This window comes from Dromiciops gliroides, chromosome 2 (genome assembly GCF_019393635.1).
Source record: "Dromiciops gliroides isolate mDroGli1 chromosome 2, mDroGli1.pri, whole genome shotgun sequence".
Classification (NCBI taxonomy): Eukaryota; Metazoa; Chordata; class Mammalia; order Microbiotheria; family Microbiotheriidae; genus Dromiciops; species Dromiciops gliroides.
Genome location: NC_057862.1, coordinates 346071967 through 346216145, shown reverse-complemented (window position 1 = coordinate 346216145; position 144179 = coordinate 346071967). Strand labels below are relative to the sequence as shown.

Below are 144179 nucleotides of genomic sequence, written 5' to 3'. Positions count from 1 at the left end.
CAAAAGTTCACCTATCAGAGTTCAGGCCTCCTGTGACAGTCCATGTTTGCAGTGGAGGGAGATGAAGATGCCAGGCAGAGTTTACACAGCCTGGTGAAGAGATAGCTAGAGCATCAACAGAAAATGATACTTCCTCTAAAACTATAGGACTTTAGACAGCAACTAGTCCTTACTTTTTATTTTACAGATGTGGAGGCTCAGTGACCCAGAAGGGGGAAGACATTCATTTTCATCTTCATCTTCTGCTTCTTTACCCTAGTCCAGGATACCCAAGGTAAAACCCTTTCCCTTGCCTTCTCCCACTTCCCTGCCCAGGAGTTTAAGAGTTATCTGTTTCTTGGGGCAGCTAGGTGGCTCAGTGGATAAAGCACCGGCCCTGGATTCAGGAGTACCTGAGTTCAAATCCGGCCTCAGACACTTAACACTTACTAGCTGTGTGACCCTGGGCAAGTCACTTAACCCCAATTGCCTTACCGGAAAAAAAAAAAAAAGAGTTATCTGTTTCTTGAGGGTAAAGAATTCCTTGCTCAGGTGGAAGAGGGAAGGTAGGTCTTTTAGGGAGTCGTGAGTCAAATTTGTGGGCAATATTAGGAACCCCTGGGGTTTGGTGATGAGTCACTTCCTTCCCCAGATGTTAGTGTGGTGCAGAGAATTTAGGGATGCCATACTTAGGCAGAGACAGGAGCTACTTGGGGGTTCCCCCTTTGTCCTCAGTGTGCCTCACAACCATTACCACAGGATGTTGGCGTCACAGACTTAATGGGCCACACGCTGATGTTGCCCCAGTTCTGACCAAGTGATTAGGATCAGGCTTAGGGATCTCCCTGGGGCTCCTTTTTCTTCTAGCATCTGTGGCAGCCTTGGGAATGGGGCTGGACATCCAGTTCCATGCTGAGAGCCCCAATATGACTTGAGTCTACTTCTGTATGACTCTGGATTAAATTTTTTTTTTTTTTAGTGAGGCAATTGGGGTTAAGTGACTTCCCCAGGGTCACACAGCTAGTAAGTGTTAAATGTCTGAGGCCGGATTTGAACTCAGGTACTCCTGAATCCAGGGCCGGTGCTTTATCCCCTGTGCCACCTAGCCGCCCCGACTCTGGATTAAATTTTGACAACACTAGAGGTCCCACTCAACCAGAAGTTTGTAGTCCAACCCACTCCTTCTACACAGAGCAGTGGCCCATCTTAAAACCTGAGAGAGTATAGCTGGGGGAGAAGGCCAGAGAGCTGTATAGATAAGGAAAACTGATGTTTAGAATGATTAGGTGACTTAGAACTCATAGGATTTAAATTTATATACTGTCAGCCATGGCTGATGTTTTGGTTTATTTTTCTTTTAGTTGATATTTTCTCTTTCCTTTTAAATTGTGTGTATGTGTGTGTGTGTGTGTGTGTGAGGCAATTGGGGTTAAGTGACTTGCCTAGGGTCACACAGCTAGTAAGTGTAAAGTGTCTGAGGTTGGATTTGAACTCAGGTCCTCCTGACTCCAGGGCCAGTGCTCTATTCATTGTGCCACCTAGCTGCCCCTCTTTTAAATCTTCCAAGGGAGGACTTGTTGAGTAGGTGATATATTCAGAAATTAAGGTGATGTGGAAATGTCAGTAAAAAAATGAATCAGTTAAAAAAAATCATAAGAATTAGAGCTGCATGGGACCTTAAAGATCTTTTAGTCCAATATTTTCCTCAAATCCCAGTCATTTTACAGATGAGGAAACTGAGGTTCAGAAATGCTAAGTGACTTCTCCAAGGTTTGCTAAGACTCTTGGATTTTCTCAGTCCCATTTGCCTCTCCCTCCCTTCACACTCCAGAAAGCCCTAAGAAGACTGGAGTAGATCTGAAATGCTTTAGCCAGAATGCCAGAAGGCTTCAGGGATGTCCTGGTACCCTGGAAGATGCTATGCATCATTCCCTTTACAAGTCATATGTCCTTAGAGGGGGGAAAAAGTTGTCATTGACCAATTTGTTAATTAGTGGGACTAAACAATAGCCTTTTCTGCCATCTAGTGGGCCCATAGGAACAATGTTGCTCTGTTGCCCTGCTTCCAACAGCAGTTCTCTTCTCTCCAGATGGATGCATCGCTCACTCATTCATTCATTCATTCAATTCATTCATTCCTCAGTATTCCCACGGTCACCACCCCAATAAAGACCTTCATTACCTCACCCACCTGAACGATTGCAATAGCCTCCTAACATGTCATCCACCTCCACTCTTTCCCCTGCCAATCCATCCTTCATACCTGTCATCATGTCACCTGGTCATATCACTCCACTGCTTATAACCCAACAATGGTTCTTTATTTCCTAACGAGGGCGGTTCAGACACTTTAACCTAGCATTCAAGGCCCTGCACAGTGTGTCACTAATCTTGTCTCTGTCCTCTCCTGCCTCCATGGCTTGGCTTCTCTGCGCCTAGAATGTTTTCTCTTTTCTTCTTTGCGTAATGAATTCCTACCCATCCTTCAATGCCCAGCTCAAAAGCTGTCCCTTCCAAGAAGTTTTCTTTGATTCCTCCAGTTAGCAATGCCCTTCCCTGCTTTGGACCTGACATGAAACTTTGTTTGCATCTCTTTAGCACACTTGTCATGCATTGATTTGTACTATAATTATTCCTGTGTAGTTCAGACCTCCTACCCTATCCCCTCTCCCATTCTTCCCCTGCCTCTCCCAACCTAGATTCTAAGGTACATTGGGGCCAAGACAGAGTTTTAGCTTCTCCAGAGCCTAGTCTTATGCACTATATACTGCAGACTCTTATTAAATATTTGTTTTTAAAATAGGTTTTTATTGACATTTCTGTTTCTTTTGTTACCATATTTACCCCAAGTGTTCCCCCAGTCTTCCATGGTATTTTTTAGAAAGGGGGAAAAAGTCAGAACAATTGAGCCATATATTGAAAAAGTCTGGAAACCCGTGTAATGTGTAAAAACCTGTGGACATCCTATCTCCATGAAGGGGTGGGTTGGGGTTGTCTTCTCATGTCTCCTCCTTCAAATCCTGTTTGATCTTTTTAGTTTTGTTATATTTACTTTTGATTTGGGGGAGGGGGTGTTGTTCTTTCCACTTACATTGTTGTATTTTCTTGGCTCTGCTCACTCCCTTCTGCATCAGTTTGTGTATATCTTTTTATGTTTCTCTGTATTCATCACACACATAATTTCTTTCTTTCTTTCTTTCTTTCTTTCTTTCTTTCTTTCTTTCTTTCTTTCTTTCTTTCTTTCTTTCTTTCTTTCTTTCTTTCTTTCTTTCTTTCTTTCTTTCTTTCTTTCTTTCTTTCTTTCTTTCTTTCTTTCTTTCTTTCTTTCTTTCTTTCTTTTGGAGGGCAATGGGGGTTAAGTGACTTGCCCAGGGTCACACAGCTAGTAAGTGTCAAGTGTCTGAGGCCGGATTTGAACTCAGGTACTCCTGAATCCAGGGCCAGTGCTCTATCCACTGTGCCACCTAGCTGCCCCCACATATCATTTCTTATGGCATGGTAATATTCCTTTATATTCCTGCACTACACTTTGTTCAGCTGTTCTCCAGGTGATGGGCATCTACTTTGTAAATGTTTGCTAAATGCCATTGCTTCCAACAGATCTGACTTTACTTCATGTGTCCTCTCTGAGATGGAAAATACAACAGAATAAAACAAATATTTATTCACCAGGTAAAGAGCACTGCCCTAGGCACGGGGGGGGGGGGGGAGGGAATACAGAATTGCATGGTACGTGCACGGGGGCAGCTAGGTGGCACAGTGGATAGAGTACCAGCCCTGGAGTCAGGAGGACCTGAGTTCAAGTTCAGCTTACTAGCTGTGTGACCCTGGGCAAGTCACTTAACCCCAATTGCCTCACCAAAAAAAAAAAAATGGTACATGCTCCCATAGTATTTCTCAATTCTCAGATATCAAAGAACTTTCACAACATATTTGTGAGAATAAGAAGCATATATTGGCATATGCTCTTCTACTGATGGGTAAACTGAGTTACAGAACCAGGAAATGACTGAGCCAAGTCCACACAGTGAGTCACCAGTAGAAGAAAGTTCATTTTGGCCCTGGCCAATAGCCCATTATAGTTCACACTGCTGGGCTTCCCTGATTCTAATTCCCAGAATTAGACCTGAGGTTGATGTAAGGAAAACTTGCTAAAAATTAAGCTATCCCAAAGTAGAATGAACTGCTTCAGAAGGTAGCAAATGCTCCATTACTGAAGATCCCTGAGGAGAACATAGCTGATCTCTTGTAGAAGGAATTCCTGTTGACATACAGGTTGAACTAGATTCCTTCTTTGGTGCAGAGTTCATAGGATTTCAAGCTTTAAGAGATCATTGCATCCAACCCTCTCATTTTCAAATGAGGGAATTTAGTCTTTCGGGGGGAATGACTCGCCCAAGGTTATACTGGTGGTGAGTCACAGAGCCAACTCTGAGATTCTGTAAATGTAGTGGTGATTAGGGTTGGCTCTGGAAGCTGCAGCTGTTTTGAGGATGCACCTCAGACTTGGACCCATAGCTCAAGGACAATGTCTCAAAAGAGAGAGACCCTCCATTGATTAAGATGAAGCCTTTCTGCGGGGCCTCAAGGTCTCTCCTGTGGTTCAGGGAGAATGGACTCAAAGAGATGAGCCCTTAAGTAAGAAGGCATTTCCTGGATGGGATGCTCAACTGAGAGAGGATTTGCCAGCCACTCATTTCCTAAGGACTGGGTAAGAACAGTAGGAGAATGATCTTATTCTTAGGCACACCCATGGGTGGTATCAAGATAACAGATGAACCAAGGACAGAACTCCCCCAAGGCTGCTGGGATGTAAAGATTTGTCAAGCCCAATGATTAATCAATCAACCTTCCTACAGAGATCTGAGATTTCATCAGTGTGGGTGGTGCCTCTAAGACTAAGCCCCAGTAGGTGATTTCATGAGGCCTAAGAAAATGATCACCTAACCGCAGATCTCTGGTGAAAGGTGGGCCTCTCTACACTCAGCTAGGCCAGTCCTTGAGTCCAGGCACACCAATAAGCATGTGACCCAAACTCGATACATTTTCAGCTTTATTAGCGGAATGTCAGGACTTGCTCTTGGACTGACATAGCTTTTAATAGTTCGGGGTCAACTTCATGTCACAATGAGACACTGGAGGACTCAGGTGGAGGAATGAAATCCACTACCAAATATTTATGGAAGACAAGTCATTAAGCTCTTCAAAACCTTTGAGTCAAAGATTCCCACTGTTGATATATACTATACCTCAATGAGGTTAATGATAGAAAGAAAGGTCTTATAAATAATAAAACAATTATAGTAAAATAAGACAAAAAAACCAGAGACAAAGTATGTGTCCGTTGATCAGAGAATGACTGAATAAATAGTAATATACAGATGTAGGAGAATATTATTAACCATAAGAAATGATGAAAATGAAGATTTCAGAGAAACCTGGGAAAACTTATACGACCTGAGAGTGAAGTAAGCAGCCCTAAGAGAACAACAAAGAACAACAAAGAAAAGAACCCAATTTTGGCTCTAGGGGACTAAAATGATGAAACATGCCTCCCCCCTGAATGGGGGGATCTGAATGGAGCATCTGCTGTCAGACATGGTCAGTGTATCCATTTGTTTTGATTGTTACAAGAGAAGGTTCTATTGGTAGGCTGGTGTTGGAAAATGACAACTTTTTTTTTTAAGTATTGAGCATCTAAACATGTGCAAGGGATTGTGGAAAGGGAGACAAAAGAAATATAAAACATAGCTTCTGCTCACAGTAAGCTTCAAAACTACCACCAGGGACCTATTTGTACAAAAATATTTATAGCAGCTCTTTTTGTGGTGGCTAAGACTTGGAAATCAAAGGAATGCCCATCAATTGGGGAATGGCTAAACAAACTGTGGTATATGATGGTGATAGAATATTATTGTGCTATAAGAAATGACAAGCAGGATGATTTCAGAAAGGCCTGGAAAGACATGTATGAAATGATGTATTGTGAAGTGAGCAGAACCAAGAGAATATTGTACACAGAGACAGCAATATTGTTTATGAAGAACTGTGTTTTTCTTTTCTTTTTTTCTTTTTGGCGGGGCAATGAAGTTTAATTGACTTGCCCAGGGGCACATAGCTAGTAAGTGTCAAGCATCTGAGGGCAGATTAGAACTCAGGTCCCCCTGAATTCAGGACCGTGCTTTATCCACTGCACCACCTAGCTGCCCCACCCCAAAAGTTGACTTTGAAGAACTGTGAATGACTGGATTATTCTCAACAATACAATTATCTAAGACTATCCACTTCCAAAGAAAGAACTGATATTGATGGAACAGACTGAAGCATGCTATGTTTTGCTTTCATTTTTTCTTTTAATCAAGTTTGTACAAAATAAAAAAATGGTAATATTTTACAAAGTCATACATGTATAACCCATATCTGATTGTTTGCTACCTCAGGGAGGTGGAAGGGAAGGGAGGGAAAGAGGGATAAAAATTGGAATCCAAAACTATAAATAAAAAAGTTTATTATTGAAAAAAACCTATCACCAGAGAATCATGAATTTTTAGACCTGTTATCCTATTTTAACAGTCATTTGGGGAGTCATACTATGGAGGTGTCATCTTAACTTCTCTTTTCTGATATCTTTTGTACTTACATAATTTTCATTTCCAAATTTATCTTCCCCCATTCTATCTAATCAACATATCAAGGTGCAGCTAGGTGGCACAGTGGATAAAGCACTGGCCCTGGATTCAGGAGTACCTGAGTTCAAATCCGGCCTCAGATATTTGATACTTATTAGCTGTGTGACCCTGGGCAAGTCACTTAACCTTCATTGCCCCATAAATAAAACAAAATTAAATTAAAGTAAAATAACATACCAACTTTGTGAGACAAAACACATAATATATTTCATACCCATAGAAACCTCCCTTCTCCCCCTCCCCATCTCTGTAAAGAGAAAAAGGAAATGTACTTTGTCATTTCTGGAACTAAGTTTGGTCATTATAATTACATAGAATTCAGTTTTTCTTTCTTGTTCTTTCTCTTCATATTTCTGTAGTTATTATGTATATTGGTTCCCCAGATCTGCTAATTTCATTCAGAATCAGTTCTTATAAATCTTCCCCCGAGTTTCCAAATTTGTCACATTTGTTGTATTTTTAAAGGCACAGTAACATCTCATGATATTCATGTACAACAAATTAGTTTAGCCATTTCCTAATCATCAGTGACTGATTTTTCAGAACCCTGCAAAGAGGGGGGAAATTCTAAAAGAATGGGAAAATATCACATATGGTATTGTTAACAAAGATAGATGATCAAGAAGATATCAGTAACTATTGACCCATATACCTAATTTTTACCTATGTAAAACCTTTGAGACTGGCCCATTTGTACACTGAAGATATCTTTGATGAAACATGAGAAGGGAACAAGCAGGCTTTCTCAGATGTTTACAGTTACTTAATTGACTGAGATATAGGACAAATACAAGATCCAAGAATTCTTTTTGGGTTGGGCCAATAAGAGAACAACACAACTGACTGAGCAATCAGGTTAACCATGCCTCTGGGGGAGTTAATGATTGAGCCCTGGGTAAGTTTGAGAGTTCAAGAGTTGAAGGTAGATGCAGAATGTCTCCCCACACCTATATTAAAGGGCAGCAAGGCAGGGGGAAGGGATCTTCTCTCTATCCTCCCTCAACTGTCCATTTCATTGGAGCTACTGCACTAGTAGGAGCCACTTCATCTGAATACTCTAGACAGATACAAATGATTAATTTTTCTGTTATTGATTAATATATATCCACTAATATATCTATATTCATAACTATATGTTCATTTGATTCACTATATCATCTCCTATGCATAGGCTAAGATCATAGAGGATTCCTTGATAGGTGTCACCAGAGAGATGATTTCATTCAATAATCCTTGATTATCAATATGAAGCAAGGTATAAAATAGGGAGAAATGTAGACGTCAAAGGCATATGTGCTGGATATCCTCTAGGAAAGTGGAAAAGTCCAAATGGAAGAAGATCCTTTTTACTTAGTGAAAAGAAACATGGTGACATGGAAAGAGGGATTGGACTTTGGAGTTGGGAGTGATCTGGGTCAAATTTCACCTCTGACACTTCCCAGCTGTGTGACCATGGGCTAGTCCCTCAACATCTCTGAGCCTGTTTCTTTTTTCTTTTCTTTTCTCTTCTTTCTTTCTTTCGGGGCAATGAGGGTTAAGTGACTTGCCCAGGGTCACACAGCTAGTAAGTGTCAAGTGTCTGAGGCCAGATTTGAACTCAGGTCCTTGTGAATCCAGAGCCAGTGCTTTATCCACTGCGCCACCTAGTTGCCCTGAGCCTGTTTCTTAACCTACAAAATGAAGTGATACCAATCATGCCTATCTCACAGGGTGGTTGCAAAGGTCAAAAGAGATTGCATACATAAAGTGCTTTGCAAACCTTAGAGGGTGATGGTAATTTCAGCTGTTATTAGTAATCTCTCCTGTTTGTGGATACCATATTACATTAAACCTCAGGATACTGCAGAGCTTCCTCATTAATATCTGTAGCTTAAAAGAAAACGGGCTAGCAATCAACACAACAAAAACCAAGTAGATGAGCTCTGCACATTGCCCTAGTTATGAGATGTAATTGGATGGATGGTCCCTTTGGTTAGTCCATCAGTGTCTTACTCTGGGGCAAGAATTGTAGATGGACAATGAACTGGGCTCAGAATTGAATTAAGAGGAAAAGAGTAGGCTGGATTGCATTGGGGATATTGTGCAGTGCTTTCAATGAAATCAAGCTGCCTCCCGCTGCCAAAGCACATCTTTTTAAATTTCAGTATTCTTCTGATGATGTTACATGTTACTAGAACAATAATAACAACTAATGGGCCTGGTGGGCCTGAGATACTTGCCCTTCTCCTCTGCACCAAGGGGCTCTCTAAGCTCTGGATCCACAAAGGTAGAAAAGGAGAGACTGATCCCAACGAAAGGTGTTAGACTATAGGGAAAAATCACCTAGAGCTTAGGTTTGACTTATGTCCAAGGTCTCCCCAAAAGGGGGGAGTAGAAAGGTACTCAGTCCACAGTACAAATCATAAATAGGACAGCTATTTTTTTTTTACACAAAAGAAAGTTTAATATAAGAAACTCACAAGGATGTATTAATAAAGACAAAATAGCATACAGTAAACTATTATTACTATGAAATTTTTCCAGAAGGTTGAGACTTGAAAACATAAAAATATAGTTTGTAGGACTTTCAAAGTGTCACTTCACATTTTATTTCAACTCTGTACTCTTTCCCTCAAGGTCCATGTCTTCTAGTGAGCCAAGTTGGTGGTTGGGCTCATCTTCCTCCTGGTGATCATCTTTCCCAGGAAGTAGCTTATGGGGATTCTTCATCCAAAGAGCAGTAGAGAGATTCATGGTGGGTATAAATTGTCTTCAGCATGATAATTTGAAAACCAGAAGAATTTTCTGCACCTAGCACAATGCTTGGCTAATAAAAACTTGTTGACTGACATAATCATACTTAATAAAGCTTATTGATTGATTGTACATAAATCATTAATTGGAGAAGGAAATGACAAACCATTTCAATATCTTTGCCAAGAAAAGCCTAAATGGGGTCACGAAGAGTCAGACATGACTGAAATAACTTAACAACAAAGCCATTACTTCTCTATTAGAAACAATGAATATGGAGAAAATAGAAAAGCAAAGGAAGACTTAAAGAACCTCAGAAACAATACATTCAGTCACTACAACAATGGAAATGGGTTACGAACAGAAACACTAAAAACCTATGAAACAATGTTGTATAATTATATTGATGAAACTTGGTCTCAAAGAAAAGAGGAGAAATGAGCAGAACCAAGAGAATGTTGTTCAAAGAATAACCGTGAATGACTAAATTGTTCTGAGTATTATAAACATGAAAATATTATATTGTATTATAAATACTCAAATCAACTACAAATGAAGAAGCTATCTACCTACAGATCAAGAACTGATAAATAGAAGTATGAAAAGCATGGTTTTACATACATACACACATACACACACATACATATGTGTGTGTGAAATGGTGGCCTTCTCTAGTGACAGGGGTGGGGGGAAAGAGGGAGGAAAAAAAAATAATAAAATGCACAACAGAGAACAAAAGAAAACTCATAAAGAAACACAGAAAAGCAGTCTAGTTTTGAAAACGATGTGATGTGTTGTATTTATTATATAGTTTTTCTAAGAAAAAGTAAACAATATGAAATAGAGATTCATGGCTTCATATTGAATCCTCTTTTTGTATTGTGCTGTGTACATTGAAATGCTTCCTCCCCTTTTTGTATTTAAGTTCAAAATGAATGAAAAATTTTTAAATTTTTAAAAAATAAAGAAAAGATCAGGAAATGAACTTCCTTTCTTTTCAGAGGTGAAACACGATGGGTATAGAATATTGCAATGCTGTCAGATCAGTACCTTGGTTGGATTTCCTGAACTGCCTCACTGTCCCCCTCCCTCCTTTCTTTCTCTCTTTCTTTCTTTCTTTCTTTCTTTCTTTCTTTCTTTCTTTCTTTCTTTCTTTCTTTCTTTCTTTCTTTCTTTCTTTCTTTCTTTCTTTCTTTCTTTCTTTCCTTCTTTCTTTCTTTCTTTCTTCTTCTTCTTCTTCTTCTTCTTCTTCTTCTTCTTCTTCTTCTTCTTCTTCTAAGTGGTATCTCTGGAGTGGAGGAAGAGGAGGATATATTTTTAAATTAAGATGACATAAAAACAAAAGGTAACAAAAGGGCTTTTTAAAAGCCTGTTGATTGAGGCACTAAAGAGGTTTTAAAGACACCACCAAGGATATGAACAATAGTTAAAGGAATTGGACCAGTCTTAGAGGGAGATGAAAGGATTAGCAGATGGAGAGATAGCCTAATCTCTATATGTGAAATAAGCAATCTTAATCTTTTTATTTGGTGGGGGGGAGACCAGGGCAATGAGGGTTAAATGACTTAACCAGGGTCACACACAGCTAGTAAGTGTCAAGTGTCTGAGGCTGGATTGAACTGAGGTCCTCCTGAATCCAGGGCCAGTGCTTTATCCACTGTGCTACCTAGCTGCCTCAATCTTAATCTTTAAAAAAAAAAATTCCATGGACTCCTTTTAGAAAACCTATGGACTTTACCTCAGAAGAATGTTTTTAAAAGCATAAAATAAAATACATAAGATTACAAAGAAAATCAATTATATTGAAATACATATATTATCCCAATAGAGGCAGAAAAAGCTTTTGACAAAATGTAGCACCCATTCCTTTTTTTTTTTAAATTAGAGAGCATGGGAATAAATGAAGCTTTCCTTAAGATGATAAACAGTATGTAAGCATTATATGTAATGGGGATAAGTTAAGTGTTCCCAGTTAGATCAGGGGTGAAACAAGGTTGCCCATGATCACTACTATTATTCAATATTGTGCTAGAAACGTTAGCTTTAGCAATAAGAGAATAAAAAGAAAGGAGCAGCTAGGTGGAACAGTGGATAAAGCACTGGCCCTGGATTCAGGAGGACCTGAGTTAAAATCTGACCTCAGACACTTGACACTTACTAGCTGTGTGACCCTGGGCAAGTCACTTAACCCTCATTGCCCTGCCAAAGAGAGAGAGAGAGAGAGAGAGAGAGAGAGAGAGAGAGAGAGAATAAAAAGAAAGTGACAGAATTAGAAAAGGCAAGGAGGAAACAAAACTATCACTCTTTGCAGATGATATGATGGTATTCTTAGAGAATCCTAAAGAATCAACTAAAAAACTGCCTGAAACAATTTAGAACTTCAGCAAAGTTGCAGGATATAAAATAAACCCACATAAATGATCTGCATTTCTATATATAACCAACAAAGCCCAGCAGGAAGAGATAGAAAGAGAAATTCCATTTAAAATAACTATAGACAGGGGGCAGCTAGATGGCACAGTGGAGAGAGCACTGGCCCTGGATTCAGGAGTACCTGATTTCGAATCCGGCCTCAGACCCTTAACACTAGCTGTATGACCCTGCGCAAGTCACTTAACACCAATTGCCTCACAAAAAACAACAACAAAAAAAATAACTATAGACAATGTAGAATATTTGGGAGTTGGCAGCTAGGTGGCGCAGTGGATAAAGCACCAGCCCTGGATGCAGGAGGACCTCAGTTCAAATCCAGCCTCAGACACTTGACACTTATTAGCTGTATGACCCTGGGCAAGTCATTTAACCTTCATTGCTCCACAAAAAATAAAAAATATTTGGGAGTCTACCTGCGAAGACAAAGTCAGGAACTATATAAATTACAAAACTTTTCACACAAATCAAATCAGATCTAAACAATTGGAAAAATATCAATTGCTTATGGGTAGGCTGAGCTCATACAATAAAAATGAAAATCCTGCATAAACTAATAATGTATTCAGTGGCATATAAATCAAACTACCAAAAAATTATTTTGTAGAGCTAGAAAAAAATAACAAAATTCATCTGGAAGAATAAAAGATCAAGAATATCAATGGAATGAATGAAAAAAAAATTGCAAAGGAAGGTGTCCTAGTTGTACCATATCTATAAAAAGGATCTTATAAGGTGGCAATCATCAAAATTGTTTGGTACTGGCTAAAAAACAGAGTGTTGAATCAGTGGAATAGGTTAGGCATACAAGAAAAGGTAGTAAATGACTATGGTAATCTACTGTTTGATAAAGCCAAAGACTTCAGCTTCTGGGATAAGAATTCACTATTTGACAAAATCTGCTGGGAAAATTTGAAAATAGTATGGAAGAAACTAGGCATGGACCAACATCTTACACCATATACCAAAATAAGGTCAAAATGTGTACATGACTTAGACATAAAGGCAAATTAGGAGAGGAAGGAATAGTTTACCTGTCATATCTATGGAGAGGGGAAGAATTTATGACCAAAGAAGAGATAGAGAACAATATAAAATGCAAAATGGATTGTTTTGATTACATTAAATTAAAAAGGTTTTGCACAAAGAAAACCAGTGCGGGGGTGGCTAGGTTGCACAGTGGATAAAGCACTGGCCCTGGATTCAGGAGTACTTGAGTTCAAATCCGGCCTCAGACACTTGACACTTACTAGCTGTGTGACCCTGGGCAAGTCATTTAACCCCCCAACAGACAAATAAAACCAATGCAACCGAGATTAGAGGGAAAGCAGAAAGCTGGGAAATAATTTTTGTTAGTGTTTCTGATAAAGGCCTCATTTCTCAAATATATAGAGAACTGAATCAAATTTATTAGAATACAAGCCATACTCCAATTGAGAAATGGTCAAAGGATATAAACAGGCAGTTTTAAGATGAAAAAAATCAAAGCTATCTATAGTCACATGCAAAAAAAAATGCTCTAAATCCACTATTGATTAGAGAAATGCAAATTAAAACAACTTACCTCACACCTATCAGATTGGCCAATATGACAGAAAAGGAAAATGACAAATGTTGGAGAAAATGTTGGAAAATTGCAACACCAATGCGTTGGTGGTGGAGTTGTGAATGGGTCCAACCTTTCTGGAGAACAATTTGGAACTATGCCCAAAGGGCTATAAAACTGTGCATACCCCTTTGACCCAGCAATACCAATACTAGGTCTGTATCCCAAAGAGATCATATAAAAAGGAAAAGGACCCACATGAGCAAAAATATTTGTAGCAGCTCTTTTTGTGGTAGCAAAGAATTAGAAACTGAGGGGATGCCCATTGTAAGATATAATGGGCTTTTTGTCAATGCCCAAAGGCCCCAACCAGAGGAGATTAATCTAGACTGATTGAATTAACTGAGACTGACTGAGAGTGATTGACTTTGCTGATTTAACCTACTTAAAGTTAATTAAATTGAAACCACACCTGGCTAGCCCTCAATAGGGTATTGTTCTCAGAAGCTAAGGACTTTGAAGTCAACAACAAGACCACCCTCAAGTCCAGTGAACCAATCTAACCAATCAGCTTGGAGGATGGCTTCTTCTGGGGGAGGGAAGCAGGAAGAAGGAAGGGTTGCTGCCTTTTGGCTCTGTCTCTTTTTTGTGGCTGGAACCTCATGGTGGCAGAAGGGAAGGAGAAGGAGGCCAGGCTGAACTCTTATATACTCTTCTAGGGTAGATAGGCTTCTTCTTAACTTTCTGAACTCCAAGTGTTCTATGCTTTAATAAATGCTAAATGTCCAAAGACAGGTGCTAACGGCTTCTAATTTAAGGTAACCACACATTTAGCTTTACTTGTCACACCATCAATTGGGGAATGGCTGAACAAGTTGTGGTATATGAATGTAATGGAATCCTATTGCAATATAAGAAATTATAAGCAGGTAGATTCCAAAAAATCTGGAAAGACTTACATGAACTGGTGCTGAGTGAAGTGAGCAGATCCAGGAGAACATTGTACACAGTAACAGCAACATTGTGTGATGATCAACTGTGATAGACTTAGTTCTTCTCAGCAAAACAATGATCAAGACAATTCCAAAAGACTCATGATGGAAAATGTTCTCCACACCCAGGAAAAGAGCCATGAAGTCTGAATGCAGATTAAAGTATACTATTTCCACATTATTTGTTTTTTCTTTCTTGTGGTTTTCCCCTTTTGTTCTGATTCTTTTTTCATAACATGACTAATGTGGAAACATGTACATATATAACTGATATCAGATTGCTTGCTGTCTTGGGGAGGAGGGAAGGAAAGGAGGGAAAGAGAAAAATTTGGAACTCAAAAGTCTTACAAAAATGAATGTTGAAAACATTGGGGGGTAAACACTATTAAATGTATACAAAAATAAATATGTATGTGTATACACATACATATATGTGTATATATGTATATGCATACACACACACATATATATATATATACCATAATAGTTCATGGACGCCAGGTTCAGAACTTCTGACTAGAGAAACTCATAAACATGCATTGATAGACTTAAAATAGCATATAGGAAATAAATAGCTGTCCTATACATGCTTTGTACTGTACTTTGAGTACCTTTTTGCTTCCCCTTTTGGAAAGACTATGCTGTTGTTGTTTGTTCTTCATTCTTGACTCATGTTGGAATTGAATTTTTTTTTTTTTTTTTTTTTTAGTGAGGCAATTGGGGTTAAGTGACTTGCCCATGGTCACACAGCTAGTAAGTGTTAAGTGTCTGAGGCCGGATTTGAACTCAGGTACTCCTGACTTCAGGGCCGGTGCTCTATCCACTGTGCCACCTAGCTGCCCCGGAATTGAATTTAAGTGAGGCAGAGTTGCACAAAGTTGTCAGCCTCACTTTCTCTTCCAGGGCCACACAAAATTCAGTGGCAAGACAAAAGTCAGGATGACAATGACCCCAGGATACAGGGAACTTGGCATCTTCAATGTTTGACTAAGCTCTAAGTGCTCCACAGAGATGGTTTCAGCCACCCTCAAGGCTGTTGAAACAAATTATTCTCATATGTCCATTCTACCAGGGGAAGTCTTCATGTGTTTGGGGTAGACACCCCCTCACTCACTGATGGGTTTGTGGTGTGCCATTTACCCTTAACCTGGCTTAGTCTGTCTGCTAAAATAGTTTCCCAGGATGTGCTGCTGCAGGTGCTACAGCTTCTTGGAGCCACAGGTTAATAGTTGAATGCCAGATAAACACCAAAGGTAGATGAGCAGCCTGAAAAGGGCTTGGCAAGTCCTCACACCAGAGATGCTAGTCCTCTTCGAACACCCAAACACCCCAGAAAGATTGTAGATATAAGCCAAATCTAGGCTCCAGCTCATTGAATAGATGCTTTTTGAAGTGTGAAGGACAGAGTTCAGTTGATATAGTCACAGAAAACCCAGAATGTAATCCCAAGATATTAATGAGGTGCTAAATTGACTCTAGAGATGCTGCTATGTTCTGATCCCTTTACTGGGTACAAATTCTTCTTTGATTGGGTCGATAATAGAACAACACAATTAACTGAGCAAGCAGAGCCAAGCCTCTGGGATGTTAATGGTTGAGCCCTTGATGAGTTGACAGTTTCAGAGTTGAAAGTGCAGAACATACTCCTGCACCTATACCAGAGGTCATCAAGGCAGGAGGAAAGAATCTTTTCTCCTCTTTCCCTAATTGTTCATGTCATCTGAGCCACTGAACTATTAGGAGACACTTATTGACACACTCTAGACAGACGGGGATATAGGAATTTTGTTTTCTTTTTTCAATGGGGTTAGGGGTGGGAGGGAAACAAAATTAATTTCTGTCAATTAAAACAACCCAAAATGTAATTTTTTAAAAGTATTTTATTATTTTTCAGTTACATATAAGGATAGTTTTCAAAATTTGTTTTCATAGGATTTTTAGTTTCAAATTTTTCTCCCACCCTCTTTTCTCTCCCTCCTCCCCAAGAAGGAAAGCAGTCTGATATAGATTGTATATGTACAATCACATTAAATATATTTCTACATTAGTCATTTTGTGAAAGAAGAATCAGAGCACAAGGGAAAAACCTCAAAAAAGAAGGAAAAAAAACAGTCCAAAAGTAGAAATATTATGATTCAATCTGCATTCATAATTCACAGTTCTTTTTTCTGGATGTTGAGAACATTTTCTATCATGAGTTCTGTTTTGGATTGTTGCACTGCTGAGAAGACCCAAGTCCATCCCCATTGTTTATCACACAATGTTGCTGTTACTGTTACTGTGTACAATGTTCTCCTGGTTCTGCTCCTCTCAGTCATCATCAGTTCATGTAAGTCTTTCCAGGTTTCTCTGAATTCCTCCTGCTCATCATTTCTTTTTTTTTTTCTTTTTCTTTTTAGTGAGGCAATTGGGGTTAAGTGACTTGCCTAGGGTCACACAGCTAGTAAGTGTTAAGTGTCTGAGGTCGGATTTGAACTCAGATACTCCCGACTCCAGGGTTGGTGCTCTATCCACTATGCCACCTAGCTGTCCCCTGCTCATCATTTCTTATAGCACAATAGAATTCCATTACATTTGTATACCACAACTTGTTTAGCCATCCCCCTATTGATGGGCATTCCCTTGATTTCCAATTCTTTGCCACCACAAAGAGAGCTGCTATAAATATTTTTGTACATGTCATCCTTTTCCCTTTTCTATGGTCCCTTTGGGATACAGACCTAGCAGTGGTACCACAGGGTCAAAGGGTATGAACAGTCCCATAGCCCTTTGGGCATAGTTCCAAATTGCTCTCCAGAATGGTTGAATCAGTTCACAGCTCCACCAACAATGCATTAGTGTTCCATTTTCCCCACAGCTTCTCCAACATTTATTATTTTCCTTTTTTTTTGTTATATTAGTCAATCTGATAGGTGTCAGGTGGTACCTCAGAGTTGTTTTAATTTGCATTTCTCTGATAAAGAGTGATTTAGAGTATTTTTTCATATGGCAATAGATAGCTTTGAATTTTTCATCAGAAAACTGCCTGATCATATCCTTTGACCATTTCTCAATTGGGGAATGACTTAGATTCTTATAAATTTTATTTAGTTCCCAATATATTTTAGAAATGAGGCCTTTATCAGAAATTCTGGCTGTAAAAATTGTTTCCCAGTTTTCTGTCTCCTTTCTAATTTTGGCTGCATTGCTTCTGTTTGTACAAAACGTTTTTAATTTAATGTAATCAAAGTCTTCCATCTTGCCTTTCATAATATTCTCTATCTCTTGTTTGGACATAAATTGTTTGCCTCTCCATTGATCTGAGAGGTAAACTATTCCTTCCTCTCCTAATTTATCTATGGTATCACCCTTTATGTCTACATCTTGAACCCATTTTGACCTTATTTTTGTATAAGATGTAAGATGTTGGTATATGCCTAGTTTCTGCCATACTATCTTCCAGTTTTCTCTGCAGTTTTTGTCAAATACTGAGTTCCTATTCCAAAAGCTGGAGTCTTTGGGTTTATCAAACAGTAGATTACTATATTAATTTACTACTGTGTCTCCTATGCCTAACCTATTCCACTGATCCACCACTCTATTTTTTTTTTTTTAGTGAGGCAGTTGGGATTCAGTGACTTGCTCAGGGTCACACAGCTAGTAAGTGTTAAGTGTCTGAGGCTGGATTTGAACTCAGGTACTCCTGACTCCAGGGCCGGTGCTCTATCTACTGCACCATCTTGCTGCCCCACCACTCTATTTCTTAAGCAGTACCAAATAGTTTTGATGACTGCTGCTTTATAGTATAGCTTCAAATTTGGTACGGCTAGCCCACCTTCCTGTGTATTTTTTTTTCATTAGTTCCCTTGATATTCTTGACTTTTTGTTTTTCCAGATGAATTTTGTTATTATTTTTTCTAACTCTATAAAATAATTTTTAGGTAGTCTGATTGGTATGGCACTGAATAGATAGATTAATTTAGGCAGAATTGTCATTTTTATTATATTAGCTTGGCCTATCCATGAGCAATTGATATTTTTCCAGATACATAGATCTGATTTTATTTGTGTGAAAAGTGTTTTGTAATTGTGTTCATAGAATTCCTGGGTTTGTCTTGGCAGGTAGACTCCCAATTATTTTATATTGTCTACTGTTACTTTAAATAGAATTTCTCTTTCTATTTCTTGCTGCTGAGCTTTGTTGGTCATGTACCCAAAATTTAATTTAAAAAAAAAAGAGAGATACAAAACAAATAACCTGAGGGAAGAAATTACTTCAATGATTATGACCCTTGTCAATTTAGAGGCATGAGGTCAGGGACTGCATGTCCTTTATAAATTTCATATTTCCTTCAGGACCTAGCACACAACTCTGTACACTTTTGTTGTTGTCCCATTATTTCAGTCTGTTTCTTTGTGACCCCATTTGGTTGTTGTTGTTGTTGTTGTTTGGGGGGGAGGGGCAAAGATAGTGGAGTGGTTTGCCATTTCCTTCTCCAGCTCATTTAACAGATGAGGAAACTGAGGCAAACAGGGTTAAGTGATTTTCCCAGGGTCACACAGCTTCTAAGTGTCTGAGGCCACATTTGAACTCAGGAAGATGAGTCTTCCTGACCTAGGCCCAGCACTCTATCCACTGTGCTACTTAGCTGCCAATTTAATTCAATATTTTTTAGGTACCATCTGTGTGCAAAGCACTGTGCTCCATGCTGAAGGAGATACAGAGTTTGGATAAGATCTAGTCCCTGACCTTGTGGTGCTTACAATTTAGTAAGAGATACAAGTTACAATTTAAACTATAATACAAAATTATTCATCTTGTAAAATTATGTTTATGGGTTTATTTTTCAGACAATAGAAACTGACTCTTTCTGGCCTAGAAGGTTCATAGATTTAGAACTGGAGGGCATTAGAAAACATTAAGTACAACCCTCTTTTGATTGATGAAGAACTGAGTCCAAAGGGTTAAGTGATCTGTCCAAATTCCTACAAGTAGCAGCAGAACTGGGATCTGGACCCAGGTCCCTTGAATTCTTTTTTTTTTTTCAGGGCAATTGGGTTTAAGTGACTTGCCCAGGGTCACACAGCTAGTAAGTGTCTGAAGTCAAATTTGAACTCAGGTCCTCCTGACTCCAGGGCCAGTGCTCTATCCACTGTGCCATCTAGCTGCCCCGGTCCCTTGAATTCTTTTTTTTTTTTTTTAGTGAGGCAATTGGGGTTAAGTGACTTGCCCAGGGTCACACAGCTAGTAAGTGTTAAGTGTCTGAGGCCAGATTTGAACTCAGGTACTCCTGACTCCAGGGCCGGTGCTCTATGCACTGTACCACCTAGCTGCCCCCGGTCCCTTGAATTCTAATGCTTTCCCTTGTACTGTGTTGAATCTCCTGAGGTAGCCTTTGGACATGAGGGACTTCCCAAAGATTAAGAAACTGGCTACTGGTTGAGAACATTTCACACATAAATATGCAGTTTTTGATTGCAAAGGCAGCAATGTTTGACTTAATTAAAAAGCTATAAAAAAAAGACCACATCTGTATTTCTCTTGCTATAACATTTTTGTTATTATATCTGGTTAAATAAACAGATAAATAAATTGGCCTGGTAGGGACTTAATAAACATTTGTGGAATCAATGAATGAACACTATTCCTCTGACTATTAACACCCCTTGCAATCTGCTTATAGGTACTGACCGTCACCTTTTTTTTTTTTCCTCTGTATAAAGCACCCTCTTGTGTCTGACTTCAGACAAAACCATTCCAAACTCTCAATGCTATTTCTTTTCACTTTGGAGTATAAGACCCTCTTACTGGAATTCCAACACTGTGGGTTTGGATTTTAGGAACCTGTCTTGTCTCCATAAAAATGGAATTTTTTTGGTCATTCCATGATGGTCCTTCCCAAAGGCAAAGAATGGACTTTAGGGGAGATGTGAGAGTGGACTCCACCCAAGTATGTCACCTTTAGGACCTGGGTTTGGTCAAACAATTATAGTACATCTCGATCCTTTATTTTTATTTATTTATTTATTTTTTTGGTGAGACAATTGGGGTTAAGTGACTTGCCCAGGGTCACACAGCTAGTAAGTGTCAAGCATCTGAGGCTGGATTTGAACTCAGGTACTCCTGACTCCAGGGCCGGTGCTCTATCCACTGCGCCACCTAGCTGCCCCCCAATCTCGATCCTTTAAAGAAATGTCTCTGTGCCATTTACAAGAACAGTATTATCAAGTTACTGGTAACCTGTGGTGTTCTGGAGCCAGCTCAAACGGGCCAGGGAGAGCTAATTGGTAAATTTTCAGTGTGAACATTTACCCCTGAGAAATGGCAAAAGCTACAAACCAGATTTATTGTTTTCCTGATTTAGACTTGAGCAAAGGAAGAAAAAAAGAGGCTAAGATTGCAGATTGGACTTTAAAAGTATGTCATGCTTCACTTTTTTCCCCTCAGAGAGACAGTTGTTAAATACAACCTGACTAGTAAACACAACATTCAGACTCCCCATTCAGAGGAAGACCTGATACAGTGTGAACAGTGTGGTATTGGTGCCAGAGGACCTAGATTTGAATTCTGACTCTGACAATTACTACTACATATATGATTTTGAGTAAGTCATTTAACCTTTCATGGGATTTAGTTTCCCCATCTGGATTATGCTAAGATCTCTTCTCTCTTCTGTTTGGAAAGATCATGGCCATTTGGATATTCCTTGCATGGATTTCTCTCCTCTGCTTTCTTCTTCTTCTTCTTCTTCTTCTTCTTCTTCTTCTTCTTCTTCTTCTTCTTCTTCTTCTTCTTCTTCTTCTTCTTCTTTTTAAAGTGAGGCAATTGGGGTTAAGTGACTTGCCCAGGGTCACACAGCTAGTAAGTGTTAAATGTCTGAGGCCAGATTTGAACTCAGGTCTCCTGACTCCAAGACTGGTGCTCTATCCACTGTATCACATAGCTTCCCCAGATTTTTTTTTTTTTGGTAGGGCAATGGGGGTTAAGTGACTTGCCCAGTGTCATACAGCTAGTAAGTGTCAAGTGTCTGAGGCCGGATTTGAACTCAGGTACTCCTGAATCCAAGGCCGGTGTTTTATCCACTGCACCACCTAGCTACCCCCCTGCTTTATTCTTTAAATGAAGGCTTAGTACAAGTTAATAAAAGGAAGAATCATAGGTGTCTTATGAAAGAGGATGTCATGTATGCCATTGGACATACTACATCTTTGCGGAATTTCTATACATCCTAATTCAAAATTCAGGTCTTCCAGGAAGCTTTTATATTTTTTGCATGCCATCTGGGGTCCCAGTGATAGACTGGGAGAAGATGGCAGCATTCTAGGATGCAGAAGATGCCAAATCCTGGTTGCAAACATTCCACTGTGGCTCAGAGATGTGCCACTTTGTTTTATTGTTCAGTGTTTTATTATTTTCTAGTTACATATAAGGATAGTTTTCAACATTTGTTTTCATAGGATTTTTAGTTCCAAATTTTTCTCCCACCCTCCCTTCCCTCTTTCTTCCCTGAGACAGAAAGCAATCTAATATAGGTTATATATGTGCAATCACATTAAAAATATTTCTGCATTAGTCATATTGTGAAAAAAGAAGAGATGTGCCACTTTCACAAGAGAGAGAATCACTTCTACACCCTCTGACCATCCGAGGAGTCCACAGAAGAATCCCCAGAGTCCTACAGAGATCCTGTGAAAGACTGATATAGAGGACAGAGGTAGAAAGTACAAGTGATCCATAGAGGCTTCAGGGCAAATCCAAAACTCTTTTCTTGAAACCTTCCTGATGCCTGAGCTCAGTATGAGCTTTCTTTGAATGTGTGGCTTCACCCAGCTCAAGAGGAAGTAGCCAAAAGCAGCTTTGACCCATTCTGGGAAGGATCTAGATGGAAACTTGTGGCAAGAGCCCTAGGTAGAGAAAAATCCTTGGCAAAATCCAGTCCAAATCATCCCTGAAGCCTATGGTGGGAATTCAAGCCTCTGAGGATAGTAGCAAGGAATGGAAAGGATCCCAGGCAGAGCCTACAGCAGTCTTAAGTCCTGAAGCTCTATGACAAAGGGTCCACAGACAGAGCTCAGCATATAGAGGTACCTCAATCTAGATAAGATGATCAAACTAAGAAAAACTCAGAATATAATGGAGAAATACCTTGGTTTGAGAGATGACTAAGGGGTAAACCCTAAAGAGGAATGTGATCTCACAACAAGTCCAGGTAAAAGTATAAAGGAAAAAAATTCTCTTGGAATATAGTAGTACCTGGAAGAAATGAAGTAAAGATCATAAAATGAAAAATCTCTGAAGAAAAAAATGTCAAGGAAAATTGATACCCTATAACAAACAGTAGAAAATCTCGTCCAAGAAATGAATGAATTGAAAAGTTAGAATGGGTCAGAAAGAAAATAATGACTCAGTAATAATTCAAGAAATATTAAAACAAAATAAAAAGATTTAAAAGAAATGTATGAAATATAAGATAAAAATCTGACCCCCAAAAATAAGTCAAGAAGAGAGAAATCTAAATGTTGAATTATCTAAATACTATGATCAGAAAGAAAAGGTCTGAATACCACATTTCACAAAATTATAAATAATAACTTCCCAGAACTCTTAGAAACAGAGAGAGAAGTTAAAATAGTAAGACTACACTGGTTACTCCTGGGAAGAAATTCCAAAATGAGGATTCTAAGGAATATCATAGCCAAAATTAAGCGATTCCGGATCAAATAAAACATACAAGCAGTCAAAAAAGAACTATGGAGCCACAAAAAAATCACACAAGACTTAGCAGCTGACAGTGTAAAGAAAAGGAGACCTTGGAATACAATATTTCAAAATTCAAGTGATAAAAAGGTTTAGAACCAAGAACATTCTAGCCAGCAAAACTCAATATAATCCTAAAAGGGGAAAATGAGACTTTAATGTAAAAGAAGATTTCCAAGCATTTCTGATAAAAAGGATAGAGCTGAGTAGATATTGCAAAATGATGTTCAGGAGCCAAGAGACACATAGAAAAGTACAGACATTTGTTTAGTTGAAAGGGAGTATGTGGGGTTGGATTGTTTGTATTCTAATAGGAGAATAAGAAACAAATGTCTCTCAGAACTCTAACATCTTTAAGGGTCATAATGAAAGGTTAAAATGATAGAGGGTCTGTAGGTAGTTTTGTTTTACTTTAATGGTCATATAAGAAGATAAAAATGGGAGTGACAGAGTACTACATAAGGGAAGAAAGGAGGAGAGGGAAATCACATTGTATAATAGAAAGGCATAAGATGAAAAGAATATATTTATAGAGGAAAGGGTGGATGGAATAGGCATTCCATGAATTTCATCTTCACTAGAATTAAATAAAGATTGAAAACAATTACACCCACTCACAGGTGCCTGTACTCACATGCACATAGACATTTTGGTATAGACATGCATTAAACTCAAAAGGGAAACAAAAAAAGGGAGAGAGGAATCTAAAAGAGGGGATAGATAAGGATAGACAAGGGAATAGTTATAAGCAAAATAAATTCAAATGTTAGAGAAAGGAATGTGAAGAAAGTATTACAAATAAAAGGAGGAGTAAAAATCTGGGACCCAGGGTTGGGTAAGGGCAAGAGAAGAACGGCAACAGACAGGAAACAAGATGTTTCACTTATAAAATCACAAGTGTCAGGCAAAATTTCTTTCTTCCATCACCTTCTTATTTGTAAAGAGGAAGGTGACAGCCAAAAGAGGAAAAAGTGCATGAGGACAAGGACACAGTTAATAACCGTAACTGTGAATGTGAACAGAAGGAACTCATCTAGAAAATAAAAGCAGACAGTTGTTTTTGTTTGTCCTTCATTCTCAAAGAGGACCATGACATCAGGTAATGTCATGACTTGCAGTGAATTGGATTTAAGTGAAGCAGGGTTGTGCAAAGTCACCAACCTCACTCTCTCTTCCAGAGCCATCTCGGTCCAGTGGCAAGATATATTATCAAGACAACTGAAGATGGCTCTGGATGTTTAAGACATTTGGGGTTAAGCTACTTGCCCAGGGTTACACAGTTGGTAAATGTCTGAGATGAGATTTGAACCCAGGTCCTCCCAACTTTAGGACCAGTGGTCTATCCATTGCACCACCTAGCTGCTCACTTACTAGCTGTGTGAATCTGGGCAAGTCACTTAATTGCAATTGCTTTAAACATCTGAAAGATCATAGGAGGTTATCAGTACTTAACTTGACTCATATCCAGAGAAAAGACTTTGATGTTGATATGTCAAACCTGGCATGTGCTACTGTTTGGAAGTTGTGAAGGAAACCTCAGACTCACAGAAGTAACTTCCCTGCTTTTTACCTAAGTGACTTTGTACATATCACTTCAACCTTTTGGCCTCAGTTTTCTCATCTGTACATAAGCAATAGTTTATTACATTGATTTCTGATTTTGATGTATTGGTTTCAATTGGACAGTAGCAGCTAATCCCTAGATTTTTTCTCATTTTTTTTCTTTGACTCGTTTTTTTCCACATAAAGATATTCCTCTTGGAATTTGGAATAGAATTCTTTTATGGGTCTCCATAGATATAGGTGAAAAAGGCCCAGTCCTTCTGCAAGCACCCATAACAATAACAGAAACAGAAAGTGCAAAGTAATACAAAGGATTCCTACTAATTTATTATCAGTCAATATAATTCTCAGTTAAGCTCTGACATTTCATTGAGTACCACCTTACTCTAGAGATCTTGGCAGGGGTGCGCTGGCATGAGATCTAACCAGCTGGATTGTTAATTTTTCAGTGTGAGCAAATCAGTGCTTATTTGTTGATTGTCTAGACTTAGGGAAGTAATGGAAACTAAATAAAGTTATGGAGAAAATATTAATAATGCAGATTAATCTTGAGTATGTGTTATATATATAGCTGGAGAGCTGATTGTTAAACCTTTACCAAAGTCTTTCTCATCTTCCTCTGGATATGTGTGGCTCAGACCTTTTTGTACATAATCTAGCTCTCAAACAATTACTTCATCCCTTTAACCTTGTCAAATTGTTCAGATTTCCCTGCCCAACTCTCCACATGTAAAAGAGTAGGTTCCATTTGATAGACCTAAGGTCCTGTTCATCTCTGAAATCTGTGATTCTTCCTTGCTTTCCCAGCTATGTGCTGGTCAGTGTTTAACAACCAGCTCTCCAAATGTAGGACACACTTTTAAGCAGTAATTGCCTTAAACATCCAGGACCATCTCTAGTAGTCTTGATATATATCTTGCCACTGGACCCAGATAGCTCTGGAGGAGAGAGTGAGGTTGGTGATCTTGCACAGCCCTCCCTCACTTCAATTCAATTCACTGCAAGTCATGACATCACACCAATGTCATGGTCCTCTTCGAGAACAAAGGACAAACAGCAACAACAACATTATTAACATTTTCTCCATTACTTTCTTTTTCTTTTTCTTTTTTTTTCCTTTTTTCTTTTGGGCGGGGCAATGAAGGTTAAGTGACTTGCCCAGGGTCACACAGCTACTAAGTGTCAAATGTCCGAGGCTGGATTTGAACTCAGTTCCTCCTCAATCCAGGGCCAATGCTTTATCCACTGTACCGCTTAGCTGCCCCCTATCCATTACTTTCTTAAGTCTAAATTATCAAAAAAAGAATAAACTAAGTCCTGGTTTGTAATGTTTGCTGATTTCTGAGCCATAAATGTTCACACTGAAAATTTAACAATGGGCTCTCTATCTCAGGGATCTTATCCAGCTGGCTCCACCATATCCCTGCTATGTAACAACATTCCCAGTCAGAACTCACATTACCCTTGTTCTACATCTCTTTGATGCATTTATGGGCCCGGCACAAAGTATGTATTTAATCAATGTTTGTGGATTGATGGATAATATTATGTATTATAGTTCTCTGTGTTTGTGTCTTATCCCTCTCTTCAACTGCAAATTTCAGGAGAAAAGAGACCACATTTCCAGCTTGGTTTCCTTCATCCCCAGCAAAATATATGGCAGGAAGTAGGCACTTGATAAGTGTTTACTGTATTATTTGATTAATTGCCCTCCCCTCTCCAAACCCTAATCACAATGCTTCTTCTCCTCTACCTTATTGCCAAAGAAGCCAGAATGTCAGAGCTGAAGTTCAGAGCTATATGGCTGAATTCACCTTCCTTATTTTACAAATGAGGAAACAGAAGCTGTCACCTGCCCAAGGCCACAGGATCATCAACTAATAGCCCTGGAGCTGGCAGGGACCTCAGGGGTCCCTAGAGAAGTTAAGTAACTTGCCCATACACGCTTCTTTTCTGACTCCCACTATAGGGATTTTTTTTACATTCCCATATTGAGTTTGTTGCCCTAGTTACTGGGGTCAAGGTTGACATCACATAATACAGGCAGAAGATGGCTGAAGCAGGCAATGGTTTTCAGGCATTAATGTCTTTCTATGGGCCAAAGTTAGATGAAGAAAGGACTGCTAGCAGGATCCCAGGCTCAGACAGACCCACCTTCCTATACCTTCAAACCAAGTCCCTCAGAGGTCAGGGATCTGGAATATAGTACAGTTATCTCTCTTTCTCTTTTTTTTTTTGGTGAAGCAATTGGGGTTAAGTGACTTGCCCAGGGTCACACAGCTAGTAAGTGTCAAGTGTCTGAGACCGGATTTGAACTCAGGTCCTCCTGAATCCAGGACCAGTGCTCTATCTGCTGTGCCACCAAGCTGCCCCCAGTTATCTCTTCCACATAACAACTTTCTCCATTGTGGTTTCAACATATCATGGGTCAGCTTAAGGAATTAAATGGGAATTTGGGTGGAGTTTTGTCAAATCCAGCAGATGACACAGACCTATGACCAATACTTTTTTTTTTTTTTTTTTAGTGAGGCAATTGCGGTTAAGTGACTTGCCCAGGGTCACACAGCTAGTAGGTGTTAAGTGTCTGAGGCTGGATTTGAACTCAGGTACTTCTGACTCCAGGGCCAGTGCTCTATCTACTGCGCCACCTAGCTGCCCCCATGACCAATACTTAACCGAAATTTTATAATAAAGGTACTATTATACTACCATAAAAGAAAAGGAAAAAATTCAGACTTCTCTGATACAAAGAGAGAGACAAACTTTTTTTGTGGATTTTCCAGATAGCAGGAGGACTGTAGTTACTTTTGGGAGAAGAACATAACAGATAGAATGTGCTTCTTGCCCCACCTAGTGGTGATAGGTGAAGCCAATAAAATACATCTTCCTTAGGGCTTCTCTGATTGGGAAAAAGATGGAGGTGCCTCTGGCTCTCCAGTCTTTGGTACACAGTGGGCAAATTTCACTTTGATGCTGTTCCTGTGAATCTTCTCTTGCTTTGGATGCCAGTCTCAGGGTCCATCATGGGATGGCCCCATTGGGATCATATCATTTCAGCCTTAGGTCTGGAAGAGATGTCATCCATTATAATCTCACTCTTTCATTTTGGACAACAGGAAACTGAGGTTGAAGAGAGGCTAAGTGACTTGGTATCACAGGATCAATGGAGGATGCGTTTAGAGCTGGAAGAGATCTTATTTAGTCCAATTCCCAAGTTTTACAGCTGAGGAAAGATGGCTAGAGACATTTAATGACTTGCTCAAGGTGACACAGGTAATAGCAGCAATACTCATTGCAAACCTCAGGCTAAAAAAATCAATTCACATCCATTTATTAAGTGCCTATCATGTGCCAAGGTCTGTGTTAGGCACGAGAACACAGAATTCAAAAATGAAAGAGGCATCTCAAACTAAACATGTCCAAAACAAAATCCAGTATTTTCCCTCCCAAACTCTCCCCTCTTCCAAAATTTCCAGTTACTGTTGAGAATATTGTTATTCTCCTAGTTGCCCAGGCTTCTAACCTTGGTGTCTTCCTGCATTCCTCACTCCCTATCACCTTGGGTATCCCATCTGTGGCCAAATCTGGTTTCTATTTCCCTATATCTCTTGTATACAGATCCTTCTCCTGACTCTGATAGCCATCAATGTAACTGAGGCCTTTGTCAGGCATGGACTATTGTGATAGCCTCCTGATTATTCTCCCTGCCTCAAGTCTCTTCCTACCCTAAGCCATCCTCCACTCAAGCTGCCAAAGTGATTCCCCTAAATTGTAGATCAGACCATCTCACACCCTGCTTGGTGGGATCCAAAGGATCCCTATTACCTTGAGGAGCAAATGTAGGGTGTCCCAAAAGTCTTAGTACAGTTTAAAGCTTATTAAAGTGCAAAGTAGCACTAAGAATTTTGGGACACCCTTTGTTTGGCATTGAAAGTTCTTCATGACCTGATCCTGCTGTACCTTTCCTTTTTTTTTTTTTTTTTTTTTTTTTTTTGCAGGGCAATGAGGGTTAAGTGACTTGTCCATGGTCACACAGCTAGTTAGTGTCAAGTGTCTGAGGCCAGATTTGAATGCAGGACCTCCTGAATCCAGGGCCAGTGCTCTATCCACTGAGCCCCTCCAATGTTCAAATAGTTAGTTACTCTCCTCCATATACTCTATGATCCAGCTACCTTGATCTATTACTCGAACACAACCTCAACCTGGTGCTTTGGCACTGGTTTTCTCCCCTGTGTCTGGGATGCTCTCCCCTCAGAGTTTCTCTGGCCTCCTTCAGATCTCAGCCCTATGTAGAAGGTCTTTTCCACTTCTCCTACCTTCCAGTCCCTTACCCTACCAGGTTACCTTTCTTCCATATTGTGTATAGATCACACATTTAGGGTCTATGGGGTGTTTCAGGAGGACTAGTCCCTCTGGTGTGAGGGCTGCTCATCTACTTTTGGTGTCCACTTTTCACCTATGACTCCCAGACTGTAGCCTGTGCAGCAGCCGCACCCTGGTAAACTCCCCATGCAGATGGGCTAACCTAGGTTGAGGGTAACTGACAGTCAGGTAAGTCAAAGAGATGTCTACCCCAAGGATGTGAAGATTTCCCCCAGGCAGAATGGGTGGATGAGAACAATTTGTTTCAACAGTCATGAAGGTGGTGGCTGAAGCAGGTGCTGTGGAGCTCTCAGAGCTTGGTCAGACATTGGACACACCAAGGTCATCCACAGCATCCTGAGCCATCACCAGTCATTCTGACTTTTTTTTTTTTTTTTTTTTTTTGCGGGGCAATGGGAATTAAGTGACTTGCCCAGGGTCACACAGCTAGTATGTCTGTGTCAAGTGTTTGAAACCGGATTTGAACTCAGGTCCTCCTGACTCCAGGGCCGGTGATTTATCCACCGGGCCACCTAGATGCCACCCGATCTTCTTAAACTGTGGGTCTCGACCCCATATGGGGTCATATAATGAAAGATTTGGGGGCAGCTAGGTGGGGAAGTGGATAGAGCACCGGCCCTGGAGTCAGGAGGACCTGAGTTCAAATCCGGCCTCAGACACTTGACACTAGCTGTGTGACCCTGGGCAAGTCACTTAACCCCAATTGCCTCAGGAAAAAAAAAAGAAAGAAAGAAAGAAATATTTGGCAACAATAAAAGTTTATGTATACCTGTTTTATATACCCATATACTTGGGGGCACATACAAATTTCTCAGGCAAAAGGGGGTTTCAAGTGGAAAAAGTTTAAGAAGCTCTGTCAGTCAACAAGCATTTATTAAACACTTACTGTGTGCTAAGCCTTGAGGATATAAAGAAAGGCAAAGTCCAGCTCTATTTCACAAATGAAAGGTCTCTACAATCTTTTTTTAGTTGTAACTCTATAACCTAATTTGATCAATCAACTAAACATTTATTAAGCACCTACTATATGCTGGGCATTTTGCTAGGCTGGAGGATATATTACAAAGAATAAAGATCTTAGAGACCATCCCAAGAAGCTGATGGTTAATGACATTATCATAGTCTAACTGCCTCCTAATTGATTGGAGTTTGAGTGGTTAGAACTGATTGACTATATTATCTCATTTTTTCGTATTAAGTAATTACTTGAGGGCAGGCACTGTCATCTTTCTTTTGAATTCTTCAACTTACCTAGCACAATGTTGGACATATGGGAATTTTTCAGTAAACTCTTAAGATCAATTAATCTATCAACCTATAAGTACTTGTTAAAAGTCAAATATGTGCTAGGTGTTGGGAATACAAAGACAAAACCCCCCAAGAACACTGACATCAAGGAGGTTCCCCTTTGATGAGGAAAACAACATGTATTCATATGTAGTCCAGGCTTGCTTTGATAGCCAACATTTCCAAGGAGACTCAGGATGCCCAGAGTAACTATGGCAACCGAGGAGATATTTACCCAGAGTTCATAGGACCTCTGACATTGTGGCAATGAGGATGCTGAGAAGAAAAAAACAACATAGAAAACTACCTTTGTCAAGCTATCTGGAATAGTGTAAACTGAGGGCCTGAGTGAGAGACTTCCAAGATCTAAGATTGGAGAGCAGGAGGTACACCCTCTTCCTATCCATAGGAACTAGAGCTCAGTACACCACTGGGAGAATATGTCCTGAAAGAGAGAGAGAGACAGAGGGAGGGAGGGAGGAAGAGAGAGAGAGGGAGGGAAGGAAGGAGGGAGGAAGAGAGAGACACACATAGAGATAAAGACAGAGAGAGAGAGAGACAGAGAGAGAGAAGGAAGGAAGGAGGGAGGGAGAGGCAGTTGATACTGAAGCTGAAATTTTGCAGGATATATGAAAGAACTATATGAATCAACTACAAAACGCTGGTTACAGAAATAAGACAGCTCTAAATAAATGGAGAATTACTCATGATTACGTCAAATGAACATAATAAAAATGATTGCTGTTGTTCATTTGTGTCTGACTCTTTGTGAACCCATGGACAAACTGTCCATGAGGTTTTCTTGGCAAAGATACTGGAGTAGTTTGCCATTTCCTTTTCTAGTTTTATGCAGGTAGGGATTGTTTGCCCAGAGTCACACAGCTAGTAAATGTCTCAGGTAACATTTGAACTCTGGTCTTTCTGATTCCAGGCCCAGTGCTCTGTCCACTACACCACCTAGCGTCCTCTAACAAAATGACAATATTACCTAAATTGTTCAATTTGTACTTTAAAAGCTTGAAAAATAACAACAAATTTATCTGGAAGAACAAAAGGTCAAGAATCTCAAGGGAAGTAATGAAACAAAATGAGAAAAAGAAGGTCTATCAGTACCAGATATTAAACTTCACTACAAAGCAGTAATCTGCAAAATTATTTAGTACTAGTCAAAAAATAGAAAGGTCAACCAATGGAAAAACTTAGGTACACAATATACGGAAACAAATGAGCACAGTAAGAAATCCAAAGACCCTAGTTACTGGGGTAAGGATTGACAAAAGTATCTGACAAAAAAAAATTCTGGGAAAACTGGAAAGCAGTTTGACAAAAATTGGGTATAGTCCAGCAATAGATATAGTGTTGGACTTGGAGCCAGTAAGACCCAAGTTCAAATCCAGCCTCAGACAATTAATATCTGTGGTTCTGGGGAGGTCATTTAACTTCCCTGAGCTTCAGTTTCTTCATCTGCAAAATGGGGATAATAATTACATTTACCTTACAAGGTTATCATAAGGATAAAATGAAATAATTTATAAAGCACTTTGCAAAACAAAACACTATATAAATGCTAGCTATTATTATATTATTATTGTTATTTCTGTCTACCAAGATAAATTCCAAATGAATACATATCTTAGACACAAATGGTGACATAATAATCAAATTAGAGGAACAAGGAAGAAATTACATTTCCGGGGGCAGCTAGGTAGTGCAGTAGATAAAGCCCTGGCCCTGGATTCAGGAGGACCTGAGTTCAAATCCAACCTCAGAAACTTGACAATTACTAGCTGTGTGACCCTGGGCAAGTCACTTAACCCTCATTGCCCTGCAAAAGGAAGAAAGAAAGAAAGAAAGAAAGAAAGAAAGAAAGAAAGAAAGAAAGAAAGAAAGAAAGAAAGAAAGAAAGAAAGAAGGAAGGAAAGAAGGAAAGAAAGAAAGAAAGAAATTACATTTCCTAACTGAGGACAGGGGAAAAGTTCATAACTAAACAAGGGGTAAAGAAGATAAAAGTGGATGATTTTTATTATAAAAATTCAAAAGTTTTTGCATAAAAAAGCAGGCTAGTGAGATGAGAAGGCAAGTAGCTAGGCAGTAAGTTTCTTAGAGAAAAGTCTCATATCCAAGATGAAACTGATTAAGATTTATAAGACTAAGAACCATTCTCCTATAGACTTATGGTCACAGGATAAGAACAGGCAGTTTTTAAAGGAAGAAATCCAAGCTATCAACAACCAGTTCAAAATGCTCCAAATCACTAATAATTAGAGAAATGCAAATTAAGGCAACTCTGAGGTCCTTCCTCATACCCATCAGATTGACAAAGATGAAAAAAGAGGAAAATATCCACTTTTGGAGGGGTGATGAGAAAACAGGCACAATATATTACATACATATATTCTATATATGTATGTAATATCATATGTGTACATATACGTTATATATCATTTATTATATAGGCTGTATATTGGCACTGTTGGTAAAACTGTGAATCAGTCTAGCTATTGTGGAAAGTAATTTGAAACTATGCCCCAAAAGTTCCAAAACTGTGCAAATTTTTTGTCTTAATGATACCACTATGTACCCTAAAGAGACTGAAGAAAGTAGAAGAGAACTAATATGTACAAAAATATTTAAAGAAATTCAGGCAAAGAACTAGACACTTTGGGGGTGCCTACTTATTGGGGAATGGTTAAACACATAATATGATTGTAAAACAATATTCTTGTACCATAAGAAATGGTAAAACAGGTAGTTTCAGAGAAAACTGGGAGGACTTCAATGAACTGATGCAGAGTAAAACTAGGAGAACAATTTATATAATGAAAACAACCTTATAAAGAAAAACAACTTTGCAAGACCAGAGGGCTGAAGAGGAAGCATGCTGCCCATTTTCTGCCAGTGAAGTGACAGACTTAAAATGAGGAATGAGACATACATTTTTGGAGTCGGCCAATGTCCAAATTTGTTTTGTTGAATATGCTTATTTGTTATGAGGTATTTCCTTCCTTACTTTTCCCTTTTTCTTACTTTCTTTTTTTCTCCTTTTCTCCCTTCCTTCCTTCCTTCCTTCCTTCTCTTGTGCAATGTGGTGAAGAGAGTGGCAGAGGGAGAACGTAAATTCTTGCTAATCAGAAATGATACTCATTCACATATATATGTGTGTGCATAATGTATACACACACATATATGTGTATCTATCTATCTATCTATCTATCTATCTATCTATCTATCTATCTATCTATATCTTTCTATATCTATATAATATATCTTTATATGTATCTCAGGTCCTGAGATTGGGGAAAATATATTTTGAATAATCAAGGAATAGAGAAAGATATTATGTATTATAATTATTCCCTATATCTAGCAAAAGAAACTCTTGAAGAAAATACTAGCTATGGGAAGATCTTACTGGGAGTAAGGGCAAGGAAAGTGATGCTGCAGTTGTGGATGAGAACAAAGGTTAAAAATTAAAGGTCAAATTTTGAATTTGAGATGTATTAGACAAGATTTAGCCATTTTCCTCTCTCTCTGCATATATATGTATATATATTTTTTATTTTATTTTATTTTATTTTTTTGGAAACTCAAAGGAAATGAGAGAATTTTTCCTTCTCATTAGTCACAGAAAATAAGGAAAGCCAACATCTTCATTTGTGTGCTCTGAAGTGATCCAGAGACTAAAGAATTGTTAGCTTTAGTCTGCTGTTGGAATGAGTCCAATTATAATCTCAATGCAGTTGGCTCCTGAATTCTCATATCCAGTCCTAGTCTCTCTCCTGAGCTCCAGGCTTGCATCACCAACCACCTAAAGGAGGTCTCAAACTTCATGTCCTTTAAACATCTCAAACTCCACATATTCCAAACAGAACTAATTCCCCCCCCACCCCAACTCATTGCTTTTCAGAACTTCTCCATTACTGTTGAAGGCCCCACTAGCCTTTCACTTACCTAGGATCACAACATTAGCTCACTCTTCACTCTCACTCTCTATAGAATGAATGAATGAGTGGAATGCATGAGTGAATGAATGAAAAAAGCTTTTATTAAACACTTACTATGTGCGAAGCATTGGCATTACAAAGAGAAAAGTATGACAGTCCCAGCTCTCAGGGGAACTACAATCTAATAGGGAACATGACAGTCATGTGGTTTCATCCTCTGTGATTCTTTTTTTTTTTTTTGGCAGGGCAATGAGTGTTAAGTGACTTGCCCACGTTCACACAGCTAGTAAGTCTTAAGTGTCTGAGATCGGATTTGAACTCAGGTCCTCCCGAATCCAGGGCCGGTGCTTTATCCACTTCGCCACCTAGCTGCTCCAGTGGTTTCAGCAGCAAATCAGCCTGTCCTTAGGTATGGTAGCAAAGCAAATAGTAATGCACCCTTAATATCATTTCCATTTCCACTGAAAAAAATAAATATTAAATAATAAAATAAAATAATAGCTGTTTCTGGTATTGAACCATTCAACAGTGCCCACTGTTTTGGTTTTGAGAACTCTCTTTTATGAATCTTCAGTAGTTGTAATTGCTAAGGCAGTAGCAACAAGCAAAAGGAGTTATAGGGTCTCCTCTGCAGAGGGATGAGACTCTTTCAGGGCCTTGAGCCATATCCACTGGGGCCTGAAGGGAAAATGTGGTTTGACCTGGGAGCTACCTCCTCTCTCCCTCAGGGTGATCTGCTGTTTCAGCTCGAATGGCCGGCCTGCCACATAGGTAGTATTTGGTCAGCAATTGGTGCGGATGACTGGCCTTGTCCCTTATCCACAGCAGTTGGTTCCCCTGATGATGACTTTGGGAGCTTGACTAAAAGCAGGCCCAGGGGCCTGGAAAGGGGTACTGCTATTCCTAAGGCTCTGGGGCTTATCAGTGGCAATCAGTCAGTGATTGCTTTTGGAGGAAGCATAGAAGGAATCTCTTTTCCCCAGGGTTTACTCCCCTCAGTGATGGTGGCCAAATCTCATAGTTTCTATCTCCAAATTATTTTTCATAGATGTTCCCTTCTCTCCCTTTGCTCAGCCGTCACCTTCATTGAGGTCCTCACCCCTCTCTCCAGAACTATTATAACAGACTCCCAGTTGCACTCCCCACCTCAATTCTCCCTCCCATCCCTTCAGTGCACATAGCTACCAGAGTGATCTTCCTATGATGCAAGTCTGACCATGCCACCCTTATTCAATAAACTCCCTATTACCTCTGGGACCAAATAAAAACTCGTGTGTGACACTTGGAGATTTTTACAACCTGACCCCTTCCTACCTTTCCAATCTTCTTATGGATTACTCCTCTCCATGTAAACTACAGTTCAGCTATGGTGGCCTCCTTGCTATTCCTCACACATGACATTCTATCTCCTGTCTTCATGCCCTTGTACCTGCTGTCCCCCTGCCTGATGTGCCCTCCCTCTTCACTTTTCCCTTTCTGAATCCTTGAATTCCTTGAATTCAAATGCTATATTTAACAAGAATTCTTGCCTGGTTCTTATAGCTACTAGTACCTTTCTTTCTCAGGTTACCCTGTATCTACTTTGTATGTATTAGGCACTTAAGTACATGTTGTCTTCCCTGTTAGAACATAAGCTTCTTGAGGGCATGGACGGCCTTTTCTTTTTCCTTATTATTATTATTATTTTTTTTTAGTGAGGCAATGGGGGTTAAGTGACTTGCCCAGGGTCACACAGCTAGTTAAGTGTTAAGTGTCTGAGGCCGGATTTGAACTCAGGTACTCCTGACTCCAGGGCCGGTGCTCTATCCACTGCACCACCTAGCTGCCCTTTTCCTTATATTTCTAACAGTGTGGTTCTTATCACATATTTTTGTTCAGTTGTTTTCAGTTGTGTCCAACTCCTTGTGACCCTTTTTGGGGTTTTCTTGGCAAAGATACAAAGGTTTGGCATTTCCTTCTCTGGTTGAGGAAACTGAGGGAAACAGGGTTAAGTGACTTGCCCAGGGTCACACAACTAGTAGGAGTCCAAGGCTAGATTCAAACTCAGGAGGATGAATGAGTTTTCCTGATTTTAGGCCTAGCATTCTATCCATTGTGCCATCCAGCCACCCTTAATTACTGTTAGTATATTGTTATTGAATAAAATAATAATAATAGCTAACATTTATATAGCACTTTGAAGTTTGCAGATATGATTTCTTTTTATCCTTCACAACAGTCTTGAGAGGTACTTGCTCTTATTATCCCCATTTTACAGAGGTTAAGTGACTTGCCCAGGACCCTAGTAAGTATCTGAGTCTAGATTTGAACCTGTTTTCCTGATTCCAGGTCTAACGCTGTGTTACCAAGTCATAAAATTCCTTTGTTAGATGAGCTAAATATGTCCTCTAGCTCAAAGCTTCCTAAACTGGGGGGTAACTGAATGTGGGGGTCCTGAGAAATTTATAAACCCAGGGTTGGGTAAAAATTTCTCAGGCAAAAAGGGGTTGTGAATGGAAAATGTTTAAGAAGCCCTGCTAACCGGGGGCCTGTGGGTGAGGAGGGCCCTGGGAGCCTCATGTATGTGACAGGTGCCAAAGATGGACAATGAGCTGGACCCAGAGCTGAGTGGGAGGAAGAGACCAGGCTGCATTGCATTTAGGAAGTGGAGCTGCTCTATTAATGATCTCAAACTGCTTGCTGACGCAAAAGCTCATTTGTTGAACACCAATGTTCTTCTCCTGGTGATACTATATGGCTGTGAATCATGGAACACCATAATCTTGGAACAAAATTGCAGATGACCCAAAGGGCACTGGAAAGACGTCAGGTAGGTGGAAGTAGGCTGTGGTTTATTACAGACAGTGACTGACTTGCCTGGGAGGATGGCATAGAACATATTCTCAAGGCTGTGTAGCACCAGAAAAAGGAAGATGGTAATTTTATCTATGGTGGAAGAAAAGCTCTCTTAGTGCATGTTTTAGCCCCAAGGGGACATTACCACACAAGAAGACAATCATCTGGATCAACTATATTTTTTTCTTTTTTTTTTAAATTAATAAAGTATTTTATTTTTTTCCTGTTATATGTAAAGATAGTTCTCAACTTTTGTTTATACAAGCTTTCCAATTTCAGATTTTTCTCCCTCCCGCCCCTCCCGCCCCTCCCTCCCCCCTCCCCTAGACAGCAGGTAATCTGATATAGGTTATATATATATATATACACACACACATAATAACATTAAACATATTTCTGCATTAGTCATGTTATTTGTTTGTTTGTTTGTTTTTTTAGTGAGGCAATTGGGGTTAAGTGACTTGCCCAAGGTCACACAGCTAGTAAGTGTCAAGTGTCTGAGGCCAGAGGGGGTGCAGCTAGGTGGTGCAGTGGATAAAGCACTGGCCCTGGATTCAGGAGGACCTGAGTTCAAGTCCGGCCTCAGACGCTTGACACTTACTAGCTGTGTGACACTGGGCAAGTCACTTAACCCCAGTTGCCTCACCAAAAAAAAAAAAAAAAGAAAGAAAGAAAGAAAGAAAGAAAGAAAGAAAGAAAAAAAAGGGGGTGGGGGGAACACAAGCATTTATTAAGCACTTTCTATGTGCTAGGCTCTGTGTAAGTGCTGTACACATATCTCATTTGATCCTCACAACAGCCATGCTATTATGATCCCCTGAGGGAAACTGAGGCAGACAGAGATTAAGTGATTTGCTCAGGGTCACACAGCTAGCAAGTGTCTGAGGCCAGATTTTCACTCAGGTCTTCCTGACTATTGATTTATCTACGGTGTCATCTAAAAACTGGAAATGTTGTGAAATTACAAAGAAACAATGCCCTGAATAGGAGATGTGAGAGGATCCTGTCCTTCATTGTGTTGCGAGGTGGGAAGTCTGTGGGTGTTGGGACATTGCATATATTTTTCTTTTTTTTTTTGAAGTATTGATTGGGTTTTTAAAAAAATCTTCCGTCTCTTCTCCTCCTCCTCTTCCTCCTCCTCCTCCTCCTCCTCCTCCTCCTCCTCCTCCTCCTCCTCCTCCTTCTTCTTCTTCTTCTTCTTCTTCTTCTTCTTCTTCTTCTTCTTCTTCTTCTTCTTCTTCTTCTCCTTCTCCTTCTCCTTCTCCTTCTCCTTCTCCTTCTTCTCCTTCTTCTCCTTCTTCTCCTTCTTCTCCTTCTTCTCCTTCTTCTCCTTCTTCTCCTTCTTCTCCTTCTTCTCCTTCTCCTTCTCCTTCTCCTTCTCCTTCTCCTTCTCCTTCTTCTCCTTCTCCTTCTCCTTCTCCTTCTCCTTCTCCTTCTCCTTCTCCTTCTCCTTCTCCTTCTCCTTCTCCTTCTCCTCCTCCTCCTCCTCCTCCTCCTTCTTCTTCTTCTACTTCTTCTTCTCCTACTTTTCCTCCTCTTCCTTCTTCTCCGTTTTCTTCTTGTTCTTCTCCTTCTTTTCTTCTTCTTCTTCTTCTTCTTCTTCTTCTTCTTCTTCTTCTTCTTCTTCTTCTTCTTCTTCTTCTTCTTGCTATATGGAGTGGCTTTCTCCTAAGGAAGAGGTAGAACAAAGATATAGGAGGGGTACTTTAGGCAGGATAAAAACAAAAGACAGCAATATAAATTTCTTTAAAAATAAAAAAGTCAGGTAGGCCTAATTGTCTATTAATGATGAAACTATTGGAAAGCAGTAATAACAATAAGAATAACAACAATAATGATAATAGCATCTAACATTTATATCGCATTTTAAGGTCTGCAAAGCACTTTGCAGATATTATTGCATTTGGTTCTCATCACCCCTGTGAGGTAGTTACTATAGGTTTTATTCTTCCCTTTTCACAGATGAGGAAACTGAGTCTAGAGAGGTTGAGTGATTTGTCCAGGGCCACACTGCTATTAGGTGTCAGAGGAAGGGCTCCAACTCTTCACTGATTTCCAAGCCAGCACTTTCTCTAACTCACCTAATGTACTGGAACACTTGCCACGAAGAGTAATCAAACCATTTCATTGAGACCTATTGTTGGCAACCCTCAGCAGCTAAGCTCTTTGGGTGGCAGTGAACTCTTTTTTTTCTTCTCATACTTCATCTATTCATTTATTTTTTTAAAATAATAAATATTTTTATTTATAGTTTCGAGTTTCAATTTTTCTCCCTCCTTCCCTTCCTCCCCTCTTCCCTCCCTGAGGCAGTAAGCAATCAGATATGGGTTTTACATCTGCGATGACCATATTAGTCATTTTGTATAAGAAAACTTGAATAAAAGAAAAAAACAAAAGTGAAAACTAGCATGCTTCAGTCTGTGTTCCATCAATATAAATTCTTTCTTTGGAGGTGGATGGTTTGTTTCATCAGTAGTCTTTTGGGATTGTATTGGATCATTGTATTGTTGCGAATAGTTAAGTCATTCACAGTTCATCAAATAATATTGCTGTCTCTCTGCATAATGTTCTCTTGGTTCTGCTCACTTCATTATACGTCAGTTCATACAAGTCTTTCCAGGCCTTTCTGAAGTAATTTCTTTCTTTTTTTTTTTTCTTTTCTTTTTTTAGTGAGGCAATTGGGGTTAAGTGACTTGCCCAGGGTCACACAGCTAGTAAGTGTTAAGTGTCTGAGGCCGGATTTGAACTCAGGTACTCCTGACTGCAGGGCCGGTGCTCTATCCACTGCGCCACCTAGCTGCCCCCTTGTCATTTCTTATAGCACAATAATATCCCATCACCATTGTATACTACAGCCTGTTCAGTCATTTCCCAATTGATTTCCAATTCTTCCCACAAAAGGAGTTGCTATAAATATTTTTGTACAAATGGGTCTTTTTCTTTTTGGAGGGGATGTCTTTGGGATATAAACCTAGCAGTGGTATTGCTGGATCAAAGGGTATGCACAGTTCTATAGCCTTTTGGGCATAGTTCCAAATTGCTCTCCAGAATGGTTGGATCTTTTCACAACTCCACCAACAGTGGATTAGCATCCCAGCTTTCCCACCCACATCATCTCCAACGTCCAATATTTTCTGTTTTTGTTATATTTGCCACTCTGAGAGGTGATGAGTGATACCTTAGAGTTGTTTTAATTTGTATTTCTCTGATCAGTAGTGATCTTGAGCATTTTTTCATATGATTATAGATAGCTTTGATTTCTTTGTCTGAAAACTGTGGCAGCGAGCTCTTCAGATGAAGAGGGTAGGAAAGGGAAAGGTGTCCCATCCTGGGGCACAGTGACAGAGCAAAACGGACTGGACTCTGGGTTTATTCAGCCCAACTGCAGTGGACAGTGGCCAAGGTGTCTGTTCAGGTTCTTCTCTCATTAGAGGGATTAGAAATCTTTATCTGTGTCCCAATCCATGTAAGGCCTTTATGACCCAGTAAAAGTCAATCAGATGCAGTTGTAGATAAAAATAACAAGAGCATGTTCTCTCTGAACTTGGCCCAAATATTAAGCACCCTTAATTAAGATATTTTCAACAGTGACTCATGACCAGATTACATTCCAGGCAGGCAAGGAATAGGTTGAGGAAAATAATTTGTACCATACGGATCAAGTGGTACATGTATATGTGTGTATGTATGGTTCATGCACATAAATGTGTATGTGTGTACACATATATGGATGCATGTGTACACATGCCTAGGTGTGTGTGCATGTGCAAGCACATGTGTATATAGATGCACTGTATAAGCGTGATGTGTATGCATGTTCACATGTATATGTGCATGTGTGCCTATGCCAGAAAGCACACGTGTCGTTTAAGTGTGTACATGAATAGGCATGATTATATTGGTTGTTCATGCATGTATTGGGTGTGTGCATATGTATAGGTGTGCATATATATGCATAGGTGTGCATGCAGGTTTGCATTGTATATTTGTATTTGTTTATATGATTGCCTAAGCATGTGGGTATTCATATCTGTGGACTTGTTAATTTATTTAGGGTTTATTCTCTTCTTCTTTGGAAAGAATGTGAGATGGTTTACAGATCAAAACATTTAATCCTATTTATTTAATAAGATGCATAAAGAGAAACTATTAGAGAGATGCCTGAAAGAAACAGAAGTAGATACTCTCAGGTCCCCAAATGAAGGAGATGAGAACAGTAAAACATCACATTTATACAATGCTTTAAGGTTTTCAAAGGACTGTCCTCACAACAACCTTGGGGGTCCCTAACACAGTGTTATTATCTCCATTTTACAAATAAGACAAAGCGGGCAGCTAGGCAGAGCATTGGCCCCAGAGACAGGAGGACCTGAATTCAAATCTAGCACTATACACTTACTAGCTGTGTGACCCCTGGGAAAGTCACTTCACCCTGATTGCCTAAAAAAACCCAAACAAATAAGACAATTGAGACTTACTCAGAGAACTGAGGATCACACAGACAGGACTCGAATCCATATCTTCTGATTCTGAATTTGATGTTCTGATGCTAAAGCATAGCATGGTAGATAAAGTGCTAGGGATAGAACAGGGAAGACATGGGTTCCCATGATATCTCAAAGACTTGCTTAGCTGGATGACCCTGGACAAATCATTTAACTTTCCTTTTACAAAATGGGTATAGTAATAGCACATATCCCAGAGAAAGAAGAGCAAGTGAAATAGTGTATTTGTAGTTTTGTAGAATTGAAAGTGCTGCATAAATGTGAGATGCCGTTATCACGGATAAATTGGAGACCAAGAGTTATGGTGGATAAGGCAGAAAGGGAATCAAGTTGAGCTATATCAGTATTTTTCTAATAATAGAAACTATAGAGTCTCATCTATAAATACTGGGCTTCTCCTAGTTTTCCACAGCCATACAGAAAGGTCACCTGTCCTACAAGTTATATTGGAGGAACCTTTAAGATTGAGCTTTTCCCAGGACATGCCATACACTTCTCTTTCAGAGTCCCTTCCCCAAGCCTGTATTTTGTTGTTGTTGAGTCATTTCAATTGTGTCTGACTCTTCACGACCCCATTTGGGGTTTTCGTGACAAGGATACTGGAGTGGTTTGGTGTTTCCTTTTACAGATGAGGAAACTGAGGCAAACAGGGTTAAATGACTTGCCCAGGGTCACACAGCTAGTTAAATGTCTGAGGCCAGATTAGAACTCAGAAGATGAGTCTTCCTGACTCTAGGCCCAGTGCTCTGTGCACGATGGCGCCACCTAGCCACCCTGAACCTCCATTCTACTTTATGTCAAGCCTGCTTTTCTCTGTTGTGCCTCTTTCCTATATTTATCCAACTGAGATTCATGGTTGTTTCCTCAGGATAGCTGCAGTGGGCACAGGCTCCTAAAAACATAGATTTAGAGCTGGAAGGAAACTCAGAATTCATCTAGTCCAACTCCCTCATTTCATAGTTGAGGAAACTGAGGCCCAGAGAGGTTAATTAAATTGTCTAGTCACACAAGTAGTTGTGTCAAAGGCTGAATTTGAACCCGGCCCTTCCTCTGGATCTAGAAGTGGTTTTCTTTCCTCTATGGCTAAGGTCAGAGCAGCTAGGTGGTGCAGTGGATAAAGCACCAGTCCTGGATTCAGGAGGACCTGAGTTCAAATTCGACCTCAGACACACTTACTAGCTGTGTGACCCTGGGCAAGTCACTTAACCCTCATTGCCCTGCAAAAACCAAAAAAACCAACAAACCTTAGGGGCAGCTGGGTGGCACAGTGGATAGAGTACTGGCCCTGGAGTCAGAAGGACCTGAGTTCAAATCCGGCCTCAGACACTTGACACTTACTAGCTGTGTGACCCTGGGCAAGTGACTTAGCCCCAATTGCCTCACCAACAAAACAAAACAAAATATAACCTGTGGCTAAGGTGAAGCTGTCTCTTCAGTGTGGACTGGTGATTTTCATGTGCTGCTTTGCCATTGGAGACAGAAGGACTTCTGGGAGAAGCAGATGGCTGTAGGGTGGGCGGAAGAGAAAATCATAAGGGTCTATACCAAGATGGTGAGGAGATGTGACACAATGGCCATGTTGTCTCCTAAGCACTTTTTAGTGAAGGGAGCAATCACAGAACATGAAAATCATAGTGCCGGAAGTGGGGAAGACTTTAAAACATTAAAGCTAGACCAGGAACATAGAACATGGAACATCAGAGCTGAAAAGGGCCCGAGAGATTATCTCTCACAAACACTTCCAAGTACAGTTGAGCCAACTGAAACCTGGAGAGCCTAGTGAATCTCCCAAGGCCATGAAGTCAGTGGTGGGTGTGATTAGGAGAACACTCTATTTCCCCTTTTCAGTGGTTCACCCCAAACTCACTAGTGTTTTTGTTTGCAGGGGCATTTCTGATTCTTCCTATCTGTCACCAAGGTATCCTGCTTTCACCCTGCCCATCCACAGCCTCCCTTCCCCTCCCCACCCCCAGTCTTCATCTTGAATGGGAACACGCAGCTCAATGGTGGGATAATGGTCAGTTTCTAAAGCCTGGTTTCCAGGCAGGAACAGCGACTGACATCCTTTCCATTGTTCATACACCTAGGCAACCTGGAAAGCCTGGCAAGGAGGAGGAGAAGGCCATGGGGTAGCTATATTTTCTCTTGCTTGAACTTTGTGTTTGAGTTTCCAAGCAACCTGGCTAAATCCTCCATTGCTAACCAGCCAAAGGTGAAGAAAAACCTCAGAGCCGAGTGCTGGATCGCACCTCCTTTCCCTTGTTCTTTTCTCCATTGGTTTTCTCTTTGCTGTCTCAATGGCACCAACCATTAGAGGGCGCTGTTGTCTCATTTTTCCATAGTGAAACCATCTTTCAGATGGAATCTGGGAAAAGTGGAAACTCACCATTGCTGGAATATTAGAGTTCAGCTATCGTATGTATATTCACTTTTATAAACAAAAATGGAGGCCCAACCAAAGAATAAAAGCGGTTTGTCCAAGAGCACACTAATAGCAGAGCTAGAGCTGGAAATCCAGGTTCCTGAATGCCCGTCCAGAGCTCGTTCCATTCTACCGGATGTCCATATAGTCTTAGCCTGTCCTTTAACTTCTCAGCGATCAAGCCGCCTCTCAAAGAGAGCGAGTTGCAGTGAAGGTGCTGATCTGCGTTGGTAGAGAGAGCTTCCTATATGACTGAAACCACAAATCCAATCCATATCCCTGTTCTAATCCTTGAGGGGCCATCTGCTCTTCAAATGTCTCTGGAGGATGTCCTTAAATCTAATTAACATAGTGGTGAGGCAAGATTATTTGGGAAGCCCAAAGAGATTATAAAGAGGCTTGGAATTTTAATTCAGCGTTGCAGATCCTTTGGCTTAGTCTCTCTGTCGTCTAGAGGCAGCTAGGTGATACAGTGCCTGGAACATTGGGTCTGGAGTTAGGAAGACCTGAGTTCAAATGCAGTTTCAGACATTAGCTGTGTGATTCTGAGATAGTCACTTAACTAAGATCTGCTCCAGCTTGTGAGGATCAAATGAAATAATATTTGTAAAGTTCTAATACAGTTCCTAGCACATAGTAGGTGCTTAATAAATGCTTATTTCCCTTCCATCAGAATTTGAGAAGGGGAGACTGAGGGTGGAGTTGTTGTTTGTTTGTTTTAAACTTCTGTCTTGTTAAAAGGACGAGTTACTTAAATGGAGTTATGTGACCTTCGATAAGTCACATCTCTTTGCATCTCACTATCTTCCTCTGTAAAATGAAGGACTTGGTGATGCTAGAAGGACAGAACCTTCTAGCTCTAAAGTTCTAGGACTCTGAGAAGGCAGATTGGTAGGACACTGTAAGGAAGAAATCACTGGGTTCTGGAAATGGGGGTAGGGGGATGGGGGAGAGAGTAGAATCAGCTTCATTGAATCTCAGAGGCCAAAGTGATCTCTGAGGCCACCAAACTCAACCTGTCCTTGAGAAGAATCTTCTCTATGCATACTCCATAGAAACTTGGGGGGGGGACTCACCATCTTCCAAGGCAGTCCATTCCAGTTTCTCTCTTTTTTTTTAAATTTTTAATTAAAAAAATTTTTTTTTTTTAGTAAGGCAATTGGATCAAGTGACTTGCCCAGGGTCACACAGCTAGTAATGTGTTAAATGTCTGAGGCTGGATTTGAACTCAGGTACTCCTGACTCCAGGGCCGGTGCTCTATCCATTGCACCACCTAGCTGCCCCCATTCCAGTTTCTCTTGGGGAAAGGGTGTCAAACTCAAATAGAACTGGGGTCACTCAATCATATATAAGGAAGGATCCCAGGTAGTTGCATATTGACTTAGAAAACCCCATATTTACATGATCATGTTCTGTCGTATTTTTATTAATTTGGTTAAATATTTCCCAATTAGATTTTGATCTGGTTTGTGCTGGATAACACTTTTGTTCAGGGAGTGTTTGACACCTCAGGTGCAGTGGATAGAGTTACCCCAGAAGGCCAGCAAATGTCACTTCTGCTCCAGCTTCTGGCTGGCCGTGTGATCTCAGACAAGGTGCTGATTTTCTTTGGCTTAGAAGAAAGAAAGAAATCACAGCAAAAGAAATGACAAGTCTGTTCCCTCCTAGCTTAACTGTTATAATGCCTTTTTCCTATACTTAGCTGAAATCCCCCCTCCCCCGACTCTTTGAAAAACCCGAAGACAACACACTTTCCTTTCCTAAGGTCAAACACATCTAGTTCCTTGTATACCTTGGTTTCTGATCACCTAACTGTCATGTTCACCTTCTCCTGAACTTGCCTCAGTTTTTTAATTTCCTGTATGGAAGATGCCTAGACCAGAGAAGGGAAGAGCAGAACCATCACCCTCCTTGTTCAGGACAGGTCCCTTTTATTAATGTTTAAGTTAATTGGGGCACACTATTGACTCACTCACATTGAATTTGAAGTTTGCTAAAACTCTCAGATCTTTTTAAAAATTTTATTTTCAGTTCCCAATTTTCTCCTCTCCCCTCCCCCCATCGAATGAAGGCAAGCAATACGATATCCATGGTACATATGAAGTCTTACAAAACATATTTCCCTATTAGCCATGATCTGGGAGGAGAAAGCAAGAAGAATAAAGGAAAAATATGCTTCAATTTGCACTTTGGGTCCATCAATTCTCTCTTGAGGTGATTAGCATTTTTGCATCCTAAGTCTTTTGGAACTATGGTGGATCATTGATCAAAGTTATTAAATCTTTTAAAGTTGATTACAGATATATTTTCTAAACGAATTGCTCTCTAGCCTCCCTCATCCTATATAAGGGTAGTTAATTTTTTTTTATCTAAGTTTCAGACTTAACATTTATCCTTATTTACTGAACTATCCAACCCATTGTTTATTCTAGACCATCAGGATCTTTTGCATCTGGATTGTGTTAATTAGTGTTAGCTTTTCCTCCTGGCATTTGATAACCATGCTATCTGAGCCTTTATCCATGTCAATGATAAAATTATTGAACAGCACTGAGGACGGGTCCTCAGGACATTTTCTTAGAGGCCTTCCCATTCTAGTAAGTAGATAAAGATGCATTAGCCCATTGGAAATTATTCTTAGAGAACTTTCTTTCTCCACTTTTTCTCTCAGACCCAGAGACCACACCCTTTGTATTACTAAATACACATTTCTGAAACTACTCTGTGTTGCTAGGCCCCCATGTTATTTCTAATTCTGTATAATTCAAAGTACGTCTGACAGTCATCCAGGACTGGAAAGAAATTGAGACAGAACCTATAAGGAATAAAACCAAAGGCATGTTAGAACTTAAAGAAAAAAAAAGCCCCAGAGCATTGGCTTCCCAGCAGCACAGAGTTTATGCCAGTACTAAATCCTGGAGACACTTCTCAGTCTGGGCTGGATCCCAGGGCCCCACTTTCCTCTCTCCTGCCAGCACCCTCTTCCAGCATCCTTAACTGGTCTACCTTCTGATCATGGTTTTGTGATCACAATGTTTTTATATTCCATAGGGGTTTTTCTCCCCTGGCTGACAGGTGAAGCATCTTAAATTCTTCCCTTCTCTCCTGTCCCTGAAACAAGCACGTGATCATTTTCATGTAGCATGTGGGTCCCCAGAATGCTCCTCCCAAATCCAAGGCACTCTGTGGGGCAGGACGTCTTTAAAACCATAACTTGTGAGTACCGAATGATGTGTTTACTTTGACTAAGGAACCCAGAATTTGTTCAAAGCAAATTGTGACAAGATGCCCCTTTACCTACTAGAAAAAAGTGTGAAAGGACACACAGTGAATGTGTAGGGCTTGAGCATACATATAGTGAACACAGACATAGGTCTGAACTGTAGTCAGACAACACATGTCTCTTAGGGCCAATTCATACCTCTGATGCTGCAGAGATACAAGTGTTCTCTGATGATATCATTGTACTGTTCTCTTCTGCTCACCACTGGGCATTGTGATTAGCTGTGTCACAGCTGCTCCCTGATGGGTATTCTACCTCTTCTCTCTCTAGAAAATTGTATGGTCTCTTCTGGGTATCTCCTCTGATTTCTATCTGTGTTGTGCACTGAGCTACTCTTTCTTACCATTCCAGTTATTCAGTCTGTTTGTGCCATCTGCTGCTTTCTGCTACCATCTCCTGGGCTGTGACAGCTAGTAAGCCTTTCTCTTACAAGGGAAGGCAAATAGTCCACAAAGTACCAGGATCATGATGGGCTGCGTCCATCCAGGCAACCAGAAGAAGTCTTTTCTCTCTCTTTTTTTCCAGGGCAATGGGGGTTAAGTGACTTGCCCACAGTCACACAACTAGTGTCAAGTGTCTGAGGCCAGATTTGAACTCAGGTCCTCCTGAATCCAGGACTGGTGCTTTATCCACTGCGGTGCTTTATCCACTGTGCCACCTAGCTGCCCCTCCAGCAGAAGTCCTTAGGCTAGGATTAAGCCAATTTTTTTTGACCTACTCTAACCTGTTCCCAATGGAAGTCCCTAGCCCCATCCAGTATTCTGACTCAAGGTCAGAAAATTCCTTTTAACTCCAGATTGTTGGTCTATATCCTTCCAGCCATTTCAGAAACTCCACCCAATAAAACCACAGAGTAGCTGTGTGGAGTTGGGGTAAATAGGCTCTATGTATTCCCTATAATGTTCCTGGCATGCATTGCACATGAATCTAGGGCAAGTGACAAGGGGACTAGGTGAAATTAGGACTATGGATCTCCACCCTAGACCCTTAGTTTTATATTCCAGCCAGCAGCAAAGTTCCTGGGTTTTGTTAATCATTCTTTCCAATGACAAACCTTGCCTGCCTCCTTGCACTTATAAGGGTTTTTACAGGTATAGGAAATGGGGAAAATTCCTGGACAGGGAAGGAGAAGTGGTTTGTTAACTGGCTGTGTGACCTTGGACTTTTAATTAACCTCTCAGAAGCTGTTTCTTCTTTTGTAAAATTAGGGGATTGGATGAGATGATCCCTGAAGTCTTTTGCAGTTATAATTTTCTGTGTTTCCATGAAGTGAGAGTTACACAGTTCTAGACATCTTAAAACTCAATATAAGTAGATAATTCTGGTCCTTCCTGGTATATAAATGAGGCCAAAGCTCTTAGTTCCTGAGCTGCATTCAGTGACTGGCTCTTGGTTCCTAACTTGGAAGGGTCAGGATCCAGAACATTTCTATTCTGCAGGAACTTCCTCCAACAACGTAGACCACAACCTAACCATGTCTTTTGATTGTATGACACATTGATGGTCTCCAGGACAGCAGCAAACACCTTTAGTGAGCATATGCCTCTCTGTCTTATGCCACATTTGAAATTAATATTCAGATGGTCATCAAACAAAATTTTTTGTTGTTGCATGTGTATGTATTTATTCACTTTATATTCAAGCCACATATGTACATATACATAAATACACAGTGTATAGAACACTGGGCCTGGAGTCAGAAAAATCTGAGTTCAAATCTGACCTCAGATACTTACTAGCTATGTGATGCTGAACAAGTCAATGAACCTCCATTTGCCTCTGTTCATCATGTATAAAATGGGGATAATAATTGCACCTAATTTGTAAGGTTGTTTTAAGGATCTCAGAAAATAATAATTATAAAATGCTTAGCACAGTGCCTGGAACATAGTAAGCACTATGTAAAAGTCATATAATAATAGTAATAATAATAATAACAATAAAACATATGTATGTATTTGTTTCTCACATTGGAATATAAACTCCTTGCTAGTAGGGATCATTTTCTTCTTGATATTTATATAAAAGGGCCAGCCACATGCTTGGCCCTTAATAAATGCTTGTTGATTTCCTCTTTCAAGGAATCTTGTATGATGTCAGTATATGAGCCGGAGGTGCCTTATAGGAATAGAGCCTACAAAGCACTCTTTTGTTCCTTTGAATCAAATATTTATTGATAATCAACCAATGGTGGGATCCCAAGGACCTTGTTTTCTGTTCCCCCTTCAGTTAATTGTGAAAATGTAAATATCCCATCTGCTAAAGGCTGCCTGTTTACTTCTCATAAATATATCAAGGATAATGACTTTATAAAGATTTTTCAAGGACTGCATACGGTCATGGTTGCTGATATTTTCTCAATTGCCTTGTGATTCCCTCTCCCCGTGCCCCCTCCCCAGTCATTTGGGATCCTCCCCCTCTTGAATCTTTTTCAAGAATGAATCCCTGAAGGACCTCAAAATTGTGTTTCTTCCCCCATGGGTCACATGTTTGTCTGCTTGACCTACTTCAGCTGTTTTTCCCATCTTTGCTTTCTTCTGTGGAATGGAAAAGCACTAGCCATGTGTCAAGGCCCTGTGTGGGCTAAGCACTGGGGATACAAATGGAAGAGTGAGACAATTCATGTTCCCCAGGAGTTCACATTATAGTTAAAGGAGATAACATGTAAAGAAGGGTTCAGATCATGGCAGATGGAAAGACCAGGTGGTATTTAGGTTCCTCAAGGGAATGTAACAAAACCAATGGAGAGGGTCAGAAGAACATGGGAAACAATGGCAGGCCAATGGGTCGGCATCCAACTGAGAGTGAGTGTCTAGAACCTGGTGGGACCTGGGCAATGGGGGTTTGGCTGGAGAAGGGAATGGCCCATGAATCCCTACCCTGGCTTTTGGTGGAGGGCTGGGATGGGGGAAAGGATGGAGGTCTACTAAACAATGTCAGGGGTATGCCAAGCTTGAATCACTGCTTGAAAAGCCCTCCTGGAGAGGGGTGTACAGTTCCAGCTGCTTCTGTTTCCTCGATCATACCCATGTGTGGTAGGATTTGCCAGAGCACATGCAGTCTTACCAAATCAACAGTCTACAGAAATAAGAGGATAGAGGCACCTCCACGTGCTTACATAAGATTGCCTCTACCCAGAGGTATGCTGGTAAATGTTTAACAACCAGCTCAAGGAGTGGGGAATGAATAGACAACAAACTTTTAAGGTTAATCTGCACTATTAAACTTTCCCCCCCATCATTTTCTTTAGTCTAGTCAATCAAAAAAACAATAAATCAAGCCTCAATTTATTGTTTGCTGATTTCCAAGGTATAAATGTATACTAAAAATTTAACAATCTGCTCTTGGAAACCAGGTCAAGCTGTCTCTAGTACAACCTTGCCTCCATCCTTCTTCCCAAAGAGTCTGGTTTGTAGCAGCTGTAAAGATGGAGGCTTACAAACCTCTTTCCTCTGGGCTAAGGTTCAGCAACTCTTCCTCCTATCACAAAGGGCACCAGGTCAAGCTAAAGAGGTTTCTACTTCTCCATGCAGCACACGAGGGCTTGCCATGACCTTTGAGAATCCAGCATCATCTCAGTGTCAAAACAGGACATTGGAGTAAAACTTTGTTTTTAAATTAAAGCTTTTAAATTTTAACCTGTTTTGTTTCCGGAGTGATTACTCCTAGACAAAAAAGGAAAATGTTCTCCTTCCTCCTCCATGATCTTTAGTTCCCAACTTCTTTATTGTCTAATCACAGACCTGAAGTATGGCTAGTGTTTTTTTAGGTTTTTTTGTTTTTTTGGTGAGGCAATTGGGGTTAAGTGACTTGCCCAGGGTCGCACAGCTAGTAAATGTCAAGTGTCTGAGGCTGGATTTGAACTCAGGTATGGCTAGTGTTAAAAGGTAGATAAAAGAGAGAACAAGAGAGGACCGGACCCCTGGAGGAGGGGCGGAAGACAAATCAATGCTTCCAGTGGCACTTAAATTTGGGCTTCTTCCCTTTTTGCCTTTTTCATTGTGATGAGAGGTGTAACGATTGGAATGACGCCACCTGCTGGATACTTACTGTAGAAGAGTTCTGCCCATGAAGGGAAGGTCTTTGAGGGCAAGACCAGGAGTCAGGAAGTGACGCGGACTAGTGGGAGGAGGAAGGAAGAGACTGGCGCTCTGTCTGGGGCTCTTTTTCCTGAGGACGCTGGCGGAGAAGGGAGCTAGAAATGTGCTCTCCCTTTAATAGATAGGAATCTAGGCCTTTCTCTCTCTTTACCAAATTCTTATTCTCCTTAATAAATGCTTAAAAGTCTAACTCTCGCTAAAGCTTATAATTTATTGGCGACCACTCATTAGATATTTTAGACAGACTAGCTAGAATTTTAGCCCTTAACAGATGGCTGACCACGAAGAGGAAAGCTAAACTTCAGTCTTCTGATTGGGTAAGAAATTTCCCCTCCCTCTCCCTTTAACTGCTAAGTACTGGCGTACTGGCTGTGTTTTCCTTTAAATTTTTTCGAATGGACCTTTTAAACTCCCTAATTACCCTATTTTTGATTTTAGTCTGTTTAACCAGACAAATGGGGGATAAGATCATGTTAATGCTTTGTTTTTGTGGATTTTCTATTTTTCTTTTTATTTTTGTTAAAAGAGCCAGCAACTTACTCACACAAGGAAATATCTCTCCCTCTCCCAACCATGCTTTTTCAGAGAAACCTGAAGAGATTCCCGCAGCTTTTCCCAGTTCTAACACTAATTGTTGCTTTAATTTTGCATGCCTGGAGGCAATGACCCACCCTCTAGAAGCTTTTAATCCCCTAGCACCTGGAGGCAAAGTGGGGGAAGAGGAATCCAGGCCTGAGTTCAAAATCAAGTCTGATTCAAATTGCTCTGGTCCCTCCCCTCCTCTCCAGACCCCACCCTCTACTCCTCCTATGGCCAAGCCCATTGCTTCCCCTGCCTGGGAAGTCCAGAGATCTGATGCGCATGCTCAACTTTCTGTAACTACATTTGCAGCTTCAGGCTCAGTCCTTCCCCAGCCTGGCTGTGCTTCTGAGACAACCTTAGAAAACCCTTTAAATTCCAGATATGCTCGTTTTGTTCATAATTTTGCTAACCTGCTTTTGTCTTTAATTAGTAATCTTATAAAGCATTTGTATGGTGAAAAGACTGACAGACAATATAGAGGGGTTAAAGAAGAAAAAGTTAAGCTGAATAAGAATGACAACAATCAACATAGTTCAAGACTGCTTCTTTTGCCATGGAAGGGTATATATTTTACAGAAATGTAGAAGTAAGCAGCAAGGTATTGATACGAGTGTTGGGGATTTTAGATATCGGAATCAAAAGTGTTCTGAATTCACTCAGAGTAATAGTATCAGTTCAGAGGTTACATAGGATTTCTATGCTATTATATATACATTTTGAAATTAATGGTATGGGTTTATTTTCATAGAGATTTTCAGGCTTTTGAGATTGTGTCTTATACTTAGTTTCTAAAACAAGGAGAATATTTGTAAAGCTTTTTATAGTCATATGATCAAGTTTATATTTTATAATACTCTTATTAATATTAAGTTCATGTTAATTTAGATTTCCTTAGTTTGAATTTCACTGTCTTTTATTGTTCCATGTATATTTTCTTCTATTCATTTATCTAATTTTGAAAAAATTGAAACATGGTTTTGATTTCATAATACAATGTTAATTCTAGGAGTATTGTGCTCCCATATTCTGAGTTGTTTGTTTTTGTTATTTTTTCTCAACTGATTATTTGATCAAACTCTTTAAAGCATTTCCTTGGCAAATTGGTTGCCAAGGCAAGTGTAAATTGATTCTAGAAGTATTATTTTTGATAAGCATATTCAAAAAAAAAAAAAAGAGGGGAACATTTGTAAACGTTGTCTTTGAGATTGTGTTGTGCTTTAACTTGTATTTAAATATGTTCAGATTTTTCACAAAAGTAATTGTATACTAAGTAAAAAAAAGGGGTATTATTTGAAATTGTTGCATAATTATATATTGTGTTCTGAGTCAAGATGTATTCACATTTTTTGCAATCATTTATTATCCTCAATTTTAAATGCATATGAGACTTGGATTATGGGAACTTATCATTTAAGACATTAATTGCCTTTATTCTGAGTTATCAGATGCCAGTTGGCCAAGGTGCCATCCAATCACAAGAGGAATACATGCAAGAGCAGACACTGAACTGTCACATGAGGGGAGACATGCATGAAGTCAAGGTATGGCCGAGAGAACGGCTTTTGACAAATGTTGAGGTTGGATTCTCTTGGTTTAATATTTTATTTTATTTTTCCCCACAATATTGTACAGATGGCTGGAAGTATTCATTCCACCCATCTCACTTCTACACCTGGCTTCTATGCTCCCTCCTATATGCCTGATGCCATGGACATCTTAATCCCATGGATCTGATTAAGTCTGACTCAGTTTCCTCCAATATGTTCGGTGGCATGGACGTATATTCCATCCACCTATTTTAAGCCTGGCATACTGTATGGGCAGTACATATTGCTCAAGTGTGGGAATGCTCATATCCCATCATTTCTCTGTTCTTTTATGGTAACCCCCATAATTATCTCAGGTGTCATGATAAATACAGTGTTGAATTTGGCCTTGACACCTGTTACCAATTATATTAGATTTTCTAATTTCTCATAATGGCATGAGGATAATTAGGCAGATGATGCAAAAAGTGATGAAACAAAGATAAAAATTATTTTTAAAAATTAATATCACAGCAATTGTCTTCTTAGTAATATTATAATTTTAAAGAATGTTTCAATTTTTGTTTTATTATATGTTTCATGTGTAACAACTAAGATTCTGAATTCCCTTAGACATGTTTTTGAGAACTTTCATTGTTTGATTTGATTATTGACAAAGCTATTTTAAAGTTGTGTTAAGCTCAATTTTGTAGGAAATTTTCCTGGCTGATTACCAGCATCCACACATCAACCCCTGAAAAGACTTCCATTCCACGACTACACCTAGAGGACATCTGAGAAAAGACTTTCAGAGACTTTAAATGAACAGTTTTGTTTTGTTTTGTTTTCTCTTTTCTTTTTCTGTTATAATATACCCCATCTGTAATATGTATTCTCTGCAGAGGCCCTCCCTTTGCAAGACCAATGTCAAAGCGTCGGTTCATGAGGACAAAAAAATCGCCCCTCTGGACAAAACTTTCCTCTCTTCCTTTTCTATATTGTTGTTCACATATTATTAGTTAGCAATAGTTATTATATTGTTTTTACTGTTCCGTCAAGGAAACATTTTGTTTCTTGAGGAACAACAGGGGGGACTGTAACGATTGGAATGACGCCACCTGCTGGATACTTACTGTAGAAGAGTTCTGCCCATGAAGGGAAGGTCTTTGAGGGCAAGACCAGGAGTCAGGAAGTGACGCGGACTAGTGGGAGGAGGAAGGAAGAGACTGGCGCTCTGTCTGGGGCTCTTTTTCCTGAGGACGCTGGCGGAGAAGGGAGCTAGAAATGTGCTCTCCCTTTAATAGATAGGAATCTAGGCCTTTCTCTCTCTTTACCAAATTCTTATTCTCCTTAATAAATGCTTAAAAGTCTAACTCTCGCTAAAGCTTATAATTTATTGGCGACCACTCATTAGATATTTTAGACAGACTAGCTAGAATTTTAGCCCTTAACAGAGGAGTCCCAGTGTAGCCAGCTCATCAGTGGCAGAGCTATGGCCCCTTATGATTGGACTGGCTGCCCCTGGGGTGGCTGCTGTCCTCATTCCCTGGTACCAAGCTGAGGCCAGTGGCTGGAAATGTCTCAAGAAGAGCCACCCAGCAATCATCTGCTGGGTTCTGCCTGGCCTATTTATAGCATGCAGTCCTACATGGCCTCATTTATGACTTGCCTGGGCAGTCTGAGCAGTGGCTGGTCCTCAGTCTTAATACCCAGGGCTGCCAATAGTTATCATCAATTGAATGCCATAGTCAGAGAGGGAGAACTAAAAGGGACCTTGGGTGTTATCTAGTTTAACACTCACATTTTGCAGATGAGGAATTAAGGACCAGAAGGGGACTTCCCCAAGGTCATATAGATAATAAGGGCCAGAACCAGGGTATCGAGCTTCCAGATTAGTGTAAAGGTGAGGTAGAAACTACCCTATCCTATTTCAGCCTTGATGCGGAGAACATGTCTCAATCAGCCACCCATAGGCCTTAGACCAAGGGCTAAAAAGCCTTCCAACTGGAATAACATTACCTAAGAATCTTGTTTAGATAGGCAGAGGAAAGTTGGCCATGTCCCAGAGATCACCAATAAATTATCCAGTGAGTTCAGAAGAGTTTCATTCCAGAAACCAGATCAAGTGTGGAATTTTAGCTGACCCCCCCCCCCCACCTTCCCTCTTCCCCCCCCCCCCCCAAGGAAATGCCTTTGGGGAAGGAGAGGCCTTGACTTTGGCCTGAGCCAGGTCTCCTCCCTGTTACATTTATTTTTATTGATGTCTTTTTTTCCCACATTCATTTCCAAATATATCCCTCCCTCCTACCCCAAGCATTGACTCGTCCCTCATAACAAAGATTTTTAAAGAGGAAAAAAGCTGTTCAGCACAATTAACCCACATCCCTACTGTGTCTGACAGTAGATGTAGCCCCTCACAATGCAATGAAGGGAGGTGCATCTTCTTAGCCCTTCCTTAGGAGCAAGCTTGGTCATTATAGCATGTAGTTTTGTTCTGTGGTTTTTATCTTGGTCTATTTACAATGGAACAATCATCATTTATATATTAGAAAATAGCTATATTTTCTAATTCTGCTTACTTCACTTTGTGTCAATTCATGTAAATCTCACTTTTCTCTCTATTCTTCACAATTGTCATGTCTAATATATAGCATATTAAGGGTCTGTTATTTTAACATACCATAATTTGCTTATTTTGTTACTCATCTGATGGGCTACTTTGTTTCTAGTTCTTTGTTACCACAAAAAGTGTTGCTATGAATGTTTTGGTATGTATCTAAACTTTCTTTCTTGGAACTCCTCAAGGGAGCAGGGAGATGTCTGGGCCAAAGGTAGGGGCATTTTAGTTACTTTTAAAATATCAATTTCAAATTACTTTCCTGGATAGTTGGGCTAATTCATACCTCTGTGAGCAGTGTAACAGTATATCTGTTTTTTCAGTTTTTTGTCAACTATCTTTTGCCCTTACCAACTGGGTATGTGTGTGGAAGAAGTTTATAGGAGGCCCCTTGGATAAAACAGCATTTGAGTTAGGTTTTAAAGGGTGGGCAAGAATTCAACAGTCAAAGAAGGGGAAGGAAGACATAGGGAGTTCTGAATTGGTCAGCATATCAATTCACATTTCTTGGAGTGCTTAAGGGTTTAACAGTGCAAATGGTTGCAACTTCTGAGGCATATAATATAAGTAGGATTATTTTCAGTTTTATGAAGGAAGATGCTATCTGTCTCCATAGAAAGAACTGATAGATTATACTATGGTTTAATATATATATATGTATATATATATATATATATATATATATATATATATATATATATATATATATACATGTGTGCATGTTTGTGTCTATTGGTAGACATCTCTAGGGTGGGAGAGGGGGATGGGAAAATACATATAAAGTACATGGCAGAGAATAAAAAACAATGTAAGAGTATAGAAACCAGAGTAGCTTTGAAAATGGCAAGTGTTTCTTATTATCTAGGTTTTGGGAAAAAAGAGTAAACAGTATGAAATGTAAATTCATGGTTTTATGAATCCCCCTTTTAGGTTGCACTGTGTACATGGAAATGTTCTCTTTTTTTGGTCTATGTATTTAAGTTCAAAATGAACAAAAATGTTTAAAGGATTATCCTCAATTTACATAGGAGAATATGGCCAATTTATAGAGGAGTGGCCCATGGTCATTAAGCTATCATATGCTGGAGCCAAGATTTGAAAGCAGGATCCCTTGCTGGAAGGCTAGCACTCTTCACCACATCATGCTGGTTGGTTATCCTGAAATCCTTCAGATGCTTTCTAACTCTTCCCTATCAGATGGCTGAATCTGGGGCCCAGACTTATTGACTCTCTTTCCTTGAAAATACTGACTTTGAACTCCTCAAAGATTGAAGACATCTATGGATGCTCCATGAGGCCCTTTGTCCTGAGGCTGAATGCATGGTTTACAAAAGACAAAACAAAACAAAATCTGGGATAATGTTTTTTAACAAGCAAAAGTTTTATTTGTTTCATAAACAGGTAAAATTATATTAATGTAAAACAGACAAAATTCTCACACACAACACACACAGAGCACAAAACTAGAGGCCCAACAGATAGAGCGAGTACAAATCCCTCCCGACACCTAAATAAATGAACCATCAAGGGAATGAGGAGACAAATCCACAGAGCTCTGTACAAAGGTCAAGGGAGAATCCAAGGAAACAGATAGTCGGTCACTCATATATCAAAAAAGCAAAGTAATTTCAGTGATCACAGAAAAACCTAGAAAACTACCATGTTTGTTATTCTCTCCCCTTATTATTTTTTAAGTTGCTTAAAAAGGATAAAAAGTACACAGACACTCTCATAAGGCACAAACAGATTTCTGTACAAGCCATTTCATCAAGGAATTTTAAAAGACATCAAAGGAGAAAGACATTTTAAAACCACTCATTTCCAGGAGACTTCTATTTTCCTCAACCTTGAGGCTCGCCCTGCAGAAACCTGCACCAAGGTTCGATAAGGCAGAGTGAGGTCCACTCCAGACTTGCCATCCATGACATGATCTAGACTTAAATGTTATCCTGAATGGTTGAGACTGGGAGTCCCTGCCAGGGACGAGGATATCCAGCTGTCTGTCCCAGGCACTGTAATTAGATACGGGCTAGTCTTCTGTTCTGCCCTTGTATAACTGGGTGGTTTTGTTTTGAGGTCAAACTTGTGATTTCAGTGGTGGTGGGAACTCCAGGAGATGAAACAACCTGTACCACCACCGATCTGTAACTGCCCTTCAAATTACAGTCAGAGTTGCTTGGGCCATTAAAAGGGTTAAATGACTTGCCCAGGATCAGACAAGCTAGTATTAGTCAGAGACTGGTCTAGAACTAAGGTCTTCTTGACTCTGAGGCTGATTCTCTATCCATTCACCAACTCATGCTATATCTTGGGTTGGGATATAGAATAGATGAGGACAGTGAAGTAGGGGAATAGAGTTTAAACTAGTTCTAAGGAGTAAATTATCTGTGTCACAAGTTGGTGGCTATGCCCATGGGGGCTAGTTGCTCTGAAGGATGGCAGACTTTGGGACAGGCATGGGCAGGAAAGTTCTGCTGAATTATCACAATGGGAAGTATCAACACAGCAAAAAAGAAGAAGAAAAAAACCACCACCCTTCAGAGAATCATTTGTACCAAATGATTTGAGACCCACCCCTTTCCAAAGGCACAGCTACCACAGCCCAGTCAGAACTTAATCATTCTGGGAAGGCTGAGTTGGCTGCCTGCATTAGATCTCTGGGAAGGTTTGTTTCCTTTTTTTCTGCCCTTCTGACCTACAGTGTGGGAGAAGTCATTTTCTCAGGAGCCCCGGAGCGAGAGAGAACAGCTATGTCAAAGAGGTCAGATTCTTGTGGACCCATCAGTCTTTTCTTGTTCTAGTACTGGACTACAGGCTTATGCTGCCTTTGAGGCATCCCTGCTTTTCAAGACTGTCAGAGATTAGCAATGAGATTGGCAATGAGGAGAGACTAGAGGTGCAGTGTTGTTCTGAGAAGTCTGGGTAGATAGAGCCTTCTCTGGCTTCCCAAGTCACAGCAAAATCATGCCCACCCTTACCCTCCATTCCATCTTTTTCTTTCTTTCTTTCTTTCTTTCTTTCTTTCTTTCTTTCTTTCTTTCTTTCTTTCTTTCTTTCTTTCTTTCGTGAGGCAATTGGGGTTAAGTGACTTGCCCAGGGTCACACAGCTAGTAATTGTTAAGTGTCTGAGGCCGGATTTGAATTCAGGTACTCCTGACTCCAGGGCCGGTGCTCTATCCACTGCGCCACCTAGCTGCCCCCCCCCCAACTCTTTCAATAATGTCCTACTGGCTTAGCAGCCAAATTCAATGGATAGTGTCAAGTCAGATTCTGGGATGCGGGAGCCAGAATTTCTCTAGAAATGTTCAGCAAAGTGAAAAGCAAGTTGTCTAGCCCTTGCAACATCCTTTGCCCGGCTTCACCTCTATATTCCTTCACTTAGACTTTTGCAAAGATCCATTGTTTCTTTTTTTTCAGTGATGGAACTGGCTGCAATCTTGTGAGACCAGCTCTACCACCTGTTTGGTCTCTGGGGTGTACAGGGCCATCAGTATCACGTGCATACATGTATCAATCCTGACTCTATCCACCAATCAGCAGTGAGGTAAAAGAATGAAGCTTTAACAGTGGTAGATTCTACTCAGGAGAGTTGAGATTGGCTCTCAGGGTTGGAAATTCATTCAGAAGAGCTTAAAAGAGGAATTCCCAAATAAATTCTAGGGGCAAACATTCTGTGAGAAATTCTAGATTCATTCACTAGGCCCAATCTAAACCACCCATGAAATCCCAAAACAAAGGCACCCCAGTACTGACTTAAGAATTCATTTAATTGACCTTGTTTCTAGTTACTTTAGGAGCAGAAGATTGAGAACTAGAAGGGACTTTGGAGGTCATGCAGTCCAATCTTCTTATTTCACAGATAAGGAAACTTGGGCCTATGGAGGATGAGAGGCAGTGTGCCATAGTGGTTATAGTACTGGACTTAAGAGTCAGAAAAATATGGGTTTGAATGCTTCTTCTGACCCTGCACTGGTAAGTCACTTAACTTCTGAGTCTAAGTTTGATCTTTCTGGAAAATGAGAATAATATCTCTAGTACCTAACTTACAGGGCTGTTTTGAGGCTCAGATCAGATAACATATGTAAAGTGCTTTGGGAATTAGTGTTATGTAAATATCACTTATTATTAATTATTAAACTACTTGCTCAAGGTCAAGCAGGTGGCAGATTTGAAATTCAAGCGCAGGCCCTCTGGTCTTTTGAACTCCAAATCCTTTTCTCTCCCCTAATCATGTCAAAATTGGACACAGTTCACTGATGCATGAGGAAACACATTAGCAAGGTTAAGGCACAGCCCAAGTCCCATCCTTCGACAGCTTAATGGAGGATCTTTGACATTTCTGGAAGGACAAGGAAAAAGTGACAACCTTAGAACCACTGGACCTTAGTCTGACTCCCTCATAGTCTAGCTGTGGAAACTGAAGAAACAAGGTCACCCAGCTCCATAGATAGCGAGTGGCAGAGACGGAATTAAAACACAGCCTCTTTAACTCTGGGTCTAGAGTTTTTTTCATTCCCATATGCTGCCGGTTCCTCACTGCATAAAATTCTATAATAAGACTTTGGGCCCGTGCTCCTCCTGAATGCCGAAATCTTTTGACTTTTCCGTTCCTGGTTGAAAAGAATGTCATGTCTAAAGATTTTTCCTTTCCTTTTAAAGCAGAGCCTGTGGACAGCAGTATACCACATACTGTTTGCTCTGGGCCAAGAGGACTATGTTGGGCATTACAAAGAAGCAAGAGAAATACCAGGCAGCACCCTAGAGGGAAAATATCCACTGCGGCCATCACGTGGGGAGATTGAATGAGCTTTAGTGGTTAATTTAGAAAAAAAGGAAACGCTTTGGGCACTGAACAATGCCTGGCTTAAGAAGAAACCACAACCAAACCCCAACACCCCAGCCCCCAATTCCTCTTCTATGGTGATGCTATTTCTGGCAATGACTCGGCAGGTTAAAACAGGCCATTGTCTCATTTTCTCCTCACATAGCAGGTCATCGGGAGCAGTGCCTGTGATGCTCTTGGGAGGCCTGGGCCGCCCGTTAATAGTTTCCAAATCTCTTCACTTAAGGATCAAAGTGGCGCTAATGCTACTGAGCTGCAACAAGGACCAAAATAAGGGTCGGAAGGAAGGGGGACTAGAGGAAGAAAGACGTCCAACTTCTGTCCTCCTGAATGGAGGCCGAGTGTGCTCAGGCACACCATAGTATCAAAAAACCCAAAACAAAACCCCAAATACAAACAACCCTGGTATTTGTCTCTCATTTAAAAAGTGGGGTTTTGCTGTTATTTGGGAGGAAAAATAGTTTCATTAAATTTCTGTTTCCCTGATTTAAATGATGGCCTTTAAAAAAATTAAAAATCGAATCCAGCTTAATGAAATGTACTGCACGCATCTATGTTCCTGACACATCTGAGGCCCGATGGCCCCTCTGCCAGAACCAGAGACCTTTAGTCTAACTCCCTCATAGTATAGTTGTGGAAACTGAGGCTGTTAGAGGACAATATGTACTAATAAAGGCTTGCATGAAGAATATAAGAAGGAAAACAGTGGGGTTATAGCCAGCTATTTCCTTTTTTTTTAAGGGCAATGAGGGTTAAGTGACTTGCCTAGGGTCACACAGCTAGTGTCAAGTGTCTGAGGTTGGATGTGAACTCAGGTCCTCCTGAATCCAGGGCCAGTGCTGTATCCACTGCACCACCTATTTCCTCTTTGTAAATCAAAGTCAGTGTCTTCTGGGTTTGTGGTCTATTTTTAGACATATTCAGTTAAGTTCTCTGTTATCTGACACTCCTGGGGAATGGATTGTTCTGGTAAATCCAATATTTTGGTCAGAAAGAAGGATTCTCTATACCATACATTGGTTTACTACTTTTCAAAGAATCAGTGTACAGACACACATATGCAACAGGGAAACTAGGTTGGGCATCATTTACTCTTTCCAGGAGAGTCACAAGGTCCAGTTGGCTGGGGGCAACTGAGAGGTTAAGTAATTTGACACAGGGAGACTGTGTCAGAGGTGGGGATTGATCCCAGGTCTTCCTGACTCCATGCCAAACTCTCTAGCCACTATGCAACCCTGCCTCTGGGCAAACATAGTCCCAACAATGCTTTTAAATAAAGGGGTGGAAGGCATCATCTGTGTTGTCTTCTGGTCTCAGCAAGATTGGGGATGTAGCTCTTCTAAAACAGTATCAATAAAAAGGCTTCATGAGAACCTTTTGGATCTCCCGGCCATTTCTTTTTACACCTCATTTTAATTCAACTTGACAGAATTGTTTTTCACTCACAACCTCTCTGCTTGACAGCCCGTGGCCATCACTGCCTCATGTTGACTCTGGAGCCAAGCCTTACTGCTGCTATTGGGGACCTGTCAGTGCCTGGTCTCTGAATGAGTTAGGAAAAAGAAAGAACTTATAGAAGTTCTAATACCAAGTAAGGTTTTAATTGAAGATCTCTCTCCCTTACACCCTACCTAGAACACAAGAACAATGGTCTAATTGGCTATAACTTCCTCTTTCACCTGTACCTGTCTTCCCTTTGGAAAAGGTGAGTTGACTGAGATTTTGTCTAAAAATAAACATCCCTTATACATCTCTCTAATATTTTTGACCTTCGTAATGTGCTGTCACATCCATATTTAAGTTGATTATCATGACAGCCCTTGCAAGGTAGGTAGAGAAGGCATTATTATCTCCATTTGACAGATGAGAAAACTAGGCACAAATGATGTGACTTGCCTAAAGTCTCCACAATGATTTAGAAGCAGAAATGAGACTTGGGGTGGAAAGGGGGCATCTTCTGAATCCCAGGCTAGCTTCTCGCTGGCCCTCATGCAATAGTCCTCAATTTCCTAACTCCTGGTACTGTTGAGGAATTATCTCCTTTAAAAGGAAGAGCAGCATGGACTGATACAGAGGCCAGCTATCTTTGCCAGATGTACATCTTTGATTTGCTCCCATGGGTGGGGTGGTGGTCATAGTGGTGGTGGATGACTCTTCTTAAAGAGGGTCCCATAATATACCCAACGTGGCTTCTGCTGCAGTGGGAGAAGATGCCACTGGGGACAGCTCAGGCTCTGGTAGCAGGAATAGGATGGTGAAGAAAAGAAAAATTTTGAAGCTAGGCTCTGTTCCTCAAGGAGGGCCAGCTAATCTTAAACAATCCTCCTTAAAAAATGCAAAGAAGAGGGTCCCACTTCAAGATTGTCAGCTGATGCCATAATTATCAGTTAACACCTTATGGGCTGACAATCCACTAGAGATTAGTTGACAGTTAACTGACAACATGACTAGGATTGAGGAGCTAGGTAGCATGGAGGCCCAGCAGGGAAGTTAATGGGAAGCCAATAAAAACAAACTCTTCCTGCTTCTAAATTTATCCTCGGTTGGACGGACCCTGGCCCTACTGCTGAACATCACCTTGTGTGCCCCAGATTGCCAACCCCATGGCAAGTGGTTGAAGTAGCCGACTGAAGAATGTAAGGGATTCTAGCTAAGTTAGCGAATGACCTCCAAGCAGGCCCTTGTCCCTATATTTCAGTTTCTTCTTTATGGAAAGGGAACTATGTGATGGGGTGGGGGCTCCTAATTGTAAATATAAAGAAGATAATATTCTCTTTTTGTTTGTTTGTTTGTTTTTTGCGGGCCATAAGGGTTAAGTGACTTGCCCAGGGTCACACAGCTAGTAAGCGTCAAGTGTCTGAGGCCAGATTTGAACTCAGGTCCTCCTGAATCCAGGGGCTGGTGCTTTAGTCACTGCACCACCTAGCTGCCCCAAAGATAATATTCTTAAAAGCATTTGGAGACTGGGGGGAAAGGGGAAGGTGCATGGTGCATGGTGCATAAAATTCCACTCTGCAGAGCAGGCTCAAGGGTAACGCATCTTTTGAGAGAGGTCAGAGCCCTAGCTCTTCTGCACACTGGGACTAGTAAAATCACTCTCAAAAGATGGAGTTAAAAAAAAAAAACAAAACCAAAAATCAAAACCCAACGACAAGTCGCTCATTTGTTTTTTTTTTAAACTAAGCACCCAGATACAGATGTTCACCTCTGGGGCTGTAAACAGTGCATTGATGATCTGAGTTTCTTTCTCAAATATTATTACCCAAGTCATATTTCTGGCTGGGCAAAAACTGAAAATGTTCAATAGTCACTCATCCGACAGCTTCTGAGGAGGAAAAGAACATGGAAATGGATGAGAGTACTTGCTTGTAGTTGGTCTTCAATTTCTTGGATGTTCTTTGAGGAGCTCCTGACTCAGGGTCTCTGGAGAGAGCTTGGGAGGGTGGCAGGGGAGGGCCCAGTAGAACTGGGAGCTCATACCTTCAATAGCTCAGAATTCATACACATTCACTCTCTCATTCTCTCTCACATTCTTTCTTTCTTATATTCTCTCATTCTTTCTTGTTTTCCTCCCTTTGCCATTCCCAACTCTTCTCCCTTTTTTCTTTGCTCTCCTTTTTCTCTCAACCTCCTGTATGCACACACACTCGATGGACCATTCCCAAGAAGCATTGCACAGAGGTTGCCATTTTCTTATCTGGGCAAATCTGGGCCTTAGAGAGAGCAAGTATATATGCTACAGTGATTACACATGACAATGCCTGTGATCATCTATAGTATGGGATCTTTAGGAAAAGTACTATCTCACCAAAAGCAGCTACCTTTCCTCCCTCAGACCCTCTGCCAAGCTAGGCCAAATCCCTGACTTTTCCTACCATTGAAAATGCTTAAGAAGAGATGGGGAAACCTCTTGGCATAACCAGGGACCAGCCACTGGTGGAGAGTGGCAAGGCATGGTTCCGGTTTTGTTTAGCAAAGCCCCTTTGCCCACTTGAGCAATGGTGGACTTGGGGTGTGATGGAAGGGCTAAGGCCGGTAGATCTTAATGACATCCTTGATGGTGCGCCGGCAGATTGGGCAGCAGGCATTAGGCTGCTTCCGCAGTTTAAGACCACAGGTGTGGCAGAGGCACATGTGGCCGCAGGTGTAGATAACCATGTCTACCTCACTGTCAAAGCAGATGGTGCACTCGCCATTCTTGTTGCTCGGAGGCTCTGGAGGGGAGAATGCAGGTGATGTGGGGGGGCTCAGAGGGGAGCTTGGAGCAGTCACTGTTCAAGAGAAAAACGAGAAAAACACAAATTTATATTTTCCTTCCTCAAAAATCTTAACACTGAAATTCATAATCCATACCATTACCCAATCCCATTCCACCAAAAGCAACAAATCTTGACCTGGTCTCCAGATTATGCAAAACACACCGGGTTAACACATACATTAGATGTAAGGTAGAAAAAACAAACTTTAATAACAACAATTGAAAAGAATGTGGGAATCACCCTTAAAGCAAAGAAATTCTATATCAGTAAGAGAAGTGTCTATATCCCACTTCTGTCTTTGCATAAGTGGTTTACTATGCATGAAAAGAATTCTCTCCACTTTTACCTCCTAAAATCCTTCAAAACACAGTTTAGGTGCTAGCTCCTATGTAAAGCCTTTCCTGATCTCAAAGACACCACACCCCTCCCTTTCCAACCCCACCTCTTACACTGAGTACACTCTTCCTCTTGAATTTAATTTGGGTTATTTATATTTACTAATTTGTGTACATGTTAGAGACCCCTTTTCTCCCCCAAATGAATGTAAGCTTTTTGAGGGTAGGGTCACTTCCAATGTCTCATATTTTATACCAAGATAAGGTCAAAATAGGTATATGATTTAGACATAAAGGATAATATAATAAGCAAATTAGGGGAGTATGGAAAATTTTACCTGTCATATCTATGGATAAGGGAAGAATGTATAACCAAACAAGAGATAGAAAGGATCATGGGAAGTAAAATGGATAATTTTAATTACTTTAAATTAAAAAGGTTTTACACAAACAAAACCAATGTAGTCAAGTTTAGAAGGATAGCAGAAAGTTGGAAAAATATTTTTACAGCAAGTTTCTTTGATAAAGATCTCATTTTTTCAAATATATGGGGAATTAAGACAAATTTATAAAAATACAAGTCATTCTTCAACTGATAAATAATCAAATGATATAGTTTTCAGAAGAAGAAATCAAATTTATCTATAGTTATATGGAAAAAATGCTTCAAATTACTATTGATTAGAGAAATAAAAATTAAAACAACTCTAAGTACCACCTCACATCTTTCAGATTGGCTAACATGACAGAAAAGGAAAATGACAAATGTTGGAGGGAATGTGGAAAAATTGGGACACTAATGCACTATTGGTGGACTTGTGAACTGATCTAACCATTCTGGAGAACAATTTTTAACTATACCCAACCTATATATACAAAAATATATAAACCAGCTATTTTTTGTGATGGCAAAGAATTGAAAAATGAGGGGATGCCTATAAATTGGGAAATAGCTGAATGAGTTGTGGTATATGATTATGATGGAATATCGTGGTGCTATAAGAAATGATGAGCAGGATAGTTTCAGAAAAAACCTGGGAAGAGTTATATGAATTGCTGCAAAGTAGAGTGAGCAGAACAAAGAGAATGTTGTACATAGTAACAGCACTATTGTATAATGATCATCTGTGAATGATTTAGCGATTTTGATCAATACAATGATCCAAGACAATTCTGAAAGATTTCATGATGAAAAATGCTATCCACCTTCAGAGAGAGAACTGATGGACTCAAAGGGTAGATTGAAGCATATTTTTTTCACTTTTAATATTTTCTTATCTTTTTTTTGCAACATGGTTAAAATGGAAGCATGTTTTGCATGATTTCACATATATAATTAATATCACATTTCTTGCCTTCTCAGTGAGTACAGAGTGGCAGGTGGGAGGAAGAGCTTTGGAACTCAAAATTTTTAAAAAAGTGAACGTTAAAAAAATAAAAAATAAGGGCAGCTAGGTGGCGCAGTAGATAGAGCACCAGCCCTGGAGTCAGGAGGACCTGAGTTCAAATTTGGCCTCAGACACTTAACACTTACTAGCTGTGTGACCCTGGGCAAGTCACTTAGCCCCAATTGCCTCACCAAAAAGAAAGAAAGAAAGAAAGAAAGAAAGAAAGAAAGAAAGAAAGAAAGAAAGAAAGAAAGGAAGGAAGGAAGAAAAAATATATGTATCTAATTTTTTTAAAAAGAGCATAGGGTCACTTTTATTATCTTTTTTATAATTTTAATCTCTAACATAGTGGCTTTGTACATAGTAGTCACTTAATATTTGTTGAATTAAATTGAATTGAATCTAAGGAAAATAAAAAAGAAAATTTATAAGGAAATTTGCCCATGTACCACCACATTAGCTAAATGCCCTCTTGGCAGCTCTTGGAAACAAGCTATACACAAAGAAAAAGGAAATAGCTTCTCTGATAGAACCTGTTATAAGGGTCATTATTGCTGAACTCACAGGGAAAAGTTGGAGGTGGAATAAAGTCTCCAATTATCTGTGAAAAGAAGTCTCCCACAGTGGCAGAAATCATTCAAAATGGTTAATCATCTGCCATTGGCTTCAATAGAAGTTCTGAATCTGGGAGACAAGAATATAATAGATATAGAGATAAGGCTATGGGGCCTTGTGTGTGAGTGTGTGTGTGTGTGTGTGTGTGTGTGTGTGTGTTGTGGGAGGGGAGGGGGGGTTGGTTAGAGAAGTGAGAACAGATGGAGCTAGTGAAGGACAACATTTTTCTTTTTCTTTCTTTCTTTCTTTCTTTCTTTTCTTTCTTTCTTTCTTTCTTTCTTTCTTTCTTTCTTTCTTTCTTTCTTTCTTTCTTTCTTTCTTTCTTTCTTTCTTTCTTTCTTTCTTTCTTTCTTTCTTTCTTTCTTTTTTTTAGTGAGGCAGTTGGGGTTAAGTGACTTGCCCGGGGTCACACAGCTAGTAAGTATTAAGTGTCTGAGGCCGGATTTGAACTCAGGTACTCCTGACTCCAGGGCCGGTACTCTATCCACTGTGCCATCTAGCTGCCCCGGGACAACATTTTTCAATGGGGTTTTTGTTATCTGATAACCTGAACGTCTCATTTCAATCCTTCAGCTTGTCCCACCAGGCAACCCTGGTATTGCAGGGAAGACAGAGAATCTGACTGAAGACCCCAAACTATTGTTGTAAGAGGAAGGGTCCAGGCTGCTTCAAGTCACCTAAAGGACACTTACGGGTTTTGAGGAATGTTCACCACTACCTCTCCATATTCACTTCACCTATGCTCTCCCTTTCAATTCCTAGTTCCAAGATTAGAAAATAGAATCAGAGAAAATAAACAAACACATGGGGATGTGTAAGGAAAGTAATTTGAAGGCAGTAGGGAGCACAAGCTTAGCTAGTGTGGACTGGGGAAAATGATGTGTTTGCCTCAGTTTTCTCATTTGAAAAATGGGGATAATAATAGTACCAATCTACCAGAGTTGTTGTGAAGATAAAACGAGACAATATTTGTAAAGAGTTTTGCAAACCTTAAAACACTACATGTTATTGCTGCTATCACTTTATAGGCTACTAACCATTCTGACCACCCTTCTGGACCAGATCCAGCATGTGAATGTCCTTAAATGTATAGTAACCAGAATTGGAACATCATACTCCAATTCATCTTCTTCAAGAAGAGGTTGAACAGCCGTCAATGTTTCTGTAGACAGTACTATTGTTCAAGAACAGGCTGGACTCGATGGCTTCTGAAAGGGCCATTGCAACTCTGGGATTCTGTACTGACCAGGGCAGACTGTTAATGGGATTATCACCTCCCTCATTCTGGACACTAGGCTTCTACTAATTCAGGTTAAGACTACGTTAGTTTTTTTAGTTGCCATATACGAAATGTGTATTTCTGTTAAGCTTGTGCTTCTGTCTCTCTTCCTATCAATGATTGTCTAACCATGCCACTTTCTTGTACCTTGTGCAGCTGAATTTTTTTGAACCTAGGTGTGGGTCTTTACATCTATTCCAACTACACATCATTTTATCTGGATCTTGAGTCTGTCATCCAAGTTGTTAGCTATCCCTCCTGGTTTTCAGTGTCATCTGCAAATTGGATAAGCGTGATTTTGTTGTTCAGCTGTTTGGTCATGTCTGACTCTTTGTGACCCCATGTCCCATAGGACACGAGGGCCTTCTATCCTCCACTATCTCTCGAAATGTGCCCAAGTTCATGTTCAGCTTCCATGACACTATCCATCTCATCCTCTGCTGTCATCTTCTCCTTTTGCCTTCAATCTTTCCCAACATCAGGCTCTTTCCAATGAGTCCCATCTTCTCATTAGGTGGCCAAAGTATTTAAGCTTCAGCTTCAGTATTTGACCTTCCAGTGAATAGCCTGAATGAATTTCTTTAAGTATTGATTGATTTGATCTCCTTGCTGTCCGAGGAATTCTCAAAAGTCTTCTCTAGCACCACAATTACAAAGGGTCGATTCTTTTTTTTTTAATTTAATTTTTAAAATTTTTGGTGAGGCAATTGGGGTTAAGTGACTTGCCCAGGGTCACACAGCTAGTAGGTGTCAAGGGTTTGAACTCAGGTCCTCCTGAATCCAGGGCCAGTGCTCTATCCACTGTGCCACCTAGCTGCCCCCAAAGGGTAGATTCTGTAGCACTCAGCTTTCCTTATGGCTCACCTCTCTCAGCCCCCACATCACTACTGGAAAAACCATAGGCTTGGCTACATGTACCTTTGTCAGCAAGGTGATGTCTCTGCTTTTTAGCATGCTGTCCAGATTTGTCATAACTTTCTGCCCAAGAAGCATCTTTGAATATAATAGCTACAGTCACCGTCTGCAGTGATCTTGGAGGCCAAGAATACAAATTTTGATGCTGCTCCCCTTTCTTCTCCCTCAATTTGCCAGGAAGTGATGGGACCAGTTGCCAAGATCTTAGGTTTTTTTGATGTTAAGCTTCAACTCTCCTCTTTCACCCTCCTCAAGAGGCTTAATTCCTCCTTACTTTATGCCATCAGAAGCAGATAAGTGTGCCTTCATCCAAGTTACTGATAAATAATGTTAAACAGAACTGAGCCAAGAGGTATCTTCTGCCCAGGCTGACATTAAACCTGGCTCCCCCTTTCAAGTTCTCTGTCTTTTTTATTCCTTTTCCCTCCTCATGCTTCCTTCTCTCTCCATCCAGTGCTAATCCTTTCTGGTTATCTCTCATGTCCAACTCACCTTTTCTCTCTGAAAAGCTTGTTCTGTATTCATGATCCAAAAGAAAAAAGAACTGGGAGTGTGACTGCGAATTCATGTTCCTCTCTGCTCAGGTCACACAAGTCTTGTTGAACAGGTTTCCCACCAGCCCTGGTGCATTCTTGGGAAAATGAACTCTCAACAATACCCTACATTCATCTTTAGATTGATACTTGGAAGGGTTTCCGATCCATTAAAACTTAATCCAATCTGATAGCAGCCTCTGTTAGAATTTCTCTAAACACTGAACTCCATCGAGGAAATAGGAAGACCACAGGTATGCAGTTTCCTTGTGACTGGCATATAATTTATATGTATGTATGTGTATATATACACACATATATCATGTTTTATATAATTGCTCATATATAACCTATATCAAATTCCTTTATAATCTCAGGGAAGGGCAAGGGGAGGAGGGGAGAAAATTTGAAACTCAAAATTTTATAAAAAGTGAATGTTAAAAATTGTGTTTACATGACATTGGAAAAAAATAAGACTATAAAAATTATATATGTATGCATGTATGTGTGTATATTTGTATATATGTGTATGTGTATATATGTATGTATGTCTCTGTCATCTCTATCTCTCTCTGTCATATGTATCTCTATTTCTCTATCTCTATGTCATCTCTATCTCTATCTCTGTGTTATCTCTATCTCTATGTCATCTCTATCTCTACCTCTCTATCTCTGTCATCTCTATCTCTATCTCTGTGTCATCTCTATCTCTATCTCTAAGTCCTCTCTATCTTTATGTCTATCTATCTCTTCTCAAGTAGCTTCCAAGTTAAAATTATATTGTTACCTAATGCATTGTTGGTGGAGCTGTGAGCTGATCCAACCATTCTGGAGAGCAATTTGGAATTATGCCCAAAAGGCGATAAAGCTGTGCATACCCTTTGACCCAGCAATTCCACTTTTAGGTCTTTTGCCCAAAGAAATCATGGAAGGGGGAAAGGGACCCACATGTACAAAAATATTTATAGCTGCTCTTTACGTGGTAGCAAGGAATTGGAAGTTGAGGGGGTGCCCATCAATTGGGGAATGGCTGGACAAGTTGTGGTATATGAATACAATGGAATACTATTGTGCTGTAAGAAATGATGAGCAGGAAGAGTTCAGAGAAACCTGGAGGGTCTTACGTGAGCTGATGATGAGTGAGATGAGCAGAACCAGAAGAACATCGTACACAGTATCATCAACATTGAGTGTTGACCTACTGTGATGGACTATATTCTTCTCACCAATGCAATGGTACAGAAGAGTTCCAGGGAACTCATGATAGAAGAGGATCTCCAAATCCAAGAAAAAAAAAAGAAAGAAAGAACTGTGGAGTATAGATGCTGATTGAACCATATTATTTCTTTTGTTTTGGGTGCTGTTTTTTTTTTCTATTTTGAGGTTTTGCATCACTGCTCTGATTCTTTCTCTTGTAACAGGATTAATGCAGAAATAGGATTAATGTTATGTGTATATATATGTGTGTGTATATATCTATATCTATATCTATATGTATAGAGATATATAGACATAACATATCAGATTACCTGCTGTCTAGGGGAGGGGGGAGGGAGGGGAGGGAGGGAGAAAAATCTGAAAATGTAAAGCTTGTATAAACAAAAGTTGAGAACTATCTTTACAGGTAACGGAAAAAATAAAATACCTTATACATTAAAAAAAATTGTATTGTTACCACCTTTGGGTTCATCAACAAGAATTTATTAAGTACCTACCATGTGCCAGACTTTATACTAGGTGCTGATTTGGGCTTTATTTTTTAATTTTTCTCTTCTCATCTACCCGAGATCATTGATCTGGCACAACTACAACTGAGAGGAGAGCAGAGCAGAGATGAGAAAGGCATGTGGGGAGAGGACAAAAAGGGAAATGGGATGGTAAAAGCTGCTGCAAACTGTCCTTGGGCTACACCTCAGAAAGTACAGTTTTAGCTCAGATGGGAAGGTGAGTTCCTGTGGTGGCAGCCTCAGACCATGCCCTCTGAATGTCCCGAATCCACAGGGTGCCTTACCTAGTGAAGACTCAGAAGCTGAAGAAGACCTGTTCACACTGAAGGCCATGTCTGAGTCACTGTCATACTGCGAGCCATTGGGGGATCCTGAGGGAGAAGCAGTCACTGGGCTAGACTGCAAGGTGCCTACAAAACCAAAGGGGGAGAAAAAGTCAGTCAGCTGTAGCTGGGTAAACCTTTGGGGAAGGAAGGAATCCTTCCTATGAGTATCAAAATATTCCTTTGCTCACATCATCACTGAGGAGGCAATAGATTTGTAAGGGGAAGTCCTGGATTCAAATCTTGGTTTTTGTGGGCCAGTCACTCAATCTCCTTAAATCCAAGTGTCTCTTTCTATAAACTGAGGTTTCTACTATATATGTGCTCTGAGCATTTGCTTCCTCTGGTTTTTGGAGAAAAGGGCTTTTTGAATACCAAAGCACTAATACAAATAATAACAATAATAAGGGATATGCTGAAGCCAGCTCAAATAGGCTTGAGAGCCAATTGCTACATTTTCAGTGTGAGTATTTAGACTTCAGGAATCAGTAAATGCTACAAATAAGGACTTAATTTACTGTTTTGTTGATTAGCTAAAGGCTTAAGGAAATGATGGCCCTTGGTGGTGTTTGGCACTCCTGCTGCCATGTCCTCATTTTCTAAATTGGGGGAAGGGGGTGGGAGTCCCTGCTACTGGCTGGCATGTTCCTCCAGATATTTCCAACTTTCCAACACTGAAAACTTCCCATTACCCTTCTGTTACCCAAGACTGAAGACACTAGGGAGGTGGCAGAGGTCCTGGAGATGATCATGGGAGAACAGGGAGTATGGAACATGGGAGTAGAAGGGATGAGAGGGTAGCAGTGTGGGGCAGGACATGCAGAGAGAGGACTTTTGGCATTGGTAGGGTTTGAATTTGTTCACCTACCACAGAGCTAAAAAGGGATTTTAGTCAGATGTTATAGACCTCTTCTAGTCCCACCTAGATTGTAAACTCTTGGAGGTATGAGAAAATAATGGGTTTTGGACTGCCCAAAGGCATCGGACTGCCCCAGGGCATTGATTGGATTGGGGCAGCTAGGTGGCAGTGGATAAAGCACTGGCCCTGGATTCAGGAGGACCTGAATTCAAATCTGGCACTTGACACTTACTAGTTGTGTGATCCTGGGCAAGTCACTTAACCCCAATTGCCTCACCAAAAAAAAAAAAAACACTCCACAGACAAACAAACAAACAAAAAAAGTCTAGGGGCAGCTAGGTGGCACAGTGGATAGAGCACTGGCCCTGGAATCAGGAGGACCTGAGTTCAAATCTGGCCTCAGACATGTAATACTTACTAGCTGTGTGACCCTGGGCAAGTCACTTAATTATTATTATTTTTCCAGGGCCAGTGCTCTATCCACTGCACCATCTAGCTGCCCCCCTGGGCAAGTCACTTAACCCCAATTGCCCTGCAAAAAAAAATATTGATTGGATTGACTGACTTTGCTGATTAACTCGGTTAAAGTTAATTCAATTAAAACCACATCTGCCTGGCCCTCAAGAGGGTATGTTGTCAGAGGGTCTGAACTCTGACCTCAACACGGGACCACCCTCAAGTCCAGTGAACCAATGGATTTGGGTGATGCTAGCCAATTAGCTTGAAGCAGGGTGTAAGGACCATCTCTCCTCCAGACTCAGAGGAAGCTGCTACTCTCAGTGGGACTCTCGAACATGCTCCTGGTGGAAGACTTGGAGGAAGAAGCAGGCCAGGCTGGAGTTCTAGGCTAGATAGGCCTTTTTTTAACTTTCTGACCCAGGTGTTCTCTTTTTACTAATACTTGGTATCCTTTAATAAATGCTTAATGCCCCCAAACTGGTGCTAAAGCTTCTAATTTCTAAGTTTTTTGTTTTTTTTTTTGTTTTTGCAGGGCAATGAGGGTTAAGTGACTTGCCTGGGGTGACACAGCTAGTAAGTGTCAAGTGTCTGAGGCTGGATTTGAACTCAGGTCCTCCTGAATCCAAGGCCAGTGCTTTATCCACTGCGCCACCTAGCCGCCCCTTCTAATTTCTAAGTAACAAATAGATTAGAAACTCCAGCTAATTTTCCTTACACTTGGGACAGGAATAGGTGAACACATTTAATTTTATATGTCACAGAGGAAAGGGTCCATCATTATCTTTGAGGATATGGCCTTTTTGGACTTTTCATTTATGAATCAAAGTCTGTGATAGCATGCTGCTTCTTTTTCTTTTTTTTTTAATTATAAAAGTATTTTATTATTTTCCAGTTACATGCAGACATAGTTTTCAACATTTGTTTTTATAAGATTTCTAGTTTCAAATTTTTCTCCCTCCCTCCTCTCCCTCCCTCCTCCCCAAGACAGCAAGTAATCTGATATAGGTTATATATGTACAATCACATTAAACAAATTTCTACATTAGTCTTGCTGTGAAAGAAGAATCAGAGCAAAAAGGAAAAACCTCAAAAAAGAAAAACAACAGCACCAAAACCAAAAGAAATAGTGGTATTCTTTTTTTTTTTCTGGATTTGGAGAGTATTTTCCATGATGATTTTTTTCTGGATTTGGAGAGTATTTTCCATGATGAGTCCTTTGGAACTATCTTGTACCATTGTATTGCTGAGAAGAATCAAGTCTATCACAGTTGATCAACACACAATCTTGTTGATACAATGTTCTCCTGGTTCTGCTCATCTCACTCAGCATCAGTTCATGCAAGTCCTTCCAGGTTTCTCTAAAATTCACCTGCTCATCTTTTTTTTTTTTTTTTTTTTTTTTTTTTTTGCGGGGCAATGAGGGCTAAGTGACTTGCCCAGGGTCACACAAGCTAGTAAGTGTCAAGTGTCTGAAGCCGGATTTGAACTTAGGTCCTCCTGAATCCAGGGCCAGTGCTCTATCCGCTGTGCCACCTAGCTGCCCCATTTCTACACCTTTCTAGACATGTTTTATATATATATATATATATATATACACACATGAGTGCATATATGTATGAATTCATAGATCCAGTCAAGTCATCCGTAGATATTACATCCAGATCATATATACACATATTATAGATCATAATAAGAGCACTGGGCTGGGAATGAGAACTGGGTTCTAACCCAAGCTTCACTGCTTTCTAATCACATCACTTCTTTTTTTCCTGTTTCAGCATTGCTTTACTGTTGACAGAGCACATTCTAGAAAGCAATTTACAGTTATCTTTTTGGGGGAGGGGCAATGGGGCTTAAGTGACTCACCTAGGGTCACACAGCTAGCAAGTGTCAAGTGTCAAGCATCTGAGGTCGGATTTGAACTCAGGTCCTCCTGAATCCAGGGTCGGTGCTCTATCCACTGCTCCACCTAGTTGCCCCTCTGCTCATCATTTCTTATAGCACAATAGTGTTCCATTATATTCATATACCACAACTTATTCAGCCATTCCCCAGTTGATGGGCAACCCCTCAATTTCCAATTCCTTGCCACCACAAAAAGATGCTGCTTATTTTTCAATTAAAATTACAGTTTTATATGTTGAAGCAATGTTGCAGACCCCACACAGTGAACACTATGGGGCATTACCCAGACAAATGGGGCATCAAACAACAGCATATTAAAGAGAAGCTCAAGGTCCCAATTTTGGCATGAGTGGAAAAGGGACTGGATGGGCAGCTAGGTGGCACAGTGGATAGAGCACTAGACCTAGAGTCATGAAGAACTGAGTTCAATTTTGATCTCAGATACTTCCTAGCTCCATAATCCTGGGCAAGTCACTTAATCTTTGTTTGCCTCAGTTTCGTCATATGTAAAATGGGGGTCGTAAGTAAGCACTTTCCTCACAAAGTTGTTGTGAGGATCAAGGGAGATAACAATTGTAAAGTGCTTAGCACAGTGTCTGGTACATTTTAAGTGCTATATAAATGTTAATTATTATTGTTGTTGCTGTTATTATTATCCAGAGTCAGAACACCTGGGTTTAAACTTTGGCTCTGCTACTTACTATTTGGGTGACAATGGCACCGTTTTCCTCATCTGGTCTCAGTTTCCTTATCTGTAAAGGAGGGGGTCAGGCCAAAACAGTAGTTCTCATACTTTTTCCTGCCCTGGACTCCTTGGGGAGTCTGGTGAAGCCTATGGACCCTTTCTCAGAACAATGTTTTTAAATGCATAAATAAAATGCATAGGATTACACAGGAAACCAAAGATTAGTGAAAATAAAGATATATTTTTCCCCATCTAAGTTAACTGAAATCCATCCATGACCCCCCCATGCCCCCCAAAAAGAATCCTGGACTAAATGATGGCTAGGCCCCACCCAACCCTAAATTCTATGTTCCTCTATCTCCTCCTGAATTGCCGCTGTTTCCGCTGAGCCATTTTCCCCATTCTGGTTCAGGTGCTGGGGGTGGTGAGGAAGAGAACTGATGAATGAAGAACCTTGCCTTACTCAGCTTCATTCTGGCCATCTGCCTGGAGTAGGGGAGGCCCAGGCCGGCAAGCCCCAGCAGCTGCTGCTGTCTCAGCATTCAGTTTTCAGGTCAGCAGGTAGATGAGGAGGGAGGGGGCCTTCAATTAATTAGTAAGTATTGGTTGACTTTTTGCTGTTGCTGAGCTAGCTGCTTTGGGAGTCCAATTCACAAAGGTAAATTGAATAGGTATTAAATCAGGGGTTCTTAACCTGGGGTCCATGAACTTGTTTTTTTTAAATTAATAATTATTTTAATATAATTAACTTCCTTTGTATTCTATTTTAGGCATTTAAACATGTTGTTTTGATAAAGGGCCCAAAAGGCTTTACTAGACATTTTACCAGGCATATTGATCAATAAATCAACAAAGGGGTCCATGATACCAAAAAAAAAAAAAAAAGATTATGAATTCCAGAACTAGAGAAAAAAGTGGATATATACCTCTAGGAAGTAAAAAAACAGAAATAAAGGTCCAACATAGATCAAAATATTCAGAGCAGCACTCTTTGTATTAGCAAAAAAGAATTGAAATAATAATAGCTTACAGGTGGGATTTATGTAGCACTTTAAGGTATGCAAAGCACTTTAAAAAGATTATCTCATTTGATCTTTACAACAATCCTGGAAGGGAGGTCCTATTGCTATCCCCATTTTGTAGATGAGAAAACTGAGGTAGGCAAAAGTTAAGTGACTTGTCTAGGGTCACATTACTAGTAAGTATCTGAGGCCATATTTGAACTCAGGTCTTTCTGATTCCACGTGCAAAATTCTAGGCACTATGTCACCTGGCTGCCTATGGAAAATGGGGACCTATTCGAATGGGGAATGGCTGAAAGAACCATGCTATAGGAATAGAATAGGATATTACTGGACAGAAAGAAATTATGAATATGAGGAATTCAGAGAAATATGAAAAAAGCAGTACGAACTGAGAGTAAAATAAACAGAATCCAAATACATGCTGACTTACAACAATGTAAATGAAAAGGTTGCTAGGACAGTTGAACTCTGAGCAAGTGAAAGAACCAATGAGATCCAGAGAACAGATAAGGATCTGTTTGCCATTCTAGAGAGGAGGGGACTTTGTAAGCAGAATGTTGTCTATATGGTCAGATGTGGTCATGGTAACTGATGCTTTTGCTTAATTTTCTTTCTTTCTTTTTTCTTTTAAACAGGGCAGGGTTCAATCAAGACCAGGGAAGGTTGGTTGGGTTTGGTTTTTTCCTGTCTTGTCCCCAGAAATGACTGATATAAAGACAATAGGCATCGATGAGTTAACAAACATTTATTAAGAACTTACTATGAAACATTAGAAAAAAATAAATGAGATAGTAAGCTCTTGCCATCACCATGGCAACATAATTGCCACGTGCTCTGCCTTTAGCAGGCTCTGAGAAATGACACAATGGGGTGGTTTAGGACACAGTCCAGTTATGGTCTAGACTAATAGAGCATGAAGCAGTCCAGGCCATGAACTTAAATCACAGTGTGGTCTTAAGAAGCCCAGTGGACATCTACTTCAATTCTTCATAAACAAGGATCTCTTCTCCGATATTCCTGAGAAGCAGTCACCCACCTGTCTCATCTGAAGACCTTTAAGTGAAGGGTGACCTTCACCTCCCAAGGTGACCCTATCCTGCTTGTGGTTAGCTATAATTGAAAAGAAGCCTTCCCTTCCCTTAAGCCTAAATCTGCCTCCTCTCTCCAGGGCCAAGGTAAACAGATCTAACGTTTCCTGCTCATGACAGTTACCCTGATCCCTGCCCTGTGAAAGTCCAGGCTTCTCTGCTTAGTTCCTTCAAAATATCCTCATGTGACATGGTCTCCAATTCCCTTCCCACCCTGCTCACAGTCTTCTGAGATTGTGATCTCTTTGAGAACAGGGACTGTCTTTTGCCTCTTTTTGTATCCTCAACACTTAAGGCATATAGTAGGTGCTTAAAAAATGGTTATTGACAGTCTTTTGTCCGGCTTGTCAATATCCTCCATACAATGTGGTGCTCAGGACTTAACCCAGTGCTCAAAGATGGTTGACCAGGGTAGAATACAGTGAGAGTATCTCCTTCCTCATCCTCACTCTGCCCCTCAATGCAAATAAAGATCATTTCAATTTTGATTTCTCAACTGTCATATCATATTGTTTATTCACATTGAGTTTGCAATCAATGAAATCCCTTGAAATGAGAAGGTCTGCAGTCAGGGGAGCCTCCTTCCTTGATATCAGAGGGAAGCACTGAAGTGAGAAGGAAGCTACGCTAAATACTCGGGATGAAGACAGATGGACCAAATCTAGGGAGAATAATGGCTTATGCAACTCTAAGGTACCACTCCACACCTATCAGATTGGCTAATATATAAAAAAAAGGAAAATGATAAACGTTGGAGAAGATATGGAAAAACTGGAACAGTAATACATTGTTGGCGGAGTTAAGAACTGGTCTAACCATTCTGGAGAGTAGTTTGGAAATATGCCTAAAGGACTTTAAAACTGTGTATACCCTTTGACCTAACAATACCACTACTAGGTCTGTATCCCAAAGAGATCATAAAAAGGGGAAAGAACCCACATGCACAAAAATATTCATAGCAGCTCTCTTTGTGGTGGCAAAGAATTGGAAATTGAGGGGATGCCCATCAATTGAGGAAATGACTGAACAAGTTGTGGTATATGGATGTGAAGGAATACTATTGTGCTATAAGAAATGATGAGCAGTTGGATTTCAGAAAAACCTAGAAAGACTTACATGAATTGATGTTGAGTGAAGTGAGCAGAACCAGGAGAACATTGTACAAAGTAACAGCAACATTGTGTGATAATCAGCTGTGAAAAACTTAGCTCTTCTTAGCAATACAATGATCCAATATAATTCCAAAAGACTTGCGATGGAAATCCTCTCCACATCCAGAAAAAGAACTATGGAGTCTGAATGCAGATCAAAGCATACTATTTTCACTTAATTTGATCTTGTTTTTTCTTTCTTGTGTTTTTCCCTTTTGTTCAGATTCTTCTTTCACAACATGACTAATGTGGAAATATGTTTAACATGATATATAACCTATATCAGATTGGTTACTGTCTTGGGGAGGGGGGAGGAATGGGAGGGAGGGAGAAAAATTTGGAACTCAAACTCTTACAAAAATTAAAGTTGAAAACTATCTTTACATGTAATTTGAAAAAACATAATACTATTACAGGGAAAAAAGAATAATGGGTTATGTTCCTAGGGCACTTTAAGGTTTACAAAATGCTTTCATACACACATGTGTGTGCGTGCAAGCGTGCGCGCGCACCCCCCCCCATTAAGTAGTTAATTTGGGTTTGATTATCCCCATTTTATATCTAAAGAAGCTGAGGCTTAGAGTGGTGGGTGACTCACCTGAAGTCACAGAACTAGTAAATGGTAGATCCAGGCCTCCTGACTCAGAAGGCTTGGGTTCTTTATACTATATCATGGGTTTTTTTTTGTTTTTTGTTGTTTTTTTTTGCAGGGCAATGGGGGTTAAGTGACTTGCCCAGGGTCACACAGCTAGTAAGTGTCAAGCGTCTGAGGCGGGATTTGAACTCAGGTACTCCTGAATCCAGGGCCGGTGCTTTATCCACTGCGGCACCTAGCCGCCCCACGTGTTTTGATAAATCAATACAGAAATCCATGGAAAGTTCCCCTGGGAATTGACAGGAGGAGGAAATGAAATCTGTAGGTGACAGGGGAGTCTAATATCAAAGAAAAATTGCTAGATTGTAGAGGAATTGGGCTCAAATGACAGACTTGGTCACCTGTGCAATCAATGAATCAATCCACAAGTATTTAAGTGCCTACTATTTTTCAGGCATGATGCAAGGCTAAGGGGGTACAGATACAACAGTCAAACAGTACTTATTCTTGAGAAGTTTATAATCTAGTAAAGCGGGACAACAGGTACTGACAAAGACCCAAACAAATGGATGCAAGAAAATTTGTCGTGGGGTGGAGGCACTAGCAACTGGGGATGCTGGGAAAGGCCTCATGGAAGAGGTGGCCTGTGAGCTGGGCCTTGAAGGAAGCTAGGAATTCTAAGAGGCAGGGATGAGCAGGAAGGGCATGCTAGGCATGGGGGTCAGCCGGGGCAAGGTGTGGATAGGGGAGATGGAGGTTGTCACATGTGAGGAATAGCAGGAAGGCCAGTTTGGCTAGTGAGGTGTAAAGGGCTTTAAATGCCTAGCAGAGGAATTTATTCTTTTTTTTTTAAAACGCTTTCTATCTTTATTTATTTACTTATTTTTGGTGAGGCAGTTGGGGTTAAGTGACTTGCCTAGGGTCACACAGCTAGTAAGTGTAAAGTGTCTGAGGTCGGATTTGAACTCAGGTCCTCCTGAATCCAGGGCGGGTGCTTTTATCCACTGCACCACCTAGCTGCCCCAGAGGAATTTATTCTTGATTCTATAGGTTTTCACTTAATCTCTCCAGGGCTTCAGGTTCCTCAACTATAAAATGAGGGGGTTGTGCTAGATAAGCTGAGGATATGTGTTACTATGTAGTGTGAGTGTGTAAGTTCAACATTGTCACACAAGTAAATCACATTCTAGCATAATTCAAGTAAGTGTTTTATATTATATTCATCTACATAGAGGCCTCATGTCTCCTTTTCCCTATTAGACTGTTGGCTCCTTGACATAAGAGACCATGTTTTAATAATAATAATAATAGCATCACAAATATTAATAATTAATAAATATTGGTTTTATTTATTCGGTGCCTACTATGTGTCAAGCACTGTGCTAAGTGTTTTACAAATATCTCATTTGATCTTCATAACAGCCCTGGAAAGTAGGTGCTATTATTATCCCAATATTACAATTGAGGAAACTGAGGCAAACAGAGGTTAAATGACTTGGCCAAAGTCACATAGTAAGTGTCTGAAGCCAGATTTGAATTCGGGTCTCCCTGACTCCATGACCAGTGCTCTATCCAATGAGTCCTCTTATTCTTCCTGCTTATTCTTCTTTGTATTCTCCTAGTATTCAAAAAGCCCTTTTCTCCTAGTCCTAACACAACACTTTGCAAACAATAGGCACATCATAAGTATTTGTTGAACTGGATCTCCTAGGCATGTCGAATGTCCTCGGCCAGCAGGCAGACAAAGTATTGGAATATAGCAGCAGTCAAATAAAAAAAAAAATAGCCCCATGAAATGTGAGAAATCCGGCAGTGTTCCATACAACTTCTTTAAAATGGACTTACCCAAAATCTTGAGCTGATTGATTACTCCGTGAATTGTAAAAAACACCCAGAGAGACTGTGAGGTATCCACACACATCAGCATTCCTCGGTTGTTGCCATTCACGCCATGGTGCACTTCCCCATTTGGCAATACCATGAAATTGAGGACGTCGCCACTGTTGAGGATGGGGAATGCTCGGTAGACCACCCAGTACTCCTTTCGGTCTAATAGTGAGTCAGGATCAGCTGGGAGCTCATTGGTCCTTAGTGTCCCTGGGTCACAGGAAGTGATGCCAAAGGAGAGGGCCCCATAATAGGGTAGCCCCAGGTGTCCAACTTCAACAAAGAGGCTCTCGCCGATGTGTAAAGGCCGGTCCGAAAACACCAAAGTCCTATTGCTCTCCTGCCAGTTGGTGCAGGCTGCCATCCGGTCCTGAGAGAAGGTGACGTCGGGCCCCCGGGTGGGGTGGAAGTGGAGGTCTGTGTCTAAAAAGGCTGGTACTCCATGACCCCGAGAACGCCTGTTGGGACAACAGGGTATAACGTGGTTGTCTGTGGACACTCCTGGGACCCGGCTCAGGTTTAAGTTGCTGATTTTGGCTACTACCTGGTTGTTCTCCAGTTCATTGTTGTTGAAGTTGGCTGAGTCGTGGTTACTTTGCGGGATGCAAGTGCTGAACCGAGTATTACTGAGACGAGAGGAGGCCATGGTCTCGGCAAACATGCTGTCTGTGATCAAATTACAAGAAGACGCTAAGTGAATTTAAAGTTGCAACAAATGGTTTTTAACCCTTCTCTATTTCTGCCTTTTCTCCACCCTCTTGGACAAATGCATTTCCATTTTTCTAATCTCTACTACCCCTTCTACAGGTTACCTTTTATCTGGACAAGGAGGACTAGTCAACAGGTCAAACCTCATCCCTTCAGGTTGAATGAATGGAAAGAAAATGTATTTATTCAGTGCTGATAATATGTTAGGCACTGTTCTCAGTGCTCAGGATACAGATATGAGCAAACAAAACAATTCCTGTCTTTGAGGAGCTTACGTTCTCTAAGTTTTTAGAAACATTATATATATATCGTATGGAAGAGATAACAAAGTCTATCAAGACAAAGAAACAGTAACAACAAATTTGTTGTTCAGCTGTGTCCGACTAGCTATGACACCATTTGGGATTTTTTTGGCAAAGATGAGTGGTTTGCCATTTCCTTCTCCAGCTGATTTTACAGATGAAGAAACTGAGGCAAATAATTAAGTGCTTTGCCAGGGTCATATAGCTAATAAGTGTCTGAAGCTAAATCTGAACTCGGGTCTTCCTGACTCCAAGCCCCGTGCTCTGTCTATTATCCCACCAACAAAACATGGGCTTGCAAAATAATGCCATAGGAAAATGCCTGGAGCAGCAAAACAAAACATGGGCTCAAAGACCTAGTACCAACCCTACATTAAAGATTCCTAGACTAACTGAGAGGGATAGGTCTCAGTGGTACAGTGGATAGAGTTCTGGGCTTGGAATCAGGAAGACTCATCTTTGTGAGTTCAAATTTCACTGCAGTCACTTACTAGCTGTGTGACCCTGTGCAAGTGATTTAACCCTGTTTAACCTCAGTTTCCTCACCTTTAAAATGGGTTGGAGAAGGAAACAGCAACCACTCCAGTGTCTCTGCCAAGAAAACCCCATATGGGATCAGGAAGAGTTGGACACGATTGAAATGACTCAACAACAACAACAACAACAACAACAGCAAAGCCTAACTGAGCACAATCAAACTCCAAACATCCCAGGCAGAGTCCAAAAAGCCCTGGAGAGCAAGGGAATGCTTCATAACAGCCTGAGAGAAGAATAGCGTATCTGAGAGCCAAGGTCTGCCGATGCCAAGACTTTCGCCTGGTGTCCTGTAGGCTAATGTGGAGCCCAGGGAGGGAGCCGGAACCTTTCGTTCAGTGGCTGGGCAGGGTGGGGCTCTGCCTGGCCTGTATCCTTTGGTTGTCCCACCCTTTGTACTGTGGCCAGAATCATCTTTCTTATTCAAAGATTTGGTCATAGATTATAGGGTCATAGGTTTAGGGCTGAAAGGGATCCCTGAGACCATCTAATCTAAAGCCTGCATTTAAGGACATTTAGTTCTAGCAGGATTAGCCCCATTTTAAAGATGAGGAAACAGAAGCTGAGAAAGGGTAAGTGATTGGCCCAAGGTCACACAGAGGCAAGATTTGAACCCAGGCCTTGATAACCATTTGTTTACCCACCAAGTAAAAGTCTACCATCATCTTTTCCAGACTTATCTCATCTGCTCCACACACTCACACACATACACTCATACACACACACACACACACACACACACACACACACACACACACACACTATGCCCTAGCCAAAGCAGACAGCTCTTTGCCCTCATCACACCCTGTGGTCTCAGGGCTCTGTGTCTTGTCTGCACTGTTTCCTATGACTGGAATGGCTTTCCTTTCCCTCTTCTGCTGTTCTGACTCCTGCCCATCCTTTAAGGTCCAACTTCAAAGCTGCCTCCCCAGGAAGCCTCCGTCAGTTTCCCTAGACTTCACAGAGCACTTTGTGAGGGACGTCTCTCTAGTTCTCTGATGTAACACAGGGAATTATAGCTGCTGGCCCTATGTTCCTGCTAGACTCACAGTTCTACAAGGGCAGAGATCATGTTTTAGCTGATCGTTCAGTCTCCCAAATGCCTACTGTGTCAGACAGACGTGTCCCTACATGAGAGCTGAGTGGCCTGAACTCCACATGTAATGTACATTTGCGATCACACGCCCATCCAAGTCTCTCCAACTTGTTCGGGATTCGGACTTATGATGACCTGTGATTCTCTGTACGGTGTCATGGTTCCTTAGACATGTGCCACGAACAAAAAAAGATCTAGGATCACAGGTCTGCTACAGTGCCTCAAAGGTGTGTAATAACCTTTTTTTTTTTAACAGCCTATATAGACTAAGAAGAGTCTATGGATTCATTCAATAAGCAGCTAGGTGGAGCAGTGGGCAGAGTGCCAGGAAGACCTGAGTTCAAATTTGGCCTCAGATACTTACTATCTTTGTGCCCTGGGCAAGTCATTTAACCCTGTTTTATTTATTTATTTGTTTGTTTATTCATTCATTCAGTTATTTATTTATTTATTCAGTTATTAATTAATTAATTTATTTATTTATTCATCTATCTATCTATCTATCTATCTATCTATCTATCTATCTATCTATCTATCTATCTATCTATCTATCTGTGGGGCAATGAGGGTTAAGTGACTTGCCCAGGGTCACATTGCTAGTAAGTGTCAAGTGTCTGAGGCCAGATTTGAACTTAAGTCCTCCTGAATCCAGGGTGGGTGCTTTATCCACTGTGCCACCCAGCTTTCCCCTCATTTAACCCTGTTTGCCTCAGTTTCCTCATCCATAAAAATGAGCTGGAGAAGGAAATGGCAAACAAAGCATCTTTGCCAAGAAAACTCCAATGACTCAAAATTTGAAAAAAGAATGTTAAAATTGTTTTTACATGTATTTGGGGGGAAAAATACTGTACTAAATCATACCAGAAAAAAAAATGCCAAATGGGGTTATGAAAAGTTGGATTTGACTGAAATGACTGAACAACAACAAGTACAACAACGAGGGAGTGGGGGCACGATCCCTCTGGGCCTGCTGAGTCTTCCTTGGGGTTTTTTGTTATATCTGAGAACAGAGACAAGGCACAGCAGAGACAGTGCAGAGCAGTGGAAAGAGCACTGAATTTGGAGTCAGAGAAGCTGGATTGGAATACTAGCCTCCACCAATTCCTTATGCCTTAGGACAAGTCATGTTGTCTCTATTTCCTCATATGTCAAATGAGAGGCTTGGATTAGATGATTTCTAAAATTCTTCTGACTCTAATGCCCTGTTATCATCTACTCCTAAGCTAGGGACTGTGCCAAAAAGGAATCAACAAGTGTCTGTCGGGTGCCTAATACATGCAAGACCGGCTGTGCTGAGAATTATAGGGGGAATAAAGTTGTATAAAGACATAATTCCTACCCTCAGGGAACTTACAGTCTACATGGGGAGACAAGGCATCAGTCTAACAAAAAGTTGAATAACACAGTGTGATGCTATCACCAATACCCAGCTTACACAACACTTTGAGGTGTACAAATCACTTTCCCTATAACTACTTTCCCCTATAATTCGCTAGCACTTACAAAGTAGGTAGATAGAATAAAAGTTACATGATTAATTGCTAGTAAGGGTCCTAGTTAATACTATGAGTTCAGAGGAGAACGGCAGGCTAGAGAGGGAAGAGCACTGGATATTTGAAGTCAGAGGCCTGGGTTCCAATCCTGACTGCTACCTCCTTCCTGTATAAACTCCTGTAAATGACTTCATCTCTCTAGGCCTCAAATTCCTAGTACATAAAATGAAGAGGTAGGAAAAGATGACCCTTACATCTTCTTCCAGGTCTAGATTCATACATCTAGTTCTGGAAAGGACCTCAGAAAGTCATCTAGTACAACTCCCCTGTTTTATGGATGGGGAAAGTAGGTTGTGACTTAATATTTACACCCGCAGATTAAGTGACTTGCCCAAGGTCATCTAGGTAGTATGTAATGAGCTGGGATGGCAACAAAATTTCTCTGACTCTAAAGTCAATGTTCTTTCCTCTGCATTAATATGTGATGCTAGATGGGCTCAAATCCCACTTCTGACTGGAATGATTGGAATGACGCCACCTACTGGAGACTTGCTGTGGAGAGCTCCACCATGAGGAAAATGCCTCAGAGGCATTGTGGCTTTTCCTTGGCGTCAGGAAATGACGTTTGCTCATGGGTGCTGTCTATCAAGTCTACCAGCCAATCAACTGGAGGAGCCTCCTATGGTCTGGGAGGAGACAGGAAGGAGGAAAGGGAGCCTGCACAGAGAGCGCTGGCCTTTTTTCGCTTCCGGACTTGATGGTGGTGGCGGCAGAGGACTTCACAGGAAATTTGAGGAAAGATAGGAATGCCAGGCTGTTAGAATTCTGTTCTCAATCTTTTTCTTTACATATATTTTATCTCCTGGGTTGAAGTTATGCAATGAAAAGTCTAACGGGCCTGCCTGGACCACAGCTCCTGCCTCATGGAGTTCACGTAGCCTGGTCTGTAATTCCTGTATATAGGAGGCAACAGAAGTATCACCTCCCACCAGTGATGTATAAACTGGGGAAAAAGTTTTAGCTTGGATAGGAGGGTGACCAAAAAGCATTTCATAAGGAGATATATGAAGTTCTCCCCTTGGTCTACTTCGTAGATAGAATAATGCCAATGGTAGAACATCAGGCCATTTCAAATGTCCAAACCTCATTCTTGTTATTTGAATTCAACTCCAATATTATCTGCCTACTGTGAGCTGGGGAGGGGTGGTGGACGCAGGGAAAGAGGTGATGCACAACCTGTTTCTTTTCAGGGGCTTTGTCATTTAGTGAGGGTGCAGTGGGGGTGTGAGAAGATGCACCACTTCACAAACTGGGCCTGGCCACCCCTGTTGAGGGGGAGAGATCATTCTCCCTTGGAGGGCCAGGCAAGCTTTGTGGACAATCTGGTAGCTTGTCTGTTCCCACCTTTGTGACTGCACATTCCCTTTACCCCATTTAAGATACCTTCATCCTTTCCACCAAACCATAAAATGCTTAAACAAACAGAGTAATTCATATTTACATAGCACTTTATGGTTTAGTGAATGCCTCCTAATAGCCCTAGGGGGTCAGTAGTACAAGTATGATCATCCTTATTTAACAGATGAAGAAATTCCAGTTAAGTGACTCCCTCATTGTCACAATGGTCACCCAGATTGTAGTGCCCAACTCACATGCCAATGCTGCTTCAGCTATACACTACTGCCTCTGTTGGGGTGGCATTCTTCCAACACTCCTCTGATCCTTGCTCCCTTGGTCCAGTATACTTCTTAGGGACTCTGAGAAGGCATCTAGTCCAACTATAGAAGCTCTTCCTAAATGCCAGACACTGTGCTAAACAATGGGAATACAAAAACCAGGCAAACCCACAGTGCCTGCCTTAAAGGAGTCTGCGTTCTAATGGGTGAAATGACATGTATACAACTAGGTAGACAGGAGAAAGACAGTGGATAGAAAATATTCTTGGTGAAATATTAGTAGCCTGGGGGAAGCTAGGTGGCACAGTGGATAAAGCACTGGCCCTGGATTCAGGAGGACCTGAGTTCAAATCCGGCCTGAGACACTTGACACTTAATAGTTGCGTGACCCTGGAGAAGTCACTTAACCCTCATTGTCCTGGAAGGAGAAGGAGGAGGAGGAGGAGGAGGAGAGATATTAGCAGCCTGGGCCACTGGAGAAGACCTCTTGGAGGAGATGGTATTTGAGCTGAGTCTTTGAGTAAGGAAGGGAATTAGGGAAGATAAGAGTTGGAAGTAAAGGAAGAACATTCCAGGCATATGAGACAGCTAGTGTCAAGGTGTGGAAACAGAAAGAGTATCATATTTAAGGAACTACCAAGTAGGGATGTGTAGATGGATTGTTGAGTGCATGGATGTATGGTATAAGATGCTGGAAAGGCAGACAGGTTATGAAGAGGTTTTTTTTTTTTCCTTTTTGGTGGGGCAATGAGGGTTAAGTGACTTGCCCAGGGTCACACAGCTAGTAAGTGTCAAGTATCTGAGGCCAGATTTGAACTCAGGTCCTCCTGAACCCAGGGTTGGTGCTTTATCCACTGTGCCACCCAACTGTCCCCCTGAAGAGTTTTAAATGCCAAACAAAGGAGCTTATATCTAATCCTGATGTTAAAAGGGAGCCATTAGAACTCACTGAATGGGGTATGATATAAGGGGATGACCCATGCCTTAGAAAAAGCACCTTGGCAGATGAGTGGAGGAGAGGGTGGAAAGGAGAAAGACTCAAGTCAGAGAGACTAGTTGCTGGGCTATTGAAATAGTATAGGAGTGGGGCAGCTAGGTGGCTCAGTTTATCCCTGGATTTAGGAGTACCTGAGTTCAAATCCGGCCTCAGACACTTGACACATACTAGCTGTGTGACCCTGGCCAAGTAACTTAACCCCCATTGCCCTGCAAAAAAAAGAACTAGTATAGGAGAGAAGTAATGAGGGTCCTGTGAGTGGAGAGAAAGGGATGTATAGAATAGACAGCAAGATGGCAGAAGTGACAAGATTTGGCAACAGATGGGATAAGTATAGTGTATGAGACTAAGGAATCAAGGATGATAGTGAGATTGTTAGCTTTGTCTGATGCCCAAGGACTGGTGTCCTTGATAGTAAGAGGAAAATTAGCAATGGGGGAAAACTTTTGAGGGGGGGGGATATGAGTTTTGTTTTGGACATGTGAGATGCTTATGGGATAACCAGTTGAGATAGCCAAAGGCAGTTGGTGATATGGGGCTGAAACTTAGGAGAGACAGTTTCACACAGGGGTGGATATATAAGATATAAAATATCATCTGCATAGAGTTGATAATTGAATCCATGAGAGCTGGTGAGATCAACAAGTGAGATATTATAGAGAAGAGGGCCCAGGATATAGGCTTGTGGGACAATTACAGTTAGTGGGCATGACATGAACGAAGAAATGGCAAAGGATACTGGGAAGTACAGATCAAACAGAGGAGGAGGAGAATCAGAATGTAACAGTGCCACAGAAACCTAGGGAGGGAAGAGTATTCAGAAGGAGAAGATGATCAGTGGTGTCAAATGCTATAAAGGGGCCAAGAAGGATGAGGGCTAAGAACAAGTCATTAGGTTTGGCAATGAAGACATCATTGGTAACTTTGGAGAGGGTAGTTTTATTTGAATGATGGGGATGGAAGCCAGATTGCAGAGGGGCTTAGAAGGGAGTGAGAGGAACAGAAGTGGAAGGAGTATGTACTGACGGGTTACTCCAGGAGTTTAGATATGAAAAGGAGGAGAGGTATAGAACAACAACAGTAACTACTGCATTAGTCCTTTCCCCTTTGTGAACCCCAATTTCTTCATCTGTAAAATGGGAAGTACTAGTCATGGTGCCCCTAGGACAAAATATCAACACCTCTATTTAGCTCTTAAAGCTCCACAGGATCCTGACCCTTTCCAACCTCACTCCTACATTCTATGATCCAGATAAATTGGCCCCTTTCTATTTCTCACACTGGCCACTCCATCTCCTGTTTCCACGACTTTACTGTGGCTGTCACACATGCCTGGAACTGACTTCTTCTCTACCTCCACCTCATAGAAACTTTCTCATTCTTTTTTTTTTTTTTTTAAGTGAGGCAATTGGGGTTAAGTGACTTGCCCAGGGTCACACAGCTAGTAAGTGTCAAGTGTCTGAGGCTGGATTTGAACTCAGGTACTCCTGACTCCAGGGCCGGTGCTCTATCCAATGCGCCACCTAGCTGCCCCTAACTTTCTCATTCTTAAGTGCAGTTCAAGCCCCATCTTCTGAGTGAGACTTTTCCTAATGACCCCAACTGCTAATATCATCCCTCCCAAACTATATCAAGTTATATTGATTATATATTTTTTTTGTCCCTCTGGGTTAAGGTGAATATGTAAAAATCTCTGGGGAAGGTACCATATTATCACCAGAAGAGTGGTGACTCTTTTGAACCTTTCCAAATGACAGATAGTTGGTCTGGGCAGTTGTACTCTTTAGGGGCAGAAAGGGTGTGGAGGGAGAAACCTAGGGCCAAGAGTGAGAATCCTCAAGTTAGAGATCACCATACAGACACTGAGTACCAAAGAGTTTATATATGATGGGAATATAATATAAAAACATATACATACCAGTGAGTGTATATGATGGGAAAAGCTACTGGAAGCTTGGTCTCCAAAGTGGGGTTCAAGGCACTCATCGATGGGGACCCAATTCTGTTTCATTATACCAAGGAGGGTACGCTCTATTGTTTGGAGGGTGGGGAGATAGGTCATATCCCACCTGCACTATGATAGCCCATTGATCCTAGGGCTGTCTCCAATACAACACCTAGCATTATCCACTAAGACTCTTTTACTTTGCAAATTCCCTCTACCATACAACCTCACCCTTTTCTTTTCTTTTTTTTTTGTTTGTTTTGCAGGGTAATGAGGGTTAAGTGACTTGCCCAGGGTCACACAGCTAGTCAAGTGTCAAGTGTCTGAGGCTGGATTTGAACTCAGGTCCTCCTGAATCCAAGGCCAGTGCTTTATCCACTGCACCACCTAGCTGCCCCAACCTCACCCTTTTCTATGTTGGGGGTCAGCCCCTCAGAGCAGTTGGAACCTAATCCCTATCTGGGCCTCCTGCACAGGTACCACTGGGAAAATTCCTCTCCCCCAGCATGCCCATATCCTTGCTCCCCAGATGACCTTGTGGTCACAGTAGGTAACACTGGGAAAGTAAGCTTTGCTTCCTGGGATATGACTGAAAAGGCCCAAACCTCTCCATTTTTCATTTCAGATAGGAGACAGCAAGATACCAAGGATGAGCAGTCATGGATGTCTTGTCATCTGGAAGGAAGATCTCATTACATTATTTTTCTTCCTCAACATACCCACCTTTCCCCTTAGAGTTGAGGGTACCACCATCCTTCCAGTTACCCAGGTTGGTGTCATCTTCCACTCCTCACTTTCTCTAAACCTATATCTAGGTATTTATAATCAATAGCCAAATTTCTGCCTTCACAGCTCCACTATCTCTTGTTCTCTGTGCTCAAAGAGCCAGCACCGTAGTTCAGACCATCATCACCTCACTTGGAATATTGCAATGGCCTCTTCATCTCTTCCCTCTCTCATCCATCCTCTGCTCAGATGCCCAAAGCACAAGTCATACCATACCCTCCCCATTCAATAAATAGTAGTACTTATTACCTCTAGTATCAAACATTATTTCATCTTTATCTCATCCTTTTAAAAGTCTACTTTTAATACAAATTATGTAATGTACATAATTAGTAATAAAGTAGCATGTGTATATAATTTGGAAGCAAATCTATATGTAGGTGTAAAAAGTAATTACAGGGGCAGCTAGGTGGTGCAGTGGATAAAGCACCAGCCCTGGATTCAGGAAGACCTGAGTTCAAATCCAGCCTCAGACACTTACTTAGCTGTGTTACCCAGGGCAAGTCACTTAACCCTCATTGCCTAGCCCCCCCCCCAAAGTAATTACAGAGGTATTAGCTGTGCATACCCCAAAATGTTTTATTGATAAAGGGGTATAATCAAAAATATGGGAGACCACTGCCATAGAAGTTAAGTTTGTCTAAGGCTGCCCCTTTTTAAGACCTCTGTAAACCATGTCAACGTACATTTCTGGGAAGTCAATCTCCTAAGCAAAAGTCTTTTTTTTTTCTTTTCTTCTTTTTATGAGGTAATTGGGGTTGTGTGACTTGCCCAGGGTCACACAACTAGCAAGTGTTAAGTATCTGAGGTTGGATTTGAACTCAGGTCCTCCTGAGTCCAGGGCCAGTGCTCTATTCACTGTGCCACCTAGCTGCCCCCTAAGCAGAAATCTCAGAACTTCAGAGTTCCAAATCCCATACCTGGACAGGAGCCTACCTCTCCTCCTAGCAGCATCCTTGACAAGACATTGTGCAGGCTCTGTTTGAGGATTTCCAGTGATGGAGAACCCATTATTTCCCACGGCAGTACATTCCATTTTTGGACTGCTCTTGCCACTAGGAAATTTTTCCTTTTATAAAGTCAAATCTGCCTTTCTATAATTCACAGGCCTTATTTCTAGTATTATCCTCAGACAAAAACATTTCCACATGCTAGCTCCTCAGATACCCAATGGCAGTGATCATGGACTATCTACCTCCCCATAGGTCTCCTTGTGTACCTTAAATATCACCTGTGGAGCCTGGTAGAGAAGTTACCAGTCTCTTCACCTTTCTGGCCACTGTCTTTCAAATGTATTCTAACTTTTTTTTGTTTTGTTTTTTGTTTTTTGTTTTTTTTTTTAGGCAACGGGGGTTAAGTGACTTGCCCACGGTCACACAGCTAGTAAATGTCAAGTGTCTGAGGCCGGATTTGAACTCAGGTACTCCTGAGTCCAGGGCCGGTGCTTTAACCACTGCGCCATCTAGCTGCCCCGTATTCTAACTTGTTAATGTCCAACTGAAGACACTGTCCCCTGAACTGACCCCAGTGTTTCAAATATGGCCTGACCGGGGCTGAGGACAATGGAGCCATTACCCACTTTACTTGGGACATCATCCTTCTATAATACTCCCTGAAATCACACTGGTCATTTTGGCTGCTGTGTTATACTGTTGCCTTGGTAGACATTTCCAGCTTCGTTAAGGCCCCCGCGTCTTTTTTTCATGAGTCCTTCAGTAGTTATACATGTCATTCTTATCCTGTACTTTTCTATTGGACAGCCTGACATTTATACACAACTTTATAGGTATTTCTATTCAGTGTCATTGTATTAGATTTGGCCCATCCTTCTAACCTGTTGAAATTATTTTGGATCCAGATTGCCTTCTACTGATAGTTAACTATCTCTCTTATTCATTCTAAAACTATTGGTACTCTGTCCCTCACTTTGGAAAAGAAATAAAACTTCAGGTTACAGTACAAGAGGAATACCCAAATGTCTCGATAAAACAGACACAGCTTGTAAGTATAAAATCTAATAGCAAATACTATATTTTTATTTTTAAAAACCCATATTTTTTCTCATTTGAGGTCTCTCTCTGGTAGTTGAAGGAAGCCAATAGCCTTTCCTCCTTTCCTGGGACACAGGGACACTAATCAGCTGTTTGACCAATAAGTCTTTTAAAAGCAACTATTATATAACCAAGCACATACTGACAGGCTGTCTCATGGCAATCTAGGCTGGGCAACAATGGGAGTGGTTACTCCCTAGACATCTGTGATGCCAAACAAAAGACCAAAGCTGAAAGATTTCAGTTCTTTTTGCCTAACTAGAATTTTCTTCCAAGAGGGAAAAATAAAGGATCGAAAAAAATGAACTGATCTCAAGAAAGTGATTTTGGCCCTGTTGGCTTCTAGGGTCACTGATAAGAAGGACAGTCCCCACTGATGCCGCATCTTTGATAATGCTGGAATGTGATGTGAAAGACTCCAAAATGGTCCCGAGAGAAGATAGGAGATAACACTGTGGCCTCCAAACAAGAAGTCAGGCAAAAGAGGAGAAAGAGCTTTAAACCTTTCACTTTCCTGAGGCCCCACTTCCCAAGAGAGCCAGGAAAACACAGACATTAGTACAATTCAACAGCATTCTCCCTGTAACTCCAAGTACTACCATAAGACCTTAAGGTGCTCTAAGACCTTCCTAGACAGGTTAAAACCATTTTGTGGCAACAGAAAATGATTTTCTAGGAAGATAGCTGTGGAGGGTGTGGTAGAAGGACAGTTTGATTTGCAGTCAGTCATGTGTTCCAACCCAGAACCAGCACTTCCTACCTGAGGACCGTGTACAAAGGTTACTTCATCTTTGAGTCTCAGTTTCCTCACTGGTAAAATGAGGATAATAACCACTTGCATTGCTTTCCTCCAAAGATTTTCTGAGCCTCAGGTAAAATATGTATAAAGTGCTTTGTGAACCATTAAAAATAGTATAATAGCGGCAGCTAGGTGGCGCAGTGGATAGAGCACCGGCCCTGGAGTCAGGAGTACCTGAGTTCAAATCCAGCCTCAGACACTTAACACTTACTAGCTGTGTGACCCTGGGCAAGTCACTTAACCCCAGTTGCCTCACTAAAAAAAAAAAATAGTATAATAATAACTAGAATTTATAGAAAGCACTTTAAAGTTTACAAAGCATTATGTATGTATGTGTGTGTGTGTGTGTGTGTGTGTGTGTGTGTGTGTGTGTGTGTGTGTGTGTATACTCTCATTTGATCCTTACAACAACCTTGGGAGGTTATGTGCTATTATTAACCCCATTTTGCTGATGAGGAATCAGAGAAATGGAGGTTAAATGACTTGTTTAGGATCACACAGCTAGTAAGTGTCCCAGACCAGATCTAAATTTAGGTCTTCCTGACTCTAGATCTGGTGCTCTATCCACTGCACCATGTAGCGGCCCCTTATCATTATATAATAGAAAACCACAAGTGAGAAATAACAGGCCACTTATAATGAATATATACTTAAGTCAAACAAAGACTGGTCTTATTCCTCTGAGGCATTTTACTGAATCATTTCAATGAGAAATTGAGTTTTTGTTTGAAGAGTAAAACCAAAGAAGTTTCTCCAAATTTTAGACCCACAGAGCCCAGCATTTACTTGCGATTTGGATTGTAGGTCTTAGCCGTTCACAGTTTGGCTGGCCTAAGCCAGATTTGGGGATTTTCCCCCTACATCATAGCTAACAACCTTGGCCCCTTTGCAAATTGCCAGATAGGATCTGGCCAAAGATTTGTATTCAGCCTGTCATGAAGCCATTCTACCTATACCTCGGCTCCATAGGGGGACATGGAAGGGAGAAGAGTCCACTCTGACATTCTCTTTGAAAAGAGAATTGCTTTCTACATACAAAGTGCAGAGGTGGAAACTCACAGGTGAAAGGTTCAATAGCTTTTTCTGAAAGAGGTGCAAAAAAGGGGGGAAATATTGCATTTAACTGCTCTATTCTGTCCTTGGAACTCTTCCTCCTCCCTTCTCACTGTGGTGAATTGTGTTATGGTCACTTATAGAAGCCCACAGTCCCACCTATGGCTCAGAGAATGGAGAGAGTGAGCAAGAAGTGTGAATTTAAAAAATGATTGGAAGTCAAAGAGCATGCATTCCTGTATAGACTATATTAATGATGCGAAGCAGCATGATCGAGTAGACAAAAGGCTAGTTTCAGAGTCAGGAAGACTTGAATTCAGCTCTGCCAGGGATATATAAGTAGCTGTGTAACCTTTGGCAAATTGTACAAGCTCTTAGTACACCAGGCAATTCCCTCAGTCTGTTCCAATGCAGATGAGTTGAGAATGTCAATCAGTAGGAGTTTTTACAACAAGAGTTCCCTCTACCAATGAAATAGTAATTGGTCCAGATCAAAAACAAGATAAAAAATATAAATGATGTTACTTAAAGATACAGGTGGTCATGAACATAAATGTTACCTACCTAGAATCTGTACTTCATGGGTAATTCCATAAACATCTATGAGGGCCCAAAGGGGTCCAGAGACTTTAATGCCACAGTGAAACAGTATTGGGTCCTCATCATTGATGCTATAAAATACTCTCCCGTGACGGTCGACCCAGTAGGCGAGAACATTGTCCCTCAGTGCAAATCTCTCCGGCAAAGCCTTGGCCCAGTAGCCTGGCCTGGTCACCAGGTCTGGGCAGGCATACTTTGGTATGTCATCAGAATTCATCTGGGATGGGTCATGGATGGTGAAGCCAAAACGCAGCGCCCCACTCCATCCGTGGTGTACTGCCACCAGCTTAAGTCGGACTTTCTCATAAAGGTGGATGGGTCGGTTGGTGAATGTGACCCCATTGCAGAAACTGTTCCTTCGAGTGGCCTTGCGGGAGTGGGAATCCAGGCGTACATTCTTGCCTTTGGCCTGGGGGTGGAAACGCGGGGGGTCAGTAATCGCCAGGACAGAGCGTCGATCATGGCTACTGGTGGGCAGTGTGTAGCAAGGCCGATTGGATAACAAGCGAGCCTGGTGACTTGTGTCTGCAAAACACGCATAGAAAATCATATTAACTTAAAAATAAATAAATAAATAAATAAAACCGGACCATTATAGATGAGCACCCAGAACTCAGTGGGAGGTGTTCTACTAGAAGCATTATTTGAACACTGTCGGCTCTAAAATGTGCTTCAGGGATACAATGGGAGGCTTCCGAATCTTACTATATCAAGGTGGACTGGAAAGGACACGGGCCACAGCATCTTGGGTTCCAATCCCAGCTCTGACATTTAGTAGCTATGTGGTCCTCAACAAGTCACTCAGTTTCTCAGAGCCTCAGATTCCTTATCCAAAAAATTGGGATAATAATAGTTTCATTACCCCCTTCACAGAGTTGCTACAAGTTAATACACTTGTAAAACTCATTAATAATATAACAATCCAGAGAGGAGGGATGTTATAGTGGATAGAATGAGGGCAGGGTACAGAGGGAAGGGGAGGTGTACCAAATGCCTGGAAGGCCTGAACTTCCAAGATTATCCTGGGCTAGAAAGGGACTCTGGTGCATAATGTGACCTAGACTTATCTGTGGGTTATCACTCCTTTGAGGCTGTATCCTCTCCCTCTTATCTACGAGTTACGCTCCTCTACTCCTGGGCATCTCCTACTTAGTACAATAATGATGATGCTATTGATAAGAGAAAGGAAATTATGATATTATACTGAGAGTAAACAACTCATTTATATAGTACTTGAAGGTTTACTAAACACCTTCCTAATACTAAACACCTTGTGCAGAAGGTGTTGTGGACACTTACTAGCTGTGTGACTCTGGGCAAGTCACAACCCTCAGAAGAAGAAGAAGAAGAAGAAGAAGGAGGAGGAGGAGGAGGAGGAGGAGGAGGAGGAGGAGGAGAAGAAGGAGAAGAAGAAGGAGAAGGAGGAGAAGAAGAAGAAGAAGAAGAAGAAGAAGAAGAAGAAGAAGGGGAAGAAGGAGAAGAAGAAGGAGAAGAAGAAGGAGAAGAAGAAGAAGAAGGAAGAAGAAGGAGAAGGAGAAGGAGAAGGAGAAGGAGAAGGAGAAGGAGAAGGAGAAGAAGAAGAAGAAGAAGGAGGAGGAGGAGGAGGAGGAGGAGGAGGAGGAGGAGGAGGAGGAGGAGGAGGAGGAGGAGGAGGAGGAGGAGAAGAAGGAGAAGAAGAAGGAGAAGGAGGAGAAGAAGAAGAAGAAGAAGAAGAAGAAGAAGAAGGAAGAAGAAGGAGAAGGAGAAGGAGAAGAAGAAGGAGAAGAAGAAGAAGAAGGAAGAAGAAGGAGAAGGAGAAGGAGAAGGAGAAGGAGAAGGAGAAGAAGAAGAAGAAGAAGAAGGAGGAGGAGGAGGAGGTGTTATGGCATAGTAGATAATACCAGGCCTGAAATCAGGAAGACCTGAGTCCAAATCCAGCCTCAGATACTTACTAGCTGTGTGACCCTCGACAAATCACTTAACTTCAGTCTACCTCAGTTTCCTCATCTGTAAAATGGGGCAAATAATAGCACCCATGTCCCAGGGTCGTTGTGAGGATCAAATGAGATGATTGTAAAGCATTTAGCACAGTGCCTGGAACATAGTAAGCACCATACAAATAAATGCTAGTGGCTACTATTATTGTTATCATTATTATCCTATTTTACAAATGAGAAAACTGAGCCTCAGAGATTAAGTAATTAAATTAAATGAAGAGATTAAAGCCCTGGGTCCCGTAGCTAGTCGGTTTCAGGGATGGACTATGAGTACTTATTGCAACCATTTGATGTATCACTTTTGATGTAGATGGGTCATTGGGTTCCATATTGTTGGCCAGTAACATATTCTGATTAGCCAGTACTTGCCAGGATGGAATCTGGAACTTGGTTTGGAAGATCCTGGAGGGGTCTTTTGTTGTTGTTGTTCAGTAGATTGGTTGTGGCTGACTTTTTGTGACCCCATTTGAGGTTTTCTTGGCAAAAATACTGAAGTGGTTTTCCATTTCCCTCTCCAGCTCTTTTTACACATGAGGAAACTGAGGCAAACAAGGTTAAGTGGTTTGCCCAGGGTCACATAGCTAGTAAGTGTCTGAGGCTGAATTTGAATTCAGGCCCAGCACTCTATCCACTGTACCCCTAACTGCTCCTGAAATCAAGGAGAAAGTGATATCTAAGGTCCCTTTTATCTCTAAATGTATTGCCCTGTGACTATCTCTACCTTCAGCTTTGGGGCTTAGAATCAGAATCTGAAACCTGAAAGGAACCTTTGTTGTTGTTGTTCTGACTCTTTATCATCCTGTGGTCCATGGTGTTTTTCTGGCAAAGATACTGAACTGGTTTGCCATTTCCTTCTCTAGCAGATTAAGGCAAACAGGTTAAATGACTTGCCCAGGGTCACACAGCTAGTAAGTGTTTGAGGCTAGATTTGAACTCAGGTCTTCCTGATACCAGGCTCAACACTATTCACTGAGCCACCCAGCTGCCTCTAAAACATCTAATCCCATCCCTGTGAGGAAATAGCCTCTCTATGGCTGTTTGCAGTTAGAGGTATGAGTAAAAAGTGCAAGTTGAACTCCTTGGGATAAAAAAGAGAAACACAACAAACCTTATAGTGTCTATAGCAACAGAGTTCAGATAACATCTTGGGAGCTAAGGCTACTCCGAATAGGCAAATCTTACTAATTTATTAAAAAGTTGTGTATGGCTAATTCCTGACTCTAAAGAGTTCACAAAGAAAGAGAATGAAGTCCAATAAATTCTTTATGTCAAGGCTTTGAGAAAACCCACATTTAAAAAATAACATGAATGCCACAGATTCATTACCCTCTGTTCCGCATGTTCCAAATAATTTAAAAGAAATTCCACAGCAGATTCAATGTGACAAAACATTGTTGTCAAGTTGGTTGGCAGCAGAGGGAAGCAGAAGGAGAGCATGAGATTTTTTTTTTTTTTTTTTTAGTGAGGCAATTGGGGTTAAGTGACTTGCCCAGGGTCACACAGCTAGTAAGTGTTAAGTGTCTGAGGCCGGATTTGAACTCAGGTACTCCTGACTCCAGGGCCAGTGCTCTATCCACTGCGCCATCTAGCTGCCCTGAGCATGAGATTTTAAATCTGAAGATCCCCTTAATTCTACCATCTATCATTTCTACTACCTCCTATTTCTAGACTGCTTTAAGATATGCAGAACACTCCACATACAAGAGCTTATTTCATCTTTGTGACAATCTCATGAGGTGGGTACTATTATCATCATTTCCATTTTACAGATGAGAAAATGGAGGCTCAAACAGACTAAATGACTTTCACAGGTCATGCTAATAAGTGTGTCCTCATGAGACAGCATTTGAACCTAGTTTTTCCTGACTTCTAGGTCCAGTGCTCTATCCCCCATATCAGAGGTATCAAATACATTGCCTGCAAGCAGGCAGCTGGCAACACTCCCCAGTGCTGCCCAAACCAGATTAAAATATAATTGGGAGGGGGCAGCTAGGTGGCACAGTAGATAAAGCACTGGCCTTAGATTCAGGAGGACCTGAGTTCAAATCCAGCCTCAGACTCTTGACACTAGCTGTGTGACCCTGGGGAAGTCATTTAACCCTCATTGCCCTGCAAAAAAAACCAAAACCAAACCAAACAAAATATATATAATTGGGAAATATTTAACAAATAAATAATAATACAATAGGACATTGGTAATGTGAATATGTGGTTTTCTAAGTCAGTGGTCCTATTTCTATTTCTATGTGAGGCAGCTAAGTGACACAGGAGATAGAGGACTAGGTCTGGAGTCAGGAAGACCCAAGTTCAGATCTGACCTCAGACACTAGCTGTGTGACTCCCTCTAGTATAAATTCCTCATATGCAAAATGGGGATAACAATAGTATCTACCTCCTAGGATTGGTGTGAGGATCATATGAGATCATAACTGTAAAGCACTTAACACAGTACCTGACATATAGTAAGAGTTATATAAATACTGGCTATTATTACTTGAATTTGACACCACTGCCCTTTATATTCACTGCCTTGGCTGCAAGACTACTTAACCTCTCCGGGCCTCAGTTTCCTCATCTATAAACTATAGGCATTGGACTGGGTGATCTCTATGGTCCTCCCAGCTCTAACTCCTCTGATGCCATATAAACTTTTATTATCCATTGAGTTTAAAGATGGCAGTCATTACGACAATGACTGTGTACATACATTTGACCAAAGAGATGAGTACAGAACTAGTTATCTTTCCTAAAGGAATGTCTTTCTTGAAAGCTTTTCTCCTTTACGTACTAAGAAAATTACCCCTTGAATCCTCCAAATATGAAGATAGAAAGTAGTTTGGCCAGTATAGATACAGAATACAGCTCAACAGGACTCTTGTGGAGGCTTTTTGTAAACCTTCATGTGTTACATATAAATTTGTTTTTATTTTTTGTCCTTCGTTCTCAAAGAGGACCATGACAGATGTCATGACTGGCAGTAAATTGGATTTAATTGAGGGAGGGCTGCGCAAGGTCATCAACCTCATTCTTTTCCTCTAAAGCCATTTGGGTCCAGTGGTAAGATATACATCAAGACGACTGGAGATGGTCCGTATGTTTAAGGAAATTGGGGTTAAGTGACTTACCCAGGGTCACACAGTAAGTGTCTGAGGTCATATTTGAACTCAGGTCCTCCCAACTTCAGGACCAGTGCTCTATCCACTGAACCACCTAGCTGCCCCTTTATATAAATGTAGCCCATATGACAGATGAAAGCCTTAACAGTCTGCCCCTTTCCCAAAGCCCTCCTTATTTCTCCTTTTAGAATCCTAAGCTTCCTTCAAAGCTAAACTCTCCAGCCACCTCCAAAAGGAAGCCTTTCCTGAATTCCTGGCTTCCACCCACAAAATCAAGTGGTGAGGTCCAGATTAACTAATATATGTAAAGCGGAAACCCTAAGTCTCTGTTATTATAGGGTCAATTACCTTGCACTCAGTTTGGGTGGAAGGAAGCAGGGGGCAGGGAGAGGAACCATATTGTACTGAGAGTGAACAGCCTGGAGTTCTAACTGCCTCTGTCACTAATTAGTCACCTGACTCTGGACAAGTCTCGTGCTTTCTTTGGTCCTCAGGTTCCTCCTCTGTAAAATGAGGGGTTAGGACTAGATCATGGCTCTAGAGCTGGAAAGGTCTGCAGAAAACATGTAGTCTAACCTCCTCTTTTAATAGTAGAGGAACTGAAGCCAGGGAGGACATCACTCACCTAAGGTCATACAGGTAATGAGCATCAGGGACATGATTAGAACCTAGACCCAGATTTGGGGGCCAGTACTCTTTCCACTGCTTCCCAGCACTAACATTCTGTGACTTTCCCCTGCAATTTTATCACACCTATCAAGGGTTTCCCTCTTAAGGGCTAAGCTATGTGGGCTGCGAATCAGACAGAACCATAAATAAACTGAATTTGGGAGTGGGTGGGAAAGACATTTAGCTGGTTTTTTTGAGTTTCTTTCACCATTCTTTCCCCCCACCTCAGCCCAGCTCCCTGCATGGTTGCCAATGCCCAGGAAAGTTACTGTTACTCCATTTTGCCTATGAGAAAGGCTCAGTTCCTTTATTTATTTATAATGTAGGTATTTTCGAGAAGGAACACCTGTCGGTATTAATGAAATTCTGCTCAGCATGAGTCTGAAGAGGCTTTATACTCAAGCAACAAGCAGCTCCTTCTGTTAAGCTCATGGATGTTGGCTGTTTTTGTTTTTGTTTTTTTTTTTGTGTGTGGGTTTTTTTCCCCAAAGGGTTTTGCCAACCTACTAGAATAAATTTGTCTCCTAATTTCCACCATTGTTTTAGGCTCAGTATGCTCCCCTTCCTCCCTCCCCCACCCCCACCCCCACTCCTTTAATCCTCAAGACATTTTTCTACATCAAATCACACTCCTAGACCCTGGAAAGCTTCAGAGGAGGAGGCAGACGGGGCACTAGTAATTATCGCAGGTCCCTACGGGTGGTTCTGGAGTTCTCCTGTTCAGGGTGTTTAGATTTCCATTTTAAAAGCAAAAGTCATAATAAATGAAAGTAAAGAATACAATAGGGCAGTAATCACCAAGAAGGGAATGCCATTCTCCTCTGTAATGAAAGGCTGCTGCTTTGTATCTTGATTCTCCAGCACACTAATCAACATGTATCACTGGGCTCCTGGAACACTCCAAGGGCTTAATTTAATACCGAGAGCTTAAAGGAACATGGAAAGAAGACAATTAAAGGATGAACTAAAATTAAGAGACAATCAGCTTGATTTCCCCCTCTGCGATGGGGAACATGCTACCAGAGGGCAAAGGGGCAAAGAGGCCCTGTCTCCCTTACAGACGGTATCTAAACCAGGTACCTCTTCTGCAGGGCCATTCCTAACAGCCTATTTTTTTACGTTACTTTTTTTTTTGCCCTTCGGTCCGTCCCTTGGGGAAAAGCAGATGAGGGTGTTAGTTGGCAGCTGTTATGGAGCATCTCTGCAGGATTTGCAAATCTCTTTGGATAAGGATTGCACTGCTGTGCTCCTGGAAGGGTGTCTGAGTGAGTAAGAGGTCCCCTGAGACCCTATCACGGCATGGTGTTGGCACAAGCTAGAAAGATGCCAGCACATCTGAGACAAGACTCTGATCTATCATTTATAACAAAGCTACTTTGTGTTACTATGCACTTTGATCTTGGATCAAAAGTATCCTCAACATTGGAGACCACCAGAAAGGGCCCCGCAAAAAAGATGGAAGTTTTTTAGGTTTTGGAATAGATCAAGATGTTTCCTTCTTGGCCTATGTAAATAGACTCATCGCTCAGGGTTGGGGCTGGACCTGTGATTTCACCTATATAGGAACTCCTGATGAAGAACCTGTCAATACAGATCAGCACCCACTCTGCAAATTTATGGTTTGAGAGATTTACCATGGGGCACTTAGAGGTTAGGTGATTTGCCCAGCATTACAAAAATAATATGTGTCAGATGCTGGACTGAACACAGGTATTCTGGACTCCAAAGATCTTTCTCTACACCAAAATGCCTTTCTAAATCCAACATTTTATGGTCAAAGTTTATGAATAGGCAGTTTTCTGATGAAGAAATAAAAGCTATCTATTGCCATGTAAAAAAATGTTCTAAATCACTATTGATTAGAAAAATGCAAATTAAAACAACTCTGAGGTACTACCTGACACCTATCAGATTGGCTAATATGACAAAAATAATAAATGTTGGACAAGCTGTGGAAAAATTGGAAGATTAATGCATTGTTGTTGGAGTTGTGAACTGATTCAACCATTCTGGAGAGCAATTTGGAACTATGCCCAAATGGCTATGGGACTGTGCATACCCTTTGACCTAGTAATAAATACCACTCTAGGTCTGTATCCCAAAGAGATCATAAAAAAGAGAAAAGGACCCATGCGTACAAAAATATTTATAGCAGCTCTCTTTGTGGTGGAAACAATTTAGAAATAGTGGGAATGCCCATCAATTGGGGAATTCATATACAAGTTGTGTATATGAAGGTAATGGAATACTATTGTGCCGTAAGAAATGATGAGCAAGCAGATTTCAGAAAAACCTGGAAAGACTTATGTGGACTGATGCTGAGTGAAGTGAGTGGAACCAAGAGAACATTGTACACAGTAAAAGCAACATTCTGTGATGATCAACTGTGATAGACTTAGTTCTTCTCAGAAATACAATGATCCAGGGGCAGCTAGGTGGCACAGTGGATAAAGCACCTGCCCTGGATTCAGGAGGACCTGAGTTCAAATCCAGCCTCAGACACTTGACACTTACTAGCTGTGTGACCCTGGGCAAGTCATGTAACCCTCACTGCCCTCCTAACCCCCCCCCCCCACCAAACACAAAATAAAAACAACAAAGAAATATGATGATCCAAGACAATTTCAAAGAACTCATGATATCCATGAAATTCTTCAGATGCATGTCAGTATCTGGTCAATATCACTAGAGCAACAATGGGGAACAGTGGAAAAGAACATTGGCTTTGAAGTCAGATCTCCTTTTAAATCATGCCTGGATCACCTCGCTTATCTCTGCAACCTTGGGAAAGTCCCTTCATTTCTGTGGATCCCATTTTCCCTAGCACAATGGAGCTGGACTAAATAGATGGCTTCTAAGGTTCATTCTAGCTCTGAAGCTATTCTGATTCTTCACCAAATGTTTTTTCCCCCCTAAGCCAACCTCTTTTGGGAGATCTCATTGAGTCATGCCTATGGTGTTCCAACACAATGTCATCTGCAAGCTAGAACATCTGGAGAACCTAATCATGCAGAGGGAATCTGATTTTCACTTGGATGTTATATAGAACATCAGTAAGTAGATCAATAAGCAATTATTAAGCACTTGATGTGTACCAGGCACTGTGTTAAGCACAAGGGGTACAAAGAAAATTTTTTAAAACCCCATTGTCCTTTTCCTCAAGGAACTGACATTCTAATGGGGGAGATAACATGAAAATAATGAAGTACATACAAGAGAGATACAAAGTAGATGGGAGGTAGTCTCTTAGGGGAGGTGCTAGCAGCAAGGGAGACTAGCGAAGGGCTCCAGCAGGAGGGGAGTCTTGAAGGAAGCCAAGAAAAGGCGGAAAGGAAGAGGAAGAAGATTCCAGGCATGGGGGACAATCAGTGAAAAGGCACAGACATGGGGGAGGGAATGTTATGGTCTAGGAAACACAACAGCAAGAGTGTCACGGTCTAGCAGAAAGGTCAGGAAGCTGGATTGTTGAGTATAATACTCCATGGCATTAGGAAACACTTTTGGCAAGCATTTCACTCTCTATAACACTTTTCAAATATGCTTATTTGCTTTTTCGTGCTAACTCAGTCTCAATGATTGGTTCTAAATTGGCCACTGGGTACTCTGTACTGTTGCCCTCTCATCCACTAATCTCCTTGGATGTTTCTTTCTTAATTGCCTCAACTAGGCATGACAGGGGTGGGAGATCAATGAAAAGGAGGATGGGAAACAAGAAATAAAGAGGAAGGAGTTAGAAGAGTACCAAGCACCAACTCTGTCTACTTATTCCTTTGGGCCAACTCTGGCTGGTAGCAAGAACAGAGAGTAGCCTATAAAAGACAGGGGGAAATCACAGTAGCAAATAAGATGAACATCAATACCCTTCTCTTCCCCCTCCCCCCCCCCAAAACCAAACCCACAAAACCTCAACCCAGGAAAATTCTTCATTGGAATACATTGATTTGGGGGGGGGGCAGGGCAATGAGGATTAAGTGACTTTCCCAGGGTTACACAGCTAGTGTCAAGTGTCTGAGGTCGGATTTGAACTCAGGTCCTCCTGAATCTGGGACCAGTGCTTTACCAACTGTGCCACCTAGCTGCCCCAGGAACACACTGATTATTAAAAGAAGTGGTCCTATTCTGGAAAGAACTCTGCACTGGGAGCCAGCAGACCTGGCTTCTGAAACTCTCTATGTAGCCTTCTTTGCCCTCTTTGGAACTCTATTCTTCAATCTGTACAATGAAGAGGAGAGAGTATGTGTGGTAAAGTAAATTCTGGTGGCTTTGGGGTTCAGAAGATTTCAGATCTAGGTCTGTCTCTGATATATACTGAATTTGTGACCCTGAGAAAGTTATCTACCCTCTCCAAGGAAACTTTCCAAGTCCTGAAATTACAGATATGTTGTTGATCTACATTATTAATGGCAGTTTCAGTCAGAAGTTCTCTCAATCAATAGTATAGACTCATAGATTTACAGTTGAAAGAGATCCCAGGAGCATTCTAGCATTCTTCATTTTATAGATGAGGAAACTTTAGCCCAGAGAAGCTGTGACCTGTCCAAGGTCACACAGGTAATAAATGTCAGAGGCAGAATCTAAAACAAAATACAGGTCTGAGTTTAAAAAGAAAGTGAGTTGTGTTAGATGTTCCCTAATGTCCCCTTCCAGCTCTCAAATTTCAGAGAGAGGCATTAAATGAAGAATTAGGCCAAAAAAAGAAAGACTGCCCCCACCCTTGCTTCTGATTGCCATAAAAAAGTACCTCAACAAAGAAAGGGAACTTCAATTCCAAGTAGAAGTTTTCTTTTTTATTTTGTTTTGTTTTTGTGGAGCAATGGGGGTTAAGTGACTTGCCCAGGGTCACACAGCTAGTGTCAAGTGTCTGAGGCCGGATTTGAACTCAGGTACTCCTGAATCCAGGGCCAGTGCTTTATCCACTGTGCCACCTAGCCACCCCCCAAGTAGAAGTTTTCTTAAGAGAAAAGTTTGGTGATTTAAGTGAATGCTGAAACTTCCTAATAGAAGGACAGCGAGAAATACTGCTTTGTTACTATAAGAGGAAGGGTTTAGTGCAAAACCAACTATATGTTAAGATAAAATGTAGCCAAGAAACTAGCTCAGTTTACATATTTGTTTAATCTTGATTATATGATCTTACTTCCTTCAGGGAATGAGGGATAAACACTGTGGTAACTCAGATTTTTTTTTATTCTGAGTACTGTGCCTTGACATGAATTATAAAGAAAAGCAGAGTGAAAAAGGGTCTCTAAGAAGACATGTTATTTACACAAATTTAAGATACTTAAAATAAAAGAACAACAAGAAGAAAAGGAGAACCATCAAGTCAACTCTACAATGTAAACCAACATCTGCTTTTAGAACAACTCTGAGGCAGGCAAACCCTACCCTAACCAGGGTGTAAGAGAAGAAAATGGAGTAGGCTTACTATTGGGGAAGCTTTCAAAATCCTTTGACCCAAAAGATGGTGGCCAATGGTTGAAGAATCATGGAACCACAAAATATTAGAGGTGGAAGGGGCTTCAAATCCAGGCCCCTCATTTTACCAAAGATGATGACATTTGTCCAGGGAGGGGAAGGGACTTGGCTAGGCTAATATTAAAAACCGATTTTATTAGGGGTGGCTAGGCGGCGCAGTGGATAAAGCACCGGCCCTGGATTCAGGAGGACCTGAGTTCAAATCCGGCCTCAGATTCTTGACACTTACTAGCTGTGTGACCCTGGGCAAGTCACTTAACCCCCATTGCCCTGCAAAAAACAAACAAAAAACCGATTTTATGTGACTTGCTCAAGTCACAGTCACTGTCTCTCATAACTAGATTTAAAAGCAACACCTTTCATGTAGAAAAATGGGTCCTTACTAAAAGGAGGTGGGAAAATATATATATAAACTTGTGCCAGGGACCAAACTTGATGTCTTTTTCTTTCTGTGAAAGTCTAGCAACAAGGCAGATTTCTGTCAGCTGTTGTTTGCCTGGACGCTGCTTGCCAATTTCCAGACTCCTCCAACTCCTCCTCTTCCTCCTCCAGCCATCTCTTTCATACCAAGACCTCATTTGTGGCCATTCCTCTAAAAATAAGACATGTTTTTTTCTATGCAGCAGGCAGCGCAGGCCCATGCCACATCAATGAAACCTGTGCAAAATGGTATCCTTGCCTTGAAAGAAAAAAAAATAACCATGATGACTTGGGCCTAAGGTTAACCAAATGCTCACATTGCTGGTTACGGGAGTCAGAACAAGGAAGAAGGTTTTCCATTATGTTCATGTTTCTCTTTCAGAAACCTAGTGGGTGGCAGCAAATGATTTGGATGAAGGGTGGAGGGCCACAAGACACTGGAAGAGGCAGAAAAGCTGGGGAAAGGATTCTAGCCAGAAAAAAGAGAAATCCTAATCCACAAGTTCAGGGAATTGGAATGTCCTTCAATGCCACTTAGGCATAATATTTGCCACTCTGACTCAGATCAATGGTTGCCACAGTTTGCTCCAGACTAGAGTTCTCTCTTTAAAAGGCACAGCAGGGGCAGCTAGGTGGCGCAGTGGATAGAGCATTGGCCCTGGAGTCAGGAGGACCTGAGTTTAAATCTGGCCTCAGACACTTAACACTTACTAGCTGTGTGACCCTGGGCAAGTCACTTAACCCCAATTGCCTCACCAAAAACAAAACAAAAAGGCACAGCCAATGATAGTCTTTGGGGGGGGGTCAAGGTCATCCTTCAAGATATCCCTGTAAATAATCTTTGCTTTCCTTAACAGTACAACCATGAATTAATCTTGGCTCTTCCTGAAGTGCATAGTTGCAGCCTGCAGTACCTCTTGTGGTAACACATTTCACAAATTTATCCAGCAGGGAGTGAAATGTGGCTTCCTTCTAATACTTTAAGGCTCTGTGGTTTCCTCAGCATAGGCAGTCCTTCCTCTGATACAACTTGAAGGCCTTTAGTGCACTCTCTACATGAGCTTCTATGTAGGAAATTGTTTTGTACTCTTTAGCTAACCTTCTGGTGATAAGAATCTCTATCCTTAAGACAAGGCTGGTCCATGAAAGATAGGCCTACATTCATTCATTGAGCTTCCCTAGCATAACTTTCAGAAACCAGGGTTATTCTCTACCTCACAATGAGGCATTGTACAATGGGAAGAATTGGAAGTTATAGGATTGGAGTTTCAATCCTGGATCTTCTACTTCCTCCTGTCTGTGGGACCCTGGGCAAGTCAGTTGGTCCTTGGTTTCCTCACCTACAAAGTAAGGGAATTGGGGCAGCTAGGTGGCGCAGTGGATAGAGCACCAGCCCTGGAGTCAGGAGGACCTGAGTTCAAATCCGACCTCAGACACTTAACACTTACCAGCTGTGTAACCCTGGGCAAGTCACTTAACCCCAACTGCCTCACCAAGAAAAAAAAAAGTAAGGGGATCAGCCCAGCTGACCTCTAAGAGACCTTTGACATTCTAAAACTATGATCCTAAGGTTTCCATTTTTTTCTGTCCTAAAATAAACCGTTTTCCAGCATCATTGGGTTTCTCCTAATTTTAGTATCCTGAGATCTGTTAACACTCACAGAACAAACAAGCTAAGGTTGACCCTGTCATACCCTTCATGATTTTACCGAATTTGATCCTGTCTTTGCTCAGCTTTTATCCTTCCAGGCAAAGAAGAATTACTTTTTAAAAAATCTATCCAAATTCTCTTGATCGATTCAATTGTTCTCCTCCAGGCCTTCTCTAGTTCTGTTATGTCCTGTTCAGAGGGGATGCTGCTCATCACTCGTCAGTGGGGCATATGCTTTGAGCTGGCTCCACAGTGATTCATCTATTCTTTCTCACCCGCAGTGAGCAGCAGCACACATTTTTAAGACTGCTGGTTGAGGAGTCTGTAGGCTCAGAGAGGTTTTCCCTTTATTTTATTTGCCAAGTCTCTCATAAGTATGGGTGAAGTACTTTTCTCATCCAAGGTATTCACAATGTAAATTCTTCAAACCCACTACAGAGGGCAGCTAGGTGGCGCGGTGGATAAAGCATTGGCCCTGGATTCAGGAGGACCTGAGTTCAAGTCCAGCCTCACACATTTGATACTTAATAGCTGTGTGACCCTGGGCAAGTCACTTAACCCTCATTGCCCCGCAAAAAAACCCCAGACAAAGAAACAAAACAACAACCCACTACATTCCAAAACAAAGGGAGAAATGCATCTCCCTGCTAATATTCTTTGGAGATACTCATCATTTCTAAATTTCATTGCAACTTTCACCTTTCAAAAAGAAGGGCTTTTGGTGGAGAAAGGCATTCAGAGTAGTTGAAAGAAGACTAGAGTGGGAGTCAAAGCACCCAGGTTCTAGTCTTTACCTTGCCATTTACTTGATATGGGATCTTGGGCAAGTCACAAACTATTTCAACTTTAATGTCTTCCAAAGGTGAGGGGACTGGAATAGATCTGGGTATCCAAGTTTTCCAGTAGGGGCCAATGTTGAGAAATCCATGTGTGTAGGCTCCATGACTTTTTTTTTTTAGTGAGGCAATTGGGGTTCAGTGACTTGCCCAGGGTCACACAGCTAGTAAGTGTTAAGTGTCTAAGGCCAGATATGAACTCAGGTACTCCTGACTCCAGGGCCGGTGCTCTATCCACTGTGCCACCTAGCTGCCCCTCCCGTGACTTTTGTTTTGTTTTTTCTGCAGGGCAATGGGGGTTAAGTGACTTGCCCAGGGTCACACAGCTAGTAAGTGTTAAGTGTCTAAGGCCAGATATGAACTCAGGTACTCCTGACTCCAGGGCCGGTGCTCTATCCACTGTGCCACCTAGCTGCCCCTCCCGTGACTTTTGTTTTGTTTTTTCTGCAGGGCAATGGGGGTTAAGTGACTTGCCCAGGGTCACACAGCTAGTAAGTGTCAAGTGTCTGAGGCCGGGTTTGAACTCAGGTCCTCCGGAATCCAGGGCCAGTGCTTTATCCACTGCGCCACCTAGCCACCTCCCTCCCATGACTTTTTAAAAAACAATTACAATGACCAATTCCTTCAAGACTGTGAGCATGACACTTAGTGGCAGTCAGTTACACAACAGTAGTGGTAGTGGTGGGCAGATAGTTAAAACCTGCAGGCCCAACAATTTGTGTGGGCTACGTATTTAGGTAAAGCATTTTTGCAAAAAATTTCAAGTGGGCCGAACCCCCAAGATCTTGTGGATTGCATTAGGGTCAGGTATTGCATGCCAGATACCTGGAATAGACTCTTTGGTCATCCTTTTTCACTGAAATCCTAGACTCTGCCTTGAATAGATAGGCTTTTCTCTGATCATTCCCTGGCTCAGGTCTCTTTGTCACTTCTCAGCAGTCTCCTCACCATGCCCTGGAGTGTTTTCCTCACTTTTCTGCACCCCTTTCTCCCTTGTCTTCCCTCCTAAGAATGTAAGCTTCTTGAGAGAAAGGATCTTTCTTTTGTATTTGTATTTGCAGCATTCAGCACTTTGCCTGGCATACAATAACTGCATATTAAGTGCTCAGTCTCTTTCAAGCTCAGACATTCTATGACTCACAGAACACAGAATTTCAGAGTCAAAAGGAAACTCAGTAACCATCCAGGTCAACCCACACCTGAAAAGGAAACCTTTCTACAACATCATTACTGACTTGTCATCTAGCCTTTGTTTGAAAAACTCCAGGGAGACAGTACCTTCCCCACAGAGTTCATCCCACTTTGGCATTATTCTAATTGTGAGGAAGTTATCCCTTACATTAAGTCTAAATTTGTCTCTTTGTAATTTCCACCCGTTGCTCCTGGTTCTGTTCTCTGGGGTCACGTAGAATAAGTTTGATATGTTTTTATGGGACAATCCTTCAAATGCTTGAGGAGAGTGGTCACATTATGGCTCCCTCCTACCCCCACCCCGATATTCCTGAGTTACAGCCATGTTCATGCCAAGTCTCCTTATGATGGCCGCGTAACATTGGGAAAGAAAGGCTTAAAATAGAATGATCTTTTTTCTTATGGTTGATCGGTGACAGAAGCCCTGTTTTCTGGGCTTTGGTGCTGCAGACTAATGTTGTTACACCCTCTCTTGAGCTTCCTCCTCATCGCAAACCCATTCCATCCTTCCTTCCTCCTAATTAGAACTCAGGCTGATAGAATCCACAGCAGAGGATATAGCAGCCACAGCTTTTCTGGCATCGAAGAGGATGACTTCCAAAGTGTTGGCATTCGGCAGATGGTGCCCTTTGCTGAATTACTCAGCTCATCTCTTATCTCGAGTGGAGGCTGCAGAGGGGATGGGAAATACCAACTAAGAAGAATAACTTAGCCTAGATTAATAAGGACAGGAGAAATAGGTGTAAATACTGCCCGGACAGGGCTCTCCACCCATAGAAAGGGCATGTCTTTGCTGCAGATCCATTCACTCTTTGTTAAATAAAAGAAGAAAAGGGCCTTTCTGAAAATTGTCAGGAGCCTCAAAAGTTAGACTTCTCACCACTGGAATTGCAGAGTGGAGAAATCACTAGCTGCAGAATCAGAGGAGCTAGAGTAAAATCCTGTCTCTGACCCCTACTACCTATGTGACTTTAGACTCCTTTTTCCTAGGACTTATTTTCCTCCCCTGTAAAATATGAACTTTGGACTAGATGGCTTCTGGGGTCCCTTCTGGCTCCAGATCTGTAGTCTATGATCCAACAGAAACAGCATGGGGGTTATTTTGGCATGGGTAAGGAAAGTAAGTTAGAGATCAAGAAAAATTGGAATGCACAAGTATGTTTGAGTAATTGTCACTAAGGATACATATGACTGGGATAAAGATGGGGCAGTTGGGTGGCATAGCTGAGATGTTAGCAGATGGATAACCTGAGCACTGTCCTGCTATCCATGAAATATCAAAAGGACCAAAGGAAACCCTTCTGCGTGTTGGGTGAATTCTCTCTAGATGATTCATAGAAATGGACAAAAATCATAGGCAGTGTAGCTGGGTCACGATCCAGAGAGGTAAAGAGAGTAATTCAATTACCTTAACACATACACATGTGTGTGCATGCATGTGTTTATATACACACATACCCATGAATAGGTATATGCACATATGTATATATGTACACATATTTATGCATATGTATGTGTATTATATTACTGTATATTGCAAATACACATACAAACACACATACACACATACATACATACAAAATATCAGCCACCTACTAGGTGCAAGGGGCTGTGTTAGGCATTGGGGAGATGAAAACCAAAATCCAATCCTGCCCACAAGAAGCTTATATTCTCCTTGGAAGAAGCACTTATTTCTAAAGATAAGTATGACCCAAGGTGATTCACTTAACCTTCCTAGGTTTCAGTTTTCTTGACTTCTCAAATGAGGTTAGACTAGATAGCCTCTGAGGTTCCTTCCAGCTTTAGATCTATGCTGTTATGATAAATAAACACAATATCAATATATAAGGTAAAGACAAAGTAATTTCAGGGAGGAGAGTGCTAACACTGAAGGGGTAGGGTATAGAGGGTGGTGGTTCTGAAAAAGCAACATTTGCGTTGAGTCTTAAAGGGAGCAAAGGATTCCAAAAGGCAAAGGTGAGGAGGGGGAACATTCCAGGCATGGTGGGGATCTAGTGCAAAGGCACACATGTGAGAAATGGAAAGTTGTGCATAGGTAATAGCAAAAGGATCAGTTTGGTTAGAACGTAAATCGCATGATGGGGAGATAGCTTGGAGCCAAATTGAATATCTACTGGAGAAGTTGCATATTAGTCTTCACTAGAAAATGTGGACAGTTTCTGCCAATGAAATAATTTCTTGCTAAGCCATCTTCATCTGGTTTTACAAACTGCTTCATCTCTGAAGTATAGGAAAGGACCCAACATGGTCAACAGCTTTGGGACTCTACAGCATAAGCAACGTTTTCTGACATCAGTCTTACATCTTGCTAAGTAGATACAGCAAACCTCCCTTTAGCATGAAGAAAATACTCACTACCCAAGGTCTAAATGGCAGCCTATTTTTTTTTTCCCAGCTGCATAGGATCCCACAAAATTAAAATCCAATGAAGTAACTTGGATGGACACACCCTTGAAGTCAGTTGAGACTTAGATGCATCAAAGATAGCACACAAAGATTCTCTCCTGTAATTCTGTAATTGGACCTTGAGAACAAAGTTCCTGGAAAACTAGTGTCAGGGACCCAAACTTTAGAGAGGTCATGGCATGCCAAAGGTTGGAAGGCTCCTTTCCATATTACCATGGAGGTGGGAGGACAAACAAGAAACAGGACAAAAAGTAATTGAAGGAAATCAAGCTGGGCCCTGTAATTTGGAATTGCATCAACCCATCTATAATCATGGCTTCCTTTAGCCTCCTTTGGGCCCTAGAGTTTTTCTGTGGCTCCTTTTAGAACTTCATTGCCTTGTGATTATAGCCACTTCTTTGCCCATTTAAATGAATCTTTTAAAAGTAAGACTATGAGAAATGGTCCTTTTTCTGAGCTTTAATATTGTTTTTTGAATTTGAGGCCTGTGTCTTATTTGAAGTTATCATTGGCTATTGCAACACAAAGATTTGTCTCCTAATTCAAAGATCACAGATTTAGAGATGGAAGGGGTTTGAGAGCTAATTGGTTCAATCACTTCATTTTATGCTTGAGAAAGCTCAGGTTTTCAAAGTCCTAAGAGGTTAAGACTTTCCCAAAGTCACACAGGAAATGGTTGAGCAATGATTTGAACGCTGGTGCTGTGACTCCAAATTCAGCATTCTTTTCACTGTACTTCTTTATTAGTATGAAAATTCCTTCCACAAGGGCAGCTAGGTAGCGCAGTGGATAGAATGTTGGCTCTGCAGTCGGGAAAACCTGAATTCAAGTCTGGTCTCAGACACTTCTTAGTTGTGCGACCCTGGGCAAGTCACTTGACTTTGTTTGCCTCAATTTCCTCATCTATAAAATGAGCTGGAGAAGGAAATGGCAAACCACTCTAGTATCTTAGATAAGAAAACCCAGCCTGAAACTTACTACCAAAGTAGCTCAGCATTTTCTCTGTAATTTATAATCTTAGAGAGTGATTTGCTTAGAGTTATACAGCTAGGATGTGTCAGAAGTGGTTCTTGAACTCAGGTCTTCCTGGTTCCAGGGCCAGCTCCCAATCTTCTATGGCATATTGCTTCTCACTAAATAAAATAAGCCTACATGTAGGGCTTTTGACTTTTCTACATCTGTTCCATTTAGGTAAGGACATCCTCTTTTATCTCTGCAGGTTCTGTTGACCTTGATTTTAGTTCCACATCTACTTCCCCATCCCTACTCCTCCATGTAGTGATCAATGGGTGGGAAGGGCCTCAATGTGAAAAGCAGGAGAACAAAAAGGTGAGGAGGAAGAAGAGGGAATAATCAAACATTGACTGCCAAGGAAGTGATAGAAGATGTAGTAGCTGGGATGAGCTATTCAAGGATGAGAAGGAGCAGTGGTGAGCACAAGTGAACTATCTCTATGCCTGGAATCATCTTTGACACCTTTTACATAACTTTACTGTCAATGAGTAGGCAAGATACTCTATAGCTTATCCAAAGAGACAACAATTCTAGGAAGAAATTAGCAGGATCAGAGGTCTCAGGCAAAAGAAGCAGTGCCCTGGGCATGAAGTCCCTCAACAGACTGAACACTGACTTTATGGAAAGCTTTGAATAGCACAGCACTGAGGAAAATTGCAAACTCCTAGTGGAATCAAGTGACTGGGAGGTTTAAGTATATGAACTGTGTACTTAGAACTCCTGCTTTGGAACCATGCGTCTAGACTGGTTACAGCCTGCCTCCATCTGAGAGGAGCTAAGGATTTACTCTTCTTGGATTATGTTCCTTTTCCTTCTGTAGCTGTGAGTCAAGCAGTGTATACAACCAAATCTTGCTTCTATGAGTGACTCCATCATTCTAGGCTTATGTGATTGAATGACACAAAGGGAAGAGGGAAGCATTTTCCTAGTGGGTAGGTGTTGAGCCAAGAGACTACCTGAACAAATCTACACAGAGCATACCTCTAGAATAATGAGATGAGCCCTGCCACTCATAAGAATGTAAAGAATTAATTGTTATTTGAGGTTTTTATGCCTCGGCACGCACTGGCCTGGGGCTCCGCAAACCGCACGGTGCTCCACCCACTGGTTGTAGCCGTTGCCAGGGCTCTGGCACCTCACGCCATCACCACTCTCCGTCGCCTACATGGGCCTGGCAAAATTACAATGATTGGAAGCCTAGTGAGGGCAGTCATGTGACTGTCAGAGCAGCCATCCCATTGGCTGGGGCTGTGTGGGGTGTTTCTAGGTTTGGGGGTGGAGAATTGGGCATTCTAGGTGGAAGCTGGAAAGCGATAGTCGTTCTGCTGCGTATTTTCAGCTGATTCCTGGGCGGTGGTATTTTTTCAGGTATTATAATTTCCCTTTCCCCATTTTATTTCCTTTCCCTTGATCCTACTGATCCTGTGGTTTTTTTTTTGTTTGTTTTTGTTTTTTTTAGTGAGGCAATTGGGGTTAAGTGACTTGCCCAGGGTCACACAGCTAGTAAGTGTTAAGTGTCTGAGGTCAGATTTGAACTCAGGTACTCTTGACTCCAGGGCTGGTGCTCTATCCACTACGCCATCTAGCTGCCCCCTCTGTGTTTTTTTTTTTTTTAAGTTCATTCTTGTTAAAATAAATATTGTTTAGTTTTGAGGGAGGCTGCCAGTCTCCTTCCTTGCCTCAATATTGCGGCAAGCCGCTTAGCTAGCACTCCCCAATTAAAAATTGGTCCCCACAAGAAGGGTGGGGGCTAGGGGAAACAGGGCCAATTTCTGGTAAATATAAATTTAAAAATCAACAAGTATTTATTAAAGTACCTATTATGTGCTACAAATACAAAAGACTAAATAACAAAGCTATAGATACAAAGACTAAAAAAATACCTATATATATTTTTTTTGGGGGGGGGGAAGGGGGCAATGAAGATTAAGTGACTTGCCAAGGGTCACACAGCTAGTAAGTGTCAAGTGTCTGAGACAGGAATTGAACTCAAGTCCTCCTGAATCCAGGGCCGGTGCTCTATCCACTGTGCCACCTAGCCGCTGCCAAAAATACCTATTTTCAAAGAACTCAAGATTCTAAAGAGGGAGAAAAGCAAACACATACACACATATATGTATAGGTGTACAAAGAATAAATATATGGAATAAATACAAATACACAAAGTAGGTGGTTATGGAGGGCACTAGCTGTTGGGGAGAACAGGAGGGACTTCATGTAGAAGGTGGTACCAGCATCTGGAAAGAAGAGAGGGATTCCATGAGGCAGAGGTAAGGAGGTAATGAATTCCATGCATGGTGAATGACCAGTGAAAAGAAAGGGAAATGGGACAGCTAGGTGGCACAATGAATAAAGCACCCACCCTGGATTCAGGAGGACCTGAGTTCAAAGCCAGTCTCAGACACTTGATACTTACTGTGTGACCCTGGGCAAGTCACTTAACCCTCATTGCCCTGGGGGAAAAAAAGAAAAGAAAAGGAAGGGAAAGGGGAGATGTCATTTGGTGTTTTCCAAGTGAGCACCCACTAGTGTTAGACGAAGTGGATAACCACCCAAGGTAGGCAATAACAGTACCTGGTCCTTCCTGTTGAATCTAGATCTTCTGGATTCCAAGGCCAGCTCTCTATCTACGACACTTTACTGCCTTTCACATAGTAGACACTTATTATTTATTGAACTTAGTTGAATTACTAAATTATAAATTAATTCTAGTTCACCTGATACAGAATAAGAAGAGATCCATATCCTGGTTTCCTCTGCATTTATAAGAAAATCCAACAGTTTTCTGGCAAAAATAGAAAAAGGGTTGAATTTTGAATCAGAGGACATGAAGTTTGAAGTTGGATTCTTCTACTCATGTAACCTTAGCTAAATCACTTAATCTATCTTCGTCTTTTTTTTTTTTAAGTGAGGCAATTGGGGTTAAGTGACTAGCCCAGAGTCACACAGCTAGTAAGTGTTAAGTGTCTGAGGCCGGATTTGAACTCAGGTCCTCCTGACTCCAGGGCCGGCACTCTATCCACTGCGCCATCTAGCTGCCCCTAATCTATTTTCATCTTTAAAATAAGGGGATTGGATTAAGATGATCCCTAAGGGACATTTCTGATCTATTCTATGCTTTTATGAAAGAAAAAATTATTGTGGAAAGCATATCCAAATGAAAAAAAATTAAGGAAACTCAGAACCAAGTTCTCACTCATCTAATTTTTATTTACCCAAAGCTACTCTTTCACTGAACTTTTGTGAAGGTTTTATGAATGAAGAACCTATAAATATAGATATGAATGACTGATTTTAGTCAACCAATGTTAAGTTCCCAACACTACATTTCCTGGAGGTTTAAAATGGGCTTGGAGGTGGCTGTGACTAGATAGTGACAAATGTGACAAGGGAATATATGAGGTCATAAACTAACTGGTTTAGTATTGAACCTGCTTCTTTGTGCCAACTTGTGAGTCAACCATTACTACCTGCTATCCTGCTATGGAAGAGAAGAAGGGTACTTCCTTGTTGTACCTGAAATTCATTAGAGGATAAAAACACTTCTATAAATAGAGCCTCTGCATTTTGAGCTTGATAACTACTGGATGTCCAAAAGCTGACTGTGTTATCACTACATTCAAGGCACAAGGCTAGGTGTTGTGGGAGGTTCAACAATAAGTCTTGCCTACACAGAGTTTCAAGTCTAGTACAAGTACACAAATATACAACCCAAAGGCAGAATGAACTATGTGCCTTAAGAAAGGTACAAAAATAGTGCTATAGAAAGTCCAAAGGATGGAATAATGACATTCAAACGTAGACAGGGAGTGTGGGGAATGGTGGAAAATAGGGAAGGCTTTATGGAAGAGATGACATCTGAGCTGGACCTTAAAAGCTGAGTGGAATTTTGATAGATAGTAATGGGGAGGAGGGGGGATGGCAAGAGAACCTACAACAGATAGAAGTGCATTCCCAGCTTGAGCAACCTTATATGAAAATCTTAATGTATGAAATCAATAAATTAGAGGATGATTATTTGAATTAAAGACTAATTCACCGTTAAGTTGTGAATGTTCCAAGTACATTTTTGGGGGGTGGGGTAATGAGGGTTAAGCGACTTGCCCAGGGTCACACAGTTAGTAAGTATCAAATGTCTGAGGTCTGATTTGAACTCAGGTGCTCCTGAACCCAGGGCCGGTGCTCTATCCATTGTGCCACCTAGCTGCCCCCCAAGTACATTTAAAATATAGTCTGATTCACTCACAGTTCATGAACCAGCAACTTTTCAGCAATCTATCTACTCTTTTTTTTTGGGGGGGGGCAATGAGGGTTAAGTGACTTGCCCAGGGTCACACAGCTAGTAAGTGTCAAGTGTCTGAGGCTGGATTTGAACCCAGGTCCTCCTGAATCCAGGGCCAGTGCTTTATCCATTGTGCCACCTAGCTGCCCCCAATCTATCTACTCTTTTGTTTTTTGTCCCCCCCCCAATCTATCTACTCTTAAAGAACATCCGAGGTATGTATATGTGTGTAGGAGAGCAGTGGGAAGGATTGGTTTCTCCACCTGTGGGATCACTTTGAATGACCTTTGAATATGACAGTGAGGGGAGCCCACAAACAATCACAGCTTTACAGCTGAAAGGGATTTTTAGAGACCATGCATCTATTCACAGAGTATACTGGGAAAGACAGACCCACTGTTAATTACAAAGAACGATGATTGGCAAATCCTCCATTTCCACCACTGCTGGATACCACCAATCTCATTACCCTCTTATTCAAAAACCTTCAGGGATTCCCTAATGCCTGCAGGAAAAAACCCAAATTCCTTAGCCTGTCATTCAAAACCATGCCCTTTCTACCTCTCCAACTTTACCTTCCACTTTCTTTTTTAAAATAAGTTTTTATTGCTATTTTCTATTTCTTATATTATCATGGTTATTCCATATTATATCTATCCCTCCCCTCAACCCCTTCCTGAGAGCCATCCCATATGTCAAATTATATTTCTAGAGTGGAAAAAATGTCAGCATAACTCATTGATACATTGTGGACCTTCCATCTCCACAAAGTGGTAGGTTGGAGGTGTCTTTCCATCCCTCTTCATTTGAGTCCTGTTTGATCTTTATAATTTTGTTACATTTACTTTTGATTGTGAGGTATGTGTTATTCTTTCCATTTACATTGTTGCAGTCACTGTGTACCTTGTTTTCTTGGCTATGCTTCCTTCCTTCTGCATCAGTTCATGTAGATATTTCCATGCTTCTCTGTATTCATCATACACATCATCTTTTACAGCACAGTAATATTCCATTCCACCCATATACCATAATTTATTTAGATATTCCCCAGTTGATGGGTATTTACTTTGCTTCCAATTCTTACTTATCACAAAAAAGTGCTGCTACAAATATTTTGGAGTCTGTGGAGTCTTTTTTTTTCTCATTGATGATGCCTTCCTTAGAGTCGAAGTCTAGTAATGCAGTCTCAGGTTCAAAGGGTATAGACATTTTAGTCACTTTAGTAGCATAATTTAACCTTTCACTTTCACATGTTAATAAGCCTATTGTCAAATTCTTAGTGCCCTTCATCACTTCAGAACATGTCCTGTACATTTCTCCCTCCACACCTCTGATCGTGACAACCCCACTGTCAGACATGCCCTCCTCTCTCCATTTTGCTTATGAGAATCCTATCTTAACACACCTCAAGGCAAACCTCTTTGAAGCCATCCTGAAGCACATTGGTCCATAGAGATCCCTCCCTTCTCCAAAATTTTCTAGAATTTATTGTGTAAGTCATTGGTATTCAGTAACAGTATCATCAGTTATCTGGTCACATGTATATGCTTGGACAAATCCCTTCCTTGTCTTTGAGCCCAGTAAAATGTGGAGGCTGCATTAAGTGGTCTCTCCAGGACCCTTCAGTTCTGACATTCTAGGTACCAACCCATATTCATCTGAGCCATTTAGTGGGGCTCAGTTGCTGGGCATGGATTTAGTCCCAATAACTATCCAGCTGTCAATTTTCATGCCCATTTTACTGCCCTGATCACAGTTATTGCCATGTTTTATGTCCCTGATAAGCCCTAAGTACCCTGAGGAACAAATACCCAGAGCAAGACATGATCTCCTAGGGAACAGAAATCTTGCTTGCTTGGGAAGGAAAAATCACAAAAATAAAATGAGGCACATTTTGTATATCTATTCTATGCTGCTTTTAAATTAATTATTATTGGGAATAAAGAGGCATGAAAACAAGTACTCTGGTTGATATAATTGCTATATAAACACGATGTGATGTTGTTGATATAAACAAAATACATTTTTTAATAGCTTAAAGGCATTACCTCCTGTGCCAGCAATGCATACAGACTTTTCTCTTTGGAAGGAAAAGGCTGGAGAATTATGCTATATAACAAAACAGCTTATTCATTAAGAAGCTCCACCTGCTTCCCAAAGGGTGAAGTGGGCTTAAAGGTTCAACCTAGCCTGAGGATCATCGCTTAGAGAAGTGCAACACTGAGACCAACCAAGGCGGGGCAAAGGGATTGAGGAATATGGCCTGAGGCAGAGACTGAATTCCCTGAGAACCAGACCATGGGACTCAGGTGGTGAATGAGGATAAAGGACCTGAATCAGTTTACCATGGGCCTAAGTCACTGCCCTCCCTAAAATGCCCAAATAAGGATAATTTGGGTTCACAGAGTCTCAATGATTTAAACTTCGTGACTCCTTTGGGGAAATAACCTCACCCTGCTGGTCATAGGACTGTTGACGTAGAATTGGAAAGGGACCTTCATGGTTCAGGCAATCTAATATTTTCATTTTGTGAATTGTGGTGCAGAAAGACTGAGTGACTTGCCCATGGTCATATTTGAACCCATGTCCTCTGACTAAATCTGGCACTCTTTCCACAGTACTATATTCATTAGTAGCTTCTTTTGTTAAAACTGCTACCTTTTGGGCAGCTAGGTGGTGCAGTGGATAAAGCACTGGCCTTGGATTCAGGAGGACCTGAGTTCAAATCCAGCCTCAGACACTTGACACTTAACTAGCTGTGTGACCTTGGGCAAGTCACTAAACCTTCATTGCCCTACAAAAACATGAACAAACAAACAAACAAAACTGCTACCTTTCACAAAAACATCAATATTCCTTCAGGGCTACTTTAGACCTGAGAATCATGGAGAACCATGAACTCAAAGGGATCAAAATTATAGGTGGCCCAATGAACAATGGAAAGATACATAGAATCAGTAGGCAGCAGTGTCATATTACAAAAGATGACTTGCATGAGGGATAAAAGAAGTCATTCCAAGACAAGAAAATGAGGTTGGGGGGGGCAGCTACGTGGTGCAGTAAATAAAGCCCTGGCCCTGGATTTAGGAAGATCTGAGTTAAAATCTGGCCTCAGACACTTGACACGTACTAGTTGTGTGACCCTGGGTAAGTCACTTAACCTTCATTGCCCCGAAAAAAAAAGAAAAGAAAAAAAGAAAATGAGGTAGGATTGCCCTTGACCCTTGTGTCTCTTCACATCCCTCCCTAAAACTTGATACCCTGTTCTCTGCCCAGAGATCCCATTAAGTAGATGGCTGGTGACAAGAGTGACCTGACTGTCTGCCACATGGATGAGAAAAAAATGATAAACTATGGTTCTTCCAGAGAGATGGAAGACCACTGGGCCTTACTATCTGTTCTGTTCCTGGACCTTTGGGCACTGCTATCTGACCTGTCAATACACCTGAAGGAGCCCTGGCTCTCATCATCTGTCCTGAGTTGAATTCTCTTTTGTATGTTCTCTCTTTCAATAAGAAGGTGAGCTCCTTGAGAGCAGGCACCACACTGCCTTTTCTATTTATATCTCAGCACTTACCAGTGTTTGGTACATAGTAAGCACTTAATAAATGCTTTTTCATTCATTTTAGAAAAAAATGATGTGCAGAAGATAATAGTCTAAGTGTTGCATTGGTGCCGACAGAACATTAAAAGAACCAGAAGAAAGTCATCAGTTCATGGGGTGAATCTGCTATGGAAGATGTACAGAAAGAAAAGACTCACACAGGATAAAAGGACTATCTATGGGTGGGCATCCAACTGCGCTGGTGAAGAGCCTACCCCCAAGGAGATCACAGAGGCATCAAAGTCTAAAAAATACAGCAAAAGAACATGTATCTGGGTTGAGCAATTAAAAATTTCTACAAATGCTTATAACTTTTTAGCTAAATACTGTAAACATTGCCAAAAGGAATTTGAAATATTTTAAACTTAGATAAGCTCTAAAATGAAGAATGCCTGCAAATAGCCACTAGAAACTCACTTCTCTGAAGCTAGGACTTTGGAGTGTTCCTTGTAGATCCTAACAGGATCTTCTTGCTGTTGCTCATACAGAGTACTCCATCTCCCACCTCTAGATCTTTGCATTGGCTGTCCCGCATGCCTGGGATGCATTCCCTTCTCACCTCTGCCTTATAGAATTCTTCTCTTCCTTTAAGATGCAGTTCAAGTGCTACCTTTTACTTCTTTCCTGATCCCCAGCTTCTAGTGCCTACCCCACACCAACTCATACTTACTTTAAATTTATCCTATATGTACTTGTAAATGTACACATTGCTCTTTGACAGCAGAGACTGCCTCTCTTTTGCCCTGGTATCCCTAACATTGAGCATAATGCCAGGAACATAGTAAGAGCTTAATAAATAACAGAAGCTCCCCAAATATGCCACAGAATACTGTGGCATTCATATACCACCAGCCTTTGCCAACTGTTGGGCAAATAGATTGCTTCCAGGTTTTTGCAAAAAAAATTATTATGCCCTAAGAAATGATAGAGAGCAGAATGGCATAGTATATAGAGTCAGCCTAAGAGTTATGTGTATACTAGCTGGGTGACCCTTGACAAGTTGGTTGCCCTAGACCACTATGTAGTACTATAAGTCACACAGCACTTGATGATTTGCATTGATAGAGGGAATTTTTGTATTGGGAGGTCCCTATACCACAGGCCTGAGTCCCACGACCAACACCACAGACTCTCCTCCCTCCCCCCTCCCCCCACCAAAAAAGCTCATACCTATGAAGACCTTAAAGAAATACTAGAAGATATATACAATGTGATGCAGAAGGAAGAGAACTGAATCATAATAACAATATGCATAGTAAGACTATGGAAAAAATGTGGTCTAAGCCTGCAATTTCATCTGTACAGAGAACTCCCAGTATGGAAACTGTCTCCCACCAAAGCAGATCGACAGCTATCCTATAACCTCTAGAGTCTCAGAGAGTTGATCAGAGCATGGAACATATAAGTGAGGGGTGCCCATTGTCACAAAGATGGAATGTATTAAAAGCTGGATTAACTACACTAGCTTTCCATGTGCTATTTAAGAAATGTTATGAAAATCCCTCTAAAAATATACAGAAGGGGAAGAGTTGAGACAGGAGGACAGAAGCAAACAGGGCATTTTTGGTAACAAAAAACCCCACAATGATAATAATACATGCTTAAGGAAAAAAGACATTGTTAGATCTTTGAAACTGATGGTTTCATGTACTATCCATCACCTTTTATTTTGTTTGTTTGCATGTTTGTTTTTGTTGATGGTTACAGAGTTTAGACTAGGGCTGAACACAAAATCAATGATATCTTTGGTATAGGGAACTCCCAAATGAGGAAATGCTTCCAAATGCAGATTACCACCTTCTTTGCAGCTTATAGTCTTGGAGAATTACTGAGGGTGCTGAGAGGTTAAGGGACTTACCTAGCATCCCACAAACTGGCATAGGAAGGAAGGGAGGGAGGAAGGGAGAAAAGGGAAAAAGGAGAAAAGAAAGAAAGAAAGGAAGGAAGGAAGGAAGGCAGAAAGAAACAAGGAAAGGAGAAAGGAAGGGAGGGAGGGAGGAAATATATAAAATAGCAGGAGCCCCAGATTTTTGTGGGCTATGACTCGTAAATCTTGGCTCTGCAAGGGCAGGTGAGAGAATTCACCAAGCATTTGTTCAGCCCTTACTCTGTGCCAAGCACGGTGCTAAGCTGTGTTTGGTACTGTGTTGAGTAGCCTAAAATACAACAATGAAAGGTTTCCATTTATGAGATGGCTCGGAAACATACTTTTCCCCTCTTCATATATTCAGACTATTTCTGCCCTTTTAGCTGGCTACCTACCCACCCATCTCTGCCAACCTCTCTCTCCTACCCCCCCAAATTTTTTTTTTTAAAAAAGATCTCTTTCAGTTTCTCTAAATTGAGTAGGGGGACTCACTATCTGGGCATCTATACTTATAATCCTCTAGCTTTCTTCTCTAATTTAAGTCAGCACATCAACCTCTACCTCTCTTAAGGCACATGCCACCTGGTGCCCCTGAATTCTATTTTAAGCTGCTTGCTTTCCCACTGGTAAGCACAGGAACTCGGTGGGGAGGGGTGTGGAGAAAGAGGGAAGAGGGGGGTTGAGGGGGATGAATTTTCTTTATAGCAGCATGCAGCAAACTACCTGTTCTAAGCAGATACTTGGAGAGTAGCTGCACCATCACGTTCCCCCTCTGGACCCCAGTTAGCTCCCAGGTTAAACAAGGAGATGGACTGACTGATTCCCAAGGTCCCTTCCAGCTCTCAAATCCTCAAACCCTATGAGTCCAGGATGCACGGGCTCTAGGAAGCCTGCCATCACCTTCCATGGCTCACATTAATACCTGGAGAGAAATGGGGAGAGGGAGGAGGAGCCAGCATTTTCTGCCTTTCCAAACTCACTCATCAGCATCAAAGAGGCATGGCAGCTCAAGGTAAAATAAATGGCCAGAGGTGAGAATTGTAGTAATCTGAAAAGAGCTATAAAATGTGAGAGTCTGGTAGCTGAGGCCAGAACAACCACTAATTCAACAGCTTATCAATTAGTCAAACAGCCTACCCTAGAGATTGCAAACAGCCCAATAAGGTGGAAAGGTAAATTAATCACAGTCCATAGTTAAGCATACTTTATGTATAAAAGGGGCTCGCTAAGAGTTCCCAACAAATTTTCAAATGATACTGTTATTTTTATGGCACTTTGAAGCCTGTGGAAGCAAGATTTGAACCCAAAGTCCAGTAAGGTTTTACATTGCACCATGTCTCTTTTTTGCTCTCCCAGCTTGTATTTTAGCTTATCATAGCTGGTGGAGAAGGAGCGGGAGTGTTTGGGGATTAGTTGAAGAAGGCCAAGTCTTCTCAAAGGAGCCATTCAAAGGAGAAGTTATAAAAGAAAAAAGTAGTCAATCAACAAACATTAAGTACATACTATGTGCTAGGTAAGCAGCTGGGTGGCCCAGTGGATAGATTGCTATGCCTGGGGACAGGAAGACTCATATTCCTGAGTTCAAATTGGCTTGTTGATGCTGGCATTTGTCCTAGTCCCATCATGGGGCAGCAAGAATACAAGGCTGATAACTGTGACACCTGGGTGCTAGCCCTAATTCTGTTATGAACTCTCTGGGTGGCCAAGTTGTTTCCTTTCTGTAGGCATCAATGAACTGTTCTACCAAGTGAACAGGGTGGATTAAATAATCCCTAATTTCTAGGTGAAATTTTTAACATTTTCTCCTCTAACCTCCCCTGTGTTTAAGGTTCTTTCTGTCTCTGACTTTCTTTGTCCTATACCTGCCTGGCAGTGGGACTTTCTTGGGTAGAGTGTCAAGGCATTAGTGGGGATAGGAAAGCAAATACTGGGAACAGAGCCAGAAGCAAAAAGGAGAACTAGAGAAGAAAAGACAACTGAATGGAGCAGGGGAGAGAATACTGGACCCAGAGTCAGGAAATCAAGAATTCAAATCCCACCTCAAATACCAGTTTTGTGACCCTAGAAGGGGCAGCTATGAATAGGGTGTCAGGCCTAGAGGCAGGAAGACTCATCTTCCTCAGTTCAAATCTGACCTCAGACACTTACCAGCTATATGACTCTGGGCAAGTCACTTAAACCTGTTTGCCTCAATTTCCTCACCTGTAAAATGAGCTGGAGAAGGAAATGGTAAACCACTCCAGTATCTTTGCTAAGAAAATCCCAAATGGGATAATGAAAAGTTGGACACAACTTAAAGATAACTAAACAACAACAAAGACCCTAGACAAGTCACTGAACCTCTCTCTGCCTTGGTTTCCTCATTGATAAAATGAGGATAATTATGGCACCTATCTCCTAGGGTTGTGGTGAGGATATAATGAGATAATATTTGTAAACCTTAAAGCTCTATGTAAGTGCTAACTATTATTTTTGTTATTATCATGTAAAGGAAGAGGGGGAAATAACTCAAAATGTTTTCTCTGGTTTGTTGCGCCCCATAAATAATAATTTCATCTTTATCAATCCAGGGTCCTTTTTTGTTTTGTTTTGTTTTTGTGAGGCAGTTGGGGTTAAGGGACTTGCCCAGGGTCACACAGCTAGTACATGTCAAGGGTCTGAGGCCGAATTTGAACTCAGGTACTCCTGAATCCAAGGCCAGTGCTCTTTCCACTGCGCCACCTAGCTGCCCCCAATCCAGGGCCCTTTTAAAGGAGGAACTGTTTGGCAGGGGGCACTACTAGTGATGATGATGAGGAGGATGAAGAGCATGATGATGAAGAAGAAGAAAGACAATACCATACTCTCTCACAGAATTAGTGTTAAAATCTAAGACAATTTAGCTCAAAGCTTCAGCTATCTTCCGTTCTATCCACAAAACCTTTCTCTGGTTTGTTTTACAGGTCTTAACAAGTTGTGTTCACTGAGTGCACTGTGATAGCTGGCTACACACTGAAGAAACTGCTGGGTTACTAAAAGGAAGTTTGTGGTTTTGCTCAATGGACCCATAAAATTTCTAATGATATGATATCAAGTGGCCAGGAGATGGGAAATAACAGCTGAAGAAAAGGCAGCTATGCTGCTAAATTATATTTGAGTGATGGAGGACAAAGTTATGAAGCAGAACAGGGATTATAATAGCTGGCCTTTATCAATTCTTTCTTATTTATCAAGCGGGATCTAAAGAAACAGCATGGCATAGTAGGTGAGAATCTGGCTCTTTCCTCTGACCAATTAACTGTGTGTCTCTGGACAATGACAGAAGTCGATGACTTCATTGGCCATCTAGTTCAATTCTTAAACAAAAGGAATCTCTGACTACAACATATGGGTCATAAGTGGTCATCTGGATCTGGCTGAAGACCCCAAGGAGGGGAGGGTGGAGCCCACCACTGCTCAAGGCAGTCCATTTCACTTTTGAGCTGTTCTAATTGTTTGGAGGATTTTCCTGACATCAAGCCTAATTTTCCCTTTTTTTTCTAACTTCCGAGTATTGCTCTTGGTTTAGCCCTTGGAGACCAAACAGGACGAGTCTAATCCTTCCCCCAAATGACAACCCTGCGAATCCTTGACAACCGCTATCATGTCCCCTCTGAGTCTTCTTTTCTCCAAGCTAAACATGCCTATTTCCTTCAACTGACCCTTGTGTCCTGGTTGCCTTCCTCTTGACACTGTGCAGTTTATCAACATCCTTCTTGAACCATGGCACCCAGAATGGAGCACAATATTCCAGATGAGGTTTGATGAGAGCAGAGAGTACAGTGGCCTTATTCCTAGAAGCTTTACCACTTTTTTTTTTTGGTTTGTTTTGCAGGGTAATGAGGACTTGCCCAGGGTCACACAGCTAGTTAAGTGTCAAGTGTCTGAGGCTGAATTTGAACTCACGTCCTCCTGAATCCAAGGCCAGTGCTTTATCCACTGCACCACCTAGCTGTCCCGAAGCTATGCCACTTTTAATGGAGTCCAAGATTGCAGTAGCTTTTTTTGCTTTCCACATCATACTGCTAATTCATATTGAGCTTGCAGTCCACTAAAATTCCCATATCCTTTTCAGAACAACTACTGTCTATCTATGCCTCCCACCATTTTATATTCATGAAGTTGTACCTGAGAGCAAGACTTTACATTTACCCCTACAGAATGTCATCTTATTAGACCCACCCCAATGCTCCAGCCTATCAAGATCTTTTTGGATCCTAACTCTGTTATCCATTGTGTTAGTGATGCTCGTAGCAAAAATCTGTCCCTAGCTGGGCCCCAGTTTACACATATGTAAATGAGGGAGTTGGACCAGATTATCACTAAGGTCTAGGATTATAACTAGGATGTGGTAACTGGGGCTTTGCCCCAGGGTACAAATTTAGAGGACACTGAAATGTTTATATTCCTTTAGCAGGTAAGAATGAGAATGGCATCCAGTTGGTAAGAATAATTAGGTAAGCTAGGAGACTACCTGATGGACTACTCCTTCCTGTTCTCTGTCTCCAAGAACTGTATCCCAGGCAATTTGTGATCTTCTCCCCCTCTAGTGAGGATCTTGTCTTATTAACATGGGTTTCTGTCTACCCACTAGAACATAGTGTTCTCACTAGCTCTCCCCTCTCCAGATGGGTCATACATCCCAAGGTCTTAGCTTCTTTCTTGCCTATATTGTTGTTGTTGTTGTTGTTGTTGTTGTTATTATTATTATTATTATTTTTGTGGGGCAATGAGGATTAAGGGACTTGCCCAGGGTCACACTCAGAATTCAAATGAATTTGTTTTAAAAAATTGATGTGTACTATGCCATTAGAAGTAATGAGCGGGGGGGGGGCAGTTAAGGTAGCACAGTGGATAAAGCACCAGCCCTGGATTCAGGAGGACCTGAATTCAAATCCAGCCTCAGACACTTGACACTTATTAGCTGTGTGACCCTGGGCAAGTCACTTAACCCTCATTGCCCTGCAAACAATAATAATAACAACAACATCAACAAAAGAAGAAGTAATGAGCAGGCTGATTTCAGAAAAACCTGGAAAGACTTATATGAACTGATGCTGAGTGAAGTGAGCAGAACCAAGAGAATGTTGTACACAATAGTAGCAATACTGTAGGACGTTCACTTGTGAATAACTTAGCTATTCTCAGCAATACAGTGATCCAAGGCAATTCTAAAGGATTTATGATGAAAAATTTGATCTGCCTCCAGAGAAAGAAATGATGGAATCTGAATGCAAACTGAAACACACTATTTTTCACCCTCTATATTTTTTGGTGTACTTTTTCCCTTGGAGTCTATGTCTTCTTTTACAACATTACTAATATGGTAATATGTTTTGCGTGATTGAACATGTATAACTTATGTCAAATTATTTACCATCTCAGAGAGAGAATGAGGGAGGGAGAGAGAAAACTTGGAACTCATGTTTTTTCTAAAATGAATGTTAAAAATTTTCTTTACGTGTAATTGGTGGGAAAGTATTTTTTTAAAGTGGATATGAAGGTGCCATTCATGATGTTTTCCCTGGGTACATTTCTTAGTGATTGCCTCAGGAGCCAAATTTACTAAATATAGCTCTGTCAAGTTTCCTTCTAGTTCTAAATCCTATGACTCTAAGAAGATTGCTTCAAAAGTTCTGTGGTCTCTTTGAAGGTTGAAAAATAAAGGAATCCTAAGAAAAGATGACCACTTGTTAAGAGGACATCTCATGTTAACTGTTACTTATAAAAGTCTTTTTTTTAATTAACATGCATTTATTTTTCTCTCTTCTCTCTTCCCATATCCATTGAAAGAAAAAGAACAAAAACCTTTATAATAAATATTCATAGTGAAACAAAATAAACTCCCACACTGGTTATATCCAAAAATATATGTCTCATTCTGCATCTGGAGCTCATCACTTTTCTTTCAGGAGGTGGGTGGCATGCTGTATCATCTCCTGGAATCATGCTTGGTCATTGCATTAATCAGAGTACTTCAGTCTTTTTGTGTGACATTACAATGTTTATTGCATAAATTGTTCTGGTTCTGATCCCTTCACTATAATACTTCAAACAAGTCTTTCCAGGCTTCTCTGAAATTTTCTCTTTCGCAATTTTTCATAGCAAAATAGTCTTCCATCATATTCATATTCTATAACTCTGCTGATGGGCATCCCCTCAGCTTTCCAGTTCTTTGTCGCTACTAAAAGAGCTTCTATAAATGTTTTTGTTCACAGAGGTCCTTTTCCTCTTTTGAAAAAAGGGATTTCCAATACCTTTTGACTCCTTACTTCTTCCTGCTTTAAACTAAAGCTTCTTAAACTGTGGGTTGTGACCCCATATGGGGTTGAGTAACTGAATATGGAGGTCGCAAAAAATTTGGCAACAACCAATGTATACCTATTTTATATACCTATATACCCAGCATCATGTAAAAATTTCTCAGGTGAAAAGGGGTCACAAGTGGAAAAAGTTAAAGAAGCCCTGCTTTAAACTATATTTGATACACCTAGGCTATAATAAGCCAAACATGTCTTTAATAAGACCAAATTGAATTCTCCTTCCTTGATTGTGCCTCTTAGAATACCTAGCTTCCTTAAAGACTCAGCTCATCTGAAAAGGTAAACAGGGGGAGAAAAGTTATTCAATAAGGTTAAACTGTTTACATCCCTATGAGGGAAGATAATACTTTTAATTTTTGAGATCTGTATCTCTATTAGGGTATAGTTACTAAATATATTTTGGTGTGATGATATAAAGAAACTTAAGAGGCAGAATAAAAGGAGAATAGGGGGAGTAGAGGGAAGGGGAGGTAGAATGGGGTTAATTACATCATATGAAGAGGCACAAAAACCCTATTACAATAGAGGGAAAGAAGGGAGGGGTGAGCATTGTTTCAACCTTACTCATAATCATCAGATTTGGTTCAAAGAGGGAATAACATATACACTCATTTGGATAAAGAAACTTAGTTTATTCTTTAAGGAAGTAAAAGAGTAAGGGGAAAAGAGTGGTATTGATAGAAGGGAGGGAAGAATCAGGGGAAGAAAAGGGAAAGAAAAGGAAGGGCTGCTGATAAAAAGAGGGCAGACTGAGAGAGGCAGTGGTCAGAAGCAAAACACTGGTGAGGAGGAATAGGGTGAAAGAAGACAAAAGTACAAACAAAGGAGAAAAGAGGATGGAGGGAAATACACAGTCAGGAATCATAACTGTGAATGCGAATGGGATGAACTCTCCCATAATACAGAAGCGAATAGCAGAGTGGACTAAAAACAAGAATCCTACAGTATGTTGTTTATGAGAAACACATTTGAAGCAGAGGGATACACACAGAGTAAAGGAAAAAGGTTGGAGCAGAATATATTATGCTTCAGCTGAAGTAAAAAAAGCAGGGGTAGCAATCCTTATCTCAAACAAAGCAAAAGCAAAAATAGATCTAATTGAAAGAGATAAGGAAGGAAATTATAGCTTGCTAAAAGGTACCGTAGATACTAAGCATATATGTACCAAGTGGTATAGCATCCAAATTCTTAGAGAAGTTAAATGAATTACAAGAGGAAATAGACAGTAAAACTATACTAGTGGGGGATCTGAACCTTCCCCTCTCAGAACTAGATAAATCTAACCACAAAGTAAATAAGAAAGAAGTTAAAGAGGTGAATAGAATTTTAGAAAAGTTAGATATTGGGGGGTGGGGCCAAGATGGCGGAGGAAAGACATTAAACGCACAGAGCTCCTGATATAATCATTCCAAAAATGGCAATAAAAAAACCCTTGGAGCAGAAAAACACACAAAAATACGGGCTGAGAGTTTTCTTCAGCTATAGATAGACTTCAGGGGGCCATGCTGGGCCATGAATAAAGCCTAACCCCGCAATCCAGCTGACACACCAGACACCCGCCTGAGGAATTTGCCCCAGTGCCTCTGAATTGGCTGCAGCACTGGCATCTTCTGGAACTGAGTGCTCATTGGGTTGAACGGCTGGCGGAGGGGTGATGGTGGGGTGTAAGTGCAGGGGTACCAGTAGACTGGGGGGAAGAATTCAACTGTCCCACCCCAGTGGGGAACCAGGAAGTAGAAAAGTTAGATATGATAGACGTCTGGAGAAAACTGAATGGGGATATAAAGGAATATACCTTTTTCTCAGCAGTACATAGCACATACACAAAAATTGACCATGTATTAGGGCACAAAAACCTCACAGTCAAATGTAGAAAGGCAGAAATAGTAAATGCATCCTTCTCAGATCATGATGCAATAAAAATTACATGTAATAAAGAGCCATGGAAAGATAGATTGAAAACAATTGGAAACTAAATAATCTCATCCTAAAGAATGAATGGGTCAAACAAGACAGCTCATCTGCCACCCTATGGTAGGAAGCATTTCTTTATCCTAACAGTCATAGGTATCTCTCTCCTCAAATTATGAAGTATATCAGTTGTCTTCAAACTGTTTTTTGCTCATGGCACAGTATCCTTTATCATGAGAAAAAAAAGGCAAATTGAATTTTTAAATTGTGCACATCAGGTAGAGTTGGGGAAACTTCAGTATGATGTCAATTTTGTTAAGTTCTTTGTAAATTTAAGGTCTGGCTTAAGAGGTTAGCACATGCATGAAATGGGCAAGTTTTATTTATTTTGGAAATACTATACTTACAATGCTACTCATGTTGGTAAATAAAACTTATACAGAATATAATTATGTTTTCTTATATAATAGTACAATACCTAAAAATTTTACTGCCCACCCAGAGAAATTTCTTTCAAGAACTACTGATGCTCACATGTGGTATCTCTTTTTTTTTTTTCAGGGGAATGGGGGTTAAGTGACTTGCCCAGGGTCACACAGCTACTAAGTGTCAAGTGTCTGAGGCCAGATTTGAATTCAGGTACTTCTGAATCCAGGGCCGGTGCTTTATCCACTGCGCCACCTAGCTGCCCCACATATGGTATCTCTTGAAGTTGGAGATCATTTATCATTTTTGTCTTTGTTACTGTAGCCCTTTGCACATAGTAGGCATTTAATAAATGCTTGTTGGATTAGGTTGGATTCAGATGAGAAATAAGCTGTTCCTGCCAAGTTAGAAATCCCGTTATTTTCTGAACAATGGCTTAATTTGTTGTATTTTGCCCACCAATGTCAAGAGTTTCTCTACCCAAATTATTTTCTCTTCTTACATTAAAGCCAGAAAATGTCTCTGGTAATAAATCAACATGTGGAGACAGAAAAATGAAGTTGAATTGGTAAAATAGAATGTGTCTTAATTAGCTCAAGCCCAATCTTTAGGTTCCTCTTCAGCTTGAGCCAATAATGAAGAATGGTCGGGGAGGGAGAGGCAGGCTTGGAATGTGTTGGCAAAGAGAAGGGAAGATGACACACACACATCATTGTTACAAATTCTCAGCCCCAGAGGGCTCCTCCTAGGCCCCTTGTTTCTCAATTTCTTCCACAAAAAGCCACCTCCTGTAGGAAGCTTTCTGATAAACCCTATCCATGTTCCCTTCTTCCTCTTCTTAGCAATTCTGGACACAATCTGTAAAGGCTACTTAAATTGGATAGGTTTCATTTGAAGAAAAGACTTAGAAAGGAAAGGATATGATGGCTGTCTTCAAGAATTTAAAGGGCGGTCATGTAGAAGATGAATTAGTCATGTTATGCTTGGTCCCAGAGGACAGACCTAGGAATAACTGGTACAAGTTGTAGAGGAGACAGACATACTTTTTATGAGGGAAATCCTTCTACCAATTAGAACTATCATAAAGCAGATAAGGTGCCTCACTTGGTAATGAGTTCTCCATCACTAGAGGTCTTCATACCGGATGGCCACTAGTTTGGGGTACTGTACAGGGCATCCTATGGAGGTGCACAGATTGGACTAGATATGCAAAGAAGCCCTTTCTAGCTCTAAGAAGCTATGATTCTAATTCACATTTGTTGTGGGTTTTTAAATGAAAAAATTTTTTTCATTTAACAAGCATTTATTTTCTCTGTCTCCCAACCCCACTGAAGTTTTATTGATGTTTTGTTTTTACATTACAAACATTTACAGATTATCCCCACTTCATGAGAGAACTCTTGTAACAAAGTAAAATGACTAAGTAAAACCAATTCAGTGACCTCACCTGAAAATGCATTCAGCACTTAACATATGTGGCACCCCTCCCACTTCTCAATTTTTTAAATTTCTTGTAACCTCGACACTTCCATGCCCATTTCTTCCCAGTTAAATTGTAAGTGCTTTGAGATGAGGAACAATGAAATATCTTCTTTTTATTTTTTGCGTCATTGCAGCAAATAATGTGTTGTTATGACTAAGATGGGCATCCCTCCTTGTTCCCTCTCCGACCTTCAGTAAATGTGAAGTCAATTATTTCAAGTTCTTAATAAGGAATTCCATGCAAGTATCCATTTAAACATGAGACAATATAGAGCTGGGTTTTTTTTTGTTTGTTTGTTTTTTCCAAGGAAGGATAGAAAAGAAGCTCTTTCAACGCAGAGTTTAGCAAAACTGAACATCATACATGATTCTGTGAAATTTTTGAACTCCCTGCAACCGAACATCTTTCCTGGATTGCCCTTACTTTCGTTGTTATCCATCCATTTATGAAAATGATAATCGTTTGGAACCCAAGCTCCCCATTTGAATTACCCATAGGGAGGTGTGGCTAGACAGTGGTCCCTGAGGGAAGAAAAGTCAAACAGGGAAGTGACAGCTCCTCTGGACTCTGCCCTGTGTCAAACCACACCTGGGCTATTGGGTTTAGTTCAGGATGTGCCATTTTAGGAAGGACACCCAGAAAAGCTGGATGAGTTATCCAGAGAAAGTCAATCAGAATAGGTTATGGGTTGGAGGGTATGCTATAAGAAAAAAAAAAAGTAGAAAGAACTGAAGATATTTAGCTGAAGGAAAAGAAGATTTGGAGGAGGGTGACATGTTAATTGTCCTGAAGCACTTGAAGGGCTGTCAGGTGGAAGGAAGATTGATTAGGCCTCACAGGTCCCCAGAGAGTAAAACTGGGAGCTATTGATGAGATACAGAGAAGCAGATTAGGAAAAAACTTCCTAACAATTACAGCAATTTCAAATCAGAATGGGCTGGAAGGAATGGGTTTCCCCTCTTTGGAGACCTTGGAGCAAAGGCTAAATGACTACTTGTCCAAGATGCTGGAGAGGGGCATCCCTGATCAGGTATGGTTTAGACTAGGTGGCTTCAGAGGTCTATTTTGATCCTGTAGACAAGCGCTGAAAAAAGGTGACCTATGTTAGGACTCTTCTCTTAAAGCTGCAAAATAAAGACAGGGACCAGGGAGTGAGCTCTGTGCTGGAGTGGGAATACTACTAGATAAATATCATGCTATTTTTAGAATGTTGTATTCTCATTCACATACTCAGTATGTCTGCCCCCACCTCCACCCCCACCCTTGAAAGATGACCGACATCTGGAGGAATAGTTTTTGCCCTGGAGAGGCATAAACATTTCTTAATTAAGAGAGACTGTAAAGGGTGTGATTCTTCAAACCAGTTCCTTTTTGGATGAGAATGATTCCAAGCTATATTTGGTTATATCCATAGGAAACTCCTACCACAGACACAGTTCACCAGGAAGAGGGTAAAGGCCTACTCTAGCAACAGGCATCTAGGATTACTGTTTGAACTTTTTACTTACACATAGCCTCCAAAAGAAGTCTTCTTGCTGTCTGTTTTGCCCTGAGAGGGAATTCGCCCATAGAGCCTTAAGGAGACTTTAAGATAATCACATTCGGGGGTTTTTACCCTGGAGCCCAGAATCTATAAACTTGGATGAGAATAAAAATAATCTTTATTTTAATAGAATTGGCTTCCTCTGTAGTACTCCGTATTTTATTTTATGCATTTAAAAACATTATTCTGGGCCAGGAATGGCGGGATGAACCTGTAATCACTGCTACCAGAGAGATCGGGCTGGTGGCTCCTCTGAGCTGGGAAGCTCTGAGATGCAATGGGTTAAAGGCAATCTACACTAAGTCTGACAGCAATGTGACGAGCCCTCGAGTGTGCAGGTCCACCAGGCTGTCTAAGGAGGGATGAAGTGACCCAGGACAGAAAGAGGAGTAGGTCAAAGCTCCAATGCCAATTAGTATAGGATTGGGAGGTTTTTCCTAGCCTGAGGCAGATGGGAAGATCCAGACTCAAAACAAAAACAAAACAAAATATGACGAGAAGGGGTCTCCATAAGCTTCACTGAACTGTCAAAGGTGTTTTGCAAAGAAAGGTTAAGAACCTCTGATCTAGTTCCTTCATTATGGATGAGGGAATTGAAGCCAGAGAGGGAAGTGAATGGCCCAAGGTCATCCAGCTATTTAATGCCTGAACTGGAACTACACCAGAAGTCTCCTTCCCTTCTAGTCATAACATAATTTAGAGTTTTCATTGTTCACTCATATTCAACTCTTTGTGACCACATTTTGGGGTTTTCTTGGCAAAGATACTGGACTGGACTAATTTTACAGATGAGGAAACGGAGGCAAACAGGGTTAAGTGACTTGCCCAGGGTCACACAACTAGTGTCTGTGCTAGGTTTGAACTCAGAAAGATGAGTCCTCCTGATTACAAGAGACTATCCTCTGTCCACTATGCCACCTAGCTATCCAGATTTAGAGCTAGAAGGGAAGTTAGTTGATGTAGTCTAACATTTTTATCTTACAGGTTAGGAAACTGAAGCACAAAGAGCTTGATTAACCTGCCAAATTGATTCACAAAGATAGTATCTGAGTGGCAGAACTGGGATTTGAACCCAGGTCCTCTGACTCCAAATCCAGAGTTCTTTCCACTTATGTATGCCGGCTTTTAAGTGCTCTTTACACTATACAAGGGTACCTCAATCCTCAAACACTCCATGGATGCATGATGCCTTTGGCATGGTATTCTTTTGATCATCACTGCTCCTACTTCTCTATGCATGGGTTGATGGTATTCACGAGTGGCTGTGGCTGTCAAAATTCATCACCTAGTGACTACCCTTCCACCAATGTGCTCTTCATATGTGACTAGGCCCCTCTCTGCACCAGGGATTCTTCACTTGGGGTTCATGGATAGATTTCAGGAAGTCCATGAACTTGGATAGGGAAAAAAAGTTACATCATTATTTTTACTAATCACTAACAAATTTAGCTTTTTTTCCATTATGAAAGTATGCAACAAATATTATTTAGAGAAAGGGTCTGTAGATTTCACCAGATTACCAAAGGGGGCCATGACACTCCTCTAGACAGATGGACAAATAATTTCTGGGAGCCACTGAAAGCCTTTCCAGCTTTGTAGGCTATACAAAAAATCATGCTCATCTGAAAATTCAGTCACCTTCAGGCTACAGCCAGAAAAATGTAAAATATATTAGTGTATCAAGACCTGTCTCTGCTCTCACCAGCTTGCTGTATTTCTAAGGTTCATCTACAGGGTGCTTGAAATTATCTCGGAGGTTCCTCTAGAACAAAGATTAGATGTTTTCACCTCCCACAGCTCAGTTTTTTAATTTTTATTTTTTAATCAGTGAGTTTATCACTAATCTATTTCAATCTCCTTGAGTGGAAGATAACCATGGGTGAGATGCCAAGGAAGAAGAGATGATGTGTGTGGGGGTGTGCAAGGTCCTTTTCAAGTCTCCTGCTGGGCCTCTATACACTACCTCATTGAATTTTCTTTTTGTAGATTTATAAAAAAACCTCCAGCCTTCTGCAGAAAACTGCCTGTATTTCCTAACAACACACTCCTTCCATACTTTGCCAGACTGTGATCTTTGATCAACAGATAGTCAAGGTTTGCCATAAGAATCCACTCAACCAGTTGTAGGGGGAAGGGAGGCATCCAAACCCAGGGGATGAATAACTACAGTAAAACAGAAACATACCATAACATAACAGAAGGACAGAGGACAAGAGAGCCTTCTGTGTGTCACTGGCCTCAGACCACTTGCCAGAAACGGTCCCGAAGAGGCTGACTGGTTGACAAAGACCTCTACAGCCAACAGACAGCCCTGTCCAAGCACTCTCGCCCCCATGGTGCTAAACAACTGTGGAAGTCGCAGGTGGTGACAAGCAGGGGAGAAAGTTGTCCTTTTTCATGGTCCTGACGGCTGCCAGGCTGACACCAGTCTGTTTCGGGGCTCTCTGTTGGATCTACTGCTGTCTCTTCTCCCTCCCCCCCCCCCCCCCGTAAGTCACCCTCCCGGTCCTCAGAGCGTCTAAGACATTGCTTGGAGCAGTTACATTCACCCTGGTGGACTCCCCCATCCTGCCCCTGACAGTTCGGGGAGTAAGACCAATTCCCTCTGCAGGTGGCGCTTCCCCGAGGATCCCCTCCGGCCACTAGGACCTGGATCTCATCCCTGAGGCTGTCTGCTTCTCAGTCAATACCTCCTCCGACCCCCTCCCCCCCCAACAAGCTGGGGGCATAAGATAAACGCCTAAACAAAGGGAAACAAGAGAAGGTGGCTGCCTCCTCCAGGAAGCATTCCCTGCACTAGAGCAGACACTAAGGCGACTGGGGTGCTGGGGTGCTGGGGTGGGGCTGGAGCCTGGCGGGAGGTCGATGGTTTCGCTGTTTTTGCTTTTTCCTCTGCTGCTGCCCAGCTCCCCTACGATTTGCTTCCTTCATCCCTCCCTCACCCAACACACACCTCTGGGGTTTCAGGTGAGCTCCCGAATGCCAGGCAGCTGCCTGTGCCCACTATCCCTATTAATGCAATTTTGCTTGAGAACAGAAGAATAAGTGTGTGTGAGGATGTGGGAAGAGCCCCAAAGAAAAGGCTGGGATAATGGAGAGCCGGGCAGCTCTGGAAGTGGGGGGAGGGTGCTAGCACCTGGCTATAGCCAGGGTTCCTGGGGCGCGGGAGAAGAGAATGGGGCAATATTGGGCTGCTCCGGCACCTGGAGGGGAGGGGTGCGGGAGGAGCAAAGCGCCAGCGCTGGAGCCCTACACAGAGTGGAAGGCAGCGGGCAGTAATGCCGCCCTGCTCCTTGGCAGGAGGAGGCAACCCCAGTGGGCACGGCCTGGGCCCTTGCAAGTGTGAGTGAGTGTGAGTGCGTGTGTGTGTCTGTGTGTGTGTGTGTGTTGGCGGGTTGGGAGGGCGGGAGATGCCGGCAGTCGGTCAGCCAAGCCCGGCAACCGGGCGACAAGCCAGCTCAGTCCCGCGCTACCGCTGGAGAGGGGCTAGCAGAGAGCGGCAAGCGGCTCCGAGGCGGAGCGGGGGTACAATGGGGGGCCCAGGGCGTGGGCGTCCGCTTACCTGGCAGGGTCTTGTGAGCGGTGTTGCCCATCACTCTCGGGTGGGGGTAGGCAGCGGCAGAGAAGGCGCGGAGGGTCCCCTTGTGCGGTCCTGCTCCGCTATGCGAAGGGCCATTGACAACTACTTGGCGGCGGCGGCGGCGGCGGCGGTTGCTGCTGCGGCTGCTGCTTCCTACGCCCGCGACCGGTCCCCGGGTCCGAGGGCTCGGCTCCCGGACATAGCTTGCTGCCGGCACTGGCAGCGAGCGAGGGAAGAAGCGAGCAGCTCCCGGGGCCACCGCCGGCTCGCGCCCCCGGGAGGCGGAGCCACCTGGGCTCGGGTAGGGCCGGCCTTCGCTCCGCCCCGCCCCGGCCCGGCCCGCTGTTCCCCTTTGCAGCCGCTCAGCGGCCGCCGAGACGCGGGGGACGGGGGGCGGAGTCCGGCCGCATCTTTTGAAAGTTTGGAAAGGGCAGCAGGAGAGGAAAAAGCCGGGAACCCGGGCCACTCCTTCCCTCCCTCTGGGGCCTCCCATAAGGACATGCATGGGTGCCGAGCGGCCGTTGCACTGTGTAAACCTAGCAGAAGTCCTTGACTCTTGGGACCTTAAGCCACTAGGACAGATTGACAGACGCAGCCCGCCAAGTGTGCCCCAGCGCGCAGGCTTCTAAGAGGAAATCCAGGCGCGCAACTGGACAAACGCACAAATACCGGTAGCAATGAAACGATGCAGTCGTTGACATTAGGAGCAAAAAGGGACAAGTGCATTTAACAGTGAAAAAAAGACAGGAGGGGCAGAGATAGAAAGAACCAGGTTTAGAGGTTGGCTAATGCACACCACTTCTAGCTCCACTACTGGGGCAGGAGAGGAGAAGGGATTTGCCCAAGGTCACAGCTTTAAGTGGTAAAACTGGAATTGAGATAATAGAATTTAGAACTGAAAAAGGCCTTCGAAGTCATCTGGTTCAATCTCCTCATCTTACTGAGGCCTTCAAGGGGTACCTGTTACAAGAGGTCCTTCCTGATCCTCACCAATTGTTCCATTCTTCCCCCCCTCAAAATTCTATTTTGTATATGTTTTGTATTGACTCATCTGTGCACCTGCTGTTCTCTTCTCTCCCTCTCCTCCCAACCGACAGTTTCCTTTTTTGTTTTTGTTTTTGTTTTTTGTCTGGTTCCAAAGTGTCTTACACCTGGTAGACACTCAGTAAACGTTGAATTAAATGAATGAATGAATGGGTTTGCCCAAGGTCACACAATGAGTTTGTAGGAGTTCACATTCTCATCCATATTGTCTAACTCAAAATCCATTTTTTTCTTTTTGGCCACTCCCTTTAACTGAACCCAGATCCCTGGGCTCTGAGTCCGAGCTACCCCCCCCCCCCCGCGCCCCACCCCAGCCCCGCCCCAGCCAAAACTCTAATGGAGAAAGAGGTTGTTAGGTGGTCACGGTTGTTTAGCCAGTTCTTAGAAGATTTCGTTTCTGTGTTTGAATGAAGACTTGGAGAACTGGGAGTGAGAACTTGGGCACCGTAGAAGGGTAATGAGGATAATCTGAGTAGGGCAGATAATAGCTAGATAAAGCTAGCGCTTTAATAATATAACACTTCAAAGTTTTCAAAGTGCTTTACAAACATCTCATTTTATCTTCACAATAACCTTGAGACATAGGTGCTATTTTTATCCCCATTTTATAGATAAGGAAACCGAGGCAGAGAAAGGATAAGTACTTGCCTAGAGTCCACAGCTAGTAAGTGTATGAGGCTGGATTTGAACACAGGTTTTCCTGACTCCAGATTCAGGGCTCTATCCACTGGACCACCTAACTGCCTAAGTGACAGGGAAGGTGGCAAAGGAGTAGGGAGAAACCAGAGATAACTGGTGTGGCCCAAAGGGATCTTTATTATAAACTAGAGATTTTTTTTTCCAATTCATAGGACAAAGAAAAGACATTGCAAATTTAAATTTTAGACATCCCCAGAAGGGGAAACATTCACCAAAGCAGCCTTTGCTCTTCCTTAATCACAAAACAATTTTTACTAAGGCAGAGGGTCCCATCTGAGTATTGTTTGCCTGTGGGTGGTGGACAGCTTTGAGGAAGGACTATAGTTTTATTTGGCTCTGCAATGAGGGTTAAGTGACTTACCCAGGGTCACACAGCTATTAAGTGTCAAGTGTCTGAGGCTGGATTTGAACTCAGGTCCTCCTGAATCCAGGACTGGTGTTTTATCCATTGTGCCACCTATCTGCCTCCCCCCCCCACTATAGTTTTAGAGGACTCCTTGGGGTGAGCTAGATCAATTTCCCTTATTTTTCAAATGAGGAAAGTGAGCCCCAGAGAGGTTAAGTGATTTTCTCTAAGTCCCACAAGTAATTTAAATTTGGGTCATGATTTTGAACCCAGGTCCTAAAATTTAGCACTTTGTCCACTTCAACATAAGAAGCCTACCTTGGCATCATCATTAATTGAGAGACCTCCAGACAGGAGCAGTGAGAGTTCCAATGAGAAGGAGATTGCATAAATTGCTGCAAATAGTACTATTTGATGTAACTCAATTTGACATGATAAGAGACCCACAGAGAAGCACCATTTTGAGACTTGTCTTGCTTAAAGTAACAAACAAAAACTACTAAGTAAAACCAGTTGATACAATGTATGCAGCTTTTCTTTTCTTTTTTTTTTTGCGGGGCAATGGGTGTTAAGTGACTTGCCCAGGGTCACACAGCTAGTAAGTGTCAAATGTCTGAGTCCGGATTTGAACTCAGGTACTCCTGAATTCAGGGCCGGTGCATTATCCACTGCGCCACCTAGCTGCCCCATATGCAGCATTTCTAACCTATAGTTCCCCACCTCTGCTGAAAGGAGAGAGGTGTACTTCCTCATCAATTCTATAGCATAAAGGCTGTTGTCAGATGGTAGTTCATACGGGTTCATGTTTCATGAGTGCTGGGCTATCTTAATATTTGGAAATGCACTGGTTGAACATTTCATGAGTGAGAATAAGACAGCTGAATGCTACCAGCCATTTTCCAGCTCTAAAATTCTAGGGGAGGAGACTTTATGCTTGTGGCTGGAGTCAGCTAGTGTCTTAGTTTGTTTCATTTGATTTTTTTCTGTAGAAATGCATAACCAAATTGGTTTTGATTAGGGACAATGAGACATGGTAAAGTTTCATCTGTAACTTTAGCCCTTGGTCACGAAAAGCATTCTTAACTTTGTCACCTGCCTGTAATTTAGCAATCTTCACAGAACAAAAGTGTATTCAGAGAGCAGTTACTCTTAATAAATTTAAGTGGTCAGTATTGGGCAATGTTATGGGAATGCAGGCTTGAGGCAAACAAAAATTCTCAGCCTAGTAAAAGCTGTACAGGTGCTCTCTGTGTATAGCAAACTCTGACATCTGGTTTGTAAATCCAGATTTTCACGTAATTATAGAGCAATCCATTGCCTCACAAAGGGATTCTCTCTATGGTTTCTTGAATCCTTATTAAGGATTTACACCTTGCCTAATTCCAAAAAAAGTTTGATGTGGCATTCAAAACAGGATAGTTAAGGGTAACAGAAGAGCAGGTAAAATCCAAAAGCAGCAGGAATAGATGTTATCAGGCACCTTGGGTAGGTTATTACAATTTGGTCATTGGACTTGCCTCTGTTCCCTAGTTAAGGCCAAAGGGGAAACATTAAATTACACAGTTCTCATTGTCCAACAAGAAAGAGCATGTGGATTCTTTTGCCTAAGTGAGGTTTTACACAGACCTAAAATTTAAGATGGAATTTACCATATGGGTCCTCAGATAAGGGACATTGTGTAACATGGCAGATCGTGCATTTGAGTTTTTCAAAAGAAACAAACACTGTTGCAATGGAGAAGAACAAGCAAGGACATTAGAACCGTGTTTGAAAGGCTGTCACATGGAGGGGGAGAGTTGTTCTGCTTGGCCCCAGAGGACAGAACTAGAAGCTATGGGTGAAGGGTGTGGGGAAGCAGATTTTATCTGGAAATGATTAAAATATACCTAACAATTAGAGCTGTCCCAAAGTCGAATGGAGGTGATTCAGGAAGTAGAGTGTTCCCCCTCCCTGAAGGGACCAGATGACTAGATGACCATTGGCCTAATATACTATAGAATGGATTCTTGTTCAGGTGAAAGTGGAGCCAGATGGTTTCTGAGGTTTCTTCCAGCCAGATTCCGTGATGATCCTTATATCAGTTCTCCATAAAAGACAGAGGACAAAGTGAAGGTCTGGTCTGGTTTTCTTTCTTATGGCCTTCCTCAGTATAGGGATGCTATTTGGATTATCTAGATGAATCCTATGGGTCTTTGAAATCTTCTAGTCTAGTC

The 144179-nt window shown here is 41.3% G+C and overlaps 1 protein-coding gene across 1 annotated transcript; it reads right to left on the bottom strand.

The window, feature by feature from the left end:
* Positions 1-59254: 59254 nt before the first annotated feature.
* NEURL1B (neuralized E3 ubiquitin protein ligase 1B) lies at positions 59255-140135 on the bottom strand. The gene is made up of 5 exons (XM_043986277.1): positions 139860-140135; positions 96030-96590; positions 81984-82691; positions 72333-72458; positions 59255-65268 (listed from the first exon to the last, which is right to left on the bottom strand). The coding sequence occupies exons 1-5, from the start codon at positions 139888-139890 to the stop codon at positions 65024-65026; spliced, it is 1671 nt and encodes a 556-aa protein (XP_043842212.1). The 5' UTR covers positions 139891-140135; the 3' UTR covers positions 59255-65023.
* Between the last annotated feature and the right edge of the window lie 4044 nt (positions 140136-144179).

Coding starts and splice junctions, on each gene's coding strand:
- NEURL1B (XM_043986277.1), bottom strand. CDS start 139,890: ATGGGCAACACCGCTCACAAGACCCTGCCAG. Junction 82,692..96,029: donor CCATGAAGTACAGATTCTAG/GTAGGTAACATT, acceptor ATTTGATCACAG/ACAGCATGTTTGCCGAGACC. Junction 65,269..72,332: donor AGCTTCTGAGTCTTCACTAG/GTAAGGCACCCT, acceptor TCTCTTGAACAG/TGACTGCTCCAAGCTCCCCT.